At 42.1% G+C, this 144,179-nt stretch overlaps 2 protein-coding genes, 1 long non-coding RNA gene and 1 pseudogene across 4 annotated transcripts; 1 reads left to right on the forward strand and 3 right to left on the reverse strand.

The window, feature by feature from the left end:
* Positions 1 to 18,812: 18,812 nt before the first annotated feature.
* On the reverse strand, positions 18,813 to 74,505 carry LOC147630110 (uncharacterized). 2 transcript variants are annotated; one of them, XM_086811732.1, is made up of 16 exons: positions 74,297 to 74,505; positions 73,569 to 74,097; positions 72,541 to 73,418; positions 61,157 to 61,243; positions 60,799 to 60,908; positions 60,641 to 60,691; positions 60,077 to 60,248; positions 59,657 to 59,980; positions 40,253 to 40,459; positions 39,464 to 39,961; positions 21,511 to 21,723; positions 21,224 to 21,412; positions 20,442 to 20,617; positions 20,170 to 20,322; positions 19,991 to 20,075; positions 18,813 to 19,635 (listed from the first exon to the last, which is right to left on the reverse strand). In XM_086811732.1, the coding sequence occupies exons 3-16, from the start codon at positions 73,147 to 73,149 to the stop codon at positions 19,243 to 19,245; spliced, it is 3,267 nt and encodes a 1,088-aa protein (XP_086667858.1). In that variant the 5' UTR covers positions 73,150 to 73,418; positions 73,569 to 74,097; positions 74,297 to 74,505; the 3' UTR covers positions 18,813 to 19,242. The 2 variants fall into 2 exon arrangements, with proteins under 2 accessions (XP_086667858.1, XP_086667857.1); XM_086811731.1 differs by having other exon boundaries at positions 73,569 to 74,475.
* Positions 27,188 to 28,952, forward strand: LOC147630111 (uncharacterized; annotated as a pseudogene).
* LOC147630112 (uncharacterized) lies at positions 70,593 to 71,034 on the reverse strand. Its single transcript, XR_015267787.1, has 3 exons — positions 70,902 to 71,034; positions 70,759 to 70,813; positions 70,593 to 70,670 (listed from the first exon to the last, which is right to left on the reverse strand). It is a non-coding gene; the product is annotated as an uncharacterized LOC147630112 (long non-coding RNA).
* A 40,419-nt stretch (positions 74,506 to 114,924) lies between the features above and the next one.
* LOC147630113 (complex 1 protein, LYR family protein) lies at positions 114,925 to 133,362 on the reverse strand. The gene is made up of 3 exons (XM_086811733.1): positions 133,207 to 133,362; positions 132,246 to 132,502; positions 114,925 to 115,447 (listed from the first exon to the last, which is right to left on the reverse strand). The coding sequence occupies exons 2-3, from the start codon at positions 132,447 to 132,449 to the stop codon at positions 115,304 to 115,306; spliced, it is 348 nt and encodes a 115-aa protein (XP_086667859.1). The 5' UTR covers positions 132,450 to 132,502; positions 133,207 to 133,362; the 3' UTR covers positions 114,925 to 115,303.
* Between the last annotated feature and the right edge of the window lie 10,817 nt (positions 133,363 to 144,179).

Raw genomic sequence — 144,179 nt, forward strand, 5'->3', positions numbered from 1 at the left:
CCTTGACCCGGGAAGGTCTCTCACCACTGCCAGCCCACATAAAGTTCTAGATCAAACACTAAAACCTTACCAATACGAGACTGGAAGAAAGACCAATAAGAGGTGATGTACCACATGGTTGGCGAGACGAATCTGGTTTGTCCCCACCACAGCTAGCTCAAGAAAGGCTGGCAGAACTCCTATATAACACTTTCTTCCGAATGCTCATCAGAAGAAGATGCTCTGGGGAGATGTTAATGCCAACCTGGCATCCAAGATAACGCATTGGAGTGCCCCTCCGGACCCACTCAAAATCCTCAATTGGACGCCTAGTTTGGGCATGTGATGAGCCAACCCAAAATCCACACGACTTGTGCCAGTTGATCTATGCTCGAGATGCATGACAGAAAATCTCAATTGCCTCGGTAGATCTCTGGAGGTTCCCCTAGTTCCCCAACAGGTATGCTACCATATCATTGTTGAATGCAGAATCGTGCAGCTCCTCCCCTATGCTTGAATGGGAAGATAGTCACACTAGAGCCCGATCTCCTGGGGGCAGAAAGAAAACTGCTCATAGTCTCGACAACAAATATGAAGAGATAAGGCTAGAGGGCACTCCTACTGGACTTATCGAGAAATAAAAAATCTGTCACCTCTAGCCCCTTAAATAAGAACTTGGCTATGAGAAGCCATAGAGTCTCGATACACCTCAAACCCACTCCTCTGAGAAACCCATCCTGCACAACATCGTCTCCTCTAGAAAGTTCCAATCTACTCATAAGCTTTCTCAAAATCAATCCTGCTGTGCTGCTGAATCCTCCTAGCCAACGCGGTCGCCTCCCAAAAGGTGACGATGTTGTCTAGAATACTGCGATCTTGAACAAAACATGTTTGTGTAGTATCATGAATTAAGTCGGGAAGAAAGGGGTGCAGTGATGGGTCTCCATTGCTAAATCTCCAATCTATCTCCAGTCTGTTTCCACCCTCCTTGGGAATCAAGTGTATCAAACCCTCACACAACCTCTCTGGCATAGCTCTCATGACCATTCCATAGTGCCAAAGAAATAAGGAGTGGTAGCCCGCATCCTCTCTCAAGATTTCACCCCTAGGTAATGCTATCATAGCCTCTGCCAACTCCTCCAAGGTGAAGGGGATCATGAGGAAAGTCCGAAGAGCATGCGAGACCACCTCTCTCATATGTCGGTGAAACAGCACACACGCATCTATTTAACACTTGTGAAAAATGAGGCTGAAGAAATATGTGGCGAGGCTCTCACATGAGAGGGGTCTATAACAATGGATCCATCCTGGCCTTATGGTCTGCGGCGGATACCCTCTCTCCGCCTGTGTGGGCTTGCAATCTTAAAGAACTTTCCAGTGTCCCCGTCTCCCCTTTGCATCCAAAAAGAGACTATGGCATGATATCTGTACTCCACCCATCGCTCCTTGATGGACATGATCTCTATAACGGGTGGCAACCAACTGCCTCTCAATCCATGGGCTATCTAGTGCACTCTCCTCTGAATGCTCCTCTCCCTACTCTCAAAAGCCAACCAATTTGCTATGTGTTGCCTCCTATAATGGACTGCTAATCTCTCCAAGGCTTGCATCCACGGTGCTTGCGGCTACACCTTAGTGAAAATCTAGCCTCTCTTCCAATCCCCTCTATTCTCCTGAAAATCTCAGGGTCCTGGATGAGGCTGAATCCGAATGGTCAAGTGTATGTCCTGCCTTCACCTAGGGAGAGAATAACCGGTGTGTGATCGGGAAAGTAGTGCCAGGGAGGACTTCTAACCTACTTCCCATTTATGCAAGTTTGGGTACATGGACTATGGCTAAGGTAGATTTTGCATAAAACATACATAGGTAAATGATGCCTATTTCCTTTCCCTTGTACAACCTCAAAATCTCTCCACCAATGAACAATTCAGTGGCTATAAGGAACTTGTAGGTCTACGAAAGTTATTTGGTTAGTTTCTTCGCGTCGCTTGGTGTTTGCTAGGGAGAACTACATGGATGTTGGAGCTATTGCCATGTGTGCACCTAAAATGTCGTAGTGCCTTTCTATTGAACGTTATTCATAACCTCTATGGATTTTATTTTGGATGCGCCTTTTATTTATCTACCAGGATTAATGTATGTAATCAGCTGGTGTGTGCGATGGTATGATATCTATTAAGATTAATGTGTGTAATAAGCTATGTGTGCTGCTATGATATAGTCAAGATTAATACGTTTAATTGGCTACGTGCACTGCCTAATATTATTTTGGATGAAGGCAATGATTCAATGGTGGATTATGTGTTAATCGCGGGTGGAACATGTGTTGAACCACTATGAGATATTTTGGAAGACATGTGAACCATCCACGCAATTGAGGTCAATTGAAACCCCAGCAAGGAGAACTTTAGTCATAACCTCTATGGAGACGCACATTATTTTATCCCGGGATATTTTATTTTAGATACACCTTTTATTGAGGTCAATTGACATCCCAGCAAGAGAGAATTTTAGTCCTAACCTCTATGGAGATGCCCATTATTTTATTTTGGGATATTTTATTTTAGATACGCATTTTATTTATCTACCAAGATTAATGTGTTTAATCAGTTGTGTGCACTGGTATGATATAGTCAAGATTAATGGGTTTAATCAGCTATATGCACTAACTAATACTATTTTGGATGAAGACAATTATTGAGTGGCGGATTATGTGTTAATCGTGTGTGGAACATGTGTTGGACCACTATGAGATATTTTGGAAGACAAGTGAATGGTTTCATATTTAAGCATTAATATTTTTGTACGACTAAGGCCTCATACCTTTGTACATACCAAACAGTATTTTATAATTTTGGTAGGCCCATGACTTTATATTTATTTCTTGAGAATTTATGCTCAAAAACTTAAAAGCACTTGTGCTTTGTTTTTGGAGTTGTCTTTTTGAAACGCAAGCTTTTTCTAATACATATAAATATGGGTGAGTGGTACAAGGGCCACACTCATCCTAGGAAAGATTCAACCCAATCTTGTGTCGATGATGATGTCTTTCCTATTTCTCAAGTTCTCTTGTTTATTTAATTTTGTTTATTAAATTTTATGCATTTAATTTGTGCAAGGATGTGTTATGCTCTAATTTTTGTGGTTTGAGAATTATAATTCCTTTTCCAAGGGTCTTAAAGGTCCTGACATGAACTCATGTTGGGAAGAAGGCATCCTGATAATATGAAAAGCTCTTTGAAAGACACACCAAACATCTATGGAGACATGCACACAAGTAGATGAGATTGTGACACTTACATCATCAATAAAGTTCAAATAAGGGATGTTAAGAGAGGGCTGCAAGAGCTACGAATTTGAACAAACCATATAAGTTGATTTGATGGTTGAGATTGATACTCTATGATGATCAAAGTTGACTTGAATGCAAATTGGCACCCTTTTGTGTACTTGGGGGTTTTTTTTATAAGAGAGTGGGAATTTAAAGTAGATTCCAATATCTCCTTCTTAGGAGGTAGGTAGATACTAATGCAATATCTCCGTCCTGGGGGAGGCATGGGCGCTACTAATTGGCTATAGACTTTGTTGACTTGGATGCTAAAATGTGAAGATGCACAATCTAGCTGATCAAGATTCCACCCTTAGTATAACCTACACAAGTTTTTTCCTTTCCAAAAGTCGATACCCCCTATGATTGAGCCTAAGATAAATAATTAAAAAAATTAGTAGAATTCAAGATGAACAAGAGGAACAACACATCTGAACCCATAACCTCCCATTGGGACTCCAACTAACCATATTGGCTTCATAGAATGAATAGTCTTTTTGCTTCTTTCAATGTAGTGTTAGTTATCGTTAAGCCTTTCACTCTCAAAGTACACAACCTTAAGTTTTTTTTCCACTCGAAAAGAAAAACATGATTTTTTTAAGATTTAAAACGTAAGGTCTTAAGTTTAATTATTGGAAAGGATAATTAGTTTCCTTTCATTTTTCAGATAAAACCCCAAACATAGTCTTGTATTGTCTCATTTGTGGTTTTAGGCTTATGAGCACTCTTCAAAACTATTAAGTAGCATGGAAAACGTAGAGAAGTTTGGGAAACCAATTGCGTCACACAAGAGCTAAATACAATCTTTTACTAATGTGGGTGTCAACTAGGAATGTAGCTACTAGCTATCAACCATAGATCATCATCATGCTCAACCATCCAACTGATGTACCATTGTAATAGAATGTATGTTTGGATTCTTGTTGTAATGTTGTTCTTGTAACGGTTAGCATGATGGGTATGCCTACCTCAACCAAACCTTTTTGGATGTACAAACGTAATAGAATGTATGTTTGGATTCTTGTTGTAACCTTGTTCTTGTAACGGTTAGCATGATGGGTATGCCTACCTCAACCAAACCTTTTTGGATGTACAAACGTAAGTAGGGGAGGTAGAAGATAGAAGGTAGAGACATAGACATAGACATAGAGAGAGAGAGAGAGATAGAGAGAGAGAGAGAGAGAGAGAGAGAGAGAGAGAGAGAGAGAGAGAGAGAGAGTAGTGTAGTAGAGAAAACAGCTCACAATATTACAATATTCTACATAGTAAAGCATTGGCTTAACTTCTTGTAGATAAGCATGCAATAGTTTGAAATGTACATTAAAAACCAGTCTGAATCTCAGTCTCTTAGATTCTCTATCTATAATATCCTAATGTGTTGATCATGTGAGTGCAATCTGTTACTCTCCTAACCCCCTCTTATTAGATCGCAAGGAAAGTTAAAAGCATTGGCAAAGTATGCTGAAGTGCAACCCGCTGTGTTGATGACCCCCAACACTTTTGGGGCGATCCTCTAGGGAGTAGCTGATACACTTAGTAAATCATGACATAATTGGATAAGGTAGTGAAGAGTCATGAAAAAATACATGTTGTTGTTGAAATATGCAAGTGAATGGGTGTGTGCAGGAACAAGCCCTTAGCTAGAGATTGTAAAAGGGAGTTCGTAATTGAGTGGGTAATATCACTCCCCATAGCAAAGAATAGACCAACAGGAGTGAGTGCCCTATAAGTATCTGAATACACGCTTGGTATCCTGCCAATGCATACTTCCAGGACTATGCATAAACCTGCTCAACTCTGGGGAGACCCCAAATTGAATGTCTAGCCTCGTATTATATAGATAGATGAGGCACCCAATAGCCTACTGATAAAGTGATGTATCAAATGGTTCACTTGCATCCTTGAGACTAAGCCTAGCACTTTTCTCTAGTGTAACAATAGGCTTACAATCTTCAAGACCAAACCGTGTAAGTAGCCTCTGTATGTACTTTGACTGCATCACAATACCACCATCATGTATAAACTGTATGCCCAAAATAATGCAATGAGCCCAAATCTGTCATCTTAAATGACACATGTAACTCATCCTTGAAGGCTAAAATCGCCTCATTAGGTCTTGATATCCAATTGATGTATATTCCAACCATGATGCACTGCTAATGCAATTATACACCTGATCTTAGTCATACGAGACCTTGGTGTAAAGGTCTCATCATAATATTTTCCCTTCTCTTGATCATGACAAGCCTTGTCTTGTATAGCAATCAATGCTATCATCAGCTTTATGCTTAACCTTAAAAATCCACTTTGTACCAGTGGTGTTTTTACCATAAGGCAAATCAGCTAAATACCAACTGTCGTTTTGAGAGTTGAGTCATACTCATCCTGTGTATGGCCTACAGCCAATGATCATATCATGTGCTTCTTCAAAGGAAACGTGCTCCTCTTCATTGTATATACTAACAATGAGATCAGGATCAATAAAAGAATAAGATGCATGATGAGAACCTACACGAGTCTTGCTAGGTAAAGGAGTAGCTAATTTGATGTTTTGTAATGTCTACACACTAGCCATTTTGGCATGTGCATGTATGGTTGCTCTTTTCTCATCCATTGCATCATCCATAATTGCCTCATCAATAGGCTCATCTCTATGGACTAAATTCGACCTGATTTTCAGAACATATGAGCTGATTTACAATGCCATGTTCAACATTCATTTGCTCCACATATGGCTCTGCCCACATATAGGAACATATCAAAGATGTCCTGTGAACATACATTTTGTTTTTTTTTTTGCATAAAAGTGTGGGATGAACTAATTTCTATTCTTTTTTGCATAAAAACACGAGCTAAATAGAGTTATTGTATTTTTTCCATAAAAGCACGAGTTGAACTCAATTTTCAACAAAGACATCTCTACTCACCGAAATTCGCTTTGTGGCTGGATGGTAAAGTCTATACCATTTGCTTTCTGATCCGTATCCCACAAAAATATATTTTACTACCTTATCATCTAGCTTATTACATTGTTGCTGCTCAGGCATAAGAGCATAAACAAGACAACCAAAAACATACAAATGAGCCATAGAGGGCTTCCTGCCATTCCAAGCTTCATAAGGGATAATTGTCTATACAAGGTCTTAGTGTAGCATCTGTTTAGCACATAAGTGGTACACATAAATGCCTCTAGCCAAAAACCATGAGGCTAGAGTAATCAGTAATAAAAGTCACAAAGTAGAGATATTCTGTGATAGATGGTGTTCTCATGGTGTTATGGCTCACCCAAACCCCCCTTGAAACACATCCAACAAGAGATTACCTGGTGAACCACAATTGTCACATGAGGATCTTTCCAATGGCCGAGCTCGTAACCCTTGAGGTCTCCAAGCTCTACAACTCCTTGAGAGGCAATTCCACTGCATTTCCCATGAGCGTTGTCACACCGCCGCATTGCACTACGTGTACTCTTCCCTCCTCTCACCTCATTTCATTCACACACACTCACTAGCATGGATTAGAGAGAGAGTTTAGTATGAGGAATAGCAAGAGCGAGATTCTATTACACAATAGGAGAGTCCTTTGTATTATGAGAGATATTCACTTATATGTATGGCAATAAGTGTTCACACTCACTTAAACTGTGGCCAATCGGGCACTTTAGGTCCATAAGAGGCCAAATGCTATTACAATACTACTCTCAAAATATATCCATGAATTAATTCACTTGGGACTTCATCCTAACTTACTACCACACGCTCTTTGAAGCAGGAATCGCCATAAGTATTCCATCGAACCATTACGGGCGCCCGTCCAAGTTGTAGATTTGGACACCATTGCTTCATATCTTGAATGTACGACCTTTTGGTATATCTACCTTAACTCCTTGATATAAGATAATGGTAGTAGCTCTTGTTAACCCTAGGAATGGGTTAACATTCCCCCCTTCCTAGTGTCGATCGCGCCCTCGTGATTGCGTTGAAGACCTTTGTGTGGGAAATATTGACAAGCTTTGTTAATGTAAGCTATAAGCTTAACAAAAAATGTATTGGCTATTTTAGATCGTTGGAAGGTTTTTGTGATATTCTTCTTTTGTTTAAGTAGGACATCTGTGTGACTCCCTTTTGTTTTTTTTTTTTTGTATTTTTGGTGATGGAAAGAGTGTTAGTAAAGTAAGCAATAACAACACTTGTGTGATGTGGGGAATTAGTAGAGTAGTTTATGCCGTGACGCAGCAGACTGTAGGTCACGACGTAAAGGCTTAACACATGAAAGATTAAAGCGTGAAGTATTAATTCGTGAACTAGCAGGCTCGTATGAAGGGTTAGGGCGTGAATTGTTGAGCCATAAAGTGTCAATTCGTGAAGTATTAGCGTGAAGTGTTAAAGCGTGAAAGATTGAGGTGTGAAGGCTTAAGCCATGAAGTGTTAAGGCGTGAAGGGCGTAAGCCGTGAAAGACTTAACCTGTGAAGTGTTAGGGCGTGAAAGCTTCAGCCGTGAAAGGCTTAACCCGTCAAGTGTTAGGGTGTGAAAGGTTAAGCCGTGATGGGCTTAAGGCCTGAAAGCTTAAGACGTGAAGTGTTTTTTTTTTACATTACATTAAATTTTGTTACCAGTGCGAATAACATGTTCTTGTGGCTATTTCTTTTTTGAGAGAATAGGTTATTATTTCTACCGCCGCCGCATAGCTTCTACACTCATGCTTCTCACCCCCCAGAGAGGGGTGAAAAGAGCATTGATAGTCTGTTCTTGATGCACTCATAAGTCTCCTCTGATTCTTGAATTTGTGGCTCAATTGTTGTTGAGGCAGTAGGTACAGCTTCTGGTTGGTTGCCATTGGGGTTGACTGAACACACAATCTCTTGTGTATGTGTTGTATGTACGAGAGAGGTTGAGTGGATTGATTGGTTTTGCATGGGCCTCCATTCTTGTCTAGGCAAAGCTCTTGGGGTTGAAGGTGTTGGTGAAGCGTTCCTCCCTTTGTTTGACCTTGGAACCATATGATGGGATTACTATCATAATACCCTTGTTCCTAAAGCATGTGCACAGGCACCCATCTTTGATGAACATTATGAATTGGTGGCTGATGTTTTTGGTGTTGAAGTTTCTTTCTTTGTGCAAGCTTGGGTGACTTCTTGATATGGGCTTGGGAATCCAAGCTTTGGTATTACCTTGGTAGTATCCTTGTGCTTGCAGTAATCTTTTTGGTACCCACACTTGTTGAGTTGCTGGAGTTCTTTAAGGAACTCACATAGGCTTTTGCTGGACAAAGTTATGGAGTACTTTTATTCCTCTTTGGCCTTTGAGTTTTGCGTTGAGGAAGAGGCTTTGATGATCGAGGCACCCAAATTCTGTTGGCACCTTCATAGTAGTCTTGACCTACAAGTAGCTATTTTTCCACCCACATTTGGATACCATTAAGATATCTTGATCTTGGTTGTCTTGGTGGAGTTTTCTTTTTGGATGAAGTGGAAGGTTTTGGACTCTCCTTCACATTAGTTGGTGTTGAGGTTGTGGTTTTGAGACTCATGGGCACTGTTGTCGATGAGTCTTGAGTCTCTTGTGGAGTGGTTGTTAATGATAAGGCTTTTGAGCATGCAGCTATCTCCTTTGGTGAGGCTGGTCGATGAAGAGGTGTTGGCTCTGGGGCTTTTCCCTTGAGTTTCTTTTTAGAAATAGGTGATTGCACTTGGGGGAATTCTTTAGGAATAGCCATTGATTACGAGGCTTTGGCATTGAACTTCGTTGGTGAGGATGTAGTTGAAGGGGCAGATGCATTGTCCGAGTTGGTCAGTGATGCAAATGGGAGCGAGGAATAGTCTTGTAACTTTTTGCGTTCAGCATCATAGAAATCCATTAGGATTGAATCCTCTTTCATCCAGTATGGTATTATCGGCTTTGTGTTGTTGGCCATCATAATGACCCTATCGCTAGCAAGGCACAGTGGTGCTTGGGCAGCAATAGTCCATTTATGTCCCAAGATCAAATCTTCTTCCAGCACATACTCAACCACAAAAAACTTGCAACAAGTAATGGGGTTAGTTTCAATATTGTTCAAAGTAACCCAAACTTGTTCAAGTCTTGTGTGACTCATTTGTGGATAAAGCTATGCTTGGATTGTGGTGATTTTATTGGAAAGTTGTATACAACCCATAATTCTTGGGATAGTCTTAGTAAGATATGTTGGAAGTTCCAGCTCCTTCAAGGTCTCTCCCTCCCGTAATAGCAATTGCATAATGCCTATAGGAGTGTTCAAGGTGACTGTTTGCATAAATTCATCAATACAACGAGTCACGTACCCAAGTTCCACCAAGAATGACATCATACTCAAGGGAATTTGGGGTAACATGGAATCAAAATTCCACATTTCCATCGATTGTGTAAGTAGCATAGCTAAAGCAACCTGGAACATTAATGTTTTGTCCATTGGCACCTTTTGCAAGACCATTGTCTTTAGGGATGATTTTAGGTTGTCTCAATGACACCCAAGTGTCTATTATCATGATGTTATGACTAGCTCGAGGGCTAATCAATGCATGTTTATGCTTAACATCATTGCCCGTAGGGAAATATAACCATACCATGATAGGATCTTCAAGAGGAACCATGGATGTTTTAGTTTTTGTTTCAGCTTCTTCTGATCCTGTTTCAGTTTCATATTCCCATTCCCTTTCATCCTCTTCTTGGCTTTCAACTTTTCAAGAGTGCCCAATGTGTACAATGGCACACTCGGTCCTTTGACAATTTTAACTAAGGTCTGTTTGGAAACCTGTGAATCCATACAGTCCTTTTCTATGTAGCTCTTTACATTGTGGTATAAATCATGTATAGCCTTTAAAAGGTTTAAGTGTTGAAGCTATGCTGGCTTCACCCGAGAGAAGAGCACTCCTCCAAATGAGGATTTGAGAGACTGCTTTAATTTCGTAAGGGATTTATCGAATTCCTCACGTGCTTTTTCAACCTTATCATTGGTGCAATCTGCCTCTAATGACTCTTATATGTAAAGAGTATGTCTTCCTGTTGAAAGAGAAAGCAATACTCCTCCTGGTTTTGTATTTTGGTTGTTTTTTAAAGATCGACATTATAAGGTTCAATCACAATCGGTGATCCTTTATGACACTCAATAATGCAAAGCATGCTCTCCTGAGCTTTCTTTTTGCGTTGCACATATGTCATGTGATCGTAAATTCCAAGTTGGGGTGGTTGGGTGGGTTCTAATTTCTTGATTGGTCTGTGAGATGCACTGAGTGACGAATCAAAACTCATTTCATTCTCACTAAGTGACGTACTAGAACTTGTTTCATCTTCTGACTTTCCTTGGATCATCAGGTTTTCATTATGTTTGCCCATGAGACGAGAATGAACTTTCTTTTTTGCTTTTTTGTTCTCTATCTTACTCGTGGGTTTTCTGGTTTGAGTGGTAGGTTTTGAGGTGGATGCTTCCGCATCATGTGTATCTTTTGACTCTTTTGGGGTTAGGACTGCCATAGGTTCCTTTCCCTTGTCCTTTATTAACCTTAGTGTCGACAGTTTGTTGGCCCTTGTTTTTATTGGGTTTAGAAGGTTTTGCTTCCTCTTTTGGTTTATGCTTTAAAACATGCTCTTCTACCCATTTCGAAGTGTTTTCTTTTGCATTCTTTTTTATTGTTTCTTGTGCCTTAGACTGTAATAAGTGTGTAAGCACATTCAAGGGTACCATGGACAATCACTCATTTTTCACACTCAAGATGTTAAGAGTTGTATTCTATGAGACAGGTTGTATTGAAGCGACTTGCAAGATTTTTATCCGAAGGATAAAATCTCTAATGGTTTCGTTTTGTTTACGCTCAATTAAATAGAGTTGTTTTGCTACACTCCACCGATCAGCTTGTTTTGACAAGCCATGGATAAAGGCTACTTTCAAGGTCTTGAAGTTTGTCTTAATCGCTGCATCAATGTGATGAACCATCAACTGGCCTTTCCCATAAGCATAGGTTCAACGCATGTACCTTGGTGGGGCAGTTTGGATTTCCAAAGGCTTCACATCTCTGTTCAAATTGAACAGGATCAGTCGTTTCATCATATTTGCCATGATTTTGGAAATCTGTACGGCCGTGTTTTTGTATGAGTCACAGAGGCCGTGTGTGAGTGTTCTTGTGGGTAGGGACTCACTTAGTCCTTGGGAAACCCCCTTCCTAGAGTCAATATATCCAAGGTGTGGGCATCGAGGGGTTGTAAAGGTTGGTTCCTAGCATGTCTAAAGGTTTAGGATTTGTGGTAGTGCTAAGCAAGGGACCAAATCCTGGAGGGATTGATGTGACAGGAAATGTAAAACCCGATAACACGTTTGTTGACGGCATAGCAAAAGGAATTGGGAGATGCATTTGGGACATGGATCTCAATGGCTTGAAGATATCAGCCATTGAGTTTAGTCTGGGTGTGAGCTCATATAATCCCTCTATCATTGCTATATCTTGACATTGTTAATTGCTCCTTTTTTATGAGCAAGCACAGGTGGTCTTTTTTTGCTTGTTAGGCTTTCTTACAACCTGTTTTACAGCCTCACGAGGCTTGGCATACCCTTCGCTAGGTCAAACGAGTGTCTATTTGCCCTAATTAGCTTAGGCGCTACACGCACTTGAACGACCTCTTAGAGATATTTTTCCAAAAAAAGTGCATGCCAATAGTATCCCAAATGGAAGAGGTCTCAAAACCTATTTTCCATCACCATCTCAAGATTTTTTTTTTTAATTCCAAAAAGTTTTTCCCTATTTGGGCAGCCCATTTTTTAATATGTTCTAAAAGGAATTTGGAAAAACTAAACATGAGAGAGTTGTAGCATTTTTGTACTACTATAACTTTTTCTTTCTGATTTTTTCGTGATTTCGCCATTTAGACACTCAAAAAGTAGCCCGAATATGGTTCGCAATCTTTTTCAGGTTGTTTCGTGCGATTTTTAGTGCTTTAAGGGCCATTGTTTGCCTCGATTCTCATGTCAAATTTTGAGGCTACTGGTCCGAAGCCAAAATGATGGATTTTTTCCTCGGATGCTCAAGACCAATTTCAAAGAGCTCGATGTTGGCTAGCGCGTTCATCAGATTCACGGTTTAGGAGATATGGGTCTCCAAACAAGGTTGTTTTCCATACTCTTTCATGACGTTAAACAGCAAGGTTTTAGGACGTGAAATGGACTTCACGCAAAAAAAAAATCAATCTTTTTATTTTTGCCAACGGGCCCTCTTTCACGACATGAAACAACAGGGTTTCACAATGTGAAATGGACTTCACGCAAAAAATTATTACTTTTTTTTTTTGCCGACGGACCCTCTTTCACGACATGAAACAGCAGGGTTTCACGACGTGAAATGGACTTCACGCAAAAAATTAAATCTTTTTTTTTACCGACAGAACCTCTTTCACGACGTGAAATAAGAGGGTTTCACAACGTGAAATGGACTTCACGCAAAAATTGAATCCGTGAAACACTAACGTATGAAACACCACTTTTTTTAAAAAAAATATTTTTTTTTACCGTGAGGGCTATTTCACACTGTGAAACAGCAGAGTTTCACGCCGTGAAACCTTAACACGTGAAATATCGAAAAAAATAGATTCTAGTGGGAAATTTGAATTTCCTTGTGTGGAGAGAATATTCTTTGAATTTTAAATTGGGGATATATGGGCATTTTCTCAAAAAGGCAGGTGGGAATAAAAAAGTCAACACTTTTATGACACCCCCTTACACCCTTCAGAATGATTCCCAAAATGGATAATTTGACAACTCATTGGCATCTTTTCATTCAATGCTCATTAGCCTTAATGAGTTATGAAAAAATGTGCTTAAGAATTAATCAAAAATTAATCCTTTCACTAATCTTTCTCTTTTAAATTAAGTAGGAGCTCTAATTAACCACTAATCACTAATTAATTCACACCATTGAGCACATCATTGGATAGAGCATGTAATTGCTAGGCTATGTGTATCAACTAATGTGTAAATTAATCCATAATTAGAGATTAATTAAACTCTTAATTTTGGTCTCTTCTCTTTATGCAAAATTAAGCATGCAAAATTAAGCAAAAGGAGAAAAATTTATCCAATTGATCAAGAAATTGATGTAATTAGGTATTTTGATGTATCTAGATACTCTCAAAACAATAAAAAGCATTAATTTTGACCTCTTCCATAATCAATTTTTACCCCAAAACACATTTTCTAATTTTTCTCTTAAACTAGATTAATCACCCTTAATGATAAAAATCGGTCAATTAAGAAAGATTAGTCAATTTCAAGGGTTTTTAAGAGTTTTTGTGAAAGTTTTTAAAGAATTAAGCTACTCCTAATACTTTCTAACACTCTAATGTATACAAATCAAACAAAAATGAATGATTCTAACTCTATGTTTAACTCTAAAGAGAGCTAAAAACCACTAAAAATTACATTCTATTGTATTTTTTGATGTGGTGGAAGTAAACAAAGCCCTAAGAACATTAAAAACCACATTAACAACAACAAAAATAATTATTTAAGCTAAAAATTAAGCAAAAATGCATTCTTTGTAAAACAAAAAAGAGAGCAATTTCTCTCCAAATCACACATAAATCTCCATCAAAACCACATCTTTTTCATGGTAAACCACTAATCAAGACAATGGACAATGCGTAATGCATAGATTAGAGGAAGACAATAGAAAAGCCAAAGGATGATTCCCTGATAACGCGGCGCCAAAAATGTTATGGCTCACCCAAACCCCCCTCCAACAAAAGATTACCTGGTGAACCGCAACTGTCATGAGTATCTTTCAAATGGTTGAGCTCATAACCCTTGAGGTCTTCAAGCTCTATAACTCCTTGAGAAGCAATTCCTCCACACCTCCCCGCGAGTGTTGTCACACCGCCGCATTGCACTGTGTACTCGTCCCTCCTCTCACCTCACTTCATTCACACACACTCACTAGCATAAATTAGAGAGAGAGTTTAGTAAGAGCAAGATTCTATTGCACAATGGGAGAGTCCTTTGTATTATGAGAGATATTCACTTATATACATGGCCATAAGTGTTCACACTCATTTAAACTATGGCTGGCCGGGCACTTTAGGCCCGGCCCATAAGAGGCCTAATGCTATTATAATGACTACTCTCATAATATATCCATGAAGTACATCACTTGGGACTTCATCCTAACTTACTACCACACGCTCTTGAAGTGAGAATCGCCATAAGTATTCCATCGGATCATCATGAGCGCCCGTCCAATTTGTAGATTTGGACACTATTGCTTTATATCTTGAATGTATGACCTTTTGGTGTATCTACCTTTACTCCTTGATATAAGATAATGGTAGTAGCTCTTAGGAATAAGTTAGCACATGGGACCACATACATCGCTATGTATAAGTTGTAATATCTAGAAATCCCTAACTTGTCCATATTTCAAGAATGATGCATGTTGCATCTTACCTAAAATGCACCCCTTACATACATGTTTGATAGTGGCCTCAAGGTTTAGCAACACTATGACACCATCTCTTGCCTTTTAAGGTGCAACAAATTGCCAAAATTCAAGTGACCAAAGCGAGAATGCCATAGCTTTACATCTTTCATAGCATGTGAATAAGCATTATGTGCCAATCTCTCAAACCTATCCAACCTGTAAAGCAGATGGATTAGAGTACTCAATACCATAGTGATGTCTCACTCTAGTCGTGAACTGTAAACTTGTACACCTATCATCAACAAATCTAACCACTAGTCCTACCCTAGCAATGGCAATGTTTGGCAACAATTTCTTTTTGATGCTTGCCATAAACAAGACTTCTAAGAGAGTGATTGTCCCACCATTTATAACACTGAGAATAACCTTACGAGGATTTGTTTGCTCAAGTGATTGTTCCTCCTTAAGGAGTAAACTCAAGGGAGGAAAATAAATCATGCTGAGAAGTAATGTGCTAGCAAGCACATTACTTCTCAACGTGATTTATTTTCCTACTATCACTAAGATGCATACATCATGGAGAGAAGGATCATAACTTCATGAATGCCTAATCATCATGTCCATAGTTTGTTGAGTTCTTCTTTTCAATACTTTTTGCTAATGCATCATGCATGAGTCTTTCTTCTTTTCTTTCTCTCGTCTTTTTTTGCACATTGGTGTAATGACCTAGATTCCAATAGTAGTTACATTTACCTTTCTTCTTAGGCTTATCACCCCCCTTCTCGACATCCTTTCCAGAAGACTGGGATAATTTTACCATTGGCTTATAGACGCCTTGAGAAAAGGCTTTGTCTTTACCTTTTTGACTGGCAGTAAAGGCCTGATCTCCCACATGCATTGCTCTTCTTGTAACCAACTTATCAAAAGTAAAAGAATTAGGATTACCCTTCATTATGAGCTGAAGTGTAGATACAAAACCCTGGTATGAATCTGGTAAAGCTGTAAGAATAGTAGATACCAAAGAACAATCCGGATAGACGTCATCAGCAGCAACAACTGCTCCCTGAGATCTTTAATCCTTATGAGGAAATCAGCGCAACAAGCACATCCAAAGCATTCTTTGTAGTTTTACATGAGAAAATGAGGAATAATGCTTCTTTTCACTAAAAGTGCCATTAATGCATGTTCGTGTGCATCCCGACCATCCCACCTGGCTTGTTCTCTCTGGGAGGTGTGGAGGCAAATGCCACAATTACATCAGAACTCATATCACCATCCAAACTACCTATACTATGTTGTTGTGCTAGCAAGACAGGGTGTGTTGCCTCAATGCCAATAACAACATTCCAAATCCCTTTTGGTGTGGCAATGCATGGTGCATTATATAGGACCGCAATGTGTAGTTGGTCCATCAAGCTTATTCTAAGCAGAAAGCATCCCAAATACATAATTGCCTGCCATTCTACCTACAAATAACTAACACATACCCTACCTCCTAGGAAGGATCAGTGTGTATCCCTAGACGTTGGTAGGTCCGAGCCCACCTTAGAGTGAGAACAGACCAAGCAAGTGTGAATATCGCTCGTGAGAGACTTAGCAGGCCTCACAGCCTTCTTTAGAGTTTGAGTTATCATATGATAAGTTCTCTTTTACAAAGAAATTCTCAGCTTTGGAGAGAGACTTATCAAACTGGATGAAGCCCACATAGCTAAACCTAAACTTGAAGAAGAGCTTCATTTCCAAAACCAAAGGAACGACAAAAGTGCCCACCATGAACAAGTTGGGACACTATTTTGAAAGCGGCAAAATGTATGTCGTCATGTTACCTATTGTGTACAATGGTTTCCATGATCTTGGATGGTGGTGTTGGTATCATTATAATCACCAAGGATTATTTGTAGGGAAGGCTTGGAGAAGAAGCCCACCACTAGTAGGCACTAGCCTCGTGGCTTGCGCATAGAAACATAACTAAATTCTTAAGTATAACAAAAGGGCATAGAAACATAACTAAACCATTAAGCATGACAAAAGTAATCAGTGACCTTAACTATTAGCAAGAGTAGAAATCATGATAGTCAAGAAGCTACAATCCTCCGAGTAGGAAATACAAGCAATAAGCATCACGTAACTCTGTGCCAAGAGTCGTGTAAGATAGGGGCAAGATTTTTTTGGAGTGATTGGGTCTAAAGCGTATATAGATGACTCCTTAAGTCCGATGTCAAATCCTAGGGCGGCTCAACCTTGGACTTGTAGTGGAAAAACAACTACACTAAAGTACGGTAGAGGAAGTGGGAATTTCGCTCAAAAAGGAGGAGCCCAAGGAAAGCTTGGAAGAGATGCTATGCCTGGACACTACCTAAGAAGCCTCTCACCTTCGGTGCAAAAGCACACCTCGACAGGAGCCGTGCAAAAACAAAATAGGGCCGTGCTCCTAAGTACTAAGAATGCCTTGTCGGCATTCTTGGTGATGCCTTCTTTGCACAAGGTTTTGCTAAGTGCTTTGCACTTCAGAAGCTCTTCGGCTGCGTGGCTTGTGTAGTGGGCATGGTCCACTTGCAACATGATCCTCAAAAGGAATTACATGAGGGAAGAAAAAGATGGTTTCTCAAAATTGGAAAACCAATCACATTACATACGCAAAGGTAAACCGATCCTTGAAAATAGACTTAAAAACAAGAAAGACTCATCCCATAGGCCAAGGCATTCTTGCCACTAGTCTAACATAACTACTTGAACTGCTTCAATCAACATGTGTAAAACATGGTCTATAACACATCGGGGAAAAAGTGGTACACGGAGAGAAGGCTCAAAGAAGCCTGGGACTAGCCCTTCAGGTCTCTTACCTTCGTATTTCCACAGTGCTAGTTTCAACTCTGCCTACGAGTCGTTCGACTTCAGGTTCTTGCAAGAGACAAGAGATTTACATTAGTATAACCACGTGGCATATATAGAGAGCTCGATGCAATGAAGCCATCGAAGTTTATCTAGAGCATTTAGCTCGATACCATTTATACCCTCCGAGGTCAATGGGGCCAGCTTCAGGTGGGCTCAGACCGCATGAGGAACTGACGAGAGGCATTCCTCAGGATATGGTGGCATGGTCCCTTTCTTACAGATAGTGGGCTCAGACCGCATGAGGAACCGTTGGGAGGCGTTCCTTAGGATCTGGTGGCATGGTCCCTTTGTTACAAATAGTGGTGGCAAGCCCACTTGGCATTACATACCACCTATGTGGCTATTTCCCCATTGTATAAGATAGCCTTCTTCTCCTAGAGCAACCAACCGAAGCATCCTCCCCTTTTGTTCATCTTGACTCTCATTTCCTATTTGGGGACGGATTTCTACTTATAGCCATTTTGGCTATTTTTATCGGTAACTAATACAATGATCTTTTTCCCGAGAAAAAAAAAAGTTAAGCCATCATATAAAGCTTGCTAAAGATGTTCAAAAATCAATCGTGTAGCCCAACATCTAAACTGAAGAACTAGCATGATAATATGATGCCTTCTGATCAAACACCAACACAACCAGCTATGTTTCTCAATGAAGGCTATACTTGGTAATGGTGCAATGGGATCAGAGTGAATATCAGAACAAAATAAGTAGCATACAACCGATGTGCAATCGGACCCAAGCATGTGCACATAGACAAGTATCCCCATCTCTCTTCATATGTGCTGCATTCCTATATTGCCGTGAAGTGTATCCCATTGAGTTACACAAGCTCAAAATAAAGACGTCTTAAAACGCCAAAACTGATGGAAGAAATCTAAGTCCGTATGTAGCATAACTATCCTTTTAGTTGAAAACTCATCACAACATTAGTGTCAAATATGACAACCCTGTGGTGCATGGGCACAGAGGGCAGGGAGCAGGCAGGGGAAAGGGGATTTTGGTGAATTCCGTAAGGAACAGCAAATACTGCCCACTAAAGAAAACTTTTGTGTGCACGCTTGCAAGCGTGAGCATCCCCTTTCTCTTTTGTGTGCACATGTGCAAGCGTGAGCATCCCCCTTTCTCCCATGTGCATTTTTCAAAACCAAACAATCATGCCACTTGACTGCTGGACAATTCCAGGAGAAACCCATAACTTGAAAGAATCATAATAGTCATTTCCTTTGCGTCATAAATAATGTTTGAACACCTCTTCAAAGAGGCAATGGTAAAGGGACTATCAAGGGTTAACATATATTTGACAAAAACTTGCTCTCTCAATATACATTTTGGAAAGACATGTTACAAAAAACCACAGAAAACACCCAAGGTACAATTGAAGGCTGACGAGAAGCACAAGGGCAGTCATGGCACTCTCAGAAAAAGCTTTTTCCTGTGAAGGCACAAAATGAGTTAGGCAAAGCGCTGGCTGAGAGAGGAGGCATTTGGCCTGTCTTTCTTTCTCGTCTGATTGCAAAAGCAGTATAAGCTAGTGAAAAAAAAATGCCCCGTCTGTTGCAAAGGGGGAGCGTGCCCACCACCTGCCTCTGATGGAATTTCAAAAGAAATCAATACAAACTACCCATCTCATCCACCTGACAATGGTTTTTGCCGATACCGGCTCCGTATCCTTTCTAGCCTCTCTTTATTCTTCCTCTTCTTCTCCATCCTCAAGTTGTAGTGTTGCCGCCGCTCCCTCTCAAACATACCTTGCCAGAACACTTCACCTGTTTGTGACCACAGCCTTCTTTTGCCATTATTATGCAGCTCGTCATCGACCTCCTCTGCTAAGTCTTCATCCATGCCTTTCAAAGTGCCATAATCAAAGAATTTCACCCACATGTGACCCTGCCTACCATCTAAACTATGCTGTTCATGCATAGCCCCTGTATTTGGATCCACATATATCATGATCCGAGCACTATGATACGCCCACACATCCACAAGGAGCTCCAAGAGTCGGCAATAGCAGTGCTCCACCTGTACATTCATGCACAACCATTGATCAGTTTGTTACATCATTCACACACACAAATCACACATGCATTTATGTTTTATATTAAACTATGTATGTAAGTGTTTTATACTTTTACAATAGTATCTCACAACTGATAAGAAAAAGTTGTCAACATCATATTTTATTTACTGTATAGTAATAGATATACTTGATGTTATTATATTACCGACTTAAACGATATTGCCATAATTGTTATTATTTAACTGATTGTATATTCTATATTGAGTAAAACCACTTCAATATAAGTGTCCGCACTATGTACCGGCACACTCTTTCATCAAACTTAGCTCAAGTAATCCCATACTACAGCCAAAATACCTCTGACTCTGAAATCCCCAAAGAGCAATTTCTACGATCATGGTGCTCTGTATAATGTTGAGAATCCAAAGCATCAACAAACATCCTGCACAGTATCACATCCAGTATAACGATAATCAGTATAAAACATACCAAACATCCTTTTAAGTCAATTGACAAAATCTTTGCTATAGATGTACCTGGCAAACATTACGAATTCTAGAAACGAAGATGTCGGCATTGCCCAGCAATGGAGAACCGACCATTTTCCACCATCGACTGGCATGGGTGGCAAAGACGTCCAGCTCGGCGGCAGCCCATACATTTGTTTGAACACATCCAAAAACACAGACCTGCCACGAGAGTTTAAACCACTTCAATTAACTGCATGCACCTTTGAAAAACACATGTACTAATAGGAATCGACTCTCTTACAATGCAGACATTATGATTCTGGGGCATTCACACATACCTGCAGTTATTGTTATTGACCATGTCACAGAAAGACCAGAAGTCCTGTTGGATTGACTTCTCGTGCTCAAAATTATCATTCTCGGGAATTTGAACCCAAAAATAGAGAGCGTCTCCGTGTTTTGCAACCTTTATTGCATCCCTTAGACTCTTCTCAGCTTCTGTCGACAAGGCAACCTGCATTGAATGAAAAGATAAAATTATGTACATTGGATGAGATATGGAGGCATTTCACGTTTACAAAGGTGGGATACAGAACAATGTCTGTGCATCAGAGAATGCTGTTTTAATGACATAGGAACAATCCCAAGAGACCTAAATAGATCTATCCGACAGGAGTGAGATTCGAACACAAGACGTGTTGAATAACAACTCCATGAGCTAACCGATCTACCACACATTGGGTGTTAGAAAGGTTAGCCCATTGAGGCCGCCTGTGAGGGGTAAGTGGGCAATCTTGCCCATCCAACTCCCTGCTTATCCCATGGCTGGGAGTGGGAGTATCCCGTATCCAACCTATGGCTGGATATGGCCTGTCTGTCAGCAGGTGATTTCTGTCCAGGCTGCCTGTGATGGATGGCTGAGCAATTTCTCTCATTGGCAAGAAATTTTGCCTGTCCAACTAACTACCAGTGAGGGATGGATGAGCAATCCTGCCAGTCTAGCCCATCACCCATACCATAGGCAGGGCATAATTTGTATCCAGCCTCAAGCTCCTAGGGCTCCTGGGGTTATTAACAGACAGTAAGTAAAGGAGGCATTGGATCCATCCTTATTTAGTACCTTTCTGCCAGATGCCCTCCACGGCTGAAAACCGATCCAGGAGTTTTTATGCACCCGATCAATGCGGTTCGCAATCGCAAAGAAGGCTCCATATTCACATAGCACTTCTTGATAATACGAGTCATTTAGTAGTGGGAGACGGGATGCAGCATCTATGTCATCATAACCTGGTCTCTTTTGCTTTGATATCTGGAAGGCATAACAACCAAAGAACATGCATTATTCCCCCCCTTTTACCTCAAACAAAGATGATTTCTCAGTAAGAGCTTGAAAAAAGTGGCACTTACCATACTTATGCCTCTATAAAAAGGATCGTTTTGGTGCACAAAAACTGAAGCACCCATGCCAAAGTAAGGTTCATAAATGCATAGAGGTTGCCCCGTTCTCTCCAGCTCCCCATCATCTCTTTCATGAAGCTCATTTTTCAATCTCTCCATTTTCTTTACAACTTTATAAATGTCTTCCCAACTGCCCCGCAAAAGCTCATGCCTTTCCTCAATCTGCAGCATACAACATACAAAAGAAATCTCTCTCTCTCTCTCTCTCTCTCTCTCTCTCTCTCTCTCTCGTATGTAGATGTATTTGCACATGTATCAATCACTACGATTCTCACTATGATGATGTTGCTGATGATGATGAATCATGAAAATACACGGCTACTCTACCCATTTTGATATCAATCTTTTAGTTTCTTTCAATCTTTTCCATGGCTTAGTATGCCATGGAACCCTTGTACTATTTTCAGTCCCATGGACCCATTGGGTCTTTTGAGGACGATAACATCTCTCTCTCTTCTCTCTCACAGAGGCAATCATGCCGAAATTACCTACTGTACCAAGTCCTTAAATTTGAGGTTCTCAAACCATCAAAGAGACTTAAAGGCACAAAAACATGAATTGCAAAAATGATGGATAAACAGCTAGCGTATCCTTTTTTATAGGAGTCTTTTAGTTTCTTTCAGTCTTTTCCATGGCTCAATATCACCTTCTACTATTTTTGGTCTCATGGACCCACTGGGTCTTCCGAAGACAATAAATAGCATAACTCTCTCTCTCTCTCTCTCTCTCTCTCTCTCTCTCTCTCTCTCTCATGTGGTCATCTTATTAGCGAACAACCAGCGAGAACAACCAGCTAGGGGACATGCCTCTCTAACCCGTCAAGAGAGACTGTGTTTCCATGCACATTTCCAGGAGCCTCATACTAAGTGTTGGATCTTTGACACTTTAGTATGGCACTTTTTTGGCAAATTTCAAAATTGTTTCTGTCACCATTTGGCCACCAGATTAATGGCACATAAATGACCTCTGTGGTTACTGGATTTCAGCCTTTGGGCTCTGGATTGGCTCCTACGGTGGCTAGGACTTGTTAACTGAGCCTGCAGCCTAGACATGACATGGCTTGGTGACTCATTGCCCATGACCGGAATAGTTATTGGATACAAGCTACATGAATGGGAAGATTGTCCATTGCAAGATGTGCATTGCATCACATGTTTTCGTGTGAATTGTTTGGTTTTCCTGCTTCGCATGAGCCAATTCACGGGTCAAGGGCGCCCACTACCGAATCCTATGAGTGAACTTGTCTGCTGTCATTGTTAGTGGGCAAGTGAACGGGCAGAAAGTATCGTTTCTACCCCTTAAATTATTTTTATAAGCTTTATATGTTGTAACTTACCTTGCAAGTTCACAGCCACTTGAAAGCGAGCAGACACTTCATTAATAAGGTTGGGCTTTTACTTTGTGGCCGGCCACATGCTCAAGGGATAAAATGGTGGATGTGTATGGACACTAGGCCGTGTGTGGGCTGGCCCCACACGTGGCACCAGTTAGGCGCATGGCCAACCAGCCCACTTTGGGTGCCTCTGCGCGCCTGTGCGCTAGTGGCTTTGACCCTTCCACCTGCGCACACCCTGCCTGCCTGTGCGCTAGTGGCTTTGCCTCCCTGATCCCATCCGACTTCGCATCATGCACCTACACACAACCTGCCCGCCTGTGCGCTAGTGGCTTTGCCTCCCTAATCCCACCCACCCTTCCACCTGCGCACACCCTGCCCGCCTGTGCGCTAGTGGCTTTGCCTCCCTGATCCCATCCAACTTCGCATCATGCACCTGCCCGCCTATGCGCTAGTGGCTTTGCCTCCCTAATCCCACCCGGCTTCGCCTCATGCACCTGCGCACACCCTGCCCGCCTGTGCACTAGTGGCTTTGCCTAATCCCACCCACCCTTCCACCTGCGCACACCCTGCCCGCCTGTGCGCTAGTGGTAGTGGCTTTGCCTCCTGTGCGCTAGTGGCTTTGCCGCCTGTGCGCTAGTGGCTTTGCGTGGCTTTGCCTCCCTAATCCCACCCGGCTTCGCCTCATGCACCTGCGCACACCCTGCCCGCCTGTGCGCTAGTGGCTTTGCTTAATCCCACCCACCCTTCCACCTGCGCACACCCTGCCCGCCTGTGCACTAGTGGCTTTGCCTCCCTAATCCCACCCGGCTTCGCCTCATGCACCTACGGACACCCTGCCCGCCTGTGCACTAGTGGCTTTGCCTCCATAATCCCACCCGGCTTCGCCTCATGCACCTGCGCACACCCTGCCCACCTATGCGCTAGTGGCTTTGCCTCCCTAATCCCACCTACGCACACCCTGCCCGCCTATGCGCTAGTGGTTTTGCCTCCCTAATCCCACCCACGCTTCGCCTCATGCACCTGGGCACACCCTGCCCGCCTGTCCGCGAGTGGCTTTGCCCCACCCGGCTTCGCCTCATGCACCTGCGCACACCCTGCCTGCTTGTGCGCTAGTGGCTTTGCCTCTTGTGTGCTAGTGCCTTTGCCGCCTGTGCGCTAGTGCCTTTGCGTGGCTTTGCCTCCCTAATCACACCCGGCTTCGCCTCATGCACCTGCGCACACCCTGCCGGCTTGTGCGCTAGTGGCTTTGCCTCCTGTGCGCTATTGTCTTTGCCGCATGTGCGCTAGTGGCTTTGCGTGGCTTTGCCTCCCTAATCCCACCCGGCTTCGCCTCGTGCACCTGCGCACACCCTGCCCGCCTGTGTGCTAGTTGCTTTGCCTAATCCCACCCACCCTTCCACCTGCGCACACCCTGCGCGCCTGTGCGCTACTGGATTTGCCCCACCCGGCTTCGCCTCATGCCACCCTGGCTTTGCCTCCTGTGCGCTAGTGGCTTTGCCTCCCTAATCCCACCCGGCTTCGCCTCATGCACCTGCGCACACCCTGCCCGCTTGTGCGCTAGTGGCTTTGCCGCATGTGCGCTAGTGTCTTTGCCGCATGTGCGCTAGTGGCTTTGCCTCCCTAACCCCACCCAGCTTCACCTCATGCACCTGCGCACACCCTGCCCGCCTATGTGCTAGTGGCTTTGCCTAATCCCACCCACCCTTCCACCTACGCACACCCTGCCCGCCTGTGCACTAGTGGCTTTGCGTGGCTTTGCCTCCCTAATCCCACCCGGCTTCGCCTCATGCACCTGCGCACACCCTGCCCACTTGTGCGCTAGTGTCTTTGCCGCCTGTGCGCTATTGTCTTTGCCGCCTGTGCGCTAGTGGCTTTGCATGGCTTTGCCTCCCTAATCCCACCCGGCTTCGCCTCGTGCACCTGCGCACACCCTGCCCGCCTGTGTGCTAGTGGCTTTGCCTAATCCCACCCACCCTTCCACCTGCACACACCCTGCCCGCCTACGCGCTAGTGGCTTTGCCCCACCCAGCTTCGCCTCATGCACCTACGCACACCCTGCCCGCCTGTGCGCTAATGGCTTTGCCCCACCCGGCTTCGCCTCATGCACCTGCGCGCACCCTGCCCACCTGTGCACTAGTGGTTTTGTGTGGCTTTGCCTCCCTAATCCCACCTAGCTTCGCCTCATGCACCTGCGCACACCCTTGTGCGCTAGTGGCTTTGCCTCCTGTGCGCTAGTGGCTTTGCCACCTATGCACTAGTGGCTTTGCCTCCCTAATCCCACCTGGCTTCGCCTCATGCACCTGCGCACACCCTGCCCGCCTGTGCGCTAGTGTGCTTTGCCTCCCTAATCCCACCTGGCTTCGCCTCATGCACCTGCGCACACCCTGCCCGCCTGTGCGCTAGTGTGCTTTGCCTCCCTAATCCCACCTGGCTTCGCCTCATGCACCTGCGCACACCCTGCCCGCCTGTACGCTAGTGTGCTTTGCCTCCTGTGCGCTAGTGTGCTTTGCCTCCTGTGCGCTACTGGCTTTGCCGCCTGTGTGCTAGTGGCTTTGCGTGGCTTTGCCTCCCTAATCCCCCCCCGGCTTCGCCTCATGCACCTGCGCACACCCTACCCGCCTGTGCGCTAGTGGCTTTGCCTAATCCCACCCACGCTTCCACTTGTGCACACCCTGCCCACCTGTGCGCTAGTGGCTTTGCCTCCCTGATCCCACCCGGCTTCGCCTCATGCACCTGCGCACACCCTGCCCGCCTGTGCGCTATTGGCTTTGCCTCCCTAATCCCACCCGGCTTCGCCTCATGCACCTGCGCACACCCTGCCCGCCTATGCGCTAGTGGCTTTGCCTCCCTAATCCCACCTGCGCACACCCTGCCCGCCTGTGCGCTAGTGGCTTTGACTCCCTGATCCCACCCGGCTTCGCCTCATGCACCTACGACGCACACCCTACCCGACTGTGCGCTAGTGACTTTGCCCCACCCGGCTTCGCCACATGCACCTGCACACACCTTGCCCGCCTGTGCGCTAGTGGCTTTGCATGGTTTTGCCTCCCTAATCCCACCCGGCTTCGCCTCATGCACCTGCGCACACCTTGCCCGCCTGTGCACTAGCGGCTTTGCCTCCTGTGCGCTAGTGGCCTTGCCTGATCCCACCCACCCTTCCACTTGCGCACACCCTGCCCGCCTGTGCGCTAGTGGCTTTGCCTGATCCCACCCACCCTTCCACCTGCGCACACCATGCCTGCCTGTGCGCTAGTGGCTTTGCCTCACTAATCCCACCCGGCTTCGCCTCATGCACCTGCGCACACCCTGCCCGCCTGTGCGCTTCGCCTTCCTAATCCCACCCACGCTTCCTCAGGCCCCCAAGGCAGCAACATAACTCTCTCCCCCTCCCTCCCTCGCTACTCCCTTCTTGTGGGAAGCGCTGCAAAGTAATCTCGAGGAATGGCTCCGAGTCTCCAAGAGAAGCTCGAGGCCCTCGAGACGGCAATGAAGGCACTAATCAAGGAGAACAAGAAGACATCCGATTCCAACCTCAATGAGGTGGAGAACAAATTACACCGGTACATCATGGCCCTCGAAGCACGGGTCACGGACCTTGAACAAGAGAACATGGCACTCAAGGAGGAGGTGAGTGCATTGAAAGTGGAACTGGTAGCCGTCAAGAACACCGAGAAGGAAGAAGGGGAGATCAATGACAACACTCTCACGGCCGTCAAAGAAGAGATCTCCAAGGAGATCACGAAGGACATGGAGGGAAAACTCGAAGCCAAGCAGTCAGGATGGGTTGAAGTGGTGAAGAAGAACATCCGTAAAGAAGTGAGGGAGGAGACTCAAAGGGAAGAACACCAAATCATTCACACCACCATTGAGGAGGAGAAGATGAGGCATGCCCGCCACCTCAACATTTGAGTCACAGGTATAGCCTAGACACCGACTCCACTCCCGAGAAAGGACAGCTTCTATCCATGAAGCTCGGTTACAAGGAAGATGACCCTCTCCCCTTCACCAAAGCATGGAGAGCCGGGAAAGACTCAACACGCAAACGAGCCCTCATCCTATAGTTTGTAGGAGAGACACAGAGGGTCACCTTCATGAGGAAGAGGGTGATTCTACGAGGATTACAGGGAGATCCCATCTATTTGGATGACGACCTTACAAGGATGCAGATAGAACACAAGAAAACATGCATGCCGAGAGTCCTACAGGCCCGAAAAGAGGGCAAGAGAGCATTCTATCGCAATGGCCGTGTCATCATCGATGGCAAGGCCACCGATTAGCGCTAGGCGGCCTATGGGACATCCGCTATTGGGGATCCAGATTCACAGATACACATGGTAGTTTGGAACTGCAATGGAGCACTTTGGACACATCCTGGGAGGATGGAGGAGGTCACGGAGAGACGGGACATCATACTACTTATAGAGACGCACCAGAGCCCAGAGAGGGGGCTACCCAAAGTAAGGGCTATCAGTGGGAGTTTACATACAGGGGGACCACACGGCAAAGCACATCGAGAGGATCTGGAGGTATAGCAGTACTCTTCAAGTGAGGGCTACACGAGCGCCTACAGGTGGTAGCACGTGACCAGGAGGCTAGATACATGTGGATTAGACTGCAGCTCTCAGCAGACAGGGTGTTATACATTGCTCTATGCTACTTCTCTCCTAGAGGATCGAGATATGCCATGACAATAGAGGAGGAGAGTAGAGGGGAGGAGGAGGACACAGGGCCATTGGGAGAGTCACCATATGTAGCCCTTTCAGATGAGATCATACACTACTCCAACTTGGGGGAAGTCCTCCTTATGGGAGACTTCAATGCATGGACACAGAGCCGACAGTGCGACATTTATGATTTCGAGCACCCCGAGGTGATGCACACACTAGAGGTGTAGGACATGGGAGCTTGTAGGGTGTCAGAGGACATGGGGCCGAATAACACCAGATATGGTCATCACTTACTTGAGCTGGGAGCGCAACACCATCTCATTATTTATAACGAGATGAGACAGTGGTAGGATTCAAGCGCACTAACATGCTTTCCACGATCAAGGGGGGGTGGCACAGTGGACTACATCATGGGGTCCATGGAGACCACATAGGCAGTGACATCTTTCACCATCCCCCCCTGTCCTATTGGTGCGGATCACACGTACCTATTACTATCACTGGCGAGCTCCACACCAGCACCCACACAGGCATCGCATACAACTTTCTACTTCACCCATGACTTGGCAAACATATATGAGCATCATGTATATGACGGGCTACTCCAGATGGATCCCTTGTCACCTCTAGACACACTCACCACCCAGCTGTCATCTCTACTACATACGGCCGCCACCCGCAACTTCCCCCATCATACACACATTGCACACACAGATAGATCTAAGAGCATGCCCCAGAATCGGTGGTATGATGATGAGTGCAAAGAGCTATATAGACACCTCCGTGCCCAGAGAGCACTAGGGACCATTACACAGAGACAAGCGAGCCGATAGATGAGGACCCTCACACACTGTAAGAGGCGTGCATATGAGGAGGCACAGTACTGGGATATATACCACCTACTCATGAGCAAAGATGCAGCCACTGCATGGCGCAGGATGAGAGAGCCTCGCCCTTGTACCCCGATTGAGGATCCACACACATGGCGCACACATGCAAAGAGCCTCTACCATATCCCTCAGCAGCCGCCCATACCACAGCCACAGGAGTCCCGCCCTACCACCTCTCCTTTCTTTACCGCATCGATGGTAGAGAGAGCTATCCGCCAATTACAGCATGGGAGATCGGCTGACCACACAGGTATACAGAGTGAGCATCTTATTTATGCAGCTGACACACTGGGAACCTTTGTTGCTCACCTCTTTAATAGGGCGCTAGTGGAGGGCCTACCAGCTGAGTGGACTATGCACACCATTGTGCCTCTCCACAAAGCGGGAGACATGCTAGACCCCAGCAACTACAAGACTATCATGATTACATTGGCCAAACTTTATGGCGCAGTGCTCGAGGTAGAGTTGAGCTCATATGCAGAGAAGGAGGGACTGTGAGCACCAGGGCAAGCTAGATTCCGATGAGCTTTCTCCACTATTGACCATATATTCACTCTGAGATGTCTGATTGACCAGGCTAGGGCGCGGGAGAAGAGATTATACTACTGCTTTGTGTATTTCCGCAAAGCATTTGACACGGTGCCACGAGAGAGACTCTTCCAACGCCTACAGTCATTGGGGATCCCATCAGAGATGGTTTGGGGCATCTATGCTTTATATGAGCAGGTCCTCGGGCACATACGATGCCCCGAGGGGCTATCTGATTGGTCACGGTGGCGGGGACGGGGTTGACGTCTCAGGTACCACAGTCCACATTATGGTATATGCAGATGATACTATTCTGGTCTCTGAGTCGCGGATGGGACTACGGCACCATCTCCATGCACTCGATGACTTCTGCACACAGAGGGGGCTTACAGTGAACCTTGGGAAAACCAAGGCCATGATTTTCCACACCTCAGGGCCGGTTCGACGACATGCCATCTTCACACTAGCAGGAGGACAGGTAGAGGTGGTAGACTCATATGTGTACCTGGGGATTACATTTACGACTCCGCCAGGAAGATTTACTATGGCATAGGCAGCCAGGGATAGACTCACACACGAGTATGCAGCTCTGGCCATGCTAGAGAGACAGTGTCACCAGGCACAGTTCCTGGAGCCCTGAACGAAGGGGTGGTTGTTTGACACACTACTAGTCACCCCTGCTTTGATGTATGCTGTAGCAGTATGGGCACCTGGGCTCACCACCTCCACATGGCATAGTCACAGGGGACGGAGGGGACGGCAGCTTGGAACGCCGGGACGGCGATGCGGGACGGACCAGGGACGGGGACGAACGGACGTCCCCCACGGTGCGTTTCTCACAGGGGACGGCGACGGGGACGCCGCAAGGACAGGGGACGCCGGTCGGGAACGGCACTGTGCAAGGACGGTAGAGAGCCGTTGCTCGCGTTTTTTGCCGTTGCGCCTTCCCGTTTCTAGCCGTTTCGCTTCCCGTTTCTAGCCGTTTATGGTTGTTGGCTCTTTGAGGCTTGGCCCTCTCTCTCTCTCTTGCCTATCTATATAAGAACAAGCCTCTACAAGGCTACAAGCACACACAAGTTCACAACTCTCAAGGCTCAAGCTTTCACGGCTCAAGCTTCTTCTCTCTTCCAACTTCCAAGTTCCAAGCCTCTAGGCTCTCACACAAGGCCCGCGGGCCGCCGCCCTACTATCTAGATTCTAGAGGGGGGACGACAGACACAGATTACTACATTTTTTCAGAGATCCATCCCCCTCCCAGCCCCTACACGGCAGGGAATTACTCTCCAGAGAGCAGAGACACTTAGAGCCCGCAGGAGACAGAGGACACCTGGCTTTCGGACCCCACACCTATACCAAAGAGAGATGACAGAGATCAGAGCTCAGTTTCACAGAGAGGGTGCGGAGCGACTGGCTCGCTTCAGAGCACACCCAGGCATGTTCTTCAGGGAGCTGTGGACACCCCCTTCACTGATGTATACCATTTTATACCCCCAGTATGGTACAGGATGGAGCTAGCTAGGTTGCATATCATGATTGTATACTCCATGCATATAGCTTTGCATTCTCCTAGTAGTAGAGCTCCATCCCCTGCACACCCAGATTCAGCTTTTTTGTTTAGTACTTTTTCATTTTGTTGGGATGATAGAGGATACCCCATACAGGTACTCTGATTTGTCTCATAGGCCGAGTTCGATCTTTTGGAAGACGTTAATAAGCCTCTAGGGCCTAGGCTCTCTCTCTCTCTCTCTCTCTCTCTCTCTCTCTCTCTCTCTCTCTCTCTCAGGCTCAAGAGTCGAGCCATCTTCAACCATGGCATCCTCCTCACGTGCCGAGGCTTCTCGTAGAAGGACAACGGGATGGACATGGTGGGAGGAGGTTAACTACACCACATCTGTTCATGGAGGCGGTTCTCGGCCATGGGTATGCAAGCTTTGCCCGTACCGGCGGCAAACGGGTGGCGCCGACAAAGTGCGAGCCCACCTCTTGCATGAGAGTGGGCATGAGGTGAGGTTTTGCACGAATGTCACGCCCGAGAAGAGACGGGAACTTCTTGACAAGCTTAGCGTCTACGAAGCGGTCGAAGCGACAAGGACACCACGAGTGGCCGTGGATCCCGCGACGATGGGGAGTGGAACTCAAGCCTCTACAATGAAGTCATGTGGTGGATCGGAATCATGCACACCATCACCTTCACCATCAAATCGGAATGTTACTCCATCCACGACGCCGGCACCCTCCATCTCCACGGCCTCTCAATCATTACGTGGCCCACGGCGACAATCTACACTTGGGGAGAATTGGAACCCCAAGTTGAAGAAGGAGGGGGATATGGCGGTGGCTCGCTTCTTCTTCCACGACCACATTGCCTTTCAAGCGGCTAGGTAAGTGCAATCGATCATTGCCAATTCATCATTCATGTTTTCATCATCCTAGTCCCCTTCTCATTAGTAAATTACTTTCTTGAATAGGTCGGAATACTTCAAGGTCATGGTTAAGAAGATTGGGGAGTATGGCTCAACCTATACGCCCCCCTCATCCGAGAGCTTGCGCACTACATTGCTCGGCATTGTAGAGCAAGCAGCCGACAACACAAAGCGGCAATGGGAGAGGAACGGAGTCTCCCTCATTGTGGATGGATGGAGTGACACCCGCAAGAGGAGTATTCACGGCATGGTTGCATATTCCCGCGGAGAGATCTACTTCATCTCATCTCATGATGCATCCGGCACTGGGAAGAGCGCGGATGTGCTTGCGGCGGAGTGGGCTACACCATGGAGATCGTTGGCCCCGAGCATGTAGTGGGCTTTGTTGCAGATGGGGAGCCTTCCAATAGGGCGGCGGGAGCTATCCTCCAAGGTATGTATGGACATGTCACGGTGTCCTTTTGTATGGCTCATTGCCTAAACAACCTCCTCAAGGACATCGGGGCATTACCATGGATCAGCCTGCTCATTGAGGAGGCCAACACCATGGTCTCCTTTGTCCTCAACCACCAAAGACTTCGGCATGAGTTCAACAAGAGGTCCTGTCTCTCTCTCCTCAAATATTCCGACACCCGGTTTGCCTACAACTTTCTCATGTTGGGCCGGTTGAAGGATTGTAGCGGTGCTTTGAGGGGGCTTTTCCTTAGCGACGAGTTTGTCGCCATGCAAGAGTCCCATACAAACACTGGCCAAGAGTGTAGGCTACGGGCGGATGACGCCTCTTGGTGGGAGCGTGTGAAGACCACATATGCTATGGTGAGGCCCACAGTCCACCTACTGAGGATTGTAGACGCTATGCAACCATGCATAGGCAAGGTCTACGAGGCCATGGATCGCATGATAGAGTAGTTGAAAGACTTCGCGCCTGACGAAGACAGATACGAGGAGATCCATGCCTTGTGTCTAGGAAGGTGGAATTCCTACTACTCTCCATTGCATGCAGCAGCTTATGTGGTGGACCCAGAATTCCAAGGCAACAAGCAGGAGAGCAACCGGGAGGTGAGCGCTGGATGGAGGATCATCTTGGATCGTCTTGTGCCTGATGCATCGGTTAGGCGCAAGATCAGGGACCAGCTTTCGATGTACAGGTCATTTCATGGCTCCTATGGCTGTCATGATGCACAGGTTGACCGCTCCAAAGTTGGTGCTGCTCTATGGTGGGAGGACTTTGGTTCAGATGGACCGGAGCTGCAGCAGCTTGCCATCCACATACTTAGCCAGGCCGTCAGCTCCTCTTGCTTGGAGCAACTTTGGAGTACCTACAGCCACATTGCCTCTAGGAAGAGGAACCGACTCGGGGTAGAGCGTGCCAATGACCTTGTCTTCGTCAGCGCGAACTTGCGAATGCTTTGCAAGAGCGTGACCAAGAAGGCAGATTCCTTCACCGAGTGGGAGATGAGTCAACAAGAAGAGCAACAAGAGGATGAGGTGCAAGAGCAGCATGCCAGTGAGGATGAGACTGAGGATGAGCTTGATGCTTCTTTGGCACAAGCTACGCATGACCATGAGGCGAGCACTTCACGTGGATGATCATTCATGGATCATGATTCATGGGCCTTACTACTTAGCTCTAGCCTCTAGCCTCTAGCCTCTAGCCTCTAGTCTTTAGCACTTTTTTGTCATTGACTCATTTGAGTCCGTCCACGTATTCTGCCTCCTTAAGGCTTAGTCCTGACTCCTGACTCTTGAGTCATGACTCATTTTGTATCTACTTAATTATTAATATGACTCAAAAGCTTACCATTTTAGTGTAAATTTGTGCTCATTTTGATGTACTTCCAAAGTAGAATAAGTGTAGAGTAGAAAAATTTTAAAAAAAAAGTATTTTTTGAGTGCCGTTCCCTCCCCCGTCCCCGTTCCCTACTTATGGCCGTCCCCCGTCCCGTCCCCGTCCCCGTCCCCCGTCCCCCGTCCCTTGTGACTATGCCACATGGTCTTAGATAGAGAGGCCTCAGATTCTCATGCTCTCACGAATGATCCGCAGCAAACCCTCTGTCCCACATGACTTGTCCGGACAGAGTTTGTTGCACCTCCTATGCTAGTAGAGGCCCTCTTCCAGACGATCTGCTTCATATAGAGGATCAGAGATATGCCATCAGATGGACTCTCACATAGAGCTTTTGAGGCGTCAAGGCAGCTCGCATAGAGTGGAGATAGGAGATCATGGTATTCACAGATGATACAGTGGCTCACTCAGCATGGTCTCGATATAGATCACCTGCCACCTTTCCAGTATGATATACATGCACCACACATCCAGCTCTCTCACAGTGAGAGGAACAGAGTCCTTCGGCAGGATTTATGGCAGCGATACACTCAAGAGACATGGATTACACCCAATCAGCCTCTACCGCCAAAGATGCTATACTACAGAGATCAATTTATGCGTATCTCAGCGGATGGATTCATACAGAGACCTGGATACATGGATGTGTACATGCCTCACAGTGCCCGAGTGGCGATTGGCCAGCTCAGAGTGTCATCACACCAGCTTGAGATTGAGGCAAGTAGGGCAACACGAATCCCCAGAGCAGAGAGGATATGCAGACTATGCCAGGAGGAGGTTGAGAGTGAGGAACATTATGTATGCAGATGCAGAGCATATAGTGTCATTAGAGAGAGATACACCACCATCTTCAGTGGACATCCCTCACTCTGCCAGATCATGGAGTCCGCGGACCAGCGCAGATTTGGCCAGTTCTTGTTAGGCCACAGAGAGACACTGATACGGACTCATACCACAGGGAGAGGTGGGCAACAGCTCCAGCTCATTGATTTCTTCCAAAGATCTATCCCAGTGCCTACCCTGACACAGGAGGGGATTACACTTCAGCACGCTACAGACCTTCGAGCCAGACGGAGACCGAGAGCACCAAGCTAGCAGACTCCCATACTACATCAGAGGGAGATCACAAAGATACGGGCTCGACATCAGCCCATATCCAGGAGCGGCTAGCTCACTTACACTCACACCCGGAGATCATGCTCCGAGGTATTCTTGCCTCACCATCGCCTATGTATCACATATTACACCCCCATTATGGTACTGGTTGGAGCTAGATAGATCTGCATTGCATTCTTGTATACCCTACACATACAGGTTGTAATGAGCCTCTAGCAGTAGTGCTCCATCCATCACACCCCCCCACTAGCTCAGTACTTTCATAGTTTATTTCATGTTCATTTTGTCCTTTTTTTTCTGAACATCTAGAAGACATTGACAGTTGTACATTGATTTGTCTCATAGGTCGAGTTCGGCCTCTAGTAGACGTTAATACAACTTTCTTTCTTTCTTTCTTTCTCTCACCATCGAAGAAAAGTACACACAAATGGTCATCCTCTTCACCTGCTGGTCATCCACCCCCCCTGCTGCCTGTACCAGAAGCTGCCATACCAGACGGGGCCATCTGCCATACTCCCTCTGCGCTGATGTTGTTGTCGTACCACACTGATGACGTTATCTGCATTGGCTGAAATTTGATGCGCTACTTGGACCCGCCTCTGCTGCTGCAGCACCCGTACAAGCCGTACAGAGGCTGACGTCATCTCTCGTGCACTCCCAAAACTGAATCATGCTTTGGTGTTCTGCCCGCAGCCCATCCAAAGGGTATAGCACCTGTGGAGTCCAACAACCATTTCCTCCCGCTCGTACTTCTACTGTCAGTGACGTGCACAGAGAGAGAGAGAGAGAGAGAGAGAGAGAGAGAGAATGATCTTTGAAATTGGGGGCTCTTGCCTATGGCCGGTCGCACGATACTCGAGAGAAGACAAAGACTTCTCTGGACACTCCCCGACCAGCAACCACAGGCCCATATCCGTTTTGCTACCGCACAGGCTTGGAGCTCGCATGCTTTGCTTAGAGCACAATCGTGTGTAGTATTGAATTGGCATGACATTGGAATTTGGTGGACACAGGACTGCTCCTTGGTAGTGGATTTCGAGTCTACAACAACAAATACACCCTGTTTTCAATTTGTTTCTTGTAATGGAAATCTGGCATAATGTGCCCGTCAAGCTTGTACTATCAAACACTCCACAATAATAATATATTACTTGTGTGTGTGTGTGTGTGTGTGTGTGTGTGTGTGGGTTGGGGGCGGGGGGGAGGGGGGCATCACGGCACCAGTGCAAGTGTCAACATTATCGTCTTTGTGTATTTTCTTTGTGCTATATCATTTATCATTTTGTTTATTGGTATTAATAGTTTTAATTGTAACAAGATTTTGCTCAACCCTGACCAAGGGAATTTCATTGGTATCAAACCATAGGATCTTTCACACTCTTGTGTGAAAGCGATCCCAATCTTGTTAGATTGGCTATTGGTGCCTTTAAACATAATGGCCAACTGAGCAAGAAGTGGAGAAGTTTCCAACTCCACACAAATTCAAGTGGCAGGCATACGTTCAATGATTCTAGTGAAGAGCATGCCTATGATGCACACCATCGTGATAATGCATGGTTGAGATAGCCTTCGCGTGAGCATGTTTTGTTGGGACAGTCATCCTATGGCAAAGAGAAAGTGCATGATGCTATTGAGTACGATGCATTGAGGGCTGAAATGGAGCATGTGAACAGGCAACTCCTTGCCAAAGAGGAAGAGCTGAAGTATCTGCATGCAGATCCTCAGGTGAATAAAGTGTTGGATGCCAAGAAACACGATCCTTGGGTTGATGACACTTTTTAAACTATGGCACATGATGTTGGGCTGAAACCTAGAGAATTGGCCCTCTTTTTATCAGGGATGTGTTGAAGGGCAAGGAAGCTAAGCTTCAAGAATCCCAGTGGAATGGCTTCTCATAGGCTGAAATCTACAGTTCATCGTGAAGAAGAAGCGGTGCCAGTTGCTTCTCACCATGTCTTCCCACAATGCATGTACCCCATATGGCACTTGGGATGACCTTGAGCCTCATGTGCATCGTGGAATGCTTCAGAGACTTTGGAATTGTGCCCAAAACACACTTTACATGCGCTTATTTCAGCAGCTATTGCCACAGAGCACTACAAGAGAAGTTGATGGAAAGTGACAAGGATAGCCAAAGGGGAAGGAATCACTGCGGAACTTTATGATGAAAAGCTCGTTGATAGCCAAGGGGTTATGGGAGATTGTCACTGGGGATGAACCCTGTTGGGCAGCAGTATCCACAGCACAACAGATGGGGCCAAAACAATTGCTCAGGTGGCTGCTGGAATTTTTCCTACTGAAGAACATGGGATTCTCGAGATGACCAGACGATGTCCATGATCGCTCTCTCAATCAAGCGGTCCATCATACCTCAATCCAATCTAGCAGTTTTGCTAGAGCTGCATGGGTGGTCCTCGAGACCATGTTCCAATCCCGTAATGAAGCACGAGTCATGTACCTCATGCAAGAGCTGGACAACTTGACCATGAACGAGGGTGATCTCGGGTGATTCAATCGCAGATCACCTTACCAAGGTAATAAACCTAAAAGAACAATTGTTAAATGTAGTTGAGGTAGTTGAACAGGAAATCGGTCACCACCGTTCTTAATTTCTTATCTGGGTCCTATCAGAGTTTTCCATGAGGAGCAAAAAAGGAAGAACAGATCCAGACTGATGCAAGGAGAGGAGACCAAGCCTTGTTCTCTAGGAAGAAAGGCAAAGTGGACTCATCACAGGTGACACCAAGATGAAGAGAGGGAAGTGTCGTTCCTACCACAAGCCAAGGCACTACATTGAAGAGTGTCAGAAAAGACTTGCAAAGCTGAAAGCTAATGAAGACTCTACAAACTCTACCACTTCTACCTCGGACGATAAAAAGCAGCAGCCAGAAGAAAAAGCAAACCTAGTCAATGATGATTGGGCTTTCTAGCAACATTATCACCATGGGGGGAATGTTAAATACTAATAGTGATTAATGTGGGAATAATCCAGTGCTAGGTGGTTGTGTAAACTAGCACTCTTGTGTGTGTAAGCTTAGGTTTAAATAAAGTGGCTCTCATGTGTGTGAGCAGCCGCTAGTGTGTGGGTTCCTTTGTGTGTAGGAACACAACCTCTTAGAAGGATCTTATGTAAGCAATGATGTGTAAAGGTGACACCTCTTAGGGACACTTAGCATCATGCCTTGACATGTTGCATGTGTGGTGGCAAAATATGCACACACCTTGTAAAATGGACTTCTACAAAAAGGACCAATTATCATAATACAAATATGCTTTCCACGACTCTTGTGTCTTCCTCTTTAATCCCTAATTAGTCCCCTCTTTAATCCTCTGATTAATGTGCTGATTATCTTGATGGTCAACATCAATCTCTCTCTGCACTCAGTTGTGCTATTGCTCACTCTCTACTGGAAACAACTCTCACCCATTCTCATTCCATTGGGACCAACAGGCTGGTCACCAACTATTTGTATACAGTACGGGCCTCGTGGGCATGCAAGCAATGTAGGAGGATGCTACATGCTTGTGAGTGTCTTTAAGCCTGAATCTATATCAGTTGTGGACAATTGTACAAGTCCGAGGAGGATGTCACAAACCCTTAACTTCTCGAAACATGCGGAGCATGTTAGACCTAGGCAAGCATATAGATCACATGGGCAGGGCCCACATGGATTCCAAGGGCATGGCAGGATGTTCGAGAACTTGCAGGGCCCATGGAGATTCTTGGACAGTGCCATCATCGATTTAAATAAAGGTGGAAATCTTGTAAAGGCTAGGTAATTTCCATGGTACTTGAGTGTGATTTTGGCCATGTACACTTGGTATATGTAGATGGCAGGCGGAATCTTGGAAGTACAAGGAAGCTCATGGGTGATTCTTCAAGTTCATAAGTGCATTATGCATACGTGTGTACTTGACTTGACCTTCCTTTCTAAATGTGTAAATTGCTTTGCTGCCTCAACAATATGCCTGATATTTTTGCATGTGATTGTCCATGGGATCGAGGACACCCATGCACTTTGTGAACGTGTGTGCACAACCTATTTGGGCCTAAAGCATTGTATTATGGGGTTTGTAGTTGGTAAGTGCCCACAAAACTTAATTTACATCTTTTGGTATTTTATTTCTAAGGGATATGATCAGCAGGTCCACACTTCATAAAAGAGGCCGGAGAACTTATAAGGTGTTCACATTTGGACCAATATTTAAAACAAGTGGACAACTTATGGCATGGTGTGGACAGGTGGGCAGTCTGCATGGAGGGGTGCCTACCTTTTTGCATGAAAAGCACCTGGACACTCCGAATTTGGCAAGGCTTGCTAAAAGTGGTATCACCAGCCTGCTTTTGTAACTTCTGAGGTAGGCACCTACTAGAGGAGAGAGAGAAGGGCTGGTCGACTTGCTACAGACTTGCTACAGGGCTGAGCGTTGAGTTCCAGGAAAGTAACAACACTGGTCGACCAAGATGTTTTCTTACAGGGCTGTTCGGAGTTGGTCGATTGCATACAGTCCTGGTCGTCACTGTTTGAGAGCTTATAGGGCTGGTCAACTTCATACCATTGCCTACCACCGTGTATGATCAATCTATAAGTTTGCCCAAATGAAGTAGGGCCATTACCATATGCAGTTGTGTATCATTAATCCTCTGAACCTCTTACTATCATTTAGTCCTCCAATCAAATTGTTTGCGGTCCTTGAATGTGAAATATCCAAGTAGAATAACCCTCCTTACGGATGGGAACTTTATAAAGACTAAACAAGGAAGAAGGTAGGGTGAGACACCATCCTTGATCTTGTTGCTAACAAAGGACCTTAAAGGAGCGTGGCAGGCTGCAACAAAAACAGGTTGACAAGACCTCTTTGTGATCTTTACCCATTTGTGTGGTACATCCACTTCAGGTTTACCAACGACAAGGTGTAAACGGAACAGCGTAGCAACTCCACCTGAGCCGTGGACCCGCTCGTGGTGTTCTAGTAGTTGTGTTCACACATGGATTCCCAACTATATATAGTAGCTTAAACCCTTCTCCACAAAACGTGACTTTCAGCAAAAAGGGGAAAATATCCACATGAGTTTTATTTGAAATTTCACTAACCTGTTCCTCCTCCTTTCTTTCCAGATCATCTGCCAAGCGTGTGGCCTTTTCCTCCTGCCAGTCATCTTGTGTAAGCGTGTCATAGTCCTTCATCTCTGCTTGGAAAGGCATGCTACTATCGTTTGTGCTATTCAGTAGCCTCTCTAGTGTGAAGACCATGCCCGAAGTAGCCTCGCCTTCTTTCAAAAATATATCCTCAGATTTTAATTCATCAATCCCAGCCAAAAGCTCCCATCGCCAGTCTTGTGTCAAAGCACCAGGAATTTCTGACATTGGCTTCAGAAGCATTGTATCAGAGGGGAATGCAAGAATACTCTCCAAAAGGTCAGCATATCCTTCTAGGGCATTGCGAACCAAAAGTTGAGTTGTATAAGAAAAGCTTGTCGAAGTGACTCCTCGATCCAGCATATTGTGCATTGAAAGCGAAAGCGTGACCTTCTCAGTAAGTGCACCAAAGTCTCCTGCAGGATAAAGCAGGCTTCCTAAACCATCCATTAACTGCCAAAAAAAAAAAGCAGGACCAACATGTTAGTTCTGTGTGTGCGTGCGTGCGTGTGTGTGTGTGTGTGTGTGTGTGTGTGTGCAGGGCCGTGCGCATGGATATGCATGTGTGTGCATGTATAGCATACACAAAGACCAGCAAGCAACACAGTCCATGAGTATGACTCTTCTAAGAACTACAAAATAGCTTATATGAAAATTTGAAAATTGTTTTAATCAAACTCTAAAATGCTAGATATGAAATCTCTATGAGATTATTTTCACAGAACGTCCATTCAACTAACTTACAAAGTTTTGTATAATTGTGATGTTGGGAGCAAGAATAAAACGCTCCAGAGCAACAGCCCGAAGTAAGACACTTGGAAATTCTTGCTCGTCACGGAGTGAGCTGTAAACAACAACGTCTGCTGCCCACAACAATCCATTCACATCCATATTATTATCACTGAAATAGGAGACGGAGCCATCCTTGAGGCCTAAGTGGCGGGCCATCACCTGCCAAAAACACACAATTAAACTAAGCCACTAGAAGTTCTTTTCACATCATCCCAAATTTTGAAAGGGCAGAAAGAAAGAAGAGGCTCTCACAACATTGTAAGCTGTGGTGTCTACACTGATGCAAAAGCAGAGGCACTTACAACATTGTAAGCTGTGGTGCCTACATTAGTGCTTTATGCAAAAGCACTAAAGCACTAGCATGCACCATCACATAACTTGCCTCTGTATATATTAATGCAAAAGCTCTGTGCCACCAGGGCTGAGCTATACCCTCCTCTTTGAGCCTCTATGTATACTTCCACGTCAAAGAGCTGAAGAAAGAAAGAAGAGGCTCTCACAATATTGTAAGCTGTGGTGTCTACACTAATGCAAAAGCATAAAGCACTAGCATGCACCATCACATAACTTGCCCCTGTATATCTATGCAAAAGCTCTTTGCCAACAGGGCCAAGCTACAACCTCCTCTTTGAGCCTCTATATGTATACTTCTACGTCAACGTGGCAATCAAAAACTGCTTTTTAATGGGCAAATACCTAGGGTTGTGGTTATGCATTGCAAATTTCACAATGATCATCACACGGTTCTATGTTAAGTTGCTAAGGAAGTCATCGATAATAAGCAGAACTTGATTTTTATGTGCACAAACAATTGCATAGAATTAATTACAAATAGGCTCTCTCTCTCTCTCTCTCTCTCTCTCTCTCTCTCTCTCTCTCTCCCACACACACACACACACATGCAGTATGAGAACCAGAGATGTTTAAGCATGTATTTACTGGAGAATCATTCCACAGAAAGATATTGCTGGGGCAGCACTCCAAAAGACAGCCAGCGAGTCACCTCCCAGTCTCCATCACATTTCTTTGGGTCCCCACCACTGACCATAGTGGCCCAACAGGAACAGTAGCATGACCAGCCTGGTCCACAACAGCCTACACAGACACATGAACCTCCGAGTCCAGGTACACAGGGTGTCACTCATGAGCATGTGCGATCCATTCTAAGAGCTAGACACCCCAGACCTCACACGCCTCATCCCTCCACCTGGCAGCTGCTGATCCAGGATATCTTAAGATGATATGGCGAGCTCACATCACAGAGAGGAGATGCTATGGCTGCTTTGTGTTCCATTCTGGAGGAGGATGGTAACAGTGTATGATCACACATTGTCATCATGTAGCATCACAAGGATAATTTAGTTTATGTAGCTAGTTTTGTACAGTTTTTTTCTTTTCCATGGATGCTATGGCTGCTTTGCGTTCCATTCTGGAGGAGGATGGCAACAGTGTATGATCACACATTGTCATCATGTAGCATCACAAGGATACTTTAGTTTATATAGCTAGTTTTGTACAGTTTTTTTCTTTTCCATGGATACATTGCACTACCTTTTCCGTCTCTCAGACTCTCTGGGCCTTTTGAAGACCCTCTCTCTCTCTCTCTCTCTCTCTCTCTCTCTCTCTCTCTCTCTCCAAGTACCAGGAGGCATGTCAAATATGATCACTAGCACCATAAGGGAGAAGCAGGGAGGCCTCTCTCTCTCCTACTAGGAGGCATGTCAGATGAGGTCATTGACAGACTGTGCGCGCCGCACGCCACACTATGATACACCGGTTACCCATTTTGCTTTATCCAGACAACATAGTGATGATCTGAGATTCAGCTCAGGGGCTATAGAGACACCTAATGACATTGCAGACCTTTTGTGAGCAACGAGGCTTCACAACTAACCTTGGCAAGACCAAGGTTATGAACTTCAACACTTCACACTAAGTGGCTTCCAGACTGAGCTTCACATATGCAAGGGATCAGGTAGACATTGTCTCATCTTAAGTGTACTTGGGAGTCACCTTTTTTGGACACTGCTGAATCCACTATGCACCCAGCAGCCTAGGCTGGGCTGATGAGAGGGTATACAGCTTAGGCTTGATTGGAGTTGCACCCCACAAAGATCAGCTATGCCTCACAGCCCCCCATCATGTGTTTCTTTCACCCAACCTAAGATAGAGGTAAGATAGAGGCTCTGCAAGAGAGCTGCGACCTAGATGGCCCTACTCAACAAACCAGCGTGCACCCTGCCTCCTGGGCATATCCCTAAACAGAGCAATCCAAGTGCAACGAGCTAGACTCCTCGAGACCCACTGCTCCACCTAACAGCTTAAGATCCAAGAGACATAGAAGTGCCCCTCAATAAGCCATGGACGTGAAGAGCCTCTATTTGTCTTTCGCCTCTAGCCAGGGTTTTTTCAATGATAAAAGCACTTCATGGACACATTGTAACACTTTTGGTCTCATACACCCTTTGGTCTTTTGTAGGCGTTGGTAAAATCTCTCTCTCTCTCTCTCTCTCTCTCTCTCTCACCCTTTGGTCTTTTGTAGGCGTTGATAAAATCTTTCTTGGACCCTTTGGTCTTTTGCAAGTCTTTTAAGGCAGGAGTGAACTATAACGAGGGCTCGAAGAAAATCTGGGAGAAACGCCCACCCACACCCATCACATCTCCATCCATATGGCACACATGCACGATCCCTGTACGAAGTACCAGATCAGCCCCCCATCCCACTACTACCATCACATCCACGTCCCATCACATCCACCTTTTTCACACCAGCCACGGTAGTCCGAGCCATCTGGAGACTCACAAATAGTAGATCACAGGACCACGAGGGCCTCTTGGCAAAGCACATCTCCCATGCGGGGGAAACTCTAGCACCTCTCTTGGCCCATATGTTCAACCGGGCTCTTTCGGAAGGCTTCCTACCCACCTTGACAGCCCATATCATCACATATCATCCATAAAGCTGGAGATCCCATGGACCCCAACAATCACACGACTACTATGACTGGCCACACACTGGCCAAACTTTATGGGTCAATAACTGAGATGGAGCTCGACACACTAGCAGAGAGACGTGGGCACAGAGCATCAAGGCAAGTAGGCTTCCTCTAATTCCACCAGTCGGTGTGGAATGTTTGGTTGAACACAATGCTAATCAACACACTTAAATACATTAAGACTTAAGAGACAACAAGCTCAATACAACATGTAATTTGCTAAATTCACAAGAGGCACACAATGATCCGGAACAGCTGGCCCCTCCCTCAAATAGTATATATTAATCTTGGGAGAATCATGTACATAGTGTCATGGCCATTTCTAACCACATTTCAATACCAATACATATGAATGCAGTATTGCAAACAATGCATATGGTTGTCGGTGAAGATCTTCAACTCACACTACCCTCTCAAGTGCGCATGTTTCCTACCATATGCTCTCTATTGTTCCACCCACACATGGTAGACACAATCTACAAGAGAGAATGTAGGACAAGAGAACACAACACAAGGTATGTGAACATGGAGTCTTGCTACTTCCTTGCATAATTGAGCATTAAAGCTTACCAATTGCAAGTAGAGTCGACGTCAGTGGAAGTCTTCACGATGGAAGCGTCTAGAGTGTTGAAAACTTCAATTTGTCGCAATCCTTCGCGACAAAAGTCTTCAAGTGGTTGCAAGGAACCCTCAGCAGACATAGCTTTGTCCACTTTAGGACATTAGTGTGTGTGAACAAAGGGCTCGTCATAATTTATAAGTGAGCTATACGACCAATACTTACCACCTATCACATGCCACATAACCATGTCAGCAGACTGTTTCACACGCACAGTTCTTCAAGGGCGGGCACTCCCTTACCTGGAACTACACACTAGTCAAGCAAGCATGAAAACAACATGCAAATTCAATTTACAAGCAAGCACATTGGTATGGACAATCCCCGTTCATGAGACTATACCAAAATAGACGTGTTCCAAGCAAGTACGTGAGGTAGCAGACCCAATGAAACACCAATCCTCCAGGCATTCCCGAGCATGTACACACAGGCACAAGTCCCGACAGAAAGCCAAATCCAGAGTATCACATAAGTGACATCAATCCCCTCAATAACAACCATGGATGCCACTCCAATGTATACGCATAATGAGAAAGCACAAGTGGACCACTTGGGTGGCCAAATGGTGACATCCCCCCCCCCCCCCCCCCCGGCTTCTAAACAGTTATCCGCGACACTGAGGAGCATCCAAATACGTCTAAAGCATAGACACAGGAAACGCCCGTTTCCAAGGGTGGAAACGTGTAAACACACGTTTTTTGGGGCCATGAAGCATGTAACGCTAAAGAATCGCTAATCAACTAGCAATGGGCGTTTCTCACAGGGATCGCGGCTGGAAACGGGCGGAAACGTGCAAGGGTGGCCGTTTTTCTTAACGTTTGAAGCCCGTTTTTTTTAATAGAAAAGCATAGCTATTTTTTTTATATAAAAAACGTGGCAAGATAGAAAAGCGCAGCCCGTTTTTATAGACAAGGGCAGCCCGTTTTTTTCCCAAAAAAAAAGTGCAGCACGTTTTTTTTCCTTCCGTTTTTTTTCTAAACGTTGGGCATAAGCTTCCTTCCGTTTTTTTCTAAACGTTGGGCTGTGGGCCGTTTTCTTATGTACGTTGGGCTGTGGGAGGAAATAGCATTTTGTTCCTCCATTTCTAGCGAGAGGCGGGAGGAGCTCCGAAAGGAAAGAGAAGGACATGCAACCAACTCCAGCAACTCGACGGACCAGGAGTGGAGTGGATCCTACTACATACGTGGGATCTTCGCAAAGCGTAGGGAGCAGGATGCCATCAATTTTTGGACCTACGGCCACGCCGTTTGGGAGTGGAGTGGATCCTACTACATACGGGGATCTTCGCAAAGCGTAGGGAGCAGGATGCCATCAATTTTTGGACCTACGGCCACGCCGTTTGGGCCACCTCCAACACTGCTCAGGGGAGCTTCAATGAGGCAGAGCACTCTTCCAGGTCGGTGGGATCCTAAGGAGGAGGAGGTGGATGCAGCAGTCGGTCGTTTCTTCTACCATGATGCCATCGCCTTCCACGCAGCCGAGAGCTTCTATTTCAAGGATATGGTGAGAAAAATTGCAAAGTTTGGACCCACCTACACTCCCCCTACTTCTGAGGCCTTGAGGACCACAATCTTGTCAAAGGAGGAGGACACAGTGAATGCAGCGAGACGGAGGTTGTGAGGGCCTCTTGGGAGCGGAACAGCATCACTCTAATTACAGATGGATGGAGTGACACGCGGTCTAGGTCGATTCATGGAGTCCTTGCCTATTCGCAAGCATACTTCATCAGTGCACATGACGCATCGGAGACGGGAAAGAGTGCAGAGACATTATTCAAAGAGTGGTCCGATGCGGTAGAAGTAGTTGGTCCAGCGAAGGTGATACAGCTTGTGACCGATGGGGAGCCAGCAAATAGGGCAGCTGGTAGATTGTTGGAGGAGCGATATCCACATATCACTTTCTCCGTGTGCATGGCCCATTGTTTGAACAACCTGCTCAAAGACCTAGGACACATAAAGTGGGTAGCAGATACCATAGAGAAGGGCAACCAGATTGTGTCCTTCATTTACAGGCACACTTTCTTGTTGGCTGAGTTCAGGAAGAGGTCGCAAAGAGATCTTCGAAAGTATTTGGACACTCGTTTCGGATACAACTTCTTGATGATGGAGTCCATACAGAAGAGTTCCAATGCTCTAAAGCAACTCATGGTGAGTGATGAGTTTGAGAAACATCATCTAGCATGCACAAAAGCGGGGAAGGATTGCAAGACAAACATCGCAGACTCGGAATTTTGGGAGCAGTGTAGGAAAATTGTCAATCTAGGGAAGCCCATCATCCACTTGTTAAGGATGACAGATGCTTTGCAGCCATGCATTGGTTGAATTTATGAAGCAATGGACAGGATGATAGAGAAGCTGGTGCAAATAGAGACAAATAAAGTCTTGTATATAGAGATGAGGGACATGTGCACTGACAAGTGGAGTGACTACCATTCTCCTATGCATGCAGCAGCTCTTGTGGTCGACCCGTATTTCCAATCAGGGAAGCAATGTGCAGATGGCGAGGTGTCAGCTGGGTGGGACAAGGTGCTCGACAAACTTGTGCCGGATCCCACTCTACAAAGAACCATCAGGAATCAACTAGCTGACTACAGGGCCCTCAAGAAGAGGTTTGGTAAAGTGAATGCTTTGCTTGATCGAATGACCACTGATCCATGTGTGTGGTAGGAAGATTATGGAGCAGATGCACCAGAGTTTCAAGGGCTTGCCATCAAGATTCTAACACAAGCTGTTAGTTCGTCTTGCTTAGAGCAACTATGGAGCTCATTCAGCCATGTCATTTCAAAGAAGCGTAACCGTCTTGGCACTCTAAAAGCCAATGACTTGGTTTATTTCAGTGCCAATCTACGTCTTCTTGAGCGCTTGGAGTTTCCAAATGCTTGGAAGCATTGGTCCGAGGAGGACGAAGAGGATTTGGAGCGGATGGAGCATCCCTCTACTCCACCTAACATGGTTGCTAGTTCTTATGCTACAACAACAGGAGATTGTGGCTCCAACGAGCCTGATGATCATGACTTTTTCGAGCCGGAAGGCTTTTATTCCGGTTTTTGAGCTAGCCTCTCACTTATGAGACTTTTGTAACTTGTATCCCGATGTAATTTCATTGATTATAAATCAAGGGGTCTCAAATTCCTATTGTTGTTCGTTATTTACATTTTTCTATTTTTTTCATGGTTGTTCGTTATCTATTCCAATAATTTATACTTAGCCGACTCCACCGTCGGTTCCTACCGGTCCCGGTTCCTAGTGACAAGCGTTCCACGTTTCGACATGTTCATCGTTTCCGTTTCCGTTCCCGTTTCCCGTTTCTGGTGACTATGACTCTAAAGCAAGGACATGCAATCTCTAAAGAACTCTTCATCTACCCATTTAAGATCAATGGAAAGATAGTTCTTGAACTTCACAAGGTAACACCTGATGAGTTTGGCTCCCACAATCTTGCTCTTGTGATACACAGTCTATTCTAGCTACAAAGTGTCCTCAAGCTCATCCACTTCTAGTGGATCCTCAGTTCGTTGGGCTCCGGCCCTACATACTTGCGAAGGAGACTCACATGAAAAGTATTGTGTATATGCTAATGACTAGGCAATGCCAACCTGAAAGCCACTTCATTGATCTTCTTGATCACTCGAAAAGGCCCCTAGTACTTGGTTGCAAGTTTAGGGTATGCACCCTCTTTGCCAGGCAGTCTTGCTTTCTTGGCTCTATACTCTTCTTCGGTCTTCGAGAAGACTAGGATGTCATCAAAGAGGACACTTGTAAATTTCTTGGCTAAACCAAACCCCTCTCAAGAAGTTCCTTTCCCTGTTTCATGATCTCCTCTTTGGGATGCACTAACACAATAGATTGGTCTATTAGGTGATGAGCTACCCGACACAAGATCAATGCGATGATCTTCCAGTCATACGGATGGCAACTCATTTGGTAACTCATCAGCAAAACAATCATTGTACTATTGCAAAAATTTCAGCCTATCGTTACTAAGAGCGTTTACATGCACATTGGATTCTTCAACATAATCCCGTGCAAGAATCAAGTACGCAAAAGCACTCTTTTCATTACTTTCTTAATTTGTACATGATATACAATGGGGATAGTATCTCATCCTCTCCACCAACATCAATTACATGCTCTCGGCCTTTACGCATGAAGGTGATCTTGTTGGTCTTGTAAGCCTTGAGCAGATCAATGCGCGTGTGCCAAGGCTTTCCAAGCAATACATCACAACCATTCAAAGGCACTACAAGAAAGTTTCCATGATCTAAATGTGCAACTTGCTAATGAATGGTGTAACCTGCACTTCTTTACCAACAAAGGCGGGCCCCTGCTTCAATATGTCCCCTACTTCAATACCCAATGCAGTTGCCATTTGTGAAGATATAAAGTTCTCAGTTGCACAATCATCAAACATATACAAAGCGAGCTGATCCTTAAGCTACCCCTGAGCTTCATATACAACCCTATCTTTGCTATCATGTGAAGTATTCCCCTGCACATCAAGAACCATATGCACATTGAGCTTTGGTGCATTCACATTATCACGCTTCTTCTCGTTTAGGCATGCTTTTGCAATATGTTCAATGCTACCACGAGTAAAATATTTTCCCTCACTCATATACTACCCTTTCTGCTCAGCAGTAAGATCATAGTCTTTCACTTTGAAGGGACGCTTCTTAGCAGACTTATTTTCAACCTTTGGTCCATTTTTGTCTTGAACTCAGAAACTTCCCAGTGAGAAAGCTGAGGGTAAACAACAGCTTGCTGCAAGATGATATTTTCATAGTACATACTTCTCACCAAAGAGGCTATTAACGGGCTGAAGAGCAAGGAAGGGATAGGGGGGTCTTAGAGAAAATTTACAAATGAAATGCAGGGCATTATCAAAAGGATAGGAATACTGAGAGCTCATCAAAAGAGACAAGAAAGGTAATATTGGGGGAATCTGCTAGATATTTTACAAAAGAAGAGGCAATTGAATGGTCTATCCAGGACGGAGATGGACCAATATGCAAAATGTCAGACTCACCTAAAAGAGGAAGATGACAAAATTGCCATGATCTAACAGGATTTGGAAAGAGCTTCTCAGTAAGCCACCAGTGAGTGGAATGGATCATAGATTTCTGAGTGAAATCCTCATCACTAAAAGCAATATCAAATTGGGCAATAAAAGCAAGTGCCTTTGACAAATCATATTCTCCATGATATGTATCAAATTTAACAGATTTGTCTCCAACTTTGAAGTTAGGAGACTTTGATGCATTAGCCTGCATCTCAATATGTTTTCTTGTATGCATGTCCATTGGGACAGCCCTTGGAATTGGCATCATTTTGCGAACAAAAGGGGATGCATTGGGCATAGAAACATGTGCCCTGTAAGCATGAAGCATGGCTAGCTCCTCAACATACATTGGTGCATTCTCACCCATAACTTTTCCCTCACGTGCACACTCGAGGGCGTGAGTAGAGCATGAGAGATACGCAAAATACCTACACCAACAGAAAATTGCAGCCCATGTTGCATGTGTTGTGCATGTACATTTTCATGCCAGCAATGGCATTTGACATACATTTTGACCACTGCCATAAACATTGCATTCTTCACGGGCTACATAAGGTACAACTACAAGGCGTGAAGTCGCCGATGGTTCCTCTCTAGTTGTAAGAGGGTTCATCCTCTTAGACATGTGCTCATGTTTAACCACCCGTGGGGATTCCAAGACATGTGGAATAGTTGCATTTTCTCCATAGACATCCTCAATACGAACGTGCTGCATCCCTCGGTTGCATGTGCAACTCTTGAGCTATCACTGCCATGGCATGATCCGTAAATGATTCAGAATTCTTAGCCTTCAAAAAGATCATGTACCAATGGATCCTGGCGGTAGAGCTTCAATTCTTCTTCTTGTAAATAAAGAAGAGCCTACATACAAGTAAGTTCAGCCCTTAACGCTATGGACTCTCCTTCCTGCATTTTCTCTTTACCACGGGACGGTTGTCCCACATGTTCCTGTTCCAGTATGCACCACATGAGTATAATCTTCATGTAAAGCATTGGAAGCATGCATATCATTGTCCCCGTCTCTTTCACTGTACGGTTGTCCATAGTGTTCTAAGTGTAGAGATACCTAGTGTTCGCGATGATCGTCTTTTAGGATGGAAGTGAAAGAGACCCGTATGCTTTGATGCCAATGTAATTCCACCGGTCGGTATGGAATCGTTGGTTGAACAAAATGCTACTCAATACACTTAAATAAACTAAGATTTAATGGACAACAAGCACAATACAAAATGTAATTTGTTGAATTGACAAGAGACACACAATGAGCCGGAATGGCCGGCCCCTCCCTCAAATAGTGTATATTAATCTTAGGAGAATCAAGTACATAGTGTCATGGGCATTTCTAACCACATTTCCAACCAATGCAGTATTGCAAACAATATGGTTGTCAGTGAAGATCTTCAACTCACACTATCCCCTCACGTGCCCATGTTCCCTACCATCTACTCTCTATTGTTCCGCCCACACATGGTAGACACAATCTCCAAGACAGCATGTAGGACAAGAGAACACTACACAAGGTATGTGAACATGTAGTCATGCTGCTTCCTCCTCCTACCTACTTCCATAATTGAGCATTAATGCTTACCAATTGCAAGTAGAGTCGATGTCAATGGAAGTCTTCACGATGAAAGCATCTGGAGTGTTGAAATCTTCAATTTGTTGCGATTGTGACAAAAGTCTTCAAGTGGTTGCAAGGAACCCTAGGAAAGCTTCCCCTATGGTTCAACTTGAGAAAGGAAGGCTGAAATTAGCGTTTTCAGCCAAAAGACCAAAAATTGCGGCAAAGAAAATAACTATTTTGCTGAGTTCCAGCCATTGGGAGTGTGTAGGAGAGTGATTACGGCCTGGAAACACTCTAACAAGCTTGGATATGGTGTACGGAAGGAGAAAGTGCAAAAAATACAGCCATAAAGTCTCTTTAAGTGGACACAAACTCCTAGAGTGATTACGGCCTGGAAACACTCTTGAAAGCTTAGAAAACACTCTAACAAACTTGGATATGGTGTAGGGAAGAAGAAAGTGCAGAAAATACAGCCATAAAGCCTCTTGAAGTGAGCGCCAACTTCTAGAGAGAGAGGAGAAGAGAGAGATGATGAGATGTCCACCTTGGGTGTCAGGCAGAGAGGAAAAGTAAGTTGGGACCCAAGCTAGGATTGACACATGGCTGGTTGCTCTTTTTGAACAAAGGGGATAAGGTTTGGGCGGACATTGAGCTTTTTCCACCTTACGACATCACTGTGTGCAAACAGAGGGCTGGTCATAATTTATAAATGAGTTTTGGTCACCCAAAACTTAATAAAGTGTGTACACACTCACTTGTAAATTAATGCTAGATCCTAAGGCTCAACTATACAACCAATACTTACCACCTGTCACATGCCACATAACCATGTCAGCTTGCACTTTCACATGCACGGTTCTTCAGGGGCAAGCGTCCCCTTACTCAGAACTACACATTGGTCAAGTAAGCATGAACACAACACGCAAGCACTGTAACACGCAGAAGCTCTGGGGGTCTTCTTTCAGCCCTAAACACCACTTAGAACATGCTGATGCAAAAACGCAGACAAAAGGGAGAGTAGAGAGAGAGAGATGGCTGGAAATTCAGTATAATCATATGCTACAAAAAGGTACTCTAGATCTACAGCCATGGGACGCCTTCCTGAAAGGGTGTAAACACCCAAAATCATCCTAATGCTGGACCCACTCCCTAGTGGAGTGAATGAATCTATCCTTGAGCACATGTGCTATTTATAGGCTCTTGAACCCCTTGGAGTGCTGGCCGACTGGCTTGTCTTCTCCATAAAGCAGCGCCGTCTGGTCTTCTTGCCATGTAATGATGCTCTTTCAGCCGTCTTGCCCTCTGGTACAGCCGACGCGTCCTATAAGCAACCGAAAGCACCCAAGTCCTTCTCCAAGTCCAAACTTGCCACTTCAGCACCTTATGCTCCAACTTCTAGTTCTAATGCTCTTTTTTTGGCTACCCCTTCTGGATTATCTTCTGAGAATGTCCATGGCAATTCTTGCACATGACATCCCCCTCTGCTACACTTGATGACGGGATTCCAACTTTTTCCTTGGATGACTGTCATCATCCCAAACTATTCCGGGAGTCCCTCTATCATCCATCCCTTGCAACCCTTTTCTCTGAAAACCCGGCCTGGTCTCCAAAACCACTCTGACTCTGAATAAGATCTCTGCATCTGTTCCCTCCAGTCCCCAATCCATTCCTGCCCTGACTCTCAACACTGTCTTGGTCTTCATTCCTGACAAATGAGTCTGGCACTCTCACATCACCCCTTGGAGGATAATCCTCCCTTGGGACCGTTGCCCGAGAACCTATCTGGCTCACAGGACTGCCATCCCCTCTTGCTTTGTGGAACACCACCAACAAACCTCCTCGGAGCTCTTCCCGTTCCTGTGTTCCTTGCCTTGGGCTTCGTATCCATGTACTTTCCTGTACCTTGGACCTGTACACCATCATATGGGACTGAATCAGTGTTCAGCTTTGCTAAGCTTGATGCTCTAATACCAATGTAACACGCGGAAGCTCTGGGGGTCTTCTTTCAGCCCTAAACACCACTTAGAACATGCTGATGCAAAAACGCAGACAAAAGGGAGAGTAGAGAAAGAGAGAGAGAGAGAGAGATAGCTGGAAATTCAGTATATTCATATAGTACAAAAAGGTACTCTAGATCTACAGCCATGGGACGCCTTCCTGAAAAGGTGTAAACACCCAAAATCATCCTAAAACTGGACCCACTCCCTAGTGGAGTGAATGAATCTATCCTTGAGCACATGTGCTATTTATAGGCTCTTGACCCCTTGGAGTGCTGGCCGACTGGCTTGTCTTCTCCATAAAGCAGCGCCATCAGGTCTTCTTGCCATGTAATGATGCTCTTTCAGTCGCCTTGCCCTCTGGTAAAGCCGAGACCTCCTGCCGACAGCACCCTGACATGCAACCGACAGCACCCAAGTCCTTCTCCAAGTCCAAACTTGCCACTTCAGCACCTTATGCTCCAACTTCTGGTTCTAATGCTCTTTTTCTGGCTGCCCCTTCTGGATTATCTTCTGAGAATGTCCATGGCAATTCTTGCACATGACAAACACATAAAGATACTATGCAATGCAACATTGGTATGGACAATCCCCGTTCATGAGACTAAACCAAAATAGCGTGTTCCAGGCAAGTACACGAGGTACCAAACCCAATGAAACACCAATCTTCCAGGCATTTCCGAGCATGTACACACAAGCACAAGTCCCAACGGAAAGCCAAATCCAAGTATCCCATGAGTGACATCAATCCCTTGCATAACAACCATGGACACCAATCCAATATATACACAAGCATGGGTGGTTTCCTTGGGTGGCCAAATGGTGACACTTCCATAGGTCATTCTCCATTTTGGATCGCGTCTTCACCCTCCGAGCCATCATAGAGGAGGACACAGCACGACATCTATGGGTTTACTGTTGCTTTGTGGATTTCCGCCAAGGCCAGTGCCTTGAGCCAGACTACTGCACAGACTCCAAGATTTGGGGATACCATTAGGGACCATTGCATTATATGAGTCGGTCGTAGGACGGGTGACATGCCCAGGAGGATTATCAAAGGAGATCTCCAGTACCATCGGAGTGAAGGAAGGATGCCCATTGACTCTCTTTGGCCTCTATATCGACGTGCTTTTAGCCTTCATTGATAGAGGAGGGGGAGGATGTGTATCACTAGCAAGTATCTTTGTTTCATGCTACTTTATGCTGATGGCATTGTGCTTATTGCAGATTCTCTAGAGACATCTTGACACATTATAGGACTCTTATGCAGAGTGGGATCTCCCAGTAAACCTTGGGAAAACCAAGGTTATGGTCTTCAACACATCCCCTCTTTTCACATTGTCATGTGCACAGTGTGTATCTACCGTGTGCTACACGCACGCAAGACTAGCTTCGAGGTTAGGGGAAGCTTGGAGCTAGGCAGGCTGATTGACGAGCTGAGTTAGGGATAGACTAACGGGCGGGCACCCAAGTATGGACGATCGGGCGCCCAAGTGTGGACGCCCGATGACCGGCCAAGAGCCTATAAAAGGGTGGCCAAGGTTAGTTATTGGGATATAGAGAGTCTCGCGAGTTTGTGAGAGCTCTATGGTCTTGGAGCCTAGATCTAGTGTGTGCAGACGTGCACCTGCTTTATGCAGCCGAGGCCGGCAGCAATCTCGAGGCCCGCGAGGGTAGCTTCGTGGCGGTATGGAACGTCGCGAGGAGGAGATTGGTCGGTACGTCAACCTAGTTAGCTCAGCACGTGGCTCGGTGGGCTTGCCCACGGCTGTCATGGTTGGGTGGTGAGTCAGGCCTGCACCCCCTTGTTTGTTTGTTTGTTTGCAAGTTTCGAGTCTCGAACCAAGAACGATCACGAGGAGATCCGTGGGGATTTGACAGTGGTATCAGAGCATACCTCGTGAACGAGCAAGTCAGTTGGTAGAGAAGATGAGGTCGAAGAAAGGTATGTGTTAAAAAACTTGCTGTTTTTTCTGTGCGTACTGCTGTTTTCAGATTCAGTATGTGTTTTTTCTTCATCAAAGAAACCCATGTTGATGGGAGGTGGTAGTCTAAGTAGGGTCATTTGCGTTGCAAAGAAGAGAAGGGACTTGTTTGTGCAGTCGCATGAACTGCAGGGAGAGAGAACAAAAAAAGCACGATGCTTCTCCGCGTACCCTCTTCACGATGTCGACCCAAGAATCGGAGTTGGAGCCCCTTGTGGAACGCGAAGGCTTGCCGGCTACGGAAGGTACCGATGCCGATCTTTTTGACGATTTTGTGTCAAACTCAGATTTCCAAGAGAGAGTTCAAAGTAGCTCTCGAAGCTTCTTCGACGGAACGTCAGGCACAAATCGCAGCCCAGATGCAAGCTTTGCAGAACTCCATCGCTCTATCGACCACTACCCTCTCTACTCTATCGGGAATGGATACCTTGGCTTCTACTTTAGGCCCCAACATTACTCCGGAACCGTTCGGGGGCGAGCAAAAGCATCGCACCAAGGAGATCGTGGACACGTGGCTACATAAGTGGCAAGTTCACTTTCAGTTTCATCCATATGATGATGGAAAGAAGATCCAGTTAGCAGCAGGTTTCCTGTCCAGCAAAGCTTTGCTTTGGTGGAAGGAACTCAACCCTAAGCCAATGACTTGGGCACAATTCGAAGACATCTTCAAGAAAGAATTCCTCAAGAAAGAGGATGATTATGATGTTGTTGCCCGGTTTTCAGCTTTGACCATGACCTCGCAACATCTCACCTATGAGGTCTACCTCCAGAAGTTTAGGGACTTGCAGATGAAAGCTACAAAGATGGATCCCACTACTCTTTTAGGGTTCTTCATAGCTGGTTTACCAGACTTATATTGTTTACACGTTAAAAATAACAAATGTAAAACATTGGACGAGGCCATTCATTCAGCTCGTATCTATGATGATACGATGGTCTCTTCCAAGTCGAAACCCGTTACCGAGCAGGGGAACAAGCATAAAAGGAAGTTCTCCGCACCTATGGCTAACACAACAGAAGGAAAGTCTTCGGACCAACCTTCGAAGAATTCCAGTTCGACACTAGCGAAGAAGAAACGACTCCTTAGGGCTTTAAAGCTCAAGAAGGAAGGACGTTGTTTTATCTGCGAAGAAAAAGGACACATGCGTAACGAGTGCCCAAAGCAAAAGGGTACCAAGACAAACGCAGGACCCAAGCCAAAGGCAGCTAATCAGTTGTCTTTGACAGGTATGTCAATTGCTGTACTTTCTCGCCCTAGTACTTCTTCTGATTGTCTGTTCAATTCTAAAGTATTTGGCTTACATGATCTTCTCCGAGTTTATGGGGAAGTGAATGGCCATAAGATTCACATTCTTCTAGACCCTGGCAGCTCACACAACTTTGTTAACTACAAACTTGTGCAGAAATTGAGTCTTGATACGACACTCAGCGACCATACCTATGAGGTACGCCTACCTGCGGGAAGGCAAGTTTGGGATCGCCAAGTGGAGATGCTTCCAATCCAGATTCAGGACTACAAAGATACTCTGGAATGCTATGTTATGCATCTAGAAAATGTAGACTTGTTATTAGGGATTGAGTAGTTTAAGACTCTTCAAGTCCAGATAGATTGGTCTAGTCATATTTTTTCTTTTCAGCATAAGGACACCCAGTATAGTATTTTAGGTGATTGTATTCATCCCTCTCAGGGACCTCTTGTAAATACAATTGATTTTGGAAATATAATGGATTCTTCTTTGTATACCGCTTTCCATTGTGTATTGATTCCACTTTCTTCCTTTCTCATCCCTTCCATGGATGTAAATGAATTAAGTGTGTTTGAACGCAAAGAATTACAGAAGATACTTGATTCATTTCAAGATGTATTCCCTAAGGAATTGCCATCGGGTTTACCACCTGAACGGGCAATAGATCATCGTATTGACTTGATCCCTGGTGCTCATCCTGTCAGTATTCCACCTTACAGGATGAGCCAAGCTGAGGAAGATGAGTTGGCTAAACAACTCGAAGATTATTTGAGGATGGGCCAGATCCGTCCAAGTAAATCACCTTGGGGTGCACCTGTGCTCCTTAGGAGAAAGAAGAACAATACTTGGAAAATGTGTATAGACTACAAGAGATTGAACAAGCTGGCAATTAAGAACCTCCCTAGATCAGATGACCTGATTGACCGGTTAGCAACAGCGAAATATTTCACAAAGATGGATTTACGTACTGGCTATCACCAGATACGTATTCATGAAGGGCATGTCGAAAGAACCGCCTTTCGGACTAGGTATGGCCATTACGAGTTTCTCGTATTACCTTTTGGGTTAAACAATGCTCCAGCCACTTTCCAGCAAATGATGAACGATCTTTTTCGTGAACATTTGGAAAAATTTGTGGTAGTGTTCCTGGATAATATTTTGATATATAGTCGTACTCTTGAGAATCATGTCAGACACCTCACGATTGTCTTATCTATTTTAAGACAGAACCGACTATATGCTAAATTAAGTAAATGTGAGTTCTTTATGACCGACATCATTTACTTGGGACACAAGATCACTCGAGATAGATTGAGCATTGACTATGACCGAGTTCAGAAGGTTCTGGACTGGCCTATACCGCGAACAGTGAAACAACTTCGTTCTTTTCTCGGTTTTGTTGTTTTTCTTCGGAAATCTGTACAGGAGTACTCTCAGCTCACACTACCGATGACCAACTTATTGAAAGGTCGTGGACGTAAGTCGAATCAGTCTATCACTTGGAATAACGATTTGGATATGGCCTTTCGACTTTTGAAAGATGAAGTCAAGGAAGCACCTATCCTAGCATTACCTGATCCTAGTCGGCCTTATGTTCTTGAAACTGATGCCAGTGACTATGCTATCGGGGCTGCTTTATTTCAAGATGGTAGACCGGTTGCTTTTGAAAGTAAAAAGCTAGACGACACTCAATCTCGTTGGCCAACCCTTGAGAAGGATCTTTACGCTGTGATTCATGCTCTCAAGGTTTGGAGACATTATTTATATGGCTCCAAGTTTGTGGTATTGACTGATCATTAGTCAATCAAGTATGTGTGTGATACGGATGATTTGAGAGGCAGGAAAGCTCGTTGGACAGAGTTAATGCAAGATTTTGATTTTGAGATCCGTTATCGGAAAGGGTCCATGAATAGTGTTGCAGATGCGCTTAGTCAAATTAGAGAGGTGAATACTTTGTCGTTTACCGAGATTTTTACTGACTTATTTCAGTCATTGAGAGGGCTTTGCAGGACTGATAGTTATTTTGGTCCATTTTGGCAGAAGATCCAGGACGGGAGCTCATTGATTGACCAAGACTCAATGACTAAGCAATCTACTATTCAGGCTGTAGGAGACCAGTGGATGATTCGGAATGGTTTACTATTCCGTAATGACAAAATTTGTGTACCACAGATCTCGGACATTAGGTCCAAGATTCTTAAGGAGTGTCAAGACGCCTCTTCTGCTCGACACCCTGGGGTACACAGGACACTATCGTTAGTGAAACACACTTTTTGTTGGCCAAAGATGAAAGGGTATGTGGAAGATTTTGTTCTCAAGTGTCAAATTTGTCAGGCAAATAAAGCTGAACGCTTTAGACAGGCTGGGTTGTTGCATTCTTTGCAAATCCCAGGTAATAAATGGGAAAGTATTTCCATGGATTTTATTACCGGATTGCCAAGAACACATCAAGGCCACGATTCTATTTGGATTGTGGTTCATCGCTTGACAAAAATGGCTAGATTTTTACCGACCCGGAAGACTATTACAGCTACGCAATTAGCACGGCAGTTTATCGAGCAATTGTTTAGACTGTACGGGTTACCGCAGGACATAGTCAGTTATAGGGACTCTAAGTTTACGAGTGATTTTTGGAAACTTGTTTTTGAGAAGTTGGAAACAACTTTGAATTTGAGTTCCTCAGATCATCCTCAATCCGATGGCCAGACTGAAAGAGTGAATCAGATTTTGGAGGATATGCTTCGAGCATATGTATCCAAAAGACAGAGTTCATGGGAGGATTATCTTCCTATGTTAGAATTTGCATATAACACTACTAAGCATATGAGTACAGGATTTAGTCCTTTCATACTAGATCACCTGTTAGAGTAGGATTCTAAGGACTTCAGCATGATGCAGCACGTAATTTTTTGCAAGATATGCAAGAAATGTTACAAGTTACAAAGGAATCTATTAGAAGTGCTCAAGATCAAGACAGGTTTTATTCTAATAGACATCGTTCACCCAGAGAGTTCTCTGAAGGAACGATGGTGTATTTGCGAGTTCCGAAAGATTCCAAGACTTTACGGACAGGTCGATCTCCGAAATTATCTCCTAGATACTGTGGACCATTTCGTGTTACACGACAGATTGGTTCAGTTGCATATGAATTGGTTCAGTTGCATATGATTTGGATTTGCCTTCTCATGTGAAAGTTCAACCTGTATTTCATGTCAGTAGACTTAAGGAAGTACTGGGTGAAGCAGATCAGTTAGTTACTCCTCAAGAAATTATAGATGTCGAGGACATGACATTTGTTCCGCACGAACCTGAAAAGATTCTTGGATTTCGTGAAAGAAGATTGCGTAATACGCTTATCACGGAATACAAGATCAAGTGTAAGGATCCTGTTGAGGAGGACGCTACATGGGAGACATTGACCCCCCCACTAGCTCAGTACTTTCATACTTTATTTCATGTTCATTTTGTCCTTTTTTTTCTAGACATCCAAAAGACATTGACAGTTGTACATTGATTTGTCTCATAGGTCGTGTTCGGCCTCTAGTAGACGTTAATACAGCTTTCTTTCTTTCTTTCTTTCTCTCTCTCTCAGGGCTGATGCTCCTCTCGTGTTCCATGTTCCTCATATTCCATGATGAGATTCCGTGGACAGTTTTGTATCACCCCAGTGAGATATCTTTGTTTTAATTTTCCGTTCCATGATGAGATATGCCATGGACATTATTGTATCACTTAGGCCTCATAGGCCCATTGGGTCTTTAGTAGACTCTCTCTCTCTCTCTCTCCGCGCGCGCATGCGTGCACACGTGTACGCATGTATGCAAGCCATTGCACTACACTAATGCTCCGCACAAACTTTTTTATACGAGATGGCACCCTTAGTGTCTTACCTGTACCACATGACCATAGCTGCTGGCTGGATTGCTGCCAACGAAAAGTAACTTTAATGCAGGGCCATCTTTTTTGTTCACTTGACTCAACTTATTCATTAACGGCAAAACTGATTGCATGATCATGGCATGCTCTCTCCAAACTCCCTTGTACATGAAGGGACTTCCAACAACAGTTAATGCAACATCCTCCAATCTGAGACCAAGAGCTTGCCGCAATTCATCTCTACCGTGTGATTTAACATAAGATTTTACATCCCAAGCATCCTTGGGAGATCCGGAAATGACAAGAAAATTTCCCGTATCCAGTAATGTGTGCATCATCTGCAAAATATGCCATGAAAATTAAAACCTTATTCAAAACTCCCTTCTCGTAGCTAGGCTTCTCAATGCTTTGAAAAGATGAATAAAATATCTTACTGCTGAGGTGTAGTCTGGAAAAACGACAACATTGGCACGTGCAAATGCTTGCTTCCATTCGAAGATCAAATGATTTAGCCCACTTCTTTCATAGAGGCTGAGGCGCTTGCCCAATGTATCTTCTAGTATGACCCAGATGACCACCACATTTTTGAAGGGCTCCTGCAAAAAGCTGTCATCTAAACAAATATCCATCACCACGTGATTTACAAAAGACAAAATTACACAGCAACAAGATATGACATGACAGCATTAGCGAGAGGCTAAGGCACTTTACAAACAGGGAGATCCCCTGTCCAAGACACCATGGTGTGCGGTCAAGATGGACCCACCAGCCTAGATAGAGGCATGTCTGTAAAAAGCCTCAGAAAGCTTTACTAAATACAGAGAAAACAGGATACATTAAGTAGTTTGTGAAAATCGTGTGCGCGATTGATTGAGTTTGATCTCCAGATGTCGTTATTTGCATATAAAAACAAAGAACTTCACAGTCAACATGGTGCAATTCTGAGTATGTTGTGTTATTGCATAGGTTTCTACATTAAAGATAAAGGAATAGCTCACCTCGTAAAAGCATGTTTGGCATCCAAGGAGCTTAAGATTACTCCTTCGAATCTATGTAGCAGAAGAAAAGTAAGTTAAATCCTAATCAACATTTCTTTACTTAAGGAAATGTGCTATTCTCAAAAAAAGGAAGATCATACCAATAGTAGGCATCTTACTTTGACCAATCAACGTATAGTCCCTCATTTGGATTTAGATGGAGCCGTTCCACACCTATGCCTTGCTCTTGCCAAATGCCTTGCATGGGTCCTCCTTCGAATGCAAATAGCTGCCAAATAAAAGCTTTATGATGGACATTAGCCACAGGGTCGGCAGGGGAAAGAAGGGGAGCGTGCAGGGGGGAGAGGGGGGGTGTGGCGGGGTTACTTATTTAGCCTCTAACAAGAAGAAAACGCCCTTTTGAAAGTTGAAACAACTAAACTAATGAATTCAGAACAAGCATGTTCATGAAGCTGATAACTTTGAGAAGTTAAATACATGTGTTTCTACAATATGGGATGCAAGTTGGCCACACACCTGAAGCTTGTAACCAAGGGCCTGGAATCCTTTTGCAACAGTAACAAGGTATAAGGACTCAGGCGTGCGGTAAAGGTTTGCACAAACCTGCAAAAGACTTCGTGAGTACTCTCTCTCTCTCTCTCTCTCTCTCTCTCTCTCTCTCTCTCTCTCTCTCTCTCTCTCTCTCTCTCTCTTCTTATTGGAGCTATGCCGACACAGGGAGGCACTTCTACGCAGCAGTGGACCCATGATCAGAGGACCAGTACAGAGACATTTGACCGACTATTTCAGTATTACTTTGCAGGTCACCACTCAACCCCCGACCCCCTTAGCATCTACACCGAGAACCGCCTCTCGAGGAGTGACACATGATCGGGCGCTACAGCTTAGTGGAGCCAGACATCCGAGGCCTAGAGGACACAGCAGGAGATCTCGTATGCACCGGAGGATACAGCTGATCATAGCCAGGCACCAGCAAAGGCCTACCAAGCACTTTACCTCAGATGAGATTGGCCTCATGTTACAGCGTCCCATGCGAGAGTTTCTCCAATGACATCCACACCCCCCCCCCCCCGCCGCAGGGATACTCTCACTCATCTGATTGTACCCCTCTTTATATTATCTTTCTTGTTCCACAGACAGCTTGTATCGGACCTTTGATTGTAACTTTTGTCTCATACGTCATTCTAGCCTTTTGAAGACGTTAATATGACATTTCATTTCTCTCTCTCTCTCTCTCTCTCTCTCTCTCTCTCTCTCCAAAGATAAAGGAGTGCCCCTCCATGAGCAATGTGGAGAACCTCTATACAGTCAGATGTCAAGGACCCACCTTGATCCCCACATTGTATCATTGTAGCATTGTACCACTGGCGCTTACAGGGCTATTGTTTTTTTTATCTCAGCTCTAGTTGGGTTTTTATCATGTTTTTTCCATGATTCTGTCCAGGAACTGCAGAGTTTAGGTGTTGTGTCCACTGGAAAGCCGGTACCGTCAAATCTGACCAGTTTGTAGTTGCTCCTGCCATGTGCCATGAGATTAGATGATGCAGGCAGGTCCACGATGAAGGGATAAGGAGAGTGTCAAGCCTGGCACACGTGAAGAGAGTCGCAGAGAATGACTCTTAGCACGGCATCAGAAACGTACGCAGCTAGAGGGTAGGAGTAGGTGTAGGCGCAAGGAGTGACGCGACAGAGATGTGAGGGAGCAGGGAAGGGGACGGTGTGGCAAGGAGTAATGGTAGAAGATGTGCGAAGCAAGTGGGTGCAGATAGAAGGGGGGAAAAGTGCGGAAACTAGGAGAAGTGGCGAAGCAAAAAAAAAAATATTTTTATTTTTTTAAAACCCATGGGCCGGAAAAAAGAGGTCTGCCAAGTAAGACACCAAACGGGAGGTCGCCCCGCTAGGGGGTCGAGTGGCTCAACCCAAACCTTCTCCCCCCAAGTCCGCCCAGCTGTGGCGCACCACCATGCCGACCGGCAGGGCTATCATGGGTTCTGTGGCCCGCCGAAGGGTGTGGCGACGGTGGCGCATTCGGGCAGAGCCGCATAGGCAAGGTGAGGTCCAACGGGAGAGAAAAGACGGCAACGATCGCACGAGTCGAAGCCATGCGGGGCAAAGGGAGCCGCCAACGAAACTTGCTCTAACACCACAATGTGGGCGAAGAGGGAGCTGGCTAGGGCATAACAAAGGAACTAAAGCTAGTCATGGCTACGCAGAGAGTAAGAGAAGAGAGTGAGATAACAATGCTTGAAGTACTGCTGGGAGACAAAGTATTGCACGTACAATGTTTTGGGTTTGATTGATTTAGTTTACAAAGTACAATGCTTTTTGTAGGTTTGTGGCTTTATCTTTTAACATAATCAAACTACACATATTGTGATGACATGGCAAGCTCATGGTCACCACAAACACAAACTTATCTAATCCACCCATAGGAGGTGGTTCATACACAAATACACACAAATGAGATTACAAGACATAAAACGGCTAAGGGGCCGTTCCCTTGACAAAAGTAAATACACATAAACATATAGGAGATGTTTCCATGCTAGGTGACTCTGCTCCGAAATCCCCAACAGTCATGATCGATAGCTCCTTCGTGCATCCAAGAATAACATTAGTTAGTCTTGGATAGATAGATACCAATCAGAAAGCCTCGACGAAGGAATTTCGTCAAGGCAGTTATTTCAACTACAACCCGAATGTGTCATAGCCGAGTGCTAGTGACCAGAGATGTGGCTACTTGTAGTTGCTTATTGTTAGCACATTCATCCCCAATTTCTGCCCATTTCTGGTGTCCTTTTGGTCCCTTTTGTATGGCCCTTGATTGTGGGCTGGCCACCCCTTTTTTCCATATTTTTCTGGCCTTTTTCTCAGCCTATTTGGTATTTTACCAGTCGGCCAGCTCTCCTCACCTATAAATAGGTGGGGCTGGCCTCTCCCTTTTCATTCAGTCTTGTACATATTTTGCTCCCTCACTTATGAGACTTCTTGTGTCTCTTGCTTGGGACTGTTTTGCTTCAGTATATTCAGCATAGTTGCTCCATATCTCTCTCTCTTGCACTCTCTATTCAGCACACTCTAGTGCCCCTTTGCTTCCGCTCTGTGCACTCTTTCATGGTATCATCGCTCCCGGTTCAGCGACTCCACTACTGCCCAGATTCAGCCCTATTTTCAGCCCCTTAACCTCTGCGTTTTTCTCAGATTTGCAGCCTTCTACTTGCTGCATTTTCTGGACAGCTTCTGCTGGTTGTTCTCCTTCAGTTTGGCTTCATTGCTTGCAGCCAGAAGGCAACTTTTTCATCAGCGTTTCACTTCTACTTGGAGTTTGAATCTAGGCAGCCTGTTTTTTCAGGACAGCAGCCCCTCCTCTTTGGCTGCGTTTTCCTCTCCGGTGGACATTCCCTTGCACAGAGGGGGATTGTGGTGGTTCGGGCTTTGGTGGCACCCTTGGTACCTGTGGAGGACACTTCTTCTTTTGAGATTGTGCGTTTTTTTGAGGAGAGCCCAAGCTACTGTCCTTGTTGATGCCTTTCCCTCTTGCACTCTCTTACAGCATATTCCCAAGCCCTGTGTGGCTGCCTTTCCTCTCTATATCAAAATCTGCATTTTTTGCTTCCCTCTTTTGGTGACCTCAAGGTTGGAGGTACAGCCGACAGAAGCTTTTGTGTTTTTTGCTACAGGAGGATTTTCGGGTGCTGTCCAGCCTCTTAGGACTGCATTTTGGTGGGAGGAAGGGCCCTATATCAGCGTTTTCTGATTTGGACAGTTTTATTTTATGAGGGTTGGTCCTATTGATTGGATCAATGATGACAGCTTCAGATTTGGCTCCCGTACCACTCTCGTTATTTCCTAGATGAGGCAGACAAGTTGGATGGTGGTAACTTTCAGTCATGGAAGTTGCAGGTTACTTCTATTCTCAGGGAGTATGGTTTGATGGAGTTTCTCTCGTACAAGAATCGGTGCTTGCCGGACCTTGCCTCTCCTCCTGAATTGTCAGGATTTGGTTCTTCAACACTTCATCTATGCTCCTGATGATGCTTCTACTTTCTATGTGTGGCAGTTGCATTGTGACCTGTATGGTGATGCCAGTAATCGGCAGATGATTTCTACTTCTGAGTGCTATGCAGCCAGTGATCTTATGGATACTTCTTTTGGAGATGTTCCTGCAACGAAGGATAGTGGGCCAGTTTTGCTCATTGCATCTGAGGAGGTTGTTTCTCCTGTTGCCTTGCCTTCAATTTCTATGCATACTTCTCCTTGCCAGGATGATATCTCTGGTAATGTTTTTGAGGAAGACAGTGGGCTATCTTTGCTCACAGCTTCTAAGGGGGATTTGTCTCCTATTGCTTCGCCTTTGACTCTTTCTTCGTTAACCAGTGAGTCGTGACCAGGATGTGTTGCTGGTCCCTTTGCCTTCTATGGAGGAGCCTGCTTCTACACCGTGTGATGCTATTGAGGAGGCTACTACTACTTCAGTCACCACTACTGTGAATGTTCCTCTTTCCCTTACTCTATGTGAGGATTCTAGATTGTGGTCAAGTGTGTCCGTGACCGTGCCTGGGGCACAGTGGTACTTCCAAGGCTTGAAGGATTGGGATTTGGATTTGGTTGGGCTTGTGGAGTCCCGACATCAGTTTTCAGAGGGGACAGTTGAGTTCTTATATATGGCGATGCCGATCTTCGAGGAGGGTGCTATTGTACAGCATTTGGCTACTCTTGGTAGAGAGTTGGAGCAGATGGACTCTATTTCTTTTGAGGGTATTTCTTCTGTGCACTCTTTCACTTATTACTTTCATGTACGATCATTGACCTTGCCTATTTTGAGTTTACCAACAATACCCCCCACCCCTTGGAGGATCATCCTCCCTTGGAACCGTTGTCCGAGTATGCCCCAAGTGGCACCCAACTCACAAGACTACCATTCCCCTTGGGTCTTGTGGAACACCACCAACCAACCTCTTGGGAACTTCTTCCATGTCCTGTGTTACTCTCCTTGGACTATGCACCTTCATATGGGACACCTTCGGTGTTTAGCCTTGCTGACCCTCATGATGAAACAATGTTGCTTGGTCACCAAAAGATCAAGACACGCGCGATGGTTTCATCCTTGCACGATGCACTAAGGGTGGGTGGGACATAGGCAGCAACAATATCTCAAAACCAGCCAGAAGCTCTGATACCAATGTCACAGTCCTTAGTCCCTAGCTCACGAGTGGTTCGAAACATAGAACCTATTGTTGGGAGGTGAGCTAGTCTACACCCCTCTACGAGGTTTCGTACTAATTTCGTGTGTCTTGTGTTCCAAGGATTAGTAGTAGCCAAGTACATAACACAGACCTCCATCAAAGATTTCTTTGGACAATAGCCATCGACTTTCATGACTGTCTCACAGCCGAGCACAGCACTGAGATAGGCTTACAGCTTGTCATACCATACTTGGACAACATGTCCAAGCCATACTGTCTTTGCAGTAATCCAATACCTTCATCTCAAACTTCGTCTAAGCAAGATCTTTACATCAAAGATCTCTGCATCATGATCCCCCGTAATGATCAGGTCATCTATATGCAGCCCTCAAAGCCTCATGCCCAACAATGCACTCAAGAAGCTCCCTTCTCTTCTCCGATGTAATTCACGTGCAAAATGGAACCTCGTGCCCAGACTCATGCATAAGGTGTTCTCTCACTTTGTTTGACCCACTCGTCCACCTATAGGGGCAAATCTTGCAAGACCATGGGCGTGAACCTCCTCCACTTCCAGGGCGGTTGGCATTAACCTCTTCCCACCATGACCAACCATCGGTTCTTCTAGCACCACCACGACGTGCGGAGCCAAAGGTTGCTTGTGAAGAAGACGCCATGAGAGAGGATGAAAGTTGAGAGAGAGAGAGAGAGAGAGAGAGAGCTTTTAAGGCTTAAGGCTTAAAAGTTAAGAGGCTAGAGCCTAGCGAAAAAAAAACGGGCGCAAAAAACCAGCGAAAAAAAACGTGTTGCCGTCCCGTTCTAGTCCCGTCCCCGACAACTGCTGCTCGTTCTGCTGTTCCCGAGACAGCATCCCCTTGTGACGCAGGTACCCGAGGCGTCCCCTCCGTCCCCATATCGTGTCGGAACACCTCGCCGATTCGAGACGGCGTTTCCGCGTCCCTGCCCTCCGTCCCCTGTTACTATGATTGTCACTCCATAGGAAGACCATGGGCGTGAACCTCCTCCACTTCCAGGGCGGTTGGCATTAACCTCTTCCCACCATGACCAACCATCGGTTCTTCTAGCACCACCACGACGTGCGGAGCCGAAGGTTGCTTGTGAAGAAGATGCCATGAGAGAGGATGAAAGTTGAGAGAGAGAGAGAGAGAGAGAGAGAGCTTTTAAGGCTTAAGGCTTAAAAGTTAAGAGGCTAGAGCCTAGCGAAAAAAAAACGGGCGCAAAAAACCAGCCGAAAAAAAAACGTGTCGCCGTCCCGTTCTAGTCCCGTCCCCGACAACTGCTGCTCGTTCTGTGTTCCCTAGACAGCATCCCCTTGTGACGCAGGTACCCGAGGCGTCCCCTCCGTCCCCATATCATGTCGGAACACCTCGCCGATTCGAGACGGCGTTTCTGCGTCCCTACCCTCCGTCCCCTGTTACTATGATTGTCACTCCATAGGAAGACCAAGACATACATTCTTATTTCTGTCGCGCCAATTTTGTGCCCGACAAGAACTTTCTGTACAAGTTTCACGAAAGGGGGGTTTCGTCCATTACATGTGCACATGCATTTATGACTACATATTGGAGGGGAAAAAAAAACTCGTACCGTACGATATCGTGCCGTACGAACCGTACCGTACGAACCCATTCGTACTGATACGAGAAACAACTATGCCTGATTGTACCTTGATGTACCAGATTGTACCTTGATGTACCTGATTGTACCCTATTGTACCAAGCCTGTAGTTGTTGTACCAAGACCTATACTTGATGTACCAAGCCTGAACTTGCTGTACGAAGATCTGTACTTATTATACTAGGTGTTCCTGACTGCATGGTGAAAGGAATACATCTCCATTGACTCCTGCTACAAGCTATTCCAAGTGCCTTGTATTTCTTATTTGTGTAAAACTAAAATTTGCTAAATTAAGTTCAAAGATTCGTTTAAGTTTTGTGCAAAGCAAGAACAAAGCATTTTATGCTAACCATACTCAAGAAACTTTCCTAGCGGGTTTGTTTTTCCCTGAGTGGTAGTGCTAACCGCATCCTCAAAATTCTGAGCGCCAGTGAAGGTTAGAAACACTAGGGAGTCCGGGAGCAAAGCTTACCTGGGAGAACCAGGCAATGTTCCTTCCACGATGTACCCCTTTGCCTGTGCTAGTACGGGCGTGCCTGTTGGTGCACGATCCCAGAAGACCAATGAAAGGCAGGTGTGCACCCAGTGAAGGTGGGACTGTGCCTGTGACTTGGGACTTCTTCGACTGTCCAGACTTCATCGACAAGTACCCAATTGTTTGAGTTGTATTCACTCCATGTGAGAAGAAATCTGGCCTATTGATCCGTGACACTTGTACATATAAATACTCCAAGAAATACAAATGTAGAGGAGAGGCCCTTTCCGGTCCTAGTGTTGGTGTCAAGTGTTATTGGTCATTTTCAGTTTTGATGTAACTAGAGGGCTATGGCTCATCATTCATTCATCATTGAGTCATTGAGAGCTTAAGAGCTAACTACCATTGAGTATCTCTAGGCAATTGTAAATAAGTCATGCATATGAATACATCATTAGGTTATTAAGAGGTCAAGAGCTGTGCTACCATTGAGCAAGGTCACCGCGAAACGTTTCACTATCAAAACGAAACAATGCTGAAGCGATTTATTTTGGAACAAAACTTTTCAACACCATGTAGGTGGACAATGAAACGCTGGACCGAAACGATCATATACATAAAATGTGAAGGTACTAGCCAATAGTTATAAGATGATATTAGCATATTTATCATCAGTAAACAAAGAAGACATACAAAAGAGAAGAGAAAAGAACAAATAGGATAAAAGAAGGAAAGAGAAAGAATTATACAAGCTAAAAAGCACAAAAAATCACAAAAGCTGGTTATAAGATGATATTAGCATATTTATCATCAATAAACAAAGAAGACATACAAAAGAGAAGAGAAAAGAACAAATAGGATAAAAGAAGGAAAGAGACAGAATTATACAAGCTAAAAAGCACAAAAAATCACAACCTTTTTCCCCACATGAAACGATATGGTTTCAATGTGCACATGAAACGTTTCAACACTGAAACGTGAAACGAATTTCAAAGCCACTGAAACAAGTTTCATGGTGACCATGCCATTGAGTATCTCTAGTCCATTGTAAATAAGTCATACATATGAATACTTCAGTAGGTTAGGTCATTTCTTTACCTATTGTGTATCTCGCATGAGGTAGAAGTATGGCATGGGTTCATGTCAAAACCCACGATCTCTCCGAGAGGGGAACCGGCAAAACGGCCATGAAACGCAAGGCAAAGCAACAAACCCTAACCCTAGAAAGCAAAGCGGAAGAAACATATATGGGTGCAGGCATACTCGCCACCCAACCATGACAGCCATGAGCGAGGCTCACAATCTTGGCCATCCCCACCGAGCCACGAGCCACGAGCATCATGCCCTCACGAGTGTCTTGCCACCGTCCTCCTCTGGTGTCCCATATCACGAGGGGTTGTCCCCCAAGGACAATGGCCTCCTACATGGTGGAGCTCACCACTCCACGTGCTCCACACTCCTGTGCTCCATCTGTTGGTGTGTGTGCCCAACTGGTACCCCTCCCCCCAATAAATAGGTAAGGAACGCCCAAAAAGCACACGTTATTAATAGCGGACCAAAAAGCACATGTCCGCCCACAACATATCACACTCTAGCTCGCCAATCTACCTACCCCTAGGGTGCACATGACAGTTCAAGACTCTGATTAAGCATTAATCTTCATATTTATCACGATAAACTAATCCTAAACCGCTTCCACAAAGCACCCATGCTTCAGTGGAGGCTCATAATGAGATCCCCAGCCCTTGTCTCAAACATCGTGCAGCAGCCCACACATTTTCTCTGTTCATAGCTAGGGAGACTTTCACTATGATCAACTATAAGCACAGTTATGGGAAACAAAAATGAAAGGGAAACAGAACTGAATTTTGGAGGGCAGAGAAATGGGGAAATGCCACACAGCCAAGGAGAGAACAGAAGAAAGGTACAGAGGAGAGTGAGAGGAAAGGAAGGAATTTGGGAGGAAACCTACAAGGGAGTTTTTTTTTTCTTTTGAGAAGGCTGCTGCGAAAAGAGCTAAGTCATTCGGAATTAGTATGACCGGAAATAGGGGTTGCACAAGTCTTGTTGGGAAACAGCCAAAATGGCAGAGGGGATAAACAGCCAAAAAGTTTATCACACACCATTTTGGAACTCGGAAATGGCTGAAACGGCGAAAACACAACCCAAGGCCCAGATCAGCTGAAACAAGAGCAAAAGGCAAGGCTGTGAAGCAGGAACAGCAGAGGTTTCGATGGAAAGGTGGGATTTCTTGATGAAAAATGTGGAATACTAAATCAGTGTTATTATCAATAATGATTCTAGCGAGGATCCTTGATGAAAGGCCTCTCAACACCTGTGACCCATCACAGAACCTGTGTATAGAATCAATAAAACAGCCACTCCTTGAAGTCCCCAACCAGCCACCACTAGATCTCTCACGCATATCCAGACCATCGGCAATCTCCTAATCACAATTTGTCACTGGAAACGTGAGAGATTCAATTCTTACACTCCATAGTGGGTGAAAATTTGAGGCCGGAATCTGAATGTCTGCATCAATAAATACATGTGTCCGGCAAAGAGCACATTCCATGATCCCTTTGTAACAAAGCTCTTTCAGGGTTGATTACCTGGAAGAAGGCCTTGGACTATAAGCTTGGACAGCAAGGGTCTACTTTCAGTATACCAGCACCATGTTTGGAAAGGATAATGGTCTCACAAGCCACCTTGGTCTTCGAATCTCAAGTGCCATCTGCGCCACATGATTAAAAAATGTACATCAGCTTTCTTAGCTGCTCGCGCAGCATGAGTGTGAAAACCAGCAGCAGGGTGTCATGTACCAGGCTGTTGTAAGAACCTCAATAACAACTATTACCCTCGAATCTCAAGTGCCATCTGCGCCACATGATTAAAAAATGTACATCAGCTCTCTTAGCTGCTCACGCAGCATGAGTGTGAAAACCAGCAGCAGGATGTCATGTACCAGGCTGTTGTAAGAACCTCACTGAACTCCAATCCAGCAGCTTCTTTTTTTTCTCAAATGGAATGCTGTCCACTCCTATCCTGCATCCCATGTCTCTCGTCCAAGTGCAATACGGAATCCAAAAACCCTTACATCGTGGGGCCTGAGTATCGGCAATCCAAAAGCCCGTAGATGTATGCCAATTAATCTAGCTCCAGCAATGTTGCACAAGGTGCTCATACCCTGAGACGCCAAAGATTCCTATGGAAAGCCTCAAGGAAAACAGTAAAACCATCTGCAAATTCAATGTCCATCAGCACCTGTTCTGACCTAATTGGCAAATCAAGACCAGAAATGTTCAAATCAATTGCTTTTATGAAAAAGCTCGTGGCCTCTGCGACAAAAAGGTGGATAAAGGAAGCAAGAGTGAAATCTAAATTTTAAATATGCTGAAATATGAAATTTCTAAATCTGAAATATGGTGAAGACTTGTGCAGGCTGCGTGAGATGTGACAGGTAGGTGTACCTTACCTAAAGGACTTTGATGTCCCTTTTTGGGTAGGCTTGAGGTTACAAACTTACCCTCTCCCCTCCCCACTCGAACAGCTTGGGCAGCTGTTTCCATAAACACCCATCACTAGAACAGAAACCCCGTTTCAGAAATGAACATAGCCGTTTCCCTTGCAAAACTTCTTGAGCAGCTGTTTCTGACCATTCAGCCGTTCCCTACCAGATTAGAAATGTTGATCTATCGTTCCTCAGGCTTGGGAACAGCTTTTCCTGTTACTATGGTTCCTTCATGTGGGTTCTGATTAAACGTCCCTCATTGGAGAACCACCATGTCTCCGAAACAGTACAGGCTGAGTTCTGGCATGAACCGGAAGGTCGCCCTTTTCTTTTGGCTCATTTCGCATGGTGATACCTGATACCCCTCCAGTGAGGATGAGTAGCCATAAATTCACCATGAGAAACTGATAAAGGACGTGGACTCCTACACATCATGATAGTAAAGGTAAACGTACTTAGCGTGAGCATTATCGCACCCAATATTTCATATGAAACCAACAGCAAAGACAAGATTGACAAAAAAATATTCATCTAGCACCCCTAGAAAGGCAATGTTTTCAAGCACATTTTCAGCGAATTCAAACAAAGTCCCTCCTGTTTGACTCAAGGGTCACGAGTCTAGCCAGCAACAATGTATGGAGCACATGTTTGAGCCACTCCACAACACTAGATTAAGCTCCATAGAGAAGTTGCAGGTCAAGAAACTCTCATGTCTTACTCACAGCAAACCCCCTTATCTTACTCACAGCAAACCTGCTATCCCACATCACTTCAATCTACCAGAGTTTGCAGCCCGCCTGCTCTACATGGATGCCTTACTCCAGCTGGTCACTTACATACAGTGCAGACGCAACCTTGAAAACACAAAAAAGGAAAAACAGTGGTTTCCATGGCTGGCTTTACCCTCATCCATGCATTTGGCTTCGCAGAGAATAACAATTGATGATATGCCAGGGCATAGAGATGGATGACAGCACAAGGCCTCTCCAAAGACAATGTAGGGTTGGGGGTTAAAAATTGAGTTACAATTAGGATTCGTTTAATATTGTAGGAATAGTTCATATGCAACAGTAACTTGAGCAAGATTTCATACCAGTGCAATATAAGGTGGCCGAAAAAAGCTTTGTTTGGACATTCGCATCCTTGCTGCACTATGCTTCTGTTGTAAAACACGCTCTTTAAGCTTCCAAGGGTCGAACCTCAATTTGTACTCTGATGAATACCTCTCAGGACCTTCTAGCTTGCCCCCAGTTTGAGTCGGTTTCACATACCCTAAGCTCAATGAGAGATCTGTCGGCTTCCATAGCATCATAACTGAGCCTTGAAGTAATGCTTCCGCTAGGAAGCAGCATACTACCACCGATATTAGTATGCTGTATATGCACGACCTGCCTTTCGCACTCCCATTTTCTCCATCGGACTTAATGGTTCTACATGGCACAGCCCTGCTGCTTCGTGTTGGAAGTTGCCCGATTCCTTTGTGTAACTCTATTCCATTTTCCTCCTTATCAAGAAGACCATTTACAGGATCCCCACCAATGCCATTCGGCCGACCAGCTGCAGGATATCGCTTAAACGGGTACCCATTGCCCCTTGCTGATGCCCCTGAATCGATCCACTTGGAGATTCCTCTGGATGTTACTGAGGGATACCCGTCTTCTAACGTTCCATCACTGCCATCTCGAGAACCTGCTGCTGTCATGATTCAACCACTCAAAGAATTCTTTCAAGCAGCCCTGGTCAGCAGAGCTCCATAATGATACTCCTCAACACAAGACTTCAGAACTTGAAAACCCTTATTATCCATGGAGACTTTTAGATAAGCCTACATCGAGAAGTAGCTGAAAACCATGGCCCTACAAAGCATAGGTGATGCCCATATGTCCATTGAGACCTAAAGCATCTATGATGCTCAAATATTTGTTCATAGAATTTTTTTATGGCATATGACGCCAACTTATGCCGGCATTCCTGCAAAAGAGCAGAAAGCAGCTAAGAAGACAAGAACCAAAACACTCGTGCAGATTCCACTTTTAAAGTATATAATAGTGCACTTATAGTAAAACAGAAGCAAAGCATTGCACAGACAATGAGCAAACGCAAAGCATCATAGTTGGGTACCTCTATATGGGATATTTCTCCGTCACAAAACAAATTGGTTTAGAGGAAGAAGAGAGTATGGAACCCGCTCTGAAAAAACCTTTGTAAAGCGAGCCGTTAGTGAGGATTTCTGCCGACAACTGTCTTGCTTGCTCAAGAGAAAACTTTTTGGGTGTAAAGACTTTGATCCGCAAAAAATTTGTTGTTCCGCCAAATCTAGCTGGAATCTTTACCCACTGCTCAATATCTTTACTTATGAAGGAAGCCACCTCCAGATGTAGTTTATCCTGTGATTGTGAGGCAACCCATTTCCGGATGTCGCTGTAAATCTCTAGTTGTAAAATCGCCTCCAGATGCAGCTGAAGATCTCCCGTTGTAAAGGAATCCACCTCGGGATGAACCTGCAGCCTGTGCTTTAAAAGAGCAACGATCCTCCAAATGTAGCTGAAATCTCTACGTGTGGCCAAAGTTTCTAACTATGGAAGAGCCCTTAAGCAGATCTTGACATGGGCTTGAGCATCCAAGGGCTTTGCAGATCGGAGTTTAAACCCTGTGGTACAGGCAAAAGGGGGTTAAACGCAAAATATCCAGCGGCATAGGTACCGGCGATAGGCGGTTAAGCAAGAATTCTGCCCAGTTAGACATGCAAAATCAAACGGATCACAGGTAGAACGACTTCTGGGAATGGATCTGTGGTGAACACTGCATATGCTTCATGGGCAGCACATAGAGGGGGGGAATCCAACTACCTGTCTTTACAGTGCGAGGGGCGGGGGGTTTCACGAGAGCTTGGCGGCCAACGGAGCCCAAGCTGCCCAACCGGAAATTCCACACGTGCCTGCTACTTCCGAGCCAAGCTCAAACAAATTCGCCACGTCTCATCAGCCACTGTCAACGCTTCGGCTCGTGAGAATGTGATGGTAGGTCGAATTTAAATGACAACGATAAATAGCTACTTAAGAAAACTCAACAACAAAAATTCGTTTGCTGGATGTTTCTTCTCTCTCTCTCTCTCTCTCTCTCTCTCTCTCTCACACGCACACACACACGTGCACACGCGCACACACGCACGCATCTTCTTCCTCCTCCTCTTCAATTTTGGAAAAAAAAATAGCATCCCTTGTTGTGAGGTGAGCAAGAGCAATTCCTCCACAAAATTTAATCGTTTCTTTAGAAGAAGACAAGGAAAGACATGATATGCACTATCCATTGCTTTTAGAAGGATCACAAGAGGGATATAAATGTAAGATGCTAAACAATTATAGCCATAAAGGAATAGCAAAACACTAGGTGAGAAGAGTTGAAGAAAAGTTTCTTTTGGAAGAATTGCTATCAAATGTGAAGGTAGGGAAAAACAATGGGGGGGAAAGCAAGTTGAAATAAAAAATTTCATGGCTCAATTCGTTGCCAACCATGATTTTCCACCAATGGAAATAGGCAAGATGGACATGATGAGGATCCTTCTTACATACAAAGACTAACAATGGTAGAGTGTGTAATGCAATTTATAGGCTGTCCTTTATATGAGAGAGAGAGAGAGAGAGAGTTGTAACCTACTCGATGTAGCTGCCTCTTTCTGAGAAGTGAATGTTTCAAATTCTCATGTAGCTTGGACATGCATAGAAGAGAGAGAGAGAGAGAGAGAGAGGTATTAACGTCGGTAGAATGCAACACGAGGGTATAGCTAGTCATGACTTGAACTCTGGTGGATCATGGCGTTTATAAGGCCCCTCGCACTAGCCAATCTGCCCCACTTGTGGGTGGCAAAAAGGTAGTGTGAGGGTCCTCTTTTATTACACACGCACACACACACTATGGGAGAGAGAGGTATTAACATCGATAGAATGCAACACGAGGGCATATACGACCAACGGTCGTGGGACTTGAACTCGGGTGGATCATGATGTTTATAAGGGCCCTCGCACTAGCTAATCTACCCCACTTGTGGTTGGGTGGCAAAAGGTAGAGAGAGAGAGAGAGAGAGAGAGAGAGAGAGAGAGAGAGAGAGGTTTCTCTTGCTCTGGTTATCCTACCCAATGAGAAGAGAAAGAAGATAGAGGGAAATCATATGCTCTCAAAAGTGCTTCTACTATGGCATAACAATCATCGTGCCGATGTGGCATCCAGCCATGGCGAGGCCCTCTTGAGCTCAAAGGTGGAAAACCTTCACTCCACCATCTATAGCATTTGAGAGGACCCTCCTCTTTGATTAAAAACAAGAACATAGACATTGAAAGTTGTTGGGTGCAGAGACAAAGAACCATGCAAGCATCCACCAATTTAGCAACACCATGGTAGATTTGGCTGAATCGATTGCTGAAAAACAAAGGTAATCCTCAAACATTACAAATGAAAGGTACTCCTCCAGCATTACAAGATAACTTTTCAGGTTTGAATAATATTTATCACAAATGCATTGAAACTAAGGCCATGGGTGAAGACTTAAAAGTGTGTTTGGTTATGCCACTTGTCATCGTGTTGGCCATCCGATCTTTTTTCGATCTAACGAGTGAGGTGCGCTTACGTGTTGTTGAGGTCAGGACCGGCAGACGCGCAGACCGGACGTTGACCGTGGAGAAAGAGCGGCTCACCTTCCAACCGTCGGCTCTCTTGCGCCCTCATGACCGTTGGATTTTCAACCTTTAAAAGAGATGTCTATTCTACTTCATGCCTACCACCGTACATGATCTATAACATTACAAACCACTAAAGAGATGCTTAGACTCTTCTCGTCCATCAATAACTAGTGTCCACGAAAAACTTAGGTTTAGTATCAGGTGAATGGCAAATTTTGAAAAATAACCTTCAAATTTCAAAACAATTCACAAAAACCTACAAATTTTACGGGATTTTAGTTATAATTTTGCTTAAAACCTTTAAAATTTAGGAAAAAACCTACAAAAAATTCAAGGTTGAAGGTTTTTAAAATGTTTTCTGCGAACACTGTCAATAACCCATGCCCTCTCCATGCCAGCAAGCCCACAAAAGAAATATATGCTTCATGCCAAGTAGGCCTCTGTCAATTACCCGTGCCATCAAGGCGTGACGACGATAACCCATGGCAACAAGGAGTAATCATCGTGAGTGCCCACAATGAGTAGTCATCATCATTGTTACAGTTTATGACCTACTACATTACAAAACACAAAAGAGTTGATTAGACTCTTCTCGTCCATGCCTTTGTCAATAACCCATGCCCACCATAAGGAGCAATGAGAAAGGCACTACATGCCAACAAGCATTGTCTACAAAAGAAAAATCTACTTCATGCCACGCAGGCCTCTGTCAATTACCTATGCCAACAAGACGTGACGACGATAACCCATGGCAACAAGGAGTAATCATCGTGAGTGCCCACAATGAGTAGTCATCATCATTGTTACACTTTATGACCTACTACATTACAAATCACAAAAGAGTTGATTAGACTCTTCTCGTCCATGCCTTTGTCAATAGCCCATGCCCACCATAAGGAGCAATGAGAAAGCACTACATGCCAACAAGCATTGTCTATAAAAGAAAGTTCATACTAAGGTTTGGACCTTATCCCTAGCCCCACCACCTCCACTACCCCCTATCCATGATTTTGTGATTTCATGCTGAAAAAAGACTTGATCAAAAAAACTTTTACAAGCAAGTTTTCTAGCCCTTGCAAATAAAATGAAATTCACGAATGAGGGGCACTTATGACGAGGGGATGGAGAAAAAAAAGGGCATGTGACTACAAAGTTGTTAGGTCCTTCCCTTGATGGTGGTGCCATGGCTAAGGCACTATGGAGAAGTGGATGTCTTATGATGGTGACAATCAACTCACTTGTATTTTTGTTTTTGATCATCATCATCAATTTGCACAACCAAATCCAATGTAGCTACCAAGACCTTTTTTGAGGAAGCGGCAAATGCTAAAGCCCTTTTGTGTGACAATATTGGTTTCTCCTATCACCAAATAAATAGTAGTGGATCTCGTGTTAAACATTAAATTGGATGCTACAGCATGCCATGCTATAGAGCTAGAGTAGCATTGTAGTGAGCAAGCATAACCATGCTAGAAGGGTTTGGAGGTTGTTTTGTTGCAAAGCGAGGAAGCATTTGAGTGCCTGCAAGCATTACCTTAAAAGAAGATGCTCTCATGACTTCTACATCACAACATACTAAGCAATAGAGGACCATGATAAGCCAACTTAAGAACATGTACGTTTCTTTCTTCTCATTTTTTTTTCAATGCCATAAATGTTATAAACTAATCCCAACCATTATTAGTCATTGCTAATCGATCTAAATCAACCGTCATTACACAAATCATCACCTTCAAAATCCAAAGGGAAGGGTTCATTCCCGGATTTGGAGAGAAAGCATGCCAACTAAGATTTATTATAATCACCCAATGTATCTTCATTTATTTATACCGATTGTTTTTTGTCTCATATGTGCATGTATCTCAAGATATGGAGAAGTATATTGAAAGAGCAAAAATAAGAAGCATGATCTTTACAAGGATTGGCCAATTTACAATATTGTTGCTACATTTACAAAGGTATACAACAACTTTGTAAGGTTTATCATAACACCTTTGTAGGGTCTACATATACTCTATTATAGTGCAAAGTATTCATAGTTTGTGGACTATGGAAAAAAATCTAAATACTCATATATATTTTCTTACTTTTAATACATTATCTTTTTTGAGATCACCAAGGGTTATTTAGCATGTTATTTCATTTAACACGTCACTTTTAGCTGTAATGTGCAAGGGTAAACCTGTAACATTGTCATTGGGATTTAGACCCCTAACTATTACTACAAAAAGGTACCCTTGTAATAGTTAGGGTACCTTATATACATAGTTTGAGGGAGATCTGATGAAGTGACCCATTCGGCATCTCAACCGTCCTTGAACTCTTTATAATGTGGTAGGATTCTATGTAATGTTGGTTAAGAGGGAGATGTATGTGAGGCCGATGTTATTGAGGTAAGGGGCAACTTTGGGTAAATGGAACAAGTCGTGACATTCTACCCAATGGATAGGTGACCCTAAAAAGGTTGCCAAGGGGGGTTTTGACTTGGGCATGGAGTAGGCAACCTCGAACAGTGCGAAGTATTTCAAAGTTGAGGGAGAAAAAGTCATCCTGAATGGTGAGGGACATTATGTGAAAGGATACGGAAGATCTAGATTGGATATTTCTAGAAGCTACTATAAATCTCGCTGAACAATAAGTCAAAAACTTTAAACTATGACTCAAAGGAGTTTACACTTGGAGAAGTGAAACTATGAATGGTATTGGATGCACACAAGATTTGGTATGAGGCCTCAATTATTCAATGCCAATAATCTTACCAATTCTCAACTCATTCTAACAAACCAGTGGCACAACCCGCTTAATAAGACTATAAGGTCAATTAGGTAATTAATATATATTAAAGCTTAATCGATGGCCTTAAATTACCTTTCATTTTTTGATTCATTTTTTCCCATTTTGGCTAATTTTTCTATTTTTTTTCATTTTTTGTTATTTTTCAAATTTTCCTATCTTTATAAGCTATTTTTACATGAAAAGTGAGTTTATTATTAAAAACTCACTCAAAAATAGCCATAAACAAATCGATTTATTGAACTCCTCGTACTTATGCATAGCTAAGTTATTTTCACAAATTTACACCAAAATTAAACACTAAACCACACCCAATTCACACAAAACATTTTGAGCAATGTGTGGATCCTTGAATGCTATTTTTTTGATGAAATTCAACTATGAAACAAATTGATTTGTTTCTCTCCTTCCCAAAGCCCCAAATATTGGCTTTGATTGTACTTCTACACCTGTTTTAATAGCCTGGTAAGCCGGTTAGTTGGATGTTTGCTCTCTTTTTGTTTATTTTTCACATAAATACTATTTTTGAGAATTTTTAAACATAATTACTATTTTTGAGAAATTTTTAGAATAAATACTATTTTTGCTCTCTTTTTGCATAGTTTTCACATAAATACTATTTTGATAATGTGTAATCATAAAGCATGGATTGAGTTTAAAATTAATTTATTTTCATGTCTCATTGTTGATTTTTAAAGATCAAATTTAAGCTCCTTTTATCTCAATTTTCACTATTTTGTGTGAATTTTTGCTTTAAAAACATTTTTGCCCAAAAATAACCCTAAAACATTAATTACCATTTAGTTTCTTAAATCATGGTTGGTCATGCTTCATCTATGCTCTTTAAGCTTGTTTATGATTAAAAATTAAATCTAAAGTAGGTAGAGGGAGGTTCAGCCAAATTTTTTCAGTTACCTCTGTCTAGCCATTTCACTTGATTTTTAAAACCTCGGTAGTAGTAAAGCGAATTCACATAAAATTTTATATGAAGAATCGGACTGACTTCTCCAACACTCTTGCCAAATCCTATTCCCTTATGTTTGCCTGTTTTTTTCTTTCACTAAAAAAGCATGCACTTTTCTATGGAATGGATGTCTTGACAACCCAGCTAATCACAATTCAAACATGGACCCATAATTATGTTATTTTTTGTGACTTAAATGGGCATATAGAGCTTCTCTAAATTCGATACTCTTTAACTAACCCTACACTAGGTAGCTTAAAAAAATATAGAAACCCTGCTTTACGAAGATCCGCAATACTTCGCAACTTTTGTGTCCACTCAGTATTCCATATGGGGTTGTTGAGAGACCTAAAAAATCTGGCGAGGTAGACTGGTAGTGTACACTTGATTGGTAGGATGAGATAATCTTGCTACATCACTTGGGGATCCCTGGTATAGGTAGGCTAGACAATTAGATTCTCAAGTTATGTACGAGGGAGAAGATTTGGACATGGCCATTTTGATCTAGTCCCTAAACTTATCACCCTAGATGCACTCCTCTAAACTTAGAATTAAATTGAGCAAATCTTGGATGTTGATTGTGGCTTTCCAAATATTTCTTGTTTTGCACATCTACAAAAAGGCAATATTTGAACAATCATTATAAATCAAAATCCATCTAGACACCCAAGATTTTAGATTTGAAAAATCCATTGGTTATTTTTAGCACTTACTATTTTTGGACATTATGAGCCAGTAAGACTTCATTAATGTATGACTTCACACTTGGATTAGTACTCAAACACTGTCTCTACGCTTCTACTTTGTCCTCTACACACATTTGTGGAAGAGTGTGTAATGTCTAGGTAGGGGGAGGGTATCCTCTGTAAATCTATAGCTTTTAGGAATTTTGACCACCTTGAACAAGGAAAGTAAAGGGCCAAAACTCGCCACACAGAAGTGGGAAAGTACTCAAAATTTTCACTGGACTTCTCAGGTATTGGGTAGAAGCCTTTAATACACTGCATCTCACTATTGCACCATTCACTAAAATTGGAAGCCGTGGGGTAATATATATTGGTGAGTGTAGAAATCATGTTGTGAAGGACTCAAGTAAGCTCGACTGCAAGCTTGAGGGTAACCCCAAAGAAAAGGAGACAAGAATTCCTTGATCCATTAGTCTTGGATGATGAAGGTTATACGACCAAACATAATTATTCAAAGACTTGGTTAGGAGATGTTAGTGATAATGGGAAAGGATCCAAGCACGGCAACTAAATTATGGAGCAGATAAAAAAATGTGGGTGTTCGTGTACCATGCACCAATCTATTACTCTATTCATTAGGAGCCAGGAGTACTAGAAAAGCTGCAGAGCAGCAGGTAACAGGATTGGGCCACCTTGCAAATTCTTGGATTGTAGATTATGATCCCAAAAAATTCATAGATTTTATCAACTTCTCTGACCCAGATCTCGAAATGGGATTAGTGGAGTTGCAAGATCACACAGTGGAGTTAGCTGTAAATAAGAAATTGATCATTGAAGTCCTCCAACTACCTTCAACATTAAAATATACCAAAATTACCATGGAACAATTGGATTTAAGTAGGTATGTGAAGAATTGGCAACGATCTAATGTAGGTATACCTTTTGATAGCAGCACTGTTGCAAGTAGTCATGAGCACTTATTAATGTATACTAATGCAAGTCAAATACACATACATGCATAATAGAGTAAATCCTAGACAATTATACATGGTAGCAATCAAAAAAGAGGATGACTCAGCTTTTCTTATTCACTGAGATTTGAATTCTTACTATAAGGAGCAAAGGAACATAGTGGCAAACCCCCATGTCTTACACCATATTCTTCCTTATGGAGCAACGAAAACACTCATGGAAAGAGGTGTATAATTGATGCTACCCCTTGCACAAGAAACAATGACACAAAGTGTATAAATTCAGCCTTCTAATTTGGTGTCCTCTTTGTAAATGGATAATCTTTCAAGTAGGGGGATCATCAACATGAGAAGGAGTTAAGGGAGAGTACCAATAGGAATAAAGGCAAAAAAAAAAATGTTAAGACTTAGGCAATGGTTAAAGATCCAAAAACCTTCACATGGAGTTAGAGAACTAGATACTGTTATGCCAATAAACTTGTAGATTAGTGAAACAAAACCCTTGGAAAGACCATTGAAAAGATCAAGAATGATTAAGGAAGAAGAGGACCCGATTGTAGGCAAGGAAAGGAACAGGTTGTGTCTTTACTTAGACTTGAAGTGGAGGGTGAACAAGAGAGCCCAGGAAACAAATTGCTCAAACTTACAAGATCATTGGTACAAATTGTAGAGCACTTCTACAAATAGAAAGCTGATGACAGACAAAGGATCTTGCAGTAGCATGAAGAGTAGATTAAGAAACTCAAGTCTGGCCTGGAGTGATGCAAAAAGATAAGTGTTGAATAGGTATGTGAAAGAGACACAATACGAGAAGAGTTGGCAAGGGTAGTAAGTGATAGGAACTGGATCTTGGAGAAACTAGCCTAATACAAAAAGAATTAAAAGATAAGAATTTGAAGTTAGAGAAAGAATCCCCAAAGGTGACATAGTTGTCATCACACTGTGATGAAATGGAAAAGAAACTTCAAGAGACTAAGGAAAACTTCATAATATAGCCTCAAAAACCGACTTCTCTAAAGTTGGAGGAAGCAAAGAAGGAAAGTCAAAAGTTCAAAGCTTAAGCCAAGGAGAGGACCACATAATTGGAATCAACATAACGAAAGCTTATAATACTTGATGCGAGGGAATCTCTTCTAGGGGTACTAGTCACAGGTACTCTATTCGAAACAATTACTAACCATGCTAATCAATTAGTCACATTAGTTGTAGCCCTTAATCCCCCCCTCAAACTCAGTCATTTTTTACTTTCACTTTGTTTCTCTCTATAGAAATAGATTTTGATTCACCTATGGCGCATAAAGATAGAATGAATGACTCAAAACATGTCTAGACATAACACTTCTACACTAGTGATTTCCATTTTCCATAATGATAGCTCATGTGCTGACATTTTTTTGATCCCAATTCATCCCATAGTACTTAACCTCATAGCGCGGGTTAGAATCCTCTTGCACTCACAATAATTCCTTGAAGATGAAGAGCTCATTTCTTTAGGTTTGCAATAAAATCTAGTCTTTGAATCCCAGTGTCCTAGGGAGCACATATCACATAGCTTGACTTGGATGAGGATCTACAGACGTTGTGAGGCTAGGAATTGTTATCATCATCTTAAAGCCAAACAAAGTACCTCTTATAGGAATTTGGAAATTGTATAAACTGCTATGTGCACAGTTTAGCGAGAAACATGGGGAAGATAGTTTAATCATATTCATGTTCATCTTAATTACCCATGCCTAGAGACATATGAGGAGATCCAAAGGTAGTTTAGTCATATTCATCTTAATTACCCTTGCTCAGGGACATATGAAGAGATCTAACTAGAGGAGTCAATTCAAACATATTTGTAGGATAAATCTTAGGACTCTGATGTGGATAAGGAAGTAAAAAGCATATGGAAAAATTAACCTACCCTTACAAATCTTCTTTACCCTAAAACTTGTAAAACCAAGGCTCACACACAGGTCATCACATGAAAGGGAAAAGCTAGTTGAGGGTGAGGATTCCCTGCTAAATGAAAATGTTCACATTGAGTCATAGGAAGTACTGATTGCATAGCAGATAGAACAAAGAAAGCAATGGCTACATGATGTTTGGTGGGCAATCTAGGAATTAGAGTAACTTTGGAGGCTATAGGTGAATGTAAAAGGGAACCATAGTGGGACCTCACCTACAGAAGAAGAATCCATGAATGTCACTATTTCCTTAATTCGAGAATTCCAAGTTCAGACCACAAAGATAGCTTAAGAAATATTCAATCTCGCAAATTCTAGATGCGCGAGAGGGTTTCAATTAAGAGAGAGAAATGTGGCACAATAGACAGAAAGTGATAAAGCTAAAGAAACTAAAAGCCTAGAGCATTCATTAGAGATGCTTAGGGAGAAACCTGAAGTGCTTGGAACATTGGATTGGAAGAAAACTATTTCTTGACAACAATCCCAGTAGCACCTAAAAATGTGCACACTACTGTTTAAACATCTATGTGGTCACTATGGAGTTAAACATCTATGTGGTCACTACTGTTTAAACATCTATGTGGTCACTATGGAGTTCAACTTACAGGATCTCACAAGAGATAATGTGCTAAATTTGATGTCTTATCTCTCACATTATGGCATGCCCACAGTAGTCTTCAGATCATTCTTGGGCTTTAATATGAATTTCTGAGTCCTCCAATATCTCTTGATGGTATGGGACATCAAGGTAAAGGTATGATGTACTTCATTATAATTCATGTGTGTATCCCTTGGGCTTGGGGGTCGTTGGGTGGATGAGTTTATCCCTGATTTTATGCATGTTTATGCATAACAATTATCTAGAGAGATCTTAGGGTTTTAATAGTGGTATCACATCAATCTCTAGTTAATTGTTGTTAATTTTTCTTTCTTATTGTAAAATTTTGGCATTTTTTGAAGTAAAATTTAATATTTACTAAATAAAAATGTTATTTTATTGATTTGTGTTGATGATTTGCAAGTGGATTGTTGATATGGTGGTTGGAACATGTGTTTCTTCTATTCAATGGATGAATCGACGTTGCAAGGAAATTCTGTGAGTTTAAAGCTATTTTTTCTATTTTTTATGGTTTTTAAAATAAGTATTATTCAAAATTTTTACCAAAATACCACATATTTTATCGTGGATATTTTTGGTAGAATGAATTCCTTGATTTTCTATAATTTTTAGGAAATTTTTCCTAATATTTTAGAAAAATTTTGAGCATTTTTATGGTTAAAAATATATTTTTTATACATTTTTGCAGCTTTTTCCGTGAATATGCCCGCGGATATGCTATCAAATTTCTGCTGATTTTTTGCTAAAATGCAATAGGGGGCAGCATGTTCATGCATGGAATGCTCTCACGTGTGCGTGGGACCCTCTTCGTCTCTCAATTCTGAATTTTTCTTCTTTTTTTCTCTCCCGTGCGTGTAAATGCCTCTAATAGGCACAAGTTGATTAATTTTTTAATCATACTTAACGTTTAATTATGATTAATCAAATGTAAATTAAATGATTAATCCTCCTCTCTGATTACAGATTACAGAGAAGGAGGGGGTGGAGAGAGAATGGAATGGAGAAGAAGGAGAGGAGATAGGGGAGAGGACTCCCTCTCTCTCTCTATTTTTCGAGCACACCCGGGGGGGTTCCCTGCAGGCGAGCAGAAATCGCCACCCCCCCCAAATTTTATTTTTATAAGGTTTTAAAAAAACCTTAGTTAGAAAAAAGTTTTTTTAAGCTTTAAAATATATTAAAAAATAGTTTTTTACCCAAAAAAAGCTTTTGAAAGTTTTTAAAAAAATGTTGGAAAAGCTTGAAAAAAATTTGAGAAAATATAAGATTTGAGAAAAAAAATTATCTGAAATTTTTGAAATTTTTTCTCTTAAAAACTTTGGCTTTCTGCATTCTCGGGAAACCTTTTGGCTTTCCGAATTCAGGAAAATCTTTTGACCTTTTAGATTCCAGAAACTTTTGATCTTCCACATTCTGATTTTTTCTTGTCTTTTTATTTTCTTGAAACTATTGGCTTTTCGTATTCCGAGAAAACCATTGGGATTTCGAAATTTTTTGACCGTTTATATTCTAAATGCGTTCACGGTAAATTAAAAATTTCAAAAAACTCATGAAAATTAGTGGAAAAATAGACAAAGGTTATTTTAAATTTTTGAAAAATGTGGGGTTAGTGGTTGGCATGCGGTGTGTCCATTCGGGCGCTTGTGACCATTCAAATTCTTTTAAAATATATATTTTTTGACCCAAAAATTTTAAAAATCTATTAAAATTATAAATTTTTATTAGATTTAAGAATTGTCAAGTGGAATTGGAAATTTCATGAACGATGGGATTCTCATGAGAAATTAGGAATATTCTAGAAATTGTTTTTAAAAATCCTAAAAATTGGTATTTTTAAAATATCAATAGTATTTTGGCAAATCTAATTGCTAATTTTTTTTTGGAAAAATATAGGTTGGAATGCCATAAGATAGGTTTGGTGGAATTCAAAATTATCATATTTTGAGGCCCTAAAAAATTAAGAAAAAAATCATGATAATTTTTTTCCTCAAGAATTTAATATTTTTAAGGGTTATTTAATGTTGAAGTATGTTTTCTCGTGCTGACATTAGATAGATGCGGGTTATTCACATATTATTAATATAATTATACCTTGTATTAGTAGATATTTCTATTTAGATTAATTCTGAACGATATTTTCATGATTTTTACCTTTGTTTAGCCATTCTTTTTGGACATGTTCTTTAATTTCTTCAATGATAGCTAGAATATGTGTTCAAAGTGTGTCTCACCTTTGACACTTTTCCCATGATAATTTATTTTACGCTTTTTTAAGTGTGGTCTATGCTTAATTTCCTAAGCCTAAGACAAATTCTATCATGGGTTAGTTGATCGGTTTGTTTTGGAGGATTTTATTGGATTTTTTCAAGTTTTATATGGACTCATCAGGTTCTGCCTAGATCACTTGTATCTAGAGGTTTTTTAACGAGTGTTACACACATGTGTTTTACTTGCTTACTTTGGAGTTTTGCTTGAACGACAACATGTTCATATACTCCGGATTGATGAGTTGGCCACCAAATTTTATGCTTCTTTTGGCATGATTAATGACCATGGCATGCATTTATTGTTATGATCAACTATGGTTGTTATAGATTCAAGGAGCTTCTGTGCTTTTATCCATATTTTTATAAGGATCTTTTGATCTTTTGGATAATATCATGTGCTTTGAAGGTAGCATTTGCCTTCGTTTTTTACACTCAGTTTTGGAGTATATTACATGTACTTTTGTACATATTCCAACTTGTATACCTAGTTGCTTAGTATCTAGGTGAGTTATTTTTCTACCCTAGCTTTAGGGTGTTTATTGGGTAGTTATCATTAGAAAGGCGCCAAAACAGTTCAAAATTCTTTTCTAATGATGTACTCGGAAAGAGTTATTCCTTGATGTGGTCTTAGGAATATAGAGACAAGTTTTAGTATGTGAAAGTCTAGGATAAGACCATCTTATTCCTTTTATATAGGATTTTATTCATATTTCTTAGACGTTATACTAGGGAGTTTCAAATTGATAAGGTATATATGGATGGTATCATGGTGGTATGGGACCCTAGAGATCCCTCTCATATATTATCACTTGCATATTCAATCCGTAAAAGTTCACCATAATTATAAGGTGGGTCCAATCATAACAGCATGGTATTTTGGGGAATTGAGCATATGCATGGAAAGTACATGTCACCAGCTTCCTAACAAACCAAAGATCACGTGATTTGGACGTCGTTGACTTGGTCAATCAACAATAGTTAGTGGACCGATCAAAGAAGTCAAAACAAAAGATAGTTACTGGTTAAACTTGGTCAAAGGGTATACATGGATGCAGAGTGCTTGTCAAAAGAATTCCATCAATATATAGTTGGTCAAATTTGGACACCAATTGGTCAATTTATGTAATACTTCCACTCTGACCTACTCAAAAGTGATTGCATGCATGGAATTCCTTTAAAAATATATTTTTTGACCCAAAAAATTAGAAAATCCATTAAAATTATAAATTTTCATTGGATTTAAGAATTGCCGAGTGGAATTGGAAATTTCGTGAACGATGAAAATCTCAGGAGAAATTAAGAATATTCTAGAAATTATTTTTAAAAATCCTAAAAATTGGTATTTTTAAAATATCAATAGTATTTTGGCAAATCTAATTGCTAATTTTTTTTGGAAAAATATAGGTTGGAATGCCATAAGATAGGTTTGGTGGAATTCAAAATTATCATATTTTGAGGCCCTAGAAAATTAGAATGGTAATTTTTTTCTCGAGAATTTAATATTTTTGAGGGTTATTTAATGTTGAAGTATGTTTTCTCGTGTTGACATTAGATAGACGCGGGTTATTCGCATATTATTAATACAATTATATCTCATATTAGTAGATATTTCTGTTTATATTAATTTTGAACGATATTTTCATGTTTTTTTCCTTTGTTTAGCCATTCTTTTTAGATACGTTCCTTAATTTCTTGAATGATGGCTAGAATCTGTGTTCAAAGTGTATCTCACCTTTGACACTTTTCCCATGATAATTTATTTTACGCTTTTTTAAGTGTGGTCTATGCTTAATTTCCTAAGTCTAAGACAAATTCTATCATGGGTTAGTTGATCGGTTTGTTTTGGAGGATTTTATTGGATGTTTTCCAAGTTTTATATGGACTCATGAGGTTCTGCCTAGATCACTTGTATTTAGGGGTTTTTTAACGAGTGTTACACACATGTGTTTCACTTGATTACTTTGGAGTTTTGCTTGAACGACACCACGTTCATATACTATGGATTGATGAGTTGGCCACCAATTTTAATGCTTCTTTTGGCATGATTAATGACCATTAGATGGCATGCATTTATTGTTATGATCAACTATGGTTGTTATGGATTCAAGGAGCTTCTATGCTTTTATCCATGTTTTTATAAGGATCTTTTGGATAATATCATGTGCTTTGAAGGTAGCATTTGCCTTCATTTTTTACACAATTTTGGAGTATATTGCTTGTACTTTTGTACATATTCTAACTTGTATACCTAGTTGCTTAGTATCTAGGTGAGTTATTTTTCTACCCTAGCTTTAGGGTGTTTATTGGGTAGTTATCATTAGAAAGGCGCTAATAATTCAAAATTCTTTTCTAATAATGTACTCGGAAAGAGTTATTCCTTGATGTGGTCTCAAGAATATAGAGACAGGTTTTAGTATGTGAAAGTCTAGGATAAGGCCATCTTATTCCTTTATATAGGATTTTATTCATACTAGGGAGTTTCAAATTGATAAGGTATGTATGGGTGGTATCATGGTGGTATGGGACCCTAGAGATCCCTCACATATATTATCTTATGGGATAATTTGGGCTCAAGATTGTTGCTTTGCTTACATCACTTAACATGTTGACCTCAACATTCTAAGACAATCTCATTTTCTAAATTCATTTAAAGTTGTTATGTGGGCATTCTCTAGATAAACTTCTTTTATCTATAGCTTGCATCTATTGATGAGTGTAATCTTGTCGGCATATTCATTTGTTGAAATCTCTTTCTTTAGAGTTCAACGAATTTATCTTGTTGTGTTCGGATTAAGGAAATTTGGATTCTTCCTTTGTTGGCATTTCTTTCTCTAGTTCCATCCTTTAGGTGATTTATACAATCAACCTGATAGTTTACGGATGAACATATGTGACTCATCGAGACGTTGATGAGTCTCTATGTTGATATGGATAACTCGGGACGCCGATAATTCTATGTGTAGATGTGGGTATGTTGGGTCGCCGATGGATACCTGGTTCCTGCTGTTATAATGCCATGTTTTCCTACTTTATTCCGAATGGTTTACAAAACGAGGAAACTACTTTAAGTATGAATTCCTCTAATCATCCGCAAGTCTGATGGGCAAACAGGGCATATGAATCAGATTGTAGAGGATATGCTTCGTGCATATGTCTCTGGAGGAAAAGCATCAAATTGGGAAAAATATCTTCCAATGATGGAATTTGCCTATAAACAGTTTTAAACATACGGCTATTGGTTTTAGTCCATTCATACTTATGTATGGGTATCAACCTAGGGCACCTATTGATGTCGGTCCTCTTAAGGACATGGAGCTTGATGCATCGAGGGATTTCTTGCGTGATATGTAGGAAATGCTGACCAAATCTCGGGATTCTATCAAGAGTGCTCAGGATAGGGCACGGTTCTATGCTGATAAAGGACGCTTAACTTGGTCTTTTGAACCAGGAGCGCTGGTTTATTTAAAAGTTCTTAAAGATTTTCAGACTTTGTCAAAAGAAAAATGCTCGAATTTATCTCCTAGATATTGTGATCCATTTTGATTTATACATCAAATTGGCACGGTTGCGTATGAACTTAAACTACCTCCACATGTTAGAGTTCATCCAGTCTTTCATATCAATAGATTGAAAGGGAAACTAGGAGGTGAGGATAACATAGTTACTCCCAGTTTCCCTTTCAATAGATTGAAAGGGAAACTGGGAGGTGAGGATAACATAGTTACTCCTTAAGAACTCGTTTGAAGTCGAAGAATTATCCTATGTTCCACGTGAACATGATAAGGTACTTGAATTCAGGGAAAGAAAACTTTGTAGTTGACTAATCCCTAAGGTTAAAATTAGGTGGAAAGATAGGGAAATAGAGGATTCGACTTGGGAGTCGGTTGAGATTGTTCAGCGCACTTCTCCTTCTTTTCATTACAAGAGTGCAATGTTTTGAGAGAGGAGAAGTATGTTATATTCACATTATGTGTGTATATACTAGGAGGCTAACCCACATTAGGCTTGTGAGCATGGGAGCATGGGAACATGGGAACAAGCTCTAGTAGAGCATGGGTTAGGACTAACCTTAAGGGTTAAGGTTAGGGTCAGGCATCCAAGGGTCACACATGGAATATGGAGAGTCAAGAGTCACTTGAGGGCCCTCTTATATAATAGGGGCATGGGGCACACTCAAGGGAGGCTTAGGCTATGGTCTCTTGATGTTATCTTGAGGCTAGGTTATATTATGTTCTTTTGTGTAGAGGATCATAACTACTCACCTACCATTTCAGACTATAGCTACATGCTACTGGATTGGAGTTATACCTCTTGATAGTATGGGACTTCACGTTAAAGGTATGATGTACTTCATTATAATTCATGTGTGTATCCCTTGGGCTTGGGGGTGGTCGGGTGGATGAGTTTATGCTTGATTTATGCATGTTAATGCATAACAATGATCTAGAGAGATCTTAGGGTTTTAACATTTTTATTCACTTTCTCAACAAGTCTTGAGATAACATGCTTTAAAAGGCCTATATTTTCATATTAAAGCCCAAGAATGATATGAAGACTAGTGTGCATGACATAATGTGATAGACAAGACATTAAAGCACTTGTGGATAGTTGACTAGGTTTTTATTCACTATCAGGAAAGCTACCACTTAAACATCCAATAAATCTACAAGATGGGAGTTTTTTAATTGAGTGTTTTGAGCTAAAGGTAACCATAAGTTCCACATGTGTTTCTCCACATAATATTTCATATTACCCAGTGGTGGTGGATAGGTTAAATTTGGCCTCTTCTCAATGAATTTGGCAGTGTGTGTCTAAACTCCTAGAAGAGTGGGATCATAAGGAAAAAAAATTGGATCAAAAGTGGTTACTTTCATTAGGGCTTGAAATAATTGAGGAGACTACAACCATGGGTTCTCTTCCTTGATCACTTCCAAGTATTACCTATATGGAATTCGTTCCATCATATCTTCTCCTACAAATAACATTTTAACATTGTCTCTCGTGCACTTGGCTAATCCTTGTATACCTTGTAAATGGGTTCCTCCTCTGACATCTTATTGGCTATACTCTAACATTGCATCATCTTCCCACCATTCTTCCTGCTCAGGCCAAGAATAATCATCAATTTTGTTCCCTCTAAGCACATATGGTACAATTTCAAGACCTGTCATGTAACTCGAGGGAGCAGGAGCTTCTATGTTTTTATGTTTAAATTGATAGGGGTATGTAAGTTTTTCAAGTCTTTTTGTATTCCCCTATAATCATGAAAATCCCATAGAGTGTGGTAGTTATTTTATAAATTTTAAATTTTTGAGTCCACATACCTAGGTCATCACAGTGAAAGGGAAAATATAGTTGAGGGTGAGGATTCCTTGCTAAATGAATATGTTCACATTGAGTCATAGGAAGTACTGATTGAATATCAAACAGGAAAAAGATATCAATGGCTACATAATGTTTGGTGTGGCCAGTCTAGGAATTGGAGAAACTTTGGAGGTTAGAGGTGAATGTAGAAGGGGACTAGAGTGGGACCTTAGGGACAGAAGAATCCATGAATGCCATGATTTCCTTGATTCAAGAATTCCAAGTTCAAATCACAAAGATCGATTAAGAAATATTAAATCTCTTTTGAGAATTGAGTAGCAAATTCTAGATGTGCAAGAGGGTTTCAATCAAGAGAGAGAAATGTTACACAATAGAAAGTAAGCAGTAGCTAAAGAAATTGGAAATCTGAAGCATTCACTAGAGATTCTCAGGGAGGAACCTGAAGTGTTTGGAACATTAGATTGGCAGATAACTATTTCTTGATGATAGTCCCAGTAGCACCCAAAAATGTGTACACTACAATAAGAATGATTATATGTTGTTTAAATGTTGGTCACTATGTAGTTAAAATTATAGGATCTGACAAGAGATAATATGCTAGTGATGACATCTTGTCTCTCACATTATGCCATGCCCACACTAGTCTTTAGATCATTCTGGGGATTTAATATGAAGATCTAGACCTCTTAAAGTGTATACTCTCAGGAATTGTTGAGGAAAGGTGGAAGAGGAATCATCAACGGAAGACAGAGGAGGATACTCTTTGCCGCTAAGCTACAGGATGGAAAGGTGAACAACTTGAATAGAGGATGCCCTACCTAGAGGTAGAACAATATGTTTATGCTTACTTCTATTCACCAAGAGTCCTCAAGGTGAACCTGTCCTACATTCCTTACCCTAGGAGATGGACCCAAAAAATGTTTACAAAAAAGAGAGAAAAGAACCCACATTGTATCTTCATCTTCATAACAATCTAGGAAATGCACCAACATTTAAAGGTTTGTTACTGTGCATGGCAACTACCAGATCCAACTTTTGTGGCCACTACCACTTCCTATAGGTGATCATGACTCTAATAGATGTATTATAAAAGGGCACAAAATGGAGAGACATAGAACTTCTCTTTGATCTAAATGAAGGGCCAAATTCAAATCAGATAGCTTTCTACTTCCATCATCTATGGTTCCTACTTGGTCATATGCTTTGTGACTTTGAAACAATGGTGTATATGGAGTTTTGGCCTCCCTATAAAGCATTCAGGAGAACTGAATGTTCTTTGGAGCTTTGGAACTTACACTAGAAAGTCTCCACAAACCATTTTCTATAAGTAAATCTGAATATAATCCCTATACATAAAAAGATCCACATATATCCTAAAAATATCCAACCATTTTCTGTAAGTAAATATGAATATAATTGTGATGTCTTTGTCACTAGGGACACGCATGGGACACACTCCGACTATGCGAAGATAGAGAAGGCAAGACTCATGTTCATCTCCTAGCCATAGAGTAAGAATGAGGGATCCCCCATCCTGTCGAGCATTATGTAGTGGCCTGCCTGCCTCACACTAGCCCGATCACCTGTGGTACTTCAACCTGGATGACTCGACATTTAAGGAATTCCTTTGCATGTTCTATGACATCAAAGATGTTTTTCTCTTGTGGGTGGTTAGAAACCACATGGACTTTAATTCAATAAATTTGTGCAACTGTTACAAGTCTTTAGCAAATTGTTCTATGATGTGGTAAAGTTCAATTAACCTTACACATAGCTTAAGAAAAGATACACTTTCCTCTCTCTAAAAGTTCTTGTGTTCTTCTAAGAATAGTTTACACGTCTTGCACATAGAGAGTAGAGCGTTTATGTGATCAAGAGTAATGTGCACCAATGAGAGTACCACTCCCAGCCCACGAGTAGATACATGCCTATCAAGATGTCTTCTCCTACAACCACTTTGGTTGCTTCGCAATAAATATCTATGTCTCTATAGTAGCCAACCATGTCTCTATATAAACATGCTTATGGGCTATCTATGATCACATCCAAAAGCTAATAGCACCATCCAGACACACCTCTACAAGTGTAGTCTCACTGGACACCTCTACTAGGTGAAACAATATCGTAAACCATTTCAATTATGGGAAATTCTTTACTATAAAGCAATAAATGAGAAAAATTTTATTACTTACCTAGTCTATATATACATATGCTATGATATGTGGATTAGGTATACCTTCAATACACCTCACACTGATAGACAAACAAAATCAATCTCTGTACGTTGAGACTGCTTTGACATGAATAACACAACGTCCAATTTGTGTTTAATACCAATATGAAGTCTGGCATATAACAAATCTTTGTTCTCCCCACCATGACAATGGTAATGCAGTACCTATTTGTAGGTGGCAATATACTACCCAACTGTAACCGTGAAAACAAAACAAGAATAGTAGGTTTGTTTTGGTCTATGGTGAACCTTGCAAACACATGCAAAGCAACCTTACTTAGGTCCAAACATGGACATTCCCTCGGCCATAATTTATACCCATACAAGCACATTTCCTCAGCCATAATATTTGTAAAAAATAAAAACTAATTGACAAAACTATCAATTAGAATAAAGAGACTAAAAGCGCACTAGGATATCTATCCTTCAATTTGCGAAATCTAGGTCCGCATACACAAAATTGTAATAAGTCATGAAAACTTTTTGGAGTAGACCTGTCATCCACAGAAGAGCAATGGTAATTCCGAACTGCCAATGCCCACCCAAAGGTGCCGACGACTGTTGTCATGGATGCTGCGGGTGAGTTATGGCCGCCACTAAATCTTTTAGTCTATGCCGACAACTTGCACTTGCTTGCTCATATTTTCTCGGATACCCAAATGCACGCACATGGAAGGCATGAGTAATCAAATTTCACTCAAACCTCACCAATGCATGACTACTCGTGCACATGTAACATCCAAGATATGAAAAATTTAATCATGTGCATGTACACCCCCCCACACACACAAAATTCAAGTGTGTGCGGAAACCTTGTTTGGGCAACGTGTGGGAAACTCCGCAAATTAAATATTGTTAAAAAAAAGATTCAAAATTTGTAAGGTGTTGATAACTTATCTAGAGATGTAGCCAATGAGTGATGGCATGAAATTGACAATGAGTTACTGTCTCGGTGATTTGACAGGATGATGCAACGGGGTGTAGTAATGGAAAAGAAATTGTTGTGCACCGTTTGCCTTTGCTCTCTTCTTTTTTCCTTTGCACATGAGAAGTCGCAGGTCCAAAAAAAAAAGAAAGATGTTGAAAGCATGTGTGGAAAGTGGGAGCAGGAGAGAGAGAGAGAGAGAGAGAGAGAGAGAGAGAGAGAGAGAGAGAGAGAGAGAGAGAGAGATCTTCCATGGAACTTGCTTGGAGAGGGCTCATGAGTCTATCCCCTCTCCACCACACAAAGATTAAAGATAAGGTTCCTTATCTTTGTGGGCCTGGCCTCGAACGCGCAATGAGGGATGTGTAACCTCTGCTCTGATACCAATGTAATGTCCTTGTCACTACAAACACACACGAGACACACTCCGACTATGCAGAGATGGAGAAGAAAAGGCTCATGTTCACCTCCCAACCATAGAGAAGGAATGAGGGATCCCCCATCCCGCCAGGCTATATGTAGTGGATGCCTGCCTACACTAGCCCCCGGCCACTCGCAGTACTCCAACCCAGACGACTCACCCCTGAACCTTGGACTTACTTGCCGCCCACACTCCGGTGTGCATACTCAAAGCTTGATTGAGCCTTATGTGCATTACACACTATGTGACAGTAATCCCTATACATAAAAAGATCCATATATATATCTTAAAAAATCAGCTCGCTGTCGATAGTCTTGTCACGCTAAAGGCATAGTCTTTTTCTTGCATGGCACATGCTCAATCAATATTTTTGTGCACTAAGTTGCCAATAGTTTTTTTAAATTATTAGCATAGTCCTTTTTTTGCATAAGCATGTAGAGAGTCACCAGTCTAGGTATTGGCATAAGAGTCTAAAGTCGCCTAAGATTTTATAATTGAAGGAATAGTCTTGTTTTTTAGTTTTGTGTAGCATATGGTTCTTATTTATTTATTCATTATGGTTGAAGGCATAGTCTTGTTTTTGAGTTTTGCATAGCATATGCTTATTATTATCTATTTTGGAGAAGCTTCTACACAAACACACCATGAACAATCTTTCTAGGATAGAAGCTTTGATAATTAAAATCATCTAGGTATGTTTCTGGATGACCCAAAGTATGACCCATCTAGAATAGAAGCTTTGACAATAAAAACCATCTAGGTAAGTTTCTGGATGGGGAAACTTTGGCGAGGACATCCCTAGCCCAAAGTACAACCCATTGCCTGGATCATATGCTTTTCTTGCACCGCATGTTGTTTCTTTTATGTCAAGCATATAGGCATTTCCAACTTTCACGCGCATGCATTAGACACTCTTTTCTTGCACCACATGTTGTTTCTTTTATGTTAAGCATATAGGCATTTCCAACTTTCACGCGCATGCATTAGACACTCTTTTCTTGTTTTTACCCATGCACATGCATTGCACTTGACATTTGAACCTTGTCAGCAAAGACCAATTCTCACAATTACAATAACCTAGTGACTATTGATACATAGCAAATATAGTTGCATCAATGATTTGTGGAGCGCTTCATTGACATGGATGGACTAAATCTTTGAGTCCTAGCTTCTTTTACATCGACACCATGAACCAACCTCTTGGCCTTGCTCTTTATTGTATACACTCTTATGAGTGTATATAAGTGACCTTATCTGGTCACTTCACATGTACTTCACTTCACATGAGTGTATATAAGTGACCTTATCTGGTCACTTCACATGTACTTCACTTCACATGACCTTATGAGTGTATATAAGTGACCTTATCTGGTCACTTCACATGTACTTCACTCATTCTTATCAATCTACTTAGGGTGTTATGCTTTCATCTATCAAGTCACTTCATTTGTACTTCACTTATTCTCATCAATCTACTTTGAGTGTTATGCTTTATCTATCAGGTCACTTCACTTGTACTTCACTTATTCTTATTAATTACAAGTCACTTCACTTGTACTTCACTTATTCTTATTAATTACAAGTGACCTTATTAGGTCACTTCATTTGTACTTCACTCATTCTCGTCAATCTACTTTGAGTGTTATGCTTTCATTTATCTCTCCTTGCTTACTACATTTATGTGTGTGTTGCTACATTTATCTCCACTCCAATAACTGGTATCAGAGCAGGTTTTATTGAATCTCACCCCCTTGTTATCTTCTCTTAGAGTTGCTCTTTTGATTGAGCTGTGGAGAAGGTATACCCTATAGTGTGATGTTAACTACATTAGCAAAGTTGCTCTTTTGATTATCTCAGATTGAGCTATGGGGAAGATATACTCTTTAGTATGATGTTACCTTTAACAAAGTTTTTGCGCGTTTCGAAGCGTTTTGGGCACGATTCAGGGCTTGTTCACATGGTATACATTTCCTATAGGCATCCTGGGGGAGTGTTAGTTTAAACTATTTTTGTTTGATTTTGGGTTCTTTGGACAGCAACAACAGCATTTTGTGTGCACACAGTGATGTCATTTTTAACATCGTATCTTCGAGCTCATCTTTAATAGCTTTAACAATATCGTCAGCATTATCATTGATTTTTGCATTCTTGCTAAGTATCATTTCTACACTCTACACTTGGTAATTTTTCATCCATTGTTATCACTAATGATCTACTAGCAACCATATCGAAGCATTGACAATACATGTAAGTAGTTAATTATGTGTCAGTGAGATTAGTTATTTCTAGGCTAATGAATGGCAAGCAATGATGCATTTGGTATGCTTTTCCACTGAGGATAAGATTAATGGGACCAACTACCCGATGTGGTCCTATATGATACACCATGTATTGGTCACCAAAGGGCTTTGGAATATTGGTGATACAAGTTATGGCATTCGCCTCCACACCTCCCACATCGAAACAAGATAAGTGAGAGACAGTGATACACAAGCACGTGCATTAGTAGTAGTTAAAAAGGAGCATGCATTAGTAGTTAAAAAGGAGCATGCATTCTCATAGCTTGACAAGATTCATACCAAGGTTTTGTATCTACACTTCGGTAGTGTAAAAACAATTCCCTTACTTTTGATAAGTTGGTTATAGTACTGTTGTCACAAGAAGAGAAATTGTGGTAAAAAACTGAACTCATATGCATGTGGGAGATTAGGCATTTAATACTAGTCAAAAAGATAAAGATAAATCCTTTTCTTAGGGTTCCTATAAGCCAAAGGTAGAATCAACCCAGTCTTTAAGAAAGGATGCCAAGAAGGGGGATGATAAGCCTAAGAAGAAAGCAAATGCAACTATTTCCGGAAGCCACGTCATTATATCAATGAATATAGAAAAAGGCTGAAGAAGGAGAAGGAGAAAGAGTCGGGCATACCTATAGTGTTTGATGCATTAGCACCAAAGTGCTGAAAAGGAGTCAATGAACTATGCACAAGATGATTGGAGGCATTCATTGTGCACTGCAATTATGATCCTTCTATCCATAATGTATGCATGTTAGTGACAAATCAACATGTTTGGTACTTTGATAGTGGTGCTAACAAGCACATTACTTCTCACTGTGATTTATTTTCCTCACTTGAGTCTCCTCAAAGAAGAATAGTCATATGTGCAAGCAACTCCTTGTATCTAAGTAAAAGGAGTTGGTGAGGTTGTTCTCATTATGTTAAAATAATGAGCCAATCACTCTCTCATCAAAAGTCTTGTTTGTGCTAGGCATTACGAAGTAATGAAGTAAAGTCATTTATGAAAGAACCTCAACACCAATGACCAAGAAAGAACAAAGGAAGGCAAGAATGGGTCCATGCTAGGAAATCAACCCTCCAAAGCCAAGTAACAAAGAAGGTGTGGGTGCCCAAAAATGAAACCAAGTCAAAAAGTAACCTTCACTAATCCTAGCTAGGAGATCAAGATCAAGTGAGAATAGCAATGCAAATAAGTGCCCACTGTAAATGTGACACCGGGAAGCCACAAGAACCTAAACAAAAGCCACAAGAACCTTTCCAATCCCATAGCATAGAATGCTAATCAAACTAGGGTAAAATAGGGGAGAATTGTATGATTTCTTACCCCAAGGGCAAAGCTGCCGTCCCACACACAAGAATGCATATCCAAATATGATAAATTTACACAAAAACCTTCTACTGATTCTATGGACTAGCTGATTCAATAGATGGAGCAAGAGTTAATGTGTTCCATGGAAAAACTACAAGGGTTATATCAAAGCATACCCCTTATACATCAAGAGCTTCATCCATATATACTTGGGTTAAACTAAGGGAAGGCCAGACCAGTAAAGATGTAGTGGGAAGCAACTCCAAAGGACTAACTTGCTAACTGAGTTCTAACACTACTAACAAACCCTCTGGAAGCCACTTCACTCATTATCAAGCTAGGACCATCACCATGATTTTGTAGAATTACACATGTGATTCTTGGTCCCCCTAGCAAAACCACGTCATGCCATATTTCCCCAAAGGACTAACTTGCTAACTGAGTTCTAACACTACTAACAAACCCTCTAGAAGCCACTTCACTCATTATCAAGCTAGGACCATCACCATGATTTTGTAGAATTACACGTGATTCTTGGTCCCCCTAGCAAAACCACGTCATGCCATATTTCCCCAAATCCATCTTGGAGCCATAAATGATCCCGACAATCCATCATCAACTCCAATGGGACCTCACATGCCCATACATATCAATTTCTATCACCATGATTCTAATGAATCATGGTCGTGATTCTAAACCTTGCATAAACACACCAAGAAAAATGAACCAAAACTATTAAATCTTGAAATCCAGGCTAGTGTTCTGATTGCTTGTGCTTGAATTTCTCTAGTTTAATGTATCTCACTTGACGTGATTATCACTATGATTCACTACTGAGATCCGGGCCATAGTTGAGACATGATCATATAACAATGATACGTGTGATCATGGTGGCACGCATTTCGAGGTTAACGAGGTGCTTCCATGTGTCACATGCATTAACCCCCAAAGCTGTTTTGTGATCCCACTAGCTATAAATAGGTGATTTGTCCTTCCTTTTTCATCATTCTTCTTATTTTCAAAGTTTTCAAGCTTCACATTTTCATCGAGCAATTGTGCCTATGCTTGCTGCGTTATACCCACCCACCACCATCACCGACAACTCTTTCTAGGTAGGAGCATCTTGTTCCTTCTTCATCTTTCTTTTGTGTTCTTAATGTCTATCAATCAAAATCTGCATGTGTGTGTGTGTGTGTGTGTGTGTGTGTGTATACTTGCCCAGGTAAGCTCTTTTCAACCACACCAAGAGATTCCAATATGGAAAACTATGATTCTACAGTCTGCACAATCACGGTGGCAGACTATAGAATCATGACCATAGAAACCACCCCAATTAAAAATTGACCTTGCTAAATTTCAATTCAAGGTGCTAATGGCCCTCATTGAGGCCTAATGTAATCCCATTCTCATCGATGTGATGATTTCGCAGTCTACATAATCATGCCTATGATTTTCATATCACCAATCATGGTGCCACATCACTAATAATCATGGTTGGAAATCAATGTGTGATTGCCACATCTTTAATGATGCCTGCAAAATTATCAAAATCATGGGTGACACCATCTTACCATACCTCTAGTACATGGAAGCTGAACTTTCCAATAATGTGTCTCACACCATGATTTTTTAGTTTGCAAAATCATGACTAACTATGCCCTGTCATCAAGAATCATGGAGGTAGATCCTCTCTCCAAATCGTTAATTAACCACTCCACGTGTTAAGAAATGTCTAACGAGCCTTTTTTAAAGAAAAATCTCCACAACACTATTGCTGTGATTTTGCAGTCTATAGAATCACGCATGTGATTACCATGCCACAAATCACGCATGCCAATCATGACCATGATTGACACATCACCAATCCTAGTTACATATCACACCCATGATTGCCATATCACTAGTTACGCTTCCATGTCATCTTTGCAAAATCACATCACTGATCGTGATTGCATAATCATGGAAGATTATCCATGCTGCATAGTTCATTTTTGAAATCCTTGATCCTTCTCTAATGTTCTACTACACACACAGTTGAAATCCAAGGGGTGTCTCAGAATGTGATTCTAGAGTCTGTAGAATCATGGCTGTGATAACTATCATTCCAGAGAGCTGAAAATCATCCCCCTGTGCCCTGAACCATCTTTGGACTAACATTAAAATCATAGTCTAACACTAATATTCCCAACCTAATTACAAAGAACTCTAACAAGGGAAGAAGGTGCTCCTGCCAGTCAATGGATTGATAACCTTTCTATTTTTCAATATCATGCATGTAAAAACATGAACACCAATCCTTTGTATGAAGACCTAAGGTCGCCACTATCCTTGGAGGGAGATGAGAGAACCCCCAAAGAAGAAGACCAAGGAAAAAGTAGCCAAGCCTATACATCAGAAGGCTAGTTACCTTGGTCGACTCATGGACCAATGCCATGGCACAATCCTTAGTCATACTAAGATAGTGGATAACAAGAAGGTGTACTTTTAGTACCTTTCTCCAAGGTGTATGGAATCAGTAAATGATGCTGAAGTGAAAGAGAAGCTAATTCAAACAGGGTAGTATAATGTGAAGTATACACAAAAGTTTGAGCTGAGTTCTTGGCTTCTTACTAGTGGGATCAAAGAGAGGAACTATCACCTATACGGATGGGACAGGCCCTGATAATAGATAAGCTCATCCGAGAAGCCATGTACTTGCCTTTTGGAACCAAGGCCACACCTTTCTTAAAAAAGTTGGATTTCTCAAAAAATTTCCTAACCGATAAAGTTAATAATAATGGCATTGAATTCTCTACTATCTAAGATCCCAAGCTAGATAAAGCATGTAGAGTGGCATCTATGATTATGCAGGTAAAGCCATCTGATAGATGTAATAGGGTGGACATGCATAAGGTTTACAAGCTGCACAAAGGAGAGAGAGATGCTTGGGCCACCATGCTACATAAAGACTTCACACATTACCTCAGCAACAACAAGCATGTCAATAAGGTGGTCAACCCATGCATCCTCACATAGGTACTCAGCCATGTTGCCATAATTCCTTTGCCAGATAGCCACTTCCAGGAGCCAAAAGAGTTGGCCCCATAAATAAAGCCACCCTGTAGAAAGGATTAGAGGAGCATTTCGCGGTCTTAGTAGAAACAAAGGATTTGATGGCCAAACTTGGAATGAGCTCCCAACCAACAAAATAGGCTAAGGAGAAAAGAGTAAAGACCACCCCCTGATGACTCATCTTTGTTTCCCCAACAACCTTAAATCCAACTCATATGGAAGGGTAGGAAAGTATATCAAGCAAGGTCCCGGAAACAACCCACCACCATCTCCCCAAGAACCCACCACCACTAAAGTCCATGAAGATGCCATAGCTCTCCCAAGCATGCCTATGATGGAACCCGATGTGTTAAGCACAATACAGAGCCCAATCAAAGAAAGGTTACTTTAGCCCTGGACCAAAGCTAAGCAGCACCTCCTAGAATTTTAGATGACGCTTTTGAACTAGAAGAATTGATTTCCCAAGTTAGAACTATAGTAGCAATCGGGCCTTTTACCTCCAAGAAGCACGAAGAGCATTCAAGTGAGCTCTAGAGATGACGTGGAGTTAGTAGCAAAGCAGCATAGGTGGGAAAAGGAATACAAAGAAGAAGAATCATTCAAGCCACTCCTACTATAGCTATAAGAAATGGATAACTCATCTCAGATGGTCAATGTGCATGAGCTTGAAAAACGAATCCTTCACTACCTCCAACCAAAGTATAATTACCGGGTGGAAGAGTACTTGTAAAATAGGGCGAAAGGCATGGTTACAAGATGGAAGCTTATATCTCCAATCTAAGCATTTTATTAGCCTAGATGATTGAGATAAACTTCTATATGCTTGTAGCCTGGAAAAGGTGAACAAACAAGCAGACATAGGTGGACCAAGCTACAAGGATGCTACAATTAAGCATAAGGAGATGGAAGACACCAACTAGGCTCTTAACACAAAAGTACAAGAGCTCCTCGAGTAGTTGGAGTATCATAAGCAGAAGGTGATGCAACCAAAAGAATAAAATACTTAGTTGCAAATCTAGATAGAAGGCCTCATAGCACAGCATAAGGTGGAAGTAGCTGATTTGGAAGCCAAGGGATATAAAACACTACTCAAGGCAAAGGACAAGCTCAATAATGAGGAAGACAACTAGCTGCACTCTTCAAAGGAGATTGTAGGCCACAAAGACAAGTTTGAAGGTGCAGATGGTAGCTTTGGAAAGCCAGGTGGCTTAAGTAAAGAAACTATAAAATACAAAAAGATCTCAAAGAATCCCTGTAGATCTTAGAATCCAAAAAGGTCAACATGCTTCAAAGCCATCAACAAAAGATGATTTCTCACCTTAATAAATAGATATTGTATGCACATACAGTCATAATGGGTCTACAAGTAGAGGTAGCCATCCTCACAAAAGAGAGAGATGACTTAGCCACTTAGCATAGGTAGTTCACACAGAAGCTTGCCAGCAACAAGACTTATATGTGGCCAAGAAATTAGTAGCCCAAGAAACAAAGGTGACCAATCCTTAACAATAGCTAAGCCATCACACAACAAGCTGGCCAAGGCACAGGATGATTACGTTGCTAATGGAAAGGGTAGCCTCTTGGCTGCCGTTTCCACTAGCTAATGGAAAGGGCAGCCCCTTGGCTGCCGTTTCCACTAGCTAGTGGAAAGGGAAGCCTCTTGGTTGCCCTTCAAGTGGTTCCTCTAACATTAATCCAATAAAACACCACTAGATATGCAGATCATACAGTCATAATGGTTGTATTTAATGGGGCTTTATATATATATATATATATATATATATATATATATATATATATATATCATGTACACCCCATTGTTCTTAACTTTCAATCTTGGTGTAGGATACTAATGAATTCAACAAACTTTAATGAAGGTGAGGAGCTCCTAAAGCTCATGAAACCTACTAACATTAATTCTTTAATTGCTCCTCTCCCTAAAATACAAAAGAGCTTAGAATGGATACTCACACACGGGTGGGTAGAAGCATGGGGATACCAATATCTTCTTCTACAAAATAGTAAAACGTACCATCCTTATGGCATTCTTAAACCAGGTGTTTAGTCCCATAACATCTTATATATATAGTATATAGGATAATCAAAGGGAGAAACTAACACACCACCACTAACTAAGAGTGACTTTCCTTCTTCCTCTTTTGAATTCAACATGAACCCTCTCGATCCTGATGAACCCCTCAGCCAGATGTAGACCCATCTACTCAACACATTCAAGAGGAGCTGGCCCGTGTCCATACGTAAGATCCAAGCTTAGATCTACCACCAACAGAATATGAGTTACTTATTCTTATAGGGAACTCATTGCTTAAGCCTCAACTAATGTGTCAAGCTCAATTGTAAATTATGCCTTTTGATCCCACAACCCTTATTTAGGTAGAGTCATATACAATAGCCCCCCAAGCCACTAGTTTTACCATATCCCTTATTTAGGTAGAGTCATATGCAATAGCCCCCCAAGCCACTAGTTTTACCATATCCATTGGTAGGAGATAGGCCATAAGCAATTGAGCTGGGAAAGTTGAAGCAAGAGGAGTCCTTTGTGAGCTAGGAAAGTTGGAGCAAGAGGAGTCCTTGTGAGCCAATGTTGCAAAATGCTCAACACTGGCAAATCACATCTTGTAAATATGTTGGAAATATGGCTTATCACCTACATGATTGCACATGCTTACAAGATGTGGAAGTGTAATGCTCCTTGCATCAATAGCTTGAGGACTTGTAAGACTAGAACTTTGATTCTCCACCCAACCATATCCAAAATGGACCCTGAACAACACATGGTTATATAGGCCTAGGTGACGCATGACCTTCCAACTTCAGCCCCTTGACCTTTCAATGGCTAGGCATGGCCCTTTCACTATCCAATGCCTCCTCAACTCCCCCTAGAATGGGGCGCCTACTTCTATGGCCTTTAGGCTTCCTTTATACACCATCTACATTCCTTTTATATGACCTTAATGCCTATTAATCATTGCTTTAGGTATTTCCAATTTGAAATCCCCTGAACCTTATTTATATGCAAACCTTTTACATATAAATAATCTTTTCTAGTCTTACCTTATAGTGTTTCTTGTCAGTCTCATAACATTTTCCCTTGAAAGAAAAGTTTTTGTCCTTGAAAATAAACTCAGGAAATCTTTTCTTCAGTGTAGCCACTCAACTTGGAATAAGTTCTCTTTTATAAGTATTTCAATCATAGAAACATGTCCTTTAGTAGAGGAATATTACTTCCTCGTTCATGTGTTCTTAAACTCCCTTTCTACTACGAGAGAGTATCTTTTTCTTTTAAAAACACCTACTACCCATGTGTCATTACACCATATAGATCTAACACGGTGTTGAACTTTATGTTACCCTTATAACAACGAGGTTAGCTTTAACATATTCTTCTAAGATGAATATTTTGTTCTGGTTGATGCTAAACATGAGAAAAAACCAACATGATTATGTCCACCAACTTTGCATATGTCCTTGATCAGAGGCTTGTATGCAGTTAATGACTTTTCATTGCTCTTTTTTACTTCTTGAGTGTCATGATCACTTAGAAGCTTTACCTAGTTACCATCAACCCTTTTCCTAGTACATACTTGTATACATTAACTAGAACCAATCTTATGGATAACCTCCTTTCTGTGTGAGACACAATTCCCAAATAAGATTGTTCTATTACCTTTTAGTACCTTACGTACTTGTTCAATTACCTTTTAGTACCTTACGTACTAGTTGACTGACTTGCATACCATAAGTAATGAAGAGTAAAGTAACCATTTACTCCCTTGGCCAATTTCTTTTACTTCTCGACCGTCAACTCAATCAAGAAATTCTTTTAGATGAGACAAACCTCAACCTTGCTTGATCAACTCCTTTCGATTACTCGTATGTTGGCATAGCATACATTACTAGGCGTCCCATTCCACCTAGTTGCTCCCAAACCGGTAATTAACACTAGACCCTGCCTTTTTAAAAGTTTGGACATCCTTGAATTTGGATCTAGGTAATAACTTCTTTTTCATTACACTTCAATAAGTGGAACAATGTCCACATAGGCATTTCTTTTTATTGGTGGACCTTTTTCAAGCAACTTCTTTGCTTGATAACTTTTTATGCATATATAGAAACAATTATAAGGTTCCTTGTATCATGTCTACTAATATTATAGAATCCATAACCACTCATAATAATGCCTTTCTCTAATATGATCAACTTTTCTTTTCACAAATGAGTACATGTCATTACTTTCTTTCACAATCACATACTCATACCTTTATAATGTGGTCGAAACAAACATCACTTTATTATATCACCACCATGAGAATTTATAGTCTTTCCTCTTTTCCAAGGATTTAAACCCTATTTATAGATAGACATGCTGCTTTTACTAGGCATTAACTATCGTTTTACCAAGCATTAAAAATCTTTTCCACTTTTGACCTTTGTGATTCCTTCGAACCACTATCTTTTTAAGCAATACCCTTTTATCACTAGCAACAACTGCATTTTCCTATTTGAGAGTTATCTCTTTTAATCAAGCAATTCCAAACTACTTGATACCTAGGGTCATTATAGCACATTTTTCTTTTAAGTGAGCTAGCAACTCACTTTCTAGTTAAGTAAAACTTAACTCATTTATCATGGGTGCTCGACTTGGAGTATCTACCCCATGACCTTAAATTGTCCTTTTCTATATCTGATTTGAAAATCAAACTTTTGTAGGATTTTAGCCTATCTAGCCTTCCTACCTTTTAACTCCTTATGAGTACTTAACCATTTAAGACTTTCATGGTCAGAAAATACTTCCAAATTTGCACTATACAAATAATGACGCCACTTTTTAAAAGCATGCACAATTGCAAATATTTCTTTTTAATAAGTTGAATAATTACTTTGAGCTTTGTTCAACTTTTACTTTCAAATAATTTAGATTATTATTTTTTGGGTAAATAATTATTTTTCCTCTATAATTGAAATACTTTTCTAAGGTGCTCAATATGTTCTTGTTTATTTTGACTAAAGACTAATATATCATCAATAAAAACCACCATAGATTTTCCTAAACATAGAAGTAGTGAGAGCATTAGATAGACTAAAAGGCATAACTAAAAACTCAAAGTGCCCACCAAAAGATGTCCTAAATGCTGTTTTTGGCAATGTTCAATTCTAACTTTTACTTGATGATATTCAGACTTTAAATCTATCTTACTAAAATATTTAGCACCTTTGAATTGACCAAATAACTCATCTATCTTAGAAATAAAAAAATTTATTTTTTATTGTGATTGAATTTAATCTACAATAATATATGCACAAGCGCATATATATGTATCTTTTTTCTTCACCAATAATATTGGTGAAGTCTAGAGAGACTTACTTGGCCTAATAAAGCTTTTTCTAAATATTCAGCCAACTTCTTTTCAACTTCTTGTGTTTCTGTCAAACTTATTCTATAAGATGCCTTACTAATTGGCTACTATGAATCCTTTAAAACTTCTATGGGATGATCTATCCCTATATCTAGAGGCAAACCTTTTGGCAATGTTTTCGAGAAAATATCTTTAAATTATTTTAATAAATTGTTTAAAGAAGAATTAACTACACAAATACTTGAATCAAAATTTTCATAATGGTTTTTAAACTGAGACATTGCATAACAGAAAAACATTTGTTCTATTCCATTATCTTGATGAAGCTTTTAGAGCTCAATATTACATATCAAACGAGAAGATGGTACATTGTGCTCTCCTTGCAATGTAATAAATTTTTCTTTATGCTCAAATGTTAGTGTATTATGAAAATAGCTTCTCAAAAGTGTTTTTCCGAATGAAAATAATTCAACTGTGCATTCCTTTAGGCTTATCATTACCATTCCCAGTAAGTTCTTGTCCTTGGGACTTAGGATAATTCCTTTTATCATGTCCCGGCTCAAGACAAGAGAAACAAAGTTTTTATTTAATCGCTTTCTCAAAATCTTGCTTTTTTAGAAACTTACTAGGATTGGATTTTTGCTTTTTAAGAGGTTCTTCCTTTTTAAAGAAAAAAACCCTTTGTTTTTTTAGAGTCAAAATTTTCTTCATATGAGGCTTATATGAAAATTTTTAATCATTTTCTTTACGATTACCATTACCCATGGTATCGTCAAATTTTTTTATAAATTTTATAGCCTCATCTAAGTTTCTTGACTCTTTGGAGTGAACTTCCTTCTTGTACTCCCTTTTTAGGCCTCTACGAAGCCTCTTACTTTTTGAAATTTATCTATTTCCTTAAGCTTTAAGACAATTTCTCTATAGCAAGCTATATATTGAGTGAGATTTAAATTATTTTGTTCCATAAAACAATTATCCCACTCCTCCCAATTTCACTCTTCTTCAATTTTAGAAAAATATTCCTCTAAGAATAATTCCTTAAATGAATCCCAAGAATCGGGTACTTGCCTAGCTTCTGCTTAGTTCATCCACCACTTATAAGCTTTGCCTTGTAAGGATAGGCTAGGTTCAATAGGGCGGTTATGATCAGGCACATTTCTTAAAAGATGCAAATCTTGCCATTTTTGTAGAAAAATAAAGACCGCATCTTTATTTCTCTCCTTCTCTTCTCCACTTAAAGTGGGCGCCTTTAAATCTTTGAATATCATACCCTAGTCTTTAGTTTTGGGACCCTCTCCAACTACGGCTCCATTTAATCCCTTTTTAAGAGTTTTTTCTCTTCCCCTCATCAATGTTATTTTTAGATATTTCTTTTACTCCCAATCCATTTTTTCTTTCATTTCTATATCCTCATACTAATTAAGATCTAAATCTTGCATATCTATTTCATTTGTTTTTGTAATATCCCACTCTAACAACAAGCAAAATAGAAAGTTTCTTACAAAGCAAAAAAGATGCAACACAATAACATTACTTGGTTGGGTAAATATGAATTGTCTCTAATGATGTGAAGAACAATTCCGTTGATTCCTGCTTGTTTATATTTTCTTCAATGATTCTTTAAGGTTGTCATGTACTCCACTTGCTTCATGTAGAATCTCCAGAGTATGCCCAATTCATTAGGTAAGGGGTATGCTCAGTCAATTAAGCAATAGGCATTTGTATGGGGAAGATTTGAGAAGTATAAGGATTATGGAAATGAATAGAGAAAAGATTAAGGAGTAGTTATTAGAATTAGTAAATAATGAGTAGCTCAATGGAAACATGAAAGAGATAGAACTTAGATCTGATACCAATGTAATGCTCCTTGCATTAATAGCTTGAGGACTTGTAAGACTAGAACTTTGAACCATATCCCAAATGGACCCTAAACACATGGTTATATAGGCCTAGGTGATGCATGACCTTCCAACTTTAGCCCCTTGACCTTTCAATGGCTAGCTAGGCATGGCCCTTTCACTATCCAATGCCCCTCAATTCCCCCTAGAAGGGGTGCCTACTTCTGTGGTCTTTGGGCTTCCCTTATGCACCATCTACATCCCTTTTATAAGACTAGAACTTTGATTCTCCACCCAACCATATCCCAAATGGACCCTAAACACATGGTTATATAGGCCTAGGTGATGCATGACCTTCCAATTTTAGCCCCTTGACCTTTCAATGGCTAGGCATGGCCCTTTCACTATCCAATGCCCCTCAACTCCCCCTAGAAGGGGTGCTACTTCTGTGGTCTTTGGGCTTCCCTTATGCACCATCTACATCCCTTTTATACGACCTTAATGCCTATTAACCATTACTTTATGTATTTCCAATTTAAAATCCCCGAACTTTATTTACATGCAAACCTTTTACATATAAATAATCTTTTCTAGTCTTACCTTATAGTGTTTCATGTCAGTCTCATAAAACAGGAAGAGTAATAACATGGAGCAGAGTCCTGTGAGGGTATGAGGAAATCAAAGAAAATGCTACTGGCTAGGTCTCAGCTAAAGACTTTGGTATCTAGCCAGCTTGGTGACTACCTCTCCTTGCTATAAAAAAACAATATGCCGACATTTACAGGGCATCCCCGAGGTATCTAAGAATCGATCCATTGTACATGCCAATTAAAAGAAGATTTATTGATGACAGGAATTTAGTGAAAGGTGGGCCAGGGATTCTCATTTTGCTAATAACTTTTCTCATTTTGAGCACATCAATTAACATCAATTAACTTTTCTCATTTTGAGCACATCAATTTTGAGCACATTAAATTAACATCAATTTATTCTCATGTTGCTTATAACTTTTCTTATTTTGAGCACATCAATTTCGACACATTAAATTAACAACATCAATTTATTCTCACAATGGTGTAGGCATGGCAAACGATTCTAGATCAGCAATTATCACCACACTGTGAGATCCTTCAAGCTTATCATACTTCTCATGAATATATAGAATGGTTATCTGCACAGTTTTACAGTCGTGAGAGCATGCACTTTGACCTCAATATAGGGCCTTCTTACAATGGCATTATGTATTATTACCATAGGCTTAGGTGTCTTCCTTCCTACATATGCACACTACTTATGAGGACATGATAGATACTAACTTCTGAAGATATCTCTATTTCCTTTGAAGAACTCTTTGCATCCTCTAGACTAGGAAAAGTTGAAGAACTCTTCGCATCCTCTAGGGCCTTTAAACAATGGCATCTTGTATTATTACTAGAGGCTCAGGTGTCTTCCTACATGCACACTACTTTAGACATCCTCTAGGACCTTTAGATAGTGGGATCCTGTATTATTACTAGAGGCTCAGGTGTCTTTCTTCATACATGCACACTACTTTTTTCGAGGACATGATACTACTAAAGATCGATCTATTTCCTTGGAAGAACTCTTTGCATCCTCTACAAAGGATTTGGAATCTGCATTAGGTAGGGGGATATTAACCCCATTTTGAGGCTAACTTAGCATCTCTCCGCGTTACATATGAGAGATAACATAATAAGTGCCATGAAACAACATTATAAATGTTGTAATTATGAGAATAGCTAGCCATGCCTAAGCCTATGTATCTTCTAGTCATTTAATTCATCTTGTTTTAGGTTTTGGGTGCCTAAGAATAAGGGCTACTTGCATAAATATTAATGCAAAGACACAATCCCCCTTTGGGACAGTTGAGTTTAGTCTTATCTCCTTGCTCTCTTGTGTCTATGATGGTGTGAGAGAGAGAGTTGAGAGGAGAGAGAACTTTATTCTTGGTGCATGTTCCTCTTATGCTTGTGTTCATGAGTGTGAGAGTAGAGAGGAGTGAGAGTCCTTATATGGAGAGAAGCAACCTCTTGGTGATAGCTCAAAGACAGAGGCAAAGGAGTGGAGCTAGCCACCACTAGTGCAACTTGGAGTCTCCCAGAGATACGAGCTTAGAGCAAAGAAATTCATTATCCATTACACTAGGACAGGTAAGTAGACAAGAGTGAGAGTCCTTGTATAGAGAGAGGTAACCTCTTGGTAAGCTTGGGAAAGGAGGCAAAGGAGTGGAGCTAGCCACCACTAGTGCAGCTTGGAGTCTTCCAGAGATATGAGTCTAGAGCCGGCAAGTTTCCCATTATGTATTAAGGTAATAATTATCCATTACATTAGGAGAGGGGTAGTATAGCTTGTAAACATGCATACAGTTTATGCAACGTGATAATGGTATTGTGACGTGATTATATTGCGATGTTGCAATCAAAGTAAGTCCAAAGGCTACTTACAGGTTTGGTGTTGAATACTATAAGCCTGTTTGTTGCTACACTAGTAGAGATAGGTGCTAGGCTTAGTCTCCCAAGATACAGGTGAACCTTTTGATGCATCAATTTATTAGCACGCTATTAGATGCCTCATCTATCTATGTAATGTGAGGCTAGACATTTAGTTTGGGGTCTCCCAACTAACCTAGTTTATGTATCCTCTCTCAATCCAAATAAACCCCACATCCAAACTCCAATCTATCTGTGGAGAGTCACTAATCCAAAATCTCGTTGATTTGTGCCAATTAATGGAGTCGCCTACTGCCAAACAAAATATCTCCAAAGTAGTGTAAAAACATAGAGGCATGCTTATGAAGCCTCCAAAAGCATGCTTATGAAGCCTCCAAAAGCATAGTAGCATCATATACTAACTCAAAGTCCAATAACTCCTTCTCTATGCAGCAAAGAGGCAGCCTGAGGCCTAAGACCCCTGGGGTAACTATGAGAAACCTACTCATAACCTCTGCTACTATAAGGTAAAGTAGTGGAGCTAAGGGTCATCCCTACCTCATGAAGTAAAGATCTAAAAGCACTCACCATCCCCCTATAGGCTAAAACTGTGTTGTGGGCCTCCCTATACATGCAAGAGACCCATTTGATCCACTCCTTGCTAAAACTGTGTTGTGGGCCTCCCTATACATGCAAGAGACCCCTTTGATCCGCTCCTTGGAGAAACCCATCTCTGCCATTGTGCCTTCCAAGAAGTCCTAATCCACTCTATCATAAGCTTTTCAAAAGTCTAGCAAAATAATGGCAAGTGGTTGTTAACTAGATTTAGACCACTGCATTATATCATGAATAAATCTCTGAAGAATAGGTTGAAGCCTCATTCTCACTGCCTTTGCTAAGATTTTGTAAGCAAACCCAAGCAAAGTTATGGGCCTTCACTATCTAATATTGGTCTTGTCCCCACCTTTCGGAACAAGACGGATAAGACCCTCTGTCATAAAAGGGGGCATTATACCAATACACCACATCTCTTACACAGAGCAGTAGTAACATTACCAATGAAATCCCAAAAATGCAAAGAGGAGGATGGAGAGAGGCCATTATCCCTTGGACATTTTCCTTTTGAAAGGGCATGCAAAGCATGTATCAGCTTATCCTTCAAAAAGAGAGCATCCAAAGAGTCACACATATCATCTGTAAACTTGGGCATGTTCTCCATCTAGGTATGTTCTCCATTTAGGCGAGCAACATCTTTTCAAACACCCAATGTACTCTGCATAGTTGTCAAAACGTCCCAATAAAATTGGAAACTCCCACTCATGCTAAATTCTATGATAGAGAAGAATAAACCAATGCAATGGTATTAGGTACATGGGATATGTTTGACCCATTCTAAGTCAATAAGACTGCTCATGTTCCCAAACTTGAAAATCTAATGGCTGCTCGACCTCCTAGAGATCTCCATTCAAAAAAGTTGATGGGACATCTATAGACATGTAGAATAGAGACCATCATTAACCATGAGTTCCCACCAATGCAATCCTCATGTTTTTCCATTAAGAGATTTTGTTGGAGATTGGTTCAAGATGTAAACTCCCATTATAGCCACCTCCACCCATCGTTAACAACCATCTCCACAATGGATTTGTTAATCATGTACACCGACCCGACTGAGAAGGCACCATCATATCCACGAAAATGGCTAAACACTGTAATGATTGCAAATCATGAAAGAAGAGGGGAGTGCCACAAAGAAGATCTATAGGCTTTAAAAAACACTCACTCATCGTGAAATGCTTAGGGCTACACTATGATACCATGTTACAAATTCCAGTGGAAAATCTACATCACTGTAAAAGTTTACACCAATTACAGAGAATACTTGATGAATAAGAGCTACAAGTAAAATTGCAACTTATTTCAATAAGACATTAATACATAAAACCAACACTATAGCTTGGGATCAATTGCCATCAATGAGCGATTTGAAAGGAGAAGAGATATGCCCCTTTTATTTGCAAAAGAGTTTAACATCAACTCAAAGGCTGCCAATAGAACAAGGTGATAAGGTAAGGGGAGGACAACTTGCAAGGCAAGTACTGGAAAGTGGCTACATATCACCAAAGTGATGGCCAACAAGTGGCGAGACCAACAAAGAGCCCAACTGAAACAATGAACAAAGAGAGTGCCCAATAGGATCTATTATTTAAAAAGAAGCCTTAATGTTTCAACCTCTGATCCTATGCCTAGACATGCCAACTATCCAAAGTGACTCCATGGAGGCTCACATACTAGAGCTTCCCTTAGAATCAACTTCAAACAAGGAGGCCCTCTAGGCTCTCAAAAGGTGATATCCTTCATCGGCCTTGTAACCCTAATCCTTTGCTACATAATGAGCTTGAAACCTTAGCAAAGGAGCACGTGCTAGAAGATTTTAGTGCTTTTTTGGAACTTGCTGATTCAAAAGTTGTTTAATACATCGTTTCTCTTAACGAAATATGATTTATTAGATGCTTTAGACATCTCCTCCTATGATTGTATCTTTTCAATCACACGCCATTTCACCCATCCACAAATGTAATAAATGTCACGTGTCCACCTGCCCACCTAGCCACCTATTGACACCTTGCAAAAACATAGAGTATGATGCATCCTTGTGTGAAGGGGCTAGTGCTTGATTATGCACAATGTAGAAGTCTCAATGGAGTGTCAACTCCTATCATACCACACAATTGATAACGAGTAGAAACCTCAATCCAATGCCAACTCCTATCATACCACTAACGAGGAAGAGGGCAATAGCATGTGTAACAAATTATCATATATACACACATGTCAGTGCATGTGAGCAATTTCTGTTAAGCCAAATTCCACACAAAAGACATCCTTGAAGCTTGGCAAGAAGTTATGGAAGTGAGTAGGGCATGTGTATCCTCCAAGAAAAGCATGATTCCCAGAAACTTCAATCCTTTAACTGAGAAAAAAGAAGAAGAAAGGGACTCTGTGTGTAACCGTGACAGGGCCATGAGATAAGCTTTGTTAATATTTCAACATGCTTCTTAGATTCTCCTTTTACAATTCTTTCCAAGGATCCCCCTTACAAGCATGGCCATAAGGCCTTTATATACACCCTTGGGCTAAGCTAATTCTAGCTTTTGAAAAAAAAAAAAAACAGCGCATGAAAACTTCTAAAAAACAACGCTTGCTTGCATGTTTCCTAGCTAATTGTTCTTCAATGAAAAACTTGCCGCCCCACACACACAGATGGCATCCTTACAAAAAAAATTGTCCTATACACTACCAAGGCGAGCACCATTCATCATGCTTATTAGATATGAATGAAAGCCCAGAACTCCCAATTGTTGCCAAAAATTCGAAACTCGTGCCATAATAACGAGCATGATCATACTGGCTTGAGCCTTGAAGCATATTTCAATACCTCACTTGCCTCTGTAATTGTGAGGTTTGGAACATATATCATTATCAAAAATCCATTATGTTGCCACTTAGAAACCAGTCGAAAACATGACAAAGCATACTTATTTACCAAACATATTCACAGTCCATGTGATCATCAAGACTACCCTAGTGAACTTCACGATTTGCATGGAAGTGATGTGAATGCTACAAAAAGATCCTAAGCTTTATGCAAGTAAACAAAAAATTTTCCAAACACATCAACCAGAGGCAATGCCTTGGCCTACTCAAGATCTTGTGTACAAGGTTTGTTCCAAGCCTTCGTACTCCAACTTTGGGAGCCTAAGACCAACTCTTTCTGCAGTGTTTTGCATTCGTTCTTTCTGCTCCTCACTCCTGTCTACTGCTATGTTATAAGAGAAAAGAAGCTCCTGCAAGACAAGTCCAATCAAACAGCATATCAAGGCCTCTTTTTTGAATTGTTGGGGGTATAGGGCAAAAAGACATGCACAGACATCAGATGCAACCAAATGGCCTTTCTTTCCTTTGAATTCTCCAGCTTGCTATACACTCTCAAAAACTATTCCACCTTATTGGAAATGTATGTGAGCACCACGTAGAACCATGTTTAAATACTAGATCGCTCCCAAATCCTAGGGAGCTCACCATACATGCTTTCCACTCGACACTTGAGCTCTAACGCCCATTTCTACGTCCAAGAAACCATCTCGAGCGCCTAGACCAAGCTTCAAGTGCTAGATCTTTTGTACTAGATAATCCCCCATCCCCAAAGCTTGTACTTTCCAAATATTTAGACGTCGTAGAGTCCACCTGACCCCTTGCATACTGGGAAATGTCCGGGATGGTGACAAAGTCTCTTCCAATCTGTGTAAGGTTGAGCGAAAGCAAGTTTTCAATAGCTTTGTGTGAGAGATTCCTTCTCTGTGACTGTGAAAGGTGCATAAGAAGTAAAAGAGGCAACCTGAATAGCTGCTCGTGGTGGTTCATCAAGCTCTGTGTGAAGGAAGGGCAACCACAACCTTCCTGGCAATGGAGTTTGGTGGTGCAGTTTTTAAATCTGTTGCCGAAAAATCTGTGGGTAGCATCCATTGCATTATACTCTTTGTGAGCTATATTGGGTATTGGGAATCGCCATAGCCCTTGATCTAGTGTTTGATCCTTTGTGGGGTAAAAGCCCCTCTATGGCCTTCGAAACTTCTCTCTTTGTGGCAGCATCTATGTGATGAATAATTCGTACAGTGTGTAAAGTAACCAATGCGAAACCAACAGTTTCATGCACGAGGCTCAACATTTTGTATTCCTCTGTGTGACTAGGAATCCTTCCAAGAAAGGTGGCCACTTCATCTTCGTGGCTGATTAAGCTCAGTGAGAATTGGAGATTATGTGATCTGTATAGTGGGTGTCGCGCTGCCTTGACAATAGAGCAGGTGGCTCTGAGCGGTGCACTGTGACAGTAGAGAAGGTGGCTCTGAACGGTGTGCAGCAGGCAGCCAAGAGCTCTAGCTCTATGTGAGCAGCTAGCGGGAGAGGCAGCCCTATGAAGGAAGCGCAAGACTGAGATAGTTGAGAACTCAGGTGATCTCCGTTGGCATCTCCGATCGATGCCCTGCAAGCACGTCAAACCTGCAATCTCTTTACTATTTTTGGTTTCAATCCATCTACTTCCATGTGATAATACAAAAATGGCATGTGCCTATTGGTGTTTTTGGTCACTATTTTTATTAACAAAAAAAAAATCCCCTTGTAATACCTCTAGATTATACAAAGGCTTCCCCTCCTATGTGAGACTAACTTGGTGGATCCTGAACTCTTTGTAAGGTCCTAAGTTTATAAAGGACACTCCTATGTGGTGACAAGGCACCGGAGTAAATGCCAAAATCAGTACGCTCAGCAGAGTCATCTAATCAAAAATATAAAAAGTATAAATCAAGCAGCAAAAAATACATCAAAAAGAAAAACCAGATAAAACCTCCCCAAAAAATTGTGTATCCAAGGCCCCACTACTATCACTATGCCAAGGCCCTAAGAGTTTTCGGAGTTTCTATCTTACAATATGGATCTTTATGGTTGTGGTGAAGCGTTGTAACAGCCCTCATCTTATAAAGGGTCGCTCTAATCCTCTTCAAGTACACACTTGGTGTGCTTTTGTAAAGTGTGGAATGATGGCAAGTCTTCTTATGTTTTTAAAGAGGAGTGAGAAGTTTGATGGGACCACCAACACACAATTGTCATAATTTGAAGGCATACTGGACAAGAGGACAAAGACAGCTTCTTCCTCAATTTTAACCCCCACTCCACTTTGTTGATCAATGAGACTCCTAATCTCATTTACATGGGCTGCTACACTGGTGCTTTCAGTCAATTTCTAACCTATAGAGTTTCTTCCTAAGGAAGAGCTTGGCTATTGCATTGGTATTACCAAAAATTGTTATTAACCTGGTCCATGCCTCATTGGAAGAACTAGCCGATGCCACTTGATGAATCTGATTATCTGCAACTCATGAGATAATGAAGGACAAAGCTTTCGCATCTGAAGTGATCCATTTTGTCAATCAATCTTCCCTACTGTCCCTGGTAGGCTTCTTAGTTGTCCCATTCACAATATCCCAAAGATCTCTATCAATTAGAGCCAGCTTCATTTTCACACACCATGTGTGAAATTTAGCATAGCTAGCCAATCTAATTTCACCCCTCACCTCAGTGACCTCAGCTCTAGTTCTTGTCAAGAGACTAGGATTGAAGGTAGAAAAGCATTGATCAAAGACGACCAAGCTTTTGCTGCCAAAGAAAATAAGAAGGAAAAGATAGAAAGGAAATGCTACTACTGCAAGAAGAAAAGTCATGAAATCAAGAACTGCTAGAAAAAGAAGCAAGATGAGGAGAAAGAATCAAAGAAGGAAACAAAGAAAGAGTCAAAGAAGGACAAAGAGAAGGACATGGAAAAAGAAGAAGCCAACATGGCTCCTATAGACTATGCTTTTTAAACATTAAAATTTGTGTAATTCTTTGTGACAACTCTTAGTCAAACACACCCTGCCTGGTATGGATGTTTGATCAAGAAAGGGTGTTGGAAACATGTGATCTAACATCCATATTATCCTTTGTGGTAGCTTTATCCTTAGTGGAAGACTTAGTATAGAGGATAGTATTAAAGGTCTTAAAGGTCAAGGATCAAACATGGTTACTTGGTGTAACACGGGTTAAAGGCCTAGCCTTTTGACATCATCGATTACATCATAGAAGGACCTTTGGAAAATCTATATAAGAAGCTCACCTCTCCTCTTTTAGGTAAGTGTGAGAGTGTGAGCATTGCTATCGTAGCCTACCTTGTGTGAATCTTCTAAATGAGCTTTTGTAGAATCAATCTCTTGCTCTTGCTCTTACTTTGTTTTCTTCATTATGTTCATTATGTTGATTATCTTCATTAGCTTTGTGTTAGTGTTTTGATTATCTTGGTGAGTACGTGTGCAAGGATTAGCATTCCCATTGCTTAATCTCTAAGGATTAATCTTTGTGATTAATATTTAGAACAAAAAGACTCCAGGTTTGCTTCAACCATTGCATATTCTCTAGCAGCCATGGGAAAGTATTGCTATGAACTTCATTATGGACTTTCCGAGGACCCAATTGGAAAATGCTACAATTTGGACTATTGTAAGATCATCATGAGTAGGAACCTATTTCAATCGAACTCTGATTGCCTGAAGTATCTAGAAACTTCAAGTCCCAACTCACTCTATTGTGTCAAGGTAATTAAGATGCAAGTGAAATCTGCCAACATTAACACTCTCTACTAGAACTAGGCCAAACTAGTATACCACCAAAATATAACCCATATAGTATATACGTCTTACAATGCACTACTCAGCTTGCAAGTCTTCCATCTCTTTCGCCATACAAATTGAAGGGAAGAATTAATTTTTTCCGAGAACCCTCGTATCTCAATATCAACGAAATCTCATCTAAATGTGGATCTCTGCGAAATATATACGTGCGTGCCAAGTTTCCCAAAACTATCTCAGTAAAGAAGCTTTACCTAGCATCAATAACAACTTTACCCAAACACATCTACAAAGCAAAGAAGCTTCACACCTAGCAAAGCATAACCACTTTACCCAAACATAGACCCAATTATAGTTTCAAATACTATGCAACTACATAGCATTCTCTAATCATCAACAATCCTCAATCTTGTTCTTCCTCTATAATTGATTTCTCAAACCAATTGTCGCTTCCCCTCAGTCCAAAAATCCACTAAATCGGAATACAGATGTATCCAAACACCCTGCATGAAGTGGATCTTAGCGTCCCATACCTGTTACATGCGGAAACTCTGAGATGCTTCTTTCAGCCCTAAACACCATCTAGTGCATGCTGATGCAAAAACGCAGACAAAAGGGAGAGTAGAGAGAGAGGGACAGCTGGAAATTCAATATTTCATATGGTACAAAAAGGTACATAATTCCCTGCAGCCGTAGGCTGCCTTCTGGAAAAGGTAAACAAACCCTAACCCTAGTCTATGTTTAGACCCAACTCAACAAGGAGTTGAATGAATGAAACAATGAGCACATAAGCCTTATATAGGCTTGAGAACACCTCATGGACTGGCCGATTGCTGGTCGGCCAACTCCTGGACAAATAAATCACATAAATGCTGCAGCAGACATGAATATTCCTTGTGTCCATCCACAAGATGCTCCACCGTAAATGCTCCAAAATCTGGTTCTGTTCTGATCTTTTCTTCTTTATCTTGTTGCCTTCTTAGGGTTAGCCTTTGAGATAAGCATGTACATGTGTGTGCACGTGACATCCCCCTCTGCTAAACTTGATGACGGGATTCCAATCTGCTTCTTGGATGACTATCATCATCCCATTCTATTCCCGGAGTCCCTCTGTCATCCTTCCTACTCTGGCAACCTTTTCACTGAATGCCTCGCCCGGTCTCCAAATCCACTCTAGCTCTGAAGAAGATCTCTGCATTTGTTCCATCAAGTCCCCAATCCGTTCCTGCCCTGTCTCTGAACACCACCTTGGTCTTTATTCCTAGAAATGAGTCTGGCACTCTCACTCCACCCCTTGGAGGATCATCCTCCCTTGGAACCGTTGCCCGAAAGCCTTTCCTGGCTCACAAGACTGCCATCCCCTTTGGGCTTTGTGGAACACCACCAGCCAATCTCCTGGGAGCTCTTCCCGGTCTTGTGTTCCTTGCCTTGGGCTTCGTACCTGTGCACTTTCCTCTACCTTGGACTTGTACACCTTCATATGGACTGAATCAGGGTTTAGCCTTACTGATCCTGATGCTCTGATACCAATGTTACATCTGGAAGCTTTGAGATGCTTCTTTCAACCCTAAACACCATCTAGAACATGTTGATGCAAAAACGCAAACAGAAGGGAGAGTAGAGAGAGAGGGATAGCTGGAAATTCAGTATTTCATATGGTACAAAAAGGTACATAATTCCCTGCAGCCATAGGCTGCCTTCCGGAAAAGGTAAACAAACCCTAACCCTAGTCTATGTCTAGACCCAAATCAACAAGGAGTTGAATGAATGAAACAATTAGCACATAAGCCTTATATAGGCTTGAGAACACCTCATGGACTGGCCGACTGCTAGTCAGCCAGCTCCTGGACAAATAAATCACATAAATGCTACAGCCGACATGAATATTCCCTGTGTCCCTCCACAAGATACTCCACCGTAAATGCTCCAAAATCTGGTTCTGTTCTGATCTTTTCTTCTTTATCTTGTTGCCTTCTTAGGGTTAGCCTCTCAGATAAGCATGTACATGTGTGTGCACATGACATCCAAAAACCAGGATAGACTCTATACAAGACCCCCTTTAGATATAAGATTAAGTCAAGAGTGATCAATTCCTTCCGAATCTTGCCTTGACACAACCAAACTCCCACCTAAAGGACACTGACTTTCAGGTTAGACCACTTCCTCCCATGATTATGGGCTACCATAATTATAGAACACTCATACATGGCAATCATGTCCCAAATAGACATCATGAAGCTGTAGAACACTCATCCACAACAATCATGCCCCAAGTCAAACTGTGTCTGTTAGCAACTCACTAGCCCAAATCATACCTACAAAAGGCTAGCCAAATCTTGATTATGCTACCACATGTAAACCCTATGAACCTGAGTTCAAAACTAAGGAGGATAATCTCAAGGAATGCTATCTTTACCCGGGATAGTACCGTTTCTCAAAAGAAACTATAAATCCCATAGAAAGTTACTAAACTCTCCCAAGAAACCAACCATAATACCCACCTCCACCATTGTATCTACGCACTAAAAGAAACTCAAGCCCCATCCAGAAGATTGGATAATCAAGTTCTATCCAAGAACCCTATCTTATATGCAATAAGTAATAGCCTCGCTCATCTCGAAATCTGAGATGAAGCAAAGAGGTGTATCCAAAATGCTCCCTAAGGAAAACCCGCTACCATTACAGCATGCAAGAACTCCAAAACAAATGCCATCCAACATTTGCAAAGGTATCTGAAAATCAAGTATAGGTCATACCATTAATGTTGTGTATATCACACATCTGCATATCATGTCTCCCTCGGATATAACATCTTTGATACTAAAACCTAGTAACGATCCACCTCCGTGAGATAAACCTGAATCTAGGTCTATAAAGGGATCTCTACTCTATAGAACCCAAATCTGCACAGTCCCAAAAGTATCACCAGTGAACCTAGTGCACCTCAAGGAAAATATGATACAACGGTCCATCCTCACCATGTTGACAACAATAAGTTATTCATGGTCACAGAGAAACCTCATCAATGTAATCTTCTCGACAAAAGTCAAGAGATGCTTCCCTCTTGAGTCAAACTCATAAAATAACTACCCACATGAAGCCACACTGAATCCCTAGCTTAAAACCGGAACCTCTCTATCAAAAGATAATTGATTAAACCATCCCTAAGATCTTGTGTACTACATCCAAGAGATGTGCTCAATCAAATACGTGATCACAGGTTACTGTTGGTAGCTCAAAATAGGCAAGATCAATGATCATACAAGAAATAAGTAACTACAAGCAATCACAAATCTTGTCACTAGCACTTGGCTATGACACACACGGATTGCAATCGAAGCAAATGCCTAACGAAATTCCCTTGTCGAAGCTTCATGATTGGCGTCTATCTATTCCTAGACGCAGGAAGAAACTATCGATTATGACAACTTTGCAAGCAAAATAAAATTAGATACATGCATAGTATACATAGCACTATCAAAGTCATGCTATCCATCCTTTGCATCCTCTACTGGTTCACACCAGGTAGCCTGCAATCAAGAGGTACAAGAGCCGTCTTACAGAGTATACCATAGACAGCCTGGGCAGCAAGCTGGAGGCGTACAGAGGAGAGGTGAAGCAGCGGCTGCAATTAAGATCCACATCCATGTGCATCCGGGTTAAGGCATGCACATGACAATACCAATGTAACATGCCAATGGAAGAAGCATGCTGATTATGCACTAATTAACGCCGCAAACTGAATACCATAGAAAGACAAGGAGATTCACCTGATCAACTGAATGTATTATTGCATAAATAACCGTGAATATTTACAATGATAACTAAGAAGTTGATTCCTGACTGATTTGCGTTAAAGTACACCTCCATACTTGCTGCTCCAGGGATAAACACGGCTGTTATCTGTTTCATCAAGGCTGCCAACTACTGATCTGTGGTCAGCTGCTCGGCTGCAATAGGACTGGTGGGGCAGTTAAAAGACCAATTAAAAGAATATTAACTGGCCCAAAACCTTGGCACCTTGCCTGGACATGTCAACACCTGTTGGGCTGTCCTACCTGCCCCATAAACTGCCAATATGTCCACATGCCACCAAGTTAATTGGTGCATGTGACATTATCTTTATAGGAGAGATGCATGTGACCCACTAACAGAAAAAAAAATGCATCTTAATGCCTTAACAAAAGTGAAATGGCGTGTTAACATGACATGATCATGCAGCATGCTGATTGGACACATGGCATGTTGGTCTCACAAAAAATCTCTAGACAACCTCTAAGTAATAAAGCTGTTCATACTATTAAGCCATCAGCACAACTCTCTAACATCTAACCAAAGCTGAGTATTCCCCGTTACGCTGCATAGTAATTCAGCCAGCCCCTCGTGGCACTACTGTTGGAGAATGCACAGGCAGAAGCATAAACTGAACAAGAGAGAGAGTAGAGAGAGCTTGTGGACAAGATCACCTTTTATAATAGCAAACAACTTAACAATGGCAATAGCCAGCAAGAGAGTTGAACAATGTGCAGGGATTGGATGGTGAAGTGAACAATGAGGAGCTGCCTTATATAGTGGAGAAATGACCTGGCCGACTACCTCTAAAAACAAGCCGACCAGCTCACGACTTCCTACACAAGGGAAAAATACATAAAAGCCCATAAAATAGGCACAACCCCATAACACTGAGATGCACAAATTCTAAGACCCCCTCTGCAAATCATAGTGTGCAAGAGTCTGAAGAAGATAAGTTGATGAAGATGAAACCATGGACCCTTCAGTACTACAGATACCAAAATCACCTCGGAGAGAGCACCCGCCAACTTGTGTCCTCGAAACAAAAATGCCACCACAAACAGCAAGGAACGTTGCTTGGCTCTGAATTCCCACACAAGTGTGCAGTGAACTCCAAGAATAAGATGATGAGATGCTAGACACACCGCGCTCATAATCCCCAACTGTGGATGGAAAACACATCACGTCCCAAAAACCTCGAACAATGAACTCAAAACAGATCCAATTCATAATCTTTGCTACACCAAAGATGACCATGTCTTGCTAGATGTCTAATGCTTGGAACTCCGAATCACGGTTCCCATGCACAAGTAAATGGAGTTGCTATCAACCCCCTCTCCCGCCCACAAGCCTCCTCTGGCTGGAAGCACATGGAAGGAACAGCATGAATACTAGAGAAGTATACAATCTTGGTCCTCCCAAGCCGGAAGCGCCCTGGGAGCCCTAGATGTGTAACTAGAAGAATCTTTATCACTGTCATTTGTCGTGTCTTTGCCCTTTTTCTGAGATCAAGACTTGCCCTTGGTCTTGTTCTTCTTCTTGGACAAACAATCCTTGGACAAGTGTCCTCTCTTTCCACAAGAGAAGCAGCGACTCCGACCTTTCTTCTAAAAGGTAGAAAGTGCCTGATCAGAACTGTTGAGAGACATCTTCATCTTACCCTGAGAGACGAGAACAGACTCTTCCTCCAAGAGTAGGGAGCTAAGATCATCAAAATCCAACTGAGTGGTTGTGACCCGGCACCTCAAGGCTCGAGAAACCACATCATACTCCAGGGGAAGCTTGGTGAGGATAAGTGCAGCCAGTTGAGCAGAGGACAAAGCTGCACCCATCGCCGGTTAACAGGTCATGGATAACCTTCATAGTAACATGGGACAAGGAACGGGAACGGGAACGGGGACCGGGACGGGGAACGGCAAAAGGCAGGGAATGGGGACGGGGACGGCATATGGAATATGCAATTTATTGACTACAAAGCACACTAAATAAAATAACATTTATGTTTTTACACTTTGAACATTCAAGGCATCACTTTAAATGTGCAATACGTGGCGCAAACACCGAACAAGCGCTAATAAGACTTAAGTACACCGACAAAGTTCAAACCAATATATAAGCATGGAATGATGATCACTATCAAATAACAAAAGACTAGTGTCTACAATGCACATAAAGTGCTGAGCCAAGACTCAAAAGTAAAAACAATGAAACATAGCTAAATGATAAATCATAGAGCCTGCAATGCTCAATCGGAGGCTAAAGCGTCAGAAGTACTGGCGTCATGGTCATGGCTGCCTACATGACCAGTCTGAAAGGTAGTGGCATCATCCTCTGGGCTCTGTTGTGTCTCCACCTGCTCATTTTCCTCCTCCTGCTCCATCTTGTTGGTCATGTCCACTCCCGGCTAGTTCAGGTGTGAACCCAGCTTACTCACGGGCACTTTTTCCCTGTGACTAGACACAGGTTTTTTCCCCGTGTGAACACTTACGTGTGTTGGGCACTTTGCCCTAGGCCTTTTAGTACTCACTTGTACTTTCATTTCATATCATTATTGAGTACATCTTTTCCAGCACTCACATTTCTCTGTGCTTGAGGTTGTGTGTGTGTGTGTGTGTGTGTGTGTGTGTGTGTGTGTGTAATAGATAGGGCATAGGCTCTTTTCTTGAGCACTGCCCTGCTCTTGCATAGAACTTTTTTACTGCTGTTTTTTGAGTTCTAGGGTTTAGACATCCTCCTGATGCCTAACCCTTTTGTACATTCATGATATAATGCATTTTCAACTAGTTTTACCAAAAAAAAAAAAAAAGTGTGTGTGTGTGTGTGTGTGTGTGTGTGTGTGTGTGTGTGTGTGTGTGTGCAGGCTAGCTTCCCTCCTACCCAACATTGGTATCAGAGCCTCGTTAGGGTTAGGGTTAGGGTTACACCCTGTTGCTTCCAAACATTAGGGTTAGGGTTTCCCCCTTGCTGCAGCCTATTGCACACTTTAGACACCTCTAGATCTGCGTGTACTCTCTGCTCCATACAGGCGTGCCCACGATCATATGCCATCTGTGTGCGCTGTCGCCGCCGCTCAAATCTGCACCGCCCTCTGTGCACCGCCGCCGCCGCCGCCGATCTGCGTGCCGTCGCCCTCACAGCCGCCGTCACCGTCGTGAGCCGTAGCTGCCTTCAGGTCCACTGTGCGCCGCTGCCTGTCAGATCCGCGTGCGGCACTGCCGCCGCCGTCACTCAAAACTGTGTCGCCCAACAGATCTGCGCTCGCAGCTATCGCCGCCTTCAGATCTGCCAGTCGCCGCCTGCAATAGCACCGCCTGCCCGCCATCGCTGTACAGTGTTGATCCACTTCAAATCAGCCACCGACCTGTACCTGCACCACCGTCGCTCTGTACTGCCGCTTCAGATCTGCACGCTCTTGCCTCAGATCTGTCAGATCTGCATGCCCTTGCCTCAGATCTACCTGCACGATTGTAGCTACTCACAATTTGGGGTATTTTTGCCAAAAAAAAAAATCAAATACTCAAAAATTGCTAAATACACAGCATTATTTTTGGGGCTTTTCAACATTGAGCTCAAAATTGCAAATTTTTGACTTGAAATTGCACAAATTGCTTGTTGAAATTTGGGGCTTTTCACCATTGAGCCTGCAATTGCAACATTGGCACACATTGGAATTGATTGGTGCATAATTGCACTAGAAATTTGGGGATTTTACAAAAATTGTCTCGATTTTGCAAAAATTGGCACTATTTGCAGGCAATTTTGGGTATTGGAGCATTTCCCCCAAATTTTTTGGGTATTACAGGCACATTTGGTTGGCATTGGAGCATTTCCCCCTATTTTTGGGTATTACAAGAACACATTTGGTTGGCATTGGGACATTTCCCCCAATTTTTGGGCATTGCAGCACTTGGTGTACAGGTGACAAACGCATTAGCAGATTTACAGGTGCAGATCCGGTTCAGATGTGGTCTAATTGGTTGCCTAAAAATTAGGGCTTTTCTACATTGAGCCCATTTTTGGAGCATTCGACCAATTTACATTTGATCTACCAGGATTTGAGCACTTGCAGCTCTTACAAGTGTCAACTGATTGTGTTTTTCACGGCACATGTATACATTTGTGGTCTGCTGGCAGTATATGTATGCCATTGTGGACACTTTGACAGATTTGCATCATCGTGCAGTACACTTGCAAATTTGGGACATGTATATGTATTTCTCCTAGTAAAGGAGTTCCCTTTCAGTCCATTGGTTATCCTGCTGTTTATCTCCCGCATTCTTACGGTTTTGCTGGACATTGCATACTCATGGTGACTTGTGACAAATTTGCTGTCCTATCATGGCCAACAGTAATAATGACCTCTTTGGAATGCTATCTCAAGAGGACAAGCTCAATGGGGACAACTACTCTAAGTGGGCTTATATGATGCGTCATGTTTTGGTTGCCAAAAATGTATGGTTGTATGTGGATGGCACTGAGGAGCGTCCTCTTGCACATGCTCCAGCGGAAGGTGGAGTGAATCCCACTCATCCTCTTGCAGGTCCACCTCCTCGTCTTCCTCCTACTCAGCAGCAACAGCGTACTTGGGATGCTAGGGATGCTCAGGCTCATGCATTGATTGCTCTCTCGTGCCGCAGGCATATCATTCCGCACATTCGATCTTGCACCACTGCAAAGGGTGCTTGGGATACCTTGGCGGCATTGTATTCAGGTCGCAATGAGGCTCGTGTAGCTTACCTTCCAGGCAAGCTTGAGACTGACCGCATGCTTGAAGGTGACTCTATCGATCAGTACCTTACGTATGTGAAGAACCTACAAAAGCAGCTCATTAACATTGATGAGGTTTTGACAGATGGCTATCTTGTTCAGACAGTTTTGCGCAATTTGCCTGACTCTTATCAGACATTTGGCACCACTTTGCGGTTGTTGGCTGGCAATGCACCTAATGCGGTCACTTTTGACAACCTTGTGACTCTCTTGCTCAATGAAGAGCAAACTCGTTCCAACAGGAACAACATGATGTTTGTTGAGTCAGCAATGGCTGCTCCTTTTTGTGGGAATAGATCTGGGCCTAAACCTAGCCCATCGAATCCTCCCAAGCCAAAGGACAAGCCTGAAAAGAAAAAGCGATGTAACTATTGCAGGAAAACAAGGCACACCATAGAGGAATGCAGGAAGCGTATTGAGAGTGAAAAAAAGAAGAAGCTAGCATCTTCTTCCACAAGTGCAGATCAGGCCAATTTGGCTACACGTGTCAACCTTGACACTTACATCTTCATTGCCTGCAAAGATGTCTTCTAATGCCATTGCTTTTGATGACTATGCTTTATAGTCTGTACTCCATGGTATGCATTGTCTGGCAAATGCATTTCAGGGAGGGATTCTACTTGCCCGCATGCAGTTGGTGATGCCTCATGGTCACTTATGCTTGTTGACCCTTATACTGGTCTACACTAGACGCTTTCTCTTATGTGATGTCTACTGGAGATGCCTTTTATGCTGTTTTCCCTTGCAGCGGGATTGTTTCTACAGTGTTGACATTGGCACTTTCTCACATGTGATGTTTACTGGGAGTGCCTTTTACTCACTTGGCCAGTGTTGGCTTGCTCTCATGGTTTTGACATGTCACATGTATATTATTCATCTTTACATTTGCCATACATGCCACTGATCATGGCATCGCTGAGAGTTTACCTATCCTCTCATAGCATTGGCTGATGCCCGCCTCGAGCCCCCACTTTTTCTCCCCATTTTCAGCTTTTCCCATTGCTGATTTTTCCTCATCGGATCCTCCATTGATGAGTTTCACTTTTGCAGCTTACACTGCATGTCTCACAGGCATGACTTCTGGATCCTGTTGCCTTTACACATGCGTATATCTGCTACCTCTTCTTATGCTACTGGTGCAGTTACATAGCATTGATGTGGATTACATGCAGTTCAGCTTGGCATTTGGTACTTGCCTTCAGGGGGTATTATGCGATGCCTCTTGATTTGATGTAGTTGATGTCCACATGATCTTTGCCATGCATTTCTGGTGATGCATTTATGTACTACTGTGCTCTAGCATTAGCACTATGACATTGGGGATTCTCCTTTTTCCCGTCATATAGTGCTTGCTTTTTCCATTGGCATTGCAGTTCAATCTTACTGTGGAGCATAGTGCAGGGCAGCATTCACAGCTTTATCACCCTGTTGCTACCCGTTCACACCATTCACTTGAGGGGGGGTTGTTGGTCATGTCCACTCCCGGCTAGTTCAGGTGTGAACCCAGCTTACTCACGGGCACTTTTTCCCTGTGACTGGACACAGGTTTTTTCCCCGTGTGAACACACTTATGTGTGTTGGGCACTTTGCCCTAGGCCTTTTAGTACTCACTTGTACTTTCATTTCATATCATTATTGATGAGTACATCTTTTCAAGCACTCACGTTTCTCTGTGCTTGAGGTTGTGTGTGTGTGTGTGTGTGTGTGTGCGTGTGTGTGCAGGCTAGCTTCCCTCCTACCCAACACATCTCCCACTAAGTAAAGGGATCTGCCTTTGCACTCGCACCCTTGCAAAGCATTCGCAAGTTTGCGCTTACAAAGACAAGATCATTGGCCTTTTCTACACCAAGGCGGTTCCTCTTCTTTGATGCAATATGGCTATAAGAACTCCAAAGCTGCTCCAAACAAGAGGAGCTTACAGCTTGGTTGAGAATGCGGACAGCCAAGTGTTGCAACTCAAGCCCATCTGAACCATAGTCTTCCCACCACAAAGCAACCCCAACCTTCAACCTATCCTCCTGTGCATCCGCACAACCAAAAGCACCACGAAAGGACCTCTATGCAGCAAGCTGGTCTCTGATTTTGCGCCTAATGCCTCCATCTAGCACTAGACGATCCAAGATACGCCTCCAACCATCACTGACCTCTCTGTCACCCTCCTGTCCATTACCCTCAAACTCAGGGTCCACCATATATGCAGCTGCATGCATAGGAGAGGCATAGGAGTTCCATCTCGTCACACATAAGGAACGAATCTCCTCGTATCTATCCTCATCGGGCTCTAACTCTTGCAACTTCTCTATCAGTCTATCCATTGCCTCATACACCTTCCCGATGCATGACTGCATAGCATCTACAAGCCTCAACAAGTGGACAATAGACCTCACCATAGCATCAATGCGTTTCACTGTGCAAAATCGAACCTCGTGCCCGGACTCATGCATACCACGGGCGTGAACCTCCTCCACTTCCAAGGCGGTTGGCATTAACCTTTTCCCACCATGACCAACCATCGGTTCTTCTAGCACCACCACGACGTGCAGAGCCGAAGGTTGCTTGTGAAGAAGATGCCATGAGAGAGGGTGAAAGTTGAGAGAGAGAGAGAGAGAGAGAGAGAGAGAGAGAGAGAGAGAGAGAGGGAGTGGGAGTGGGAGAGGCTAGAGCCTAGAGAAAGCTTGCGGGTTGAGACGAGAGAGAGAGAGAGAGAGAGAGAGAGAGAGAGAGAGAGTGAGTGAGGGAGTGGGAGAGAGAGAGAGAGAGTGGCCCGTGGGAGAGGGAGTGGGAGAGAGAGTGAGGGAGGGGGGCCTGGCCCTGGGCACTGGGAGAGAGAGAGACTCGAGAGAGGCTAGAGCGCTTATTGCTTAAGCCTTAAGCTCTAGAGTGGGGCAGCTGGCCAAGAGTGAGAGTGGGAGAGAGAGAGGAGAGCACAAGCCTTATAGGCTCAGGTCACGGGTGATGGCAGCCAAGCCACCGTGAGGAAAGCAACGGGCAGCCGCCAGCCACCAACGGGAGGAAAGCAACGAACAGAAGGGCTTCTTCTCACTGTCCTAAACAATCTCCCACAAACCCTTGTGGATGAACTAGATCCGCATATTTAGCTTCCAATGGGCATAGTTGGGTCAGTTCAACTTATCATCCTTGTTCGTACAAGGGAAAGCCATATCCATAGCAACAAAGTACACAAATCTCAACACTCCAAGACTCCTCTCAAGCGCTTTCCAACGAAGCGAGGCACCAGGACCAATCAGCCCCCTCTCAAATTTGAGAGAGAGAGAGCTGGACAGCAGCAAAAACAGTCCGTGAACCACCGGGAACCTCCTACCAAAAGGGCAAGGCTTGTGCAAGAAGAAGGGGATGTAGTGCCACTTGTCTGGCAACACCACATGCAAGAAACTCACCACCAATAGATGCCGGAGCAGAAAACGCAGCCACAACTCCACAACCTGCCTCAGTAGAACAAAATGCAGCCTAAAAGGCTGACCGACAGCAAGAAGATGGCTGGAGCAGAAAACGCAGCAGGGTACACAGTAACACAGGCACTGTTGATGCTGATCTGCAGCCTGGAGAAGCGATAGAAGCAAATGCACATCACAAAAGAAGACGGCAAGCAGAATGCAGAGTGACGGAGCAGCCTGAACCTAAGCCAGTGATACCATGTTGGAAAATGCACAGGCGGAAGCATAAACTGAACAAGAGAGAGAGTAGAGAGAGCTTGTGGACAAGATCACCTTTTATAATAGCAAACAGCTTTACAATGGCAATGGCCAGCAAGAGAGTTGAACTCTATAAAGGATTGGATGGTACAGTGAACGATGAGGAGCTGCCTTATATAGTGGAGAAATGACCTGGCTGACTGCCTCTAGAAACAGGCTGACCAGCTCAAGACTTATTACTACACAAGGGAAAAATACATAAAAGCCCATAAAATAGGCACAACCCCATAACACTGAGATGCACAAATTCTAACAACTACAACTTTGATCCCAGCTGCCCATACAGATATGATGATGCTGTAGTGCTGTATGGACTCCAGTCAGCAATTCAAGCATAAAGATGAAGCCCTATAGCCCGTTAATGCCCCAGAAGTTCGGTTCCGCATCTCCAATAAACTCCTAAGAGCAAGCCATGAATCTTGAATAGTTTGTGTATAAGATAAAACTAGCATTCTTGTTTTCCTACCCTCCTGTGATCTGTCATGAACCTTCCTTTGTCTTATTATTAAGCATAGTTTTCTCCAATTTGATAAAGCTTGCAGGCCAACCTATACACCACTAATCAATGAGTAGTTTGTAATCAATGTACTGGCACACAAAATTTGAAACAAGCCTGAAGGTAGATGGATCTATCGATCCAAGCAGCCATGAACAGAACAGTTTGACTGGATGAACCATTTTTCCCTAGCTAGCCAGAGCTTCCTTTAGTTTACCTGGGCAGCAATACAACTACCTTTACGTAAATATCATAGAACCCAATCCCAACATGCAATCCTTTAGAGAGTTATCACTGTCTCACCATGCAAAAGTAATGATACATGGATCCACTATGCCATGCCATGACTAGGTTCCCTAAGGGTTGACTGCATAGAACTTAGGCTCATACATGTGAGGGCTTAAGTATGTTGGAGCAAAGTCCACACTACAAAGACTAGGATGACACAAAGGGAGCACAGGGCAAGGAAAGGGGTGTACCACCCTACAGAAAGACGCAGAAGTTAGTGAGGCCTTTGTAGCAGCAAACTATAAAAAGGCCACGTTCCACATAATTAGACAAATATCTTTTAGTAAATACAATAACTTTTGTACAAATTTTATGCAGTCCTTTTTACAAACATGCAATGAGATAAGCTTGAGGAACATTGAGGGCATACCTTATGATGGTGCACACTACAAAGTAGTAGCGCATAGTCTTGAGCAAGTTGCAAGTTCTTACATATGATTGCTTTGTCGGTGAGCCCCGCATTCTTCCTGAACTCTTGAGCAATGTAATCTCTGAAGAATGATTTGGAGGCATCTTTAGCAACATGTGTCTTGATGGTTTTGAGCAGCTTCCTGTATACAGAGAGAGTCTCCATAGCAGCAAATGCTTTAAGATCCAACTCCTTGTGCACCTCCTTACAACTCCTTGCTGCAGATGCTCAAAGACAAATCACAAGAAGCATTCAGCAAAACAGAACTATTAGCTGCAGATGAAAACAGTCCATTTGGCTTAATGTTTAAACTTCTATCAAGGTCACAGAAACTTCGCTACAAGGCTTGCTTATGAAGTCATATGCACAACCATTTACACACATGTTTACACGCATGCCCGATCATACAGCTTGGGTCAGAAATCTGAGCATGGACATGAACGAGGTATACGGACAACCATAGCATGTGTATGTAGTTGCATGCCCGACCATCCGGCTTGCATGTAAGTAGCCTTAGAAACCTTAAACACATGCCTGACCACCATCAAGATTAGGTGAGATGGAAATGAACAAGGTAATGCATACCCATAGCATGTGTACCGACTATTCTAGAAGGCTTAGACACATGCCTGACCATCCAGCAGTATCACTATGGAAATATGCACACACACGGCATCTGTACAAAGTAGTCATAGGAGGCTGGGAGACGAGATCACTGTAGGATGCTGTGTGGTTCATTGGCATCCCAGCCCGCACCGTCCAACCCCACAAAAAACACACACATACACACACAACCCCGGGTTGTGGTCCAATCACATTGTGATACAAAGGACAGGCACCCACATTCAGCCCTGGGGTATAAAGACTTGATTGAGAAAATCAAAAACCTGAACACATTATAGCGAACATGGAAAGCACCTACCAATCACAGTGGCCTGCAGAGAAGCCAAGACTGCAAAAATGTCGCGTGTGCTACAGCTGAGGGCGGGCGATTTTCATGCAAACCTGCTGCTCATTGCCTTTTTTGGTCCCTTACGATTTGGGTGGCTTCAGATGTAGCGGCCGGAAGTGCCACATCACGGACGTCGGCCCTCAATGTGAAACCCCTCACGTGTGGCCATCATTAAGGTTATAGATCCTAGGATTTATATTGAATAAGAGGGAACGGCACATTTCCCTCCCGAATGTTCTTAAAGTACAACCATTCATGCCCATTGCATCGGCGAGAATTGGCAAAGCAATGGCATGCAGTGGGCCCTACGCAAGGGATCCTCCTCTTCATCGTGAATGGAGATGGGTTTGGCATGTCCCCTAGTAACTTGTTGCAGATAGAGCTCTCCGTACACATATATGACCTTGCTCACATGCCTATACTTCAAACCATTGACTTTGAGTGGCATTCCTTGGCTCGAATTTATGTGCATAAAGAAAGGGGTGTTGAGCGCCCCTCTCCTAGAGCTCATTGGCCTAGAAAATAAAGCCTTTGGGAGCTCATTGGCTAACAAAATAAGCCTTTGGGCACCAAAGTTGTGAACAACTCGTATAACTAGTCAAATAACTCATCTTGGATATTCATGCAACTTCACAGTCCCTATGGGAGAGAATTGAAGGTGACAATTTCTCACAAGCATGGGGGAATAACCATTCAAAAGTAGAGGCCATCTTTGCAAGGCTAGATAGAATCTACTCTAGTGGGCTTTGAGAACTAAAGGTGACAAATTCTCACAAGCATGGGGGATAACTAGTCAGAAGTAGAAGGCCATTTTTGCAAGGCTAGATAGAATCTATTATTAACAGGCTTTGAGAGTTGATTTGACTCCACGAATCCAAGGTGTACAATTACAAGCAAGGGTTGCAATTATACAAGCAATGAGATATTATCTCCCCATTTTGATTAGTATTTAGTTGAAGGCAAAGGAAAGTGTCAATAAGGAATTCCACTTCAAATTGACTTGTGTCTTTTAAAGAGCAAGATGTTTCCTTGAGTTTCAGAAGAGCTAGGAGATAGACTGTTTTACAGGTATATATTTTATCATATTTTTTATGCATAATAATCATAGAAAAATATGCTTGATTTAATGTGTGCAAAAATCAACTTAATAAATGGAATATGCGAACGTGCACAAGGTTATTATATGTGTGAATGTGCATAAGGTTATTATATGTGCGAATGTGCACAAGGTTATTATATGTGCAAATGTACACAAGGTTATTTTATGAGTTATTTTTGTTGGCCATGTGCCAAATGTTTGTACGTATTATTTATGTATGCTTGTGCATGGTGTTGCTATATTCCTAGCACATATGCTAGAAGAGTTTTGATTATTTACACTTAGTGTGTGAATAAGCTCTAATGCTTGAGCTATTTTTGTAGAAAGTGGAAAAGCAAGACCAATTTTGTATGCACAATTATTAATAGCTCCTTGGGCTATTTATTGAATTCAATTCTCAAAATACTCGTGTCATGGGTGGAAGGGGAGCTACACGCATGAGGGGGGATGGTGATGTTGTTCTATCTCTCTTGTTGATGCTGTGTTATGCTCTTTCATATCAATTTGATGCAAGTCTATGCTTTAATCTTGATGTATTTGTGAGTTTTTAATTATTTCTTCAAGAAGTACAAAAAGGTCCCGTGACAGTGGTATCAGAGCTTTGGGTTAATTTAGTCTTCTTAAAGCCGATCAAAGACTTGTGGACAAAGAGGTGAAAGAGACAAAGGCATAGGTGATTTTGGTGATTTTTCAATTAAATTTGAAGAAGAATACGTTAATGGTTATGTATGGTTGAAAGAGGGCTTGTTTTTAACCATTGGACAACAAATCTCCATCAATCTATTATCCAAATGGTAAAGCAAGGTGGAAAATCATTAGTGAGTTTGTGAAAACCACAAAACCACCTTTAATCTCACTAATCCTCTTCATAATCCGTCCATACGGATTGAATCAGCAAGGAAAGGAGCATAGAGAGTCGTAGCAAGATTGCTAAGCCAACAGAAGTGTCGGAAATCTATCATGGACAGCTATGGAAATCTCTCAAGTCAATTTGTTGATTTTTTGCTTAATAGAGGCAAATTTGATTAATTATTTGATAAATTGGAGCAAGAAAGGGTGCAAATATAGCAAGGATATTTTTTTTCCCTCTCCACCCCTGGGCGATGGCATGCTTCTTCTCCTATTATTTTCTCCTCCCTTCCAATTCATGTTGCGCGCTGCTGTTGGATTCTCCTTTGTGCATAGATTACAGGCCATCAGGGCCGGTTTGGTAAAGCTTTTTACAAAGCTTAGTAGCTTTACTCAAAATTTAGTAAAGCTTATACTTTTAAAAGCTTTAAAACTTAAAGCTAAAAAGTTTAACATTGAAAAGCTTAATAAGCTTAATTTCAAAAAGCTTACAAAAAGATTTAAAATAAAGTTTTCACATAACTTCAAAGTGGGTTTACAAGTGCAATTTGTGGGCAACAAAAAAATTTTGATTTTTAGAAAATCTAGCAAGAGGTGGTTTTTGTGCAAATCTCGGCATCAAGAAATTATTACATTGGCAATCTTCTTCGACAATTTTTCAACTCTTTTGAAGACCTCCTCAACGAGTTATTACTTGGATTTATTTCGGCGTCAAGGAGTTATCTTCTACATTGGATGCATTTACTGAATAATATTCTTGAGCTTTTGAAGATTTTCGAATCCATGGTTATTAGTTAATTTTTTGATATTAACAAATAATATTTTTCCCACTTACTCTTCGACATACGAGCTTCCAACTTTTTACGAATTACAGATTAGTATATGCAAAATCTTCGATGATTTACCATCCAACCTAACAAAGCTACTTGCAAGTAAGTTACTACCCTCTATAACTTACTAATTAATTCCTTCAATATTTCTATGTAAGTTTTATCTTTCAAATAGTGATTTGAGCACTTTCCAAGTAAGCTTCTCATTACTATCCTTACAATAGTGATCATGCTTAAATATTTATGCATAGAATTTCAAACCATATTAGTATAGGTTTTATTTCTTATAAGGCCATAGTTTAATATAACCTTAGTTAGGTTTGGAATAATTCATAAATATGTTTACAAGTTGAAATTATATTTATAGTTTATAAAAATTATATTTCAATCAATTCACATTGCTTTCTCATTTTTCTCTATAATTTCCAATGAGGTATTCTCAATGTAAAACATCATTGCAATTGAATATATATAGGGTGCGACCTTCTTACTCTTGAGTCAATCTTATGATTACCAAGTTTCATATGTATTATTCAAGTTTATTTCAACTTCAAATGCAAATAAATCTTTCATCATCATCTTGTTTGACATTAAGGTAAGTACATAGATTTAGGCTTGTTTACTTAAACCATTTCAAAAAAACAAAAGGTTGCTTTCCTCAAATTTGAGAGATGCTTGCTATAAATATCTTATAAAGGTATTTATACAAGCTTCAATGAAATTATGCCTTACATTTTGTATAAGCATATTTTGTACTGCCTTACATTTTGTACAAGCATATTTTGTTCCACCTAATCTGAATTAGAGACTCTAGAACTTGTGCTTGAAATTCTTATCATGTCCTCCTTGTGAACATGTGAGTTCCCACGGAGCTTCATTAAGCCAAACATATGATTACAATTCCTTCCTTGAAAGATGGTACACACCCTAAATCCTCTTTACTTTAGGGACATTCTTTATGACCTTAAGAAATCATATATGACGACCTATCCTTCCACAGTAATGCCTTTTCACATTAACTTATTCATGTCTTGAACTTTGTTGTTTTGATTCATAAGAGAGAGTTATCGTGAATAAGTTAAATTCGTGTTTTCTTTTTATTAATTGTTAGAATTGTTACTAGTCATTCATATTTATATTTGTGCTTAGTCATTCATATTTATATTTCTGCTTAAACTTTGGATGTATTGGAAAAATAAATCAATTCTATATATTGTTTATTTACAATCTCACGCCCTCTCAAACACCTTTTCAACTCAAGGTTAGTATTTCCTATCTTTATATCCATAATCAATTTATCTTTTATTCTTATGGTGTTAAGTTTCTCATGAATTATGTTCAATAACTTCATATTCCCTATGCATAAAAAAGCATCAATTTATCTTTTATTCTTATGATGTTAAGTTTCTCATGAATTATGTTCAACAACTTTATATTCCCAATGCACAGAAAAGCATAAAGACTCACATGTCTTTGGAGTGTTAAAATTGTTTTTGCCAGATGATTTCAACAACATTACAACAATAAGATATGTATTGTCTACCAATTTTCTTATCAAAAATATTTTTTTATTTCTTTAGTTTTAGCTATGGTAGATTTATCGCAATGTTCCACAATTCAAGAACAGATCGACTCTCTTCGCAAATTCTTATATAAAGAACGGGAACTTTGAGAGAAATTTCAGAGACGACTAAGCAGGAACAATAAAAGAGAAATAATAAAAATTAACGAAATTAAGAAAATAGACACCTACAACTCCATTAATAATAAAAACTACAAGAAGTCTGTCTTTATATGTTACAGATGTCGTCAAAAAGGACATTATGCTAAAGATTGTCCAAAAAACAAGAACAAGCTTTTATCTACATCCAACTGACGAGACAAACATTTCAAGCAAGAGGGTATCACCATAAAAAATCTATAAAGTGATAGAGGTATGCATATATTCACTTCCTTTTGTAAACTTTTCACATTTGTTCTATATTTCTTTAAGCATTTCTATAATAATGTGTTGAGGTTCTATACAGGATACATATTGGCGTTGGAAATGTATGGAGTCTTGGAAGGTTTGCAAGGCAACATGATATAACCAGTAAGGAGCCAGTAAGGTATTCCTGTGGAAAATAATTAAAACTTAAGCACAATGCAAACACCTAATCAAGCAATGAGGAATTTTTTTGTGTGATCGGTCAAATTTTTATAGTTAAGACAAGGTTCATATTAAGGTTGGTCTAAATTTGACGGAGCAAAGAACATGCCTTGGGTTATGACCCTAGTCCCTACACACACTCACTTTTGTGAAACCATCTCTAGCTATTATCTAGACTCATAAATGAAACTGCCAAGTGATTTATAACAAGCTTTAGCCTTCTTATTCTTTATTTTTGTTGTTTTTTAACAAAATTTATAATTTAATTCTAAGATGAAAATGTAAGAGTAGGGCACCACCCTATAGAGACCCAAGAAATGGCCCAAAGACCTCATACAAGAGTATCTAAGAACTACTAAGTACCTCAACAAAAATGGTTTTTTCCCTTTATTGGTAGGCTTTTAGCCACAAGGTCCCATCCCATGACGATCAAGGCTATGGTCCCAAGGCTCTATCACACTTAGCACCAAGATTCCTACCAAGATCGCACATGGTGATGGTTATCTTCTTGGCTCTTTCTTGGTTTTTTTGGGTTTTGTTTTTTTAATACTACTCCACTTCCACAATTCACCTAGAAGACTCTACTCCAACTAAAGAGGGCACACTAAGGAAGGTGGAGTACTTGGCATACTCCTTTGGCATATCTAAGGTCGATCTAAGTAAAGATTGAACTAGAACCAAGTTATTCAAAGTAATAACTAGAAGAAAGATAAACTAGTCACATAGAACGATACACACAAGCACTCAAACAAACATTGAATGGATAATTTATAAAAATTAAAAATAATAGCAATATTTGAGGATGAGTTTAGAATACACCTGGTTCTTTTATGGTTGAGTAGTCGGTCTTGTAGAATTGTACTTGTAATGTTAAGAACTTCCATTGTTGCTTCCCATGAACCTAAAAAAAATCTTCGAAAAAATCATCGCAAAGCAGGTCGTCATTAGCAAATGACGATAACTCATGTACTGACTCAAATTCAGTGTTACTAAGCTCATCATTCTCACGGTTTAATTCTAATATATATGCCTCCTCTGGTGTGCGAGGCAACAATCTAAGTACATTCTCACTAGGATATGACATGGGTACTATAGGCAAGTGAGCTAAGTAACTACCGTTAGCTAAACTATCAAGGAAATGACCCACCATGCTCTAGAAGGAACAAGGAGTCGATAACATTATTTCATTTAATGATGGTGTAAGTGCGTAAGCTCTTACCCTTGTCCCCCTCTCTATAAGCTCTTCCTGTGCATTCTTTACTTAATAGGATCCTCCCACTGGTTAAAGTACACTCATGTTATCATGTCGTTGTGGTGTCTCTCCTACCATGGACTGTAAGAGTCTTGTCCCATAGCACCTAAAATAAGTTCTACAATGCCAGCATAAGTAGGACGTTGCAGATAACATGCGATGCTCACAGCTAAGACTATAGGTAGAGCAGGTCCACAAAGGTGGCTCCATAACATCACTCGCCTAATGGTGCATAAAAATATCGTGCGTGGGTTTGGAAAGGAGGAATACTTAGCTACCCTGATAGTACCAATCCAGACAATCCAGCCCCAAGATAGGGTCACTCGTATCAATCCACAAAAAGTCCATACTCATGGCCTATAGTAACATCACAATCATACTTTTATTCTCTTATTTTGGTATGTGCGCTTTCTCATCATCTTTTTAAAATATTATTGTTAGTTGGATATTTATTATGTGTATAGGTGCTATATTGTTATACATGTTAGTGCAAGCTATATTGTCATGGGTTAGCTTTTTCCAACAAGCTCCCTCGTTATATGGACATGGAATTTAATCAGTGAGCGAAACGTGGGGGTAAAAGTAATTATATTAGCATAAATCCCCTCTTCCTACTTCCTGTCATACCTTGACTTCACGAAGGTATTGTAGGTTCTATGTAACCATCCTTTCCAACCTTGCTCCATCATTGTTTATTGGTAGGAGCACCCTTTGTTACTTGTTGCGGTATATCAATCTCCAACTTTAAGGGGCAGTATAAGGGGCTTTCATAAGACCAGATGGAGCTTATGGGTTCTCCCTTGAGCAATTGTGTTGACACTTGTTGTTTCGATAAGGTAATCTGTACTTGTGTAGTTGGTTGCTCTAGGGAAACCAATGGGTTTGGGGCTTGGATAGCCAACAATGGTTTTGCAACATTTTGTGATGTAGAAGCTTTCCCGTTAATCACCCTGAATTTTGTGAGATAGGGTTGCTCTTTGGGATCCAAACTTGTTTGGGTGTTGGTGGTAAAGGTCCTCTTACAATAGTCTTCCCTTTGTTTAAACTTGAGCCATTAAAGTATTTTTCCATCAGTGAGGAGACTTAGGAATTTGTAAGCGACAGTAGTGAGACTAGTAGTATACATTTATGTTCTCGTATCCAAATGCAATGGTTACCCTCGTGGTAGCCTTGAGATTTCAATAAGCATTTAGGTATCCATTTTTAGGGTAACTTGTAATTTGGATTTCCTACGCCGATTATTATGGTGAGGCCTTCTTTGCTTGGTTAGTTGAGGTGGTATAGATGGAGAAATCTTGGAAACCCCTTTCAAGGTAGATTTAGGTTGCCACTTTTTAGCCCATTGTATCTATTCATCCTTCTGACATGGAGGTGTTTCCGTGTGGAGGTAAAAGACTCGAGAGTTCCTTGAACAATGGATGATAAAGTGGAGGGGGTTTCCTTAGATTTTGCGGATGTTAAAGCTTCCTCCTCATTCGACTCTAGATAGTAGTGAGAGATTACAGGAGGTTATGAGTAAAATGTTCATCCGTGGCTTCATCGATATAGACACACCCCATTGACTAGTTAATCATACATCCAACAGCCTTCATCCATGTGCGACCAAGTATTATCGATTCAGGTAATGTTCTTGCAGGCATAACCAGGAAGTCCCACCAAGTGCTTATTGCTATCACAATATGGTTCTATTTGTAGTAGCCCAAGAACTTTGGTATTCCTACCATGGATACCTTTCACCTTTAAAGAGGTATCTACGAGTTAAGGTTTTCCCAATTGGTTCCATGCAATGAAGGAAATTAAATTATGACTAGGCCCCGTATCAAGCAATGCATTGTAGAGAACTTTACGACAAGGGTTAAGCAATGGAATGGATGTTCATAGAGGTGCTATGTGCTCCTCCGTTTCTTCTTCAACTTCTTCCACAAAGACTTGTGATGATCCAAGGATAGCTTCTCGTCGTTTGCTGCTATCATATTTGCCTTTCTTATCTTTATCGAGTTTGAGCTTTCTTTAATTTTTCTTTTTCCTTGGCTGCCTTCTTATCATGTGTGACCCATAAGACTTCCTCGATAAGAGAACCATAATACTTTTTGAATTTACCACCATTAAGAAAGGCTATGGTTTCAACCTCGTCAAGGGTTTCAACATGCATGGTACCTTGAGGTGTGATTTTGTAGACTCAAAATGGTTCTTTTCTAGTATGCTTGAGTTTCTTTGTTTTTCGTTGCAGACTTCATACATAAGTACAAGGTCTCCCTCATTGATTTCCTTATCCTTGAGATTATTATCAATCCACTTTTTTCTTCCATCCTTTTTTGAACATGTTCTATACAACAGTCTGTCTTTCTTCCTCTGGTTATTCAAGAATGAATAGCCAGTCTGCCAACATGTTACCCTAAAGTCTTTCAACCACTGCTACACTTAAGCTGGGTATCATGAATTCCCAAGGCATTACCACCTCAAACCCATATACTCTTAAATGGTGTGCAACCAATTGCAACTTTGTAAGAAGTTCGGTAAGCCCATAGAGCCGTTGTGAGCTTGAATTTTCAATCCTTACGTTGAGCTTCAATAATTTTTGTTAATATGGAAATGAGTGCTTTGTTAGTGATCTGAACTTGACCATTTGCTTGTGGGTAGTATGGAGTGGACTTGCGGTGTGATATCATGAATATTGTAGTGAGATCTTGGATTACATCATTTATAAAATGTTTCCCTTGGTCACTCACCAGCCCGAAAGTACAACCAAAGCTGGTAATGATATTCTCATAAAGAAGCTCAGCTAGCCAGAGCATCTGCTTTTCTTGAAGCTCTTGCTTTAGCCCATTTTGTGACATAATCCATAGCTACTAAAATGTATGTTCTTGGGTGCTATGTGCAGCCGGACTGATTGGTTCCACAAAATCAATGTTCCATTTCATAAAGGGTTCTAGAACTTTAATAGGGTGCAAGGCCGTCATGTCCTTTGTTGCTAGATCTTTTCTTAGCTTATTTGCCTCTAGAAAACCATTAGCTAGAAAGTTAACAATTTTCTCACTCCACTTTGGTATAGCCTCAACTTTAAACAGTGTAGCGTCAGGTAGATCATCATCTATTCCAATTGATGCTTCACCATTAGGTATAGGAGATAGATGATCAGCCATAACATGTTTCTTGCTATGTCTTACCACCATCGTGAAATTAAACTTACGAAGAATCAACAACCACCTAGTGATTCTTCATGTGGAGGAGCAAGGTTTATTAACAAGGTATAGTAAGGCTTGGTGATTAACATAGAAAATAAATTCATTAGCTAGAAGGTAATGTTGGAATTTCTTCACAGCATATACCATTCCTAAACCTTCATGCTTTTTGGTGGTATAATTTATCTCAGCCTCGCATAACTGTTGATGACTGGCAAAACTTATGGGGTAGTAGTTTATGTTCACTTGGTTGGGCTAGGTCGCATCCAATTGCAAAGTTAGAAGAATCAATATGCACATAGAAGATACCATCCCAATTTGGCACTCGTAGTATGGGAGCGCTAGCCAAAGCTTGCTTTAACGTATTATAGGCTTGTTGGCATTCTTCTATCCACTCAAATATGTTGAGAAGCTTATACAAGAGACGTGTAATCTCAGCATAGAAGAGGATGAGTCGCCTTTAGTAGCCTACATGTCCCATAAACCTTTGGACTCCCTTGTAGTTGGTTGGTGGGGGTAATTCCAAGATAATTTTACTCTCATATGTGGAAATCCCATTTTTGGATACTATATGTCCTAAGATGACTTCGTGTTTAACCTGGAATTAGCATTTCAATGGATTTAGAGATAGGTGATAAAGTCTACATCGTTCAAATATCTTTTGCAAGCAGGACAAGTGCTCCTCTCATGACAAATAAATGCATAAATTATTTAAGAAAGCTTCAAGAAACATCCTTCATAGGACATTGAAATGTGGTTGGTGCATTTGTAAGCCAAGTGGCATAACTCTATAAGCATAAACTTCGTGTTCTATAACAAAAGTAGTTTTAGCTTGATCCTCCGGAGCAATGAAAATTTGGTTCTATTCTGAATACCCATCTACAGTGTATGCTTCCTTGCTAGAAACTAGTTTGACTATGTGCTCTGAAAGGTAAGGGGTAATGATCTCCTCTTGTTACTGTATTAAACTTTTTAAGATTAATACATACTCACAATTTTAAATTCTCTTTAGGCACAACCATAATGGGTGACATCCAATTCGAATGTTCAATCTCATAGATGAATCCACATTCGATGTGCTTGTCTATCTCTTCTTTAACAATTTTAGCATACTTTGGATTCATTGGATAAGGTCGTTGATTGGACAAGTTTAAGATTTGGTACCATGGGGATTGTGTGCCAGACAACCTCAGCACAAGTACTCCCTTCATATTATTGTAAGTCCATGCAAAGCAATCCTTATATTCCTTGAGGATATCAATGAGTTTAGCTACTTGATTTGGAGCGAGGTCTTATGCTATAAAGACTGGCTTAGGGTCTTCCCCAAGTTCAGCCAAGTCTAATTTCTTTACCTTAGGTGGACCATCATAAACTCCTTCTACCTCACTTGTTGGTTTTTGTGTGACATTATCAAACACTAACTTGCGGTCCCCAATTGTAAAAGATTTATAGTGCTTTGGGACAATGTATAAGTTAGGTGTTGGCTCCTTATTTTCTTCAGCTGCTGCTGTAGCTTCCGCTTCCTTCTCTTTTTGGGCTAACTCTTTTTTCTTCTTCCGCCTAGCAAAATGATTAAGCTTTG

The sequence above is a fragment of the Cibotium barometz genome, chromosome 17 (assembly GCF_041138505.1).
Source record: "Cibotium barometz isolate CiBa-2024 chromosome 17, ASM4113850v1, whole genome shotgun sequence".
NCBI lineage: Eukaryota > Viridiplantae > Streptophyta > Polypodiopsida > Cyatheales > Cibotiaceae > Cibotium > Cibotium barometz.

Bases quoted from the DNA above. Each gene is read 5' to 3' on its own strand.
- LOC147630110 (XM_086811732.1), bottom strand. From the start codon at position 73,149: ATGACAGCAGCAGGTTCTCGAGATGGCAGTGATGGAACGTTAGAAGAC. The intron at 59,981-60,076 runs GTAAGATATTTT...CATATTTTGCAG, and splicing joins TTCCAGACTACACCTCAGCA to ATGATGCACACATTACTGGA. The intron at 20,076-20,169 runs GTACATCTATAG...GATACTGTGCAG, and splicing joins GAATTCGTAATGTTTGCCAG to GATGTTTGTTGATGCTTTGG.
- LOC147630113 (XM_086811733.1), bottom strand. From the start codon at position 132,449: ATGGAGACTCTCTCTGTATACAGGAAGCTGCTCAAAACCATCAAGACA. The intron at 115,448-132,245 runs GTATGCCCTCAA...CTTGTCTTGCAG, and splicing joins GTAGTGTGCACCATCATAAG to GAGCTTCTTTTCTCTTATAA.